Source organism: Solea senegalensis, linkage group LG11, assembly GCF_019176455.1.
Source record: "Solea senegalensis isolate Sse05_10M linkage group LG11, IFAPA_SoseM_1, whole genome shotgun sequence".
NCBI lineage: Eukaryota > Metazoa > Chordata > Actinopteri > Pleuronectiformes > Soleidae > Solea > Solea senegalensis.
Genome location: NC_058031.1, coordinates 25495089 through 25639267, shown reverse-complemented (window position 1 = coordinate 25639267; position 144179 = coordinate 25495089). Strand labels below are relative to the sequence as shown.

General features: G+C 42.0%; 7 protein-coding genes across 13 annotated transcripts in view; 4 read left to right on the top strand and 3 right to left on the bottom strand.

Moving 5' to 3' along the window:
- dpm1 (dolichyl-phosphate mannosyltransferase subunit 1, catalytic) overlaps positions 1-5071 on the top strand; it is a 5244-nt gene extending 173 nt beyond the window's left edge. The window contains exons 2-9 of the mRNA XM_044038461.1: positions 597-696; positions 1128-1161; positions 1241-1317; positions 2456-2481; positions 2601-2696; positions 2838-2906; positions 3029-3143; positions 4070-5071. Coding sequence (XP_043894396.1) covers positions 597-696; positions 1128-1161; positions 1241-1317; positions 2456-2481; positions 2601-2696; positions 2838-2906; positions 3029-3143; positions 4070-4174 — 622 coding nt within the window. The 3' untranslated portion in view covers positions 4175-5071. The remainder of the gene's footprint in view (positions 1-596; positions 697-1127; positions 1162-1240; positions 1318-2455; positions 2482-2600; positions 2697-2837; positions 2907-3028; positions 3144-4069) is intronic.
- A 1507-nt stretch (positions 5072-6578) lies between these two features.
- Positions 6579-20145, top strand: adnpb (activity-dependent neuroprotector homeobox b). Its single transcript, XM_044038395.1, has 4 exons — positions 6579-7049; positions 12480-12596; positions 14327-14419; positions 15515-20145. Exons 2-4 carry the CDS (start codon positions 12489-12491, stop codon positions 18521-18523), a joined length of 3210 nt encoding a protein of 1069 aa, XP_043894330.1. The 5' UTR covers positions 6579-7049; positions 12480-12488; the 3' UTR covers positions 18524-20145.
- Positions 20146-24650: 4505 nt separating this feature from the next.
- On the top strand, positions 24651-26096 carry LOC122776889 (homeodomain-interacting protein kinase 3-like). Its single transcript, XM_044037657.1, has one exon. The coding sequence runs from the start codon at positions 24651-24653 to the stop codon at positions 26094-26096; it is 1446 nt and encodes a 481-aa protein (XP_043893592.1).
- A 24472-nt stretch (positions 26097-50568) lies between these two features.
- Positions 50569-54453, bottom strand: LOC122777299 (adenosine receptor A1-like). The gene is made up of 3 exons (XM_044038451.1): positions 54116-54453; positions 52200-52693; positions 50569-50970 (listed from the first exon to the last, which is right to left on the bottom strand). The coding sequence occupies exons 1-3, from the start codon at positions 54451-54453 to the stop codon at positions 50768-50770; spliced, it is 1035 nt and encodes a 344-aa protein (XP_043894386.1). The 3' UTR covers positions 50569-50767.
- Positions 54454-65129: 10676 nt separating this feature from the next.
- Positions 65130-68693, bottom strand: LOC122777304 (transcription factor PU.1). Its single transcript, XM_044038460.1, has 6 exons — positions 68642-68693; positions 68390-68423; positions 66492-66699; positions 66289-66404; positions 65762-65918; positions 65130-65684 (listed from the first exon to the last, which is right to left on the bottom strand). Exons 2-6 carry the CDS (start codon positions 68390-68392, stop codon positions 65374-65376), a joined length of 795 nt encoding a protein of 264 aa, XP_043894395.1. The 5' UTR covers positions 68393-68423; positions 68642-68693; the 3' UTR covers positions 65130-65373.
- Positions 68694-79019: 10326 nt separating this feature from the next.
- Positions 79020-96166, top strand: ube2t (ubiquitin-conjugating enzyme E2T (putative)). 5 transcript variants are annotated; one of them, XM_044038467.1, is made up of 7 exons: positions 79020-79100; positions 79871-79980; positions 80294-80363; positions 80979-81084; positions 81189-81287; positions 82455-82538; positions 83415-84219. In XM_044038467.1, the coding sequence occupies exons 2-7, from the start codon at positions 79872-79874 to the stop codon at positions 83529-83531; spliced, it is 585 nt and encodes a 194-aa protein (XP_043894402.1). In that variant the 5' UTR covers positions 79020-79100; position 79871; the 3' UTR covers positions 83532-84219. The 5 variants fall into 5 exon arrangements, with proteins under 5 accessions (XP_043894402.1, XP_043894403.1, XP_043894406.1 ...); XM_044038468.1 differs by having other exon boundaries at positions 79852-79980; XM_044038471.1 differs by lacking the exons at positions 82455-82538; positions 83415-84219 and adding an exon at positions 95772-96166.
- Positions 84295-142064, bottom strand: LOC122777274 (leucine-rich repeat-containing G-protein coupled receptor 6). 3 transcript variants are annotated; one of them, XM_044038396.1, is made up of 18 exons: positions 141716-142064; positions 117396-117467; positions 104234-104305; positions 101997-102068; positions 97500-97715; positions 97261-97332; positions 94939-95007; positions 94443-94514; positions 93531-93602; positions 93257-93325; positions 92267-92338; positions 91947-92012; positions 91583-91654; positions 90489-90560; positions 90093-90218; positions 88433-88587; positions 87010-87090; positions 84295-86905 (listed from the first exon to the last, which is right to left on the bottom strand). In XM_044038396.1, the coding sequence occupies exons 1-18, from the start codon at positions 141943-141945 to the stop codon at positions 85671-85673; spliced, it is 2895 nt and encodes a 964-aa protein (XP_043894331.1). In that variant the 5' UTR covers positions 141946-142064; the 3' UTR covers positions 84295-85670. The 3 variants fall into 3 exon arrangements, with proteins under 3 accessions (XP_043894331.1, XP_043894333.1, XP_043894334.1); XM_044038398.1 differs by lacking the exon at positions 141716-142064 and adding an exon at positions 133804-133859; XM_044038399.1 differs by lacking the exon at positions 141716-142064 and adding an exon at positions 121201-121224.
- Positions 142065-144179: the final 2115 nt, after the last annotated feature.

The window sequence follows — 144179 nt, the reverse complement described above, 5'->3', positions numbered from 1 at the left end:
GTGAGTCAACGGCTGCTCGCTAATGCTGCCTGCTATCGGCTAATGCTAATGTTAGCCGCTGCTGCTACTTAAGCTGGGGTTAGTGGTGAGCTGTCACTTACGTCCTGTGTCCTTTCCTAACCACTTGTCTTTCAACTCCATGGACAAAAAACGCCACGAGTATAAGTAAATATGTAGAGGAGAATTCTGAAAACATTAGTGATATTAATTGTTCCCTAGTTTCCTAATCTGTCGGGGTTATAGAAGAATGTCTCACATTGTTTATTATCTGCTAACAGTTTCCTCACGCCCTCAAAACTTAAAGTCACACCACGGCCAAGCGGTAAGAGTCTGAGGATGATAATACAATGATGATATACACCCAATTTAAAGCTATACATAATTAAATGTTGATTACAAAATAGCAGACTTCCCTTTGGCTTTAGGTCATGGGTCCTATGTTTGTGTGCCAAATGTCATGTGTGTAGGTGAAGCCAGCTCAGGGGCTTTTTGATTTGAGGGACTGTGGAGCCATGTTGCCATGCACAATTGTGTTTATTTTTCAATTTTGGGTTCTTATTTAAATCTAACCTGAAGTTTTGTGTGTGTGTTTACAGTGGACATAACTATGAGATTATTGTCATTGATGATGGAAGCCCAGACGGCACACTGGAGGTGGCAGAGCAGCTGCAGAAAATATATGGAGAGGACAGAATAGTGAGTGAATCATGTCCTTCTGTAAAAACATGCATGTCACAAACCCGTCATTATAAATTAAAGATCCAGTGTGTAACGTTGACAGATGGGTTAACGACCCTGAAAATGTGGGTTAGTCTCCAACATTTAGCAAAGAAAATGTCTGAATGCTCAAGGGTGCGTTTGGGGTGAGAAACTCCAAGAGGAAAATAACTTTGTTTATTTGTGATGCAGCTCGTGAAATGAAATGCAGAAGAACCGTTGTCATTTAGAAATGAGATCACGTTGAATCAAGATCGTGAATTTCATTTATCATGCAGCTCAATTTTACTGTGCTTGTGCTCTTATACAAACATACAGGTGGCCTAAATGTGACACACTGGAGCTTTAAGTCTCAGCTGGTGTGTGGGATTTTTTATGAAAACTCTGTTTTGTCTGTTCTGTGTTTTCAGCTTCTACGACCTAGAGCGAAAAAGTTAGGCCTAGGTAAGTCAGTGTGAAACTCTGTTTCAAAAACTGTGTTTTTTGTATCAATGACTGATGAAATCCTGTCTCCTTTTCCAAGGCACCGCCTACATCCACGGCATGAAGCATGCGAGTGGGAACTTCGTTATCATAATGGATGCAGATCTCTCCCATCATGTGAGTGGAACAGTGTGTGTACACAGCAGGTTCAGAGTTCGCTCTCGGTGTGTATGCGTTTGTTTGCATTCGCCTGGTAAAACCTCCCGAAACTACCGCTTGTTTCCATTAAAGTGATAGTTCAGAGATCTTTGAGTCAGCATAGAATGAGCATCCTTCTACACCAAAGTCCATAATGAAAATCATAGTTTTTACATCACAGCACTCAGGAGTTGTTGATCCATTGCTGTCAGTTCACATATGTTGTTTTGTTACATTTGGTGTTTGAAATCCCGTTATTTGGATAAACCTGAGTGACACAAACTGACCAAACGAGGCAACAGTGGACCAGCAGCTTTGATGTCATTGTAAGTCACTTTGGATAAAAGCATCTGCTAAATGACATGTAATGTAATGTCATGTCAATGCAGTTGTTTTTTTCTATGGACTTTGGTGTGGGAGAAAAAACTTCTGTTTTTAGTCACAAAAAAACAGTTTTTATATAAATGAAGCAACAAAGTGATATCGATTTTTATTATCAGACCCTGTTGGGTTCTCGAAGGAGGGGGTGCACACACTGGAGTCAGGATGCTAAAAACAGCTCCTCTGTTCATCAGGAAGAGTTGATAGCTGAGTCACAACTTCATCTCAGAAGTTGCTTGTAGGGCTGCATCGATTAGTTGTTTGGTCCATTAAATGTCAGAAAATGTTGATCTGTGTTTTCCAAACCTCGAAATGAAGGAAGTTCTCAAATGTCTTGTTTTGTCCACAAAGAAACCAGAACATTTTCACATTTAAGAAGCTGAAAAATCAGAAAACCTGTATTGTTGCACTTGACAAAACCATGAATTCTCGTGTGGATCAAGCTGATCATTTTATTTTAAACGCCTAACAGATGACTTAAGTATTCAGGCTGAAACAATTATTACTCGTATAATCCATTATTAATTGATTACTAAATAAATCGTCAACTATTTTGATCATCGATTAATCGGTTTGAATCTTTTTTCATGATTAAAACAAGATTTCTGATTGTTTCAGCTTCTTAAATGTGAATATTTGCTGGTTTCTTTGCTCCATAAAACAAAGAAATCATTAAAAACGGAGGTTTGTGGACCTGATACATTTGATTTTAATTGTTCTTTGTTTGTTTTTACAGCCCAAATTTATCACAGAATTTATTGAGTAAGTGTTTCTTAATATAACATTTTCTATCTCTTGATTTTGCACTGCAATTCTCCTTATTCAGACAATATCTTTTAATGACAGATGGAAGTAAAACTGTTTGTTTGTTTGTTTGCCAGAAAGCAGAAGGAGGGTAACTATGACCTGGTGTCTGGGACTCGTTACCGAGGCAACGGAGGAGTGTATGGATGGGATTTGCGCCGAAAACTCATCAGGTAAAAACAAAGAAACACGCACAACATTACACACAACATACACCTTTAAATGTTCTATTTCTGTGTGGCTAAAAATGAATAAAACCAGATGTGGAGTTTAGAAAAATGTCTCTTCCCTCTGTCTCCATGTCTCGCTCGCAGTCGCGGAGCCAACTATTTGACTCAGGTGTTGCTGAGACCTGGTGCTTCAGATCTCACAGGCAGCTTCAGGTAAAAGTGGAGCAAGAGCCGCTGTGAAATGATGTCACCGGTGAGTCATACGCGTGTGTGTGGAGAGAATAATATCACTCTCACCGCTGCTGCTGCTGCTGTTTTGTATTCATTCACGTTAGACTGTACAAGAAGAAGGTGCTGGAGAACCTGGTGGAGCGATGCGTGTCCAAAGGCTACGTCTTTCAGATGGAGATGATCGTGCGAGCCAGGCAGCTCAACTACACGGTCGGAGAAGTGAGGACCCCAAAATTCATTCATTAATCATTAATATTTTCCCTGATGTTATGTAGGGTTTTGATGTCAGTTTGATGTTAGGGCGGAAAGATTTACTTGATTCATTGATTATTAATCGATTAATGAGTTTATTATCAACTATGTTGAGTGTTTTTTTTAAAAGAATTACAAACAAATCAGATTTTCAGCTTCTAAAATAAAAATACAACAAAGAAGTCATTGAAACTGAATCATTTGTGGACAAAACAAGACTTGACATTTAAGATCATCATTTCCAGATTAGGGAAACACTGATCAACATTTTCAAACTTTCCTAGCGATAACTCGGTTAATGGTGCAAATAATGCGACAAATTCACTGATTTGAAAATAATCTAACTGCAACTAACGATGATTTTCATAATCAAATAAGCTGTCGATTCATTTGTAATTGTTTGGTCCATAAAATGTCAGAAAATCTTGATCAGACCTGGAAACCTGGAAAGGACGATGTCCTCAAATGTCTTGTTTTGTCCAAAAATGATCCAGTTATAAATGACGTCTTTGTTATATGGAGCAAAGAAACCATGAAATATTCACATTTAAAAAGATACAAAAATCAAATCACTCAAATCGATGAATGGAGAAATTACATTTAACTACATTTAATTGTCCCTGCAAAAATAAACAATGACATTAAATGAATGGAAAAAGAATCTGTACCAACAAAGAAACACAGCCAAACACTCACTGACTGTCACTGAAAACTGAGTCTTATTCAAGAGAAATCTTGCGTGCGTGCGTGCGTTTCACGCGGCAACACAAACTTCACATTCTCCGTGCCTCGGTCTGTACTCCGAACCATCCTTTTAACCTCCATAATTGGAGCAGCATTATCGGCTGTTAGATGTGAACTGAGAATTCTCTTCTCCTTCGTCTCCCTCTCAGGTGCCCATTTCGTTTGTGGATCGAGTTTATGGAGAGTCCAAACTGGGAGGGAACGAGATCTTGTCGTTTGTGAAAGGACTGATCACACTCTTTGCCACGACATGATCAGTGATGCAATCGATCTTCCCTCTTAACCTCAAACTCACTCTTCTCACTGGTGCTGTACGTGTGCTGTACAGCAGTCATATTGTAACGACAGGGGAAAAAGCTTGACTGACGGCGCTTTTCCACGACCCAGTTTCAGCACGGCTCGCCGCGGTTATTTTTGCTTTTCCATCAGTGACAGAACCTGAAACCTGGTGCTTTTGAAAAGACTTACAAATCCTGAAAAATCTGCGTCTAAAATCTCCATATTTAACAGAGGAGGCTGACGTATTGAGCCAAATCACAACCCGTTCACTGACTGAGTCTGATTCTGTGACCAATCCTGTCGTCGCGCAACAGGATGTGGCGCGTGTACGTCTCATTACCACAACTTCTAGACCGCGTGTGAGACCTAGAAAATTTAAAAAACTATGGATGTGGCGATCGGTCCAGGGTGTGACCCCCGCGCGACCCTCGTGTGGTGGATAAAGCAGTAGAAGACGGAATGAATCGTCCAATCACAGATGACTTTCACCAGCTTCTCAGTACCGTAAACGGTTGAATAACTGCCAGATATCTTGGAAATTCTACAGCCATAAAATCAAAAATGAATCCAGGCTAATTATCATGAGAGGACCATAATTATTATTAATTATTAACAAAGAAAACAAAGTGATGGCAGTTCAACGCAGCCAAGCTCTGATGACTCCGCCCACTTTGAGGAGGCGCTATATTAATGGAAAAACCATACCGAGTCGAGCCGTGCTGGAACTGGGCTAGTGGAAAAAGCGCCAATAGAACACGATGACAAATGACATAAGATAAAGGAATGTATATCATGTTTGACATTTCCCATCATCATGAATCATGTGAAGGGTTTTACAGTTTGTATGCAATTAAAAAAAGTCTTTTTTGTTATGTTGTCTCCGCGTCAGTCTTCTGTCTCCGACCGCGCTCTCGTCCAAACCGAAAGTCGACGCCATCACAGAAAATGTAAACGTGGCGAGAGCTCGTCAGCCGAGACGGGATGTGACGATCGGGACAATCACGATCGTAATGTCTGTAATGTCATGATCGTTATGCATGTATAAAATATTTAGTTTACACTTCTTGAGTGAGAAGCTCTTAAATTTCTCATAGTTCTCACCACAACTTGTAATAGACCTTAACCCTTTTTATAAATAAACACATTAAAAGTTCAGAACGGGAGCAACATTTATACATTATTCCACAGAAAATACTGGAGAGACAGACCATTAGTGCTGTTTTTGACTGGTTAATACACCAGTGATGCTATTTATTTATTTATTTTGTGTTAAATTGGCTAAATGCACAGTATGTGCCATAAAAATTGGCAATTATCTATCATAGAGAAACCCCATATATCAGTCGACCTCTGATTTTTATGATACGCACTTGTTCTCATACACAAATATCCTAATGGATAAATGAAGTTATTTGAATTTAATTATATTGAATGGATTATATCATTTATAAATCCATCTTTAACTCCACAGCGTAAACTGTTCATTCCACACTTTTCTTATGAGGACATTGAACGTATCACACTGTACAAAATACTTTGTTACTGTACTTATGTACAAAATGTATGTATCTGTACTTTACTTTGTTATTTCTATCAACTTTTCCTCTAACTGTCTTTGTTACTCGGTACTACCCAATAAAATCAGAAGAGTTGCTATTATGGTCTGTATTTACATAGAGCTGGTCTAGTCTTATTGAGCTGCTTCACATACATGGTGGTTAAGTGTCTTTACTCAAGGACACATATAGATGAGGAGCAGAGCCAGGAATTGAACCCCCAACCTTCCAGTTAAAAGCCAACTCTCCCCACCACTGAGCTTATGTCATATACATTTAAGACGTTTGAAATAATATTATAGAAAAAAGTTAATTCAAGTCATTTCCTGGTGAGATACTTTCACTGTTCTCCTGTCCTCAGTCAGTGCAGGAAAGTAGTTCCGGGCATTAACACAGCGTGTGCGACAGCGCCACCTACCGTTGAGACCCCTCCTGAATTGAGTGCTGAGGCTTGTGTTCATCCGACCCTCTGCACTGCAGGGAGGGAGGAGGCCGCCAGATGTAGCCAAACTACGCATGCGCAGCAATGCCCCCCCTCACTCCAGAAGGAAGGACGCCCGCTGGCGGCGAGACCCGGCAATTACTACACCGGCTTGTTTACACCCCCAACCCCCAAACACACAGCCTCAGGCTCGAACACAGAAATCCCGCAGCCTTTTTTAATTCATTCAGTCATTGACTTAATTGGTTTAATTGGTTCCACAAACCAATCAAGAGCCGTAAGTGACGAGGCAGGCTCGCGAGGACGGACTCTCTTGACAATGAGATTATTTATGCTAATGAGGCGACGTCACTTCCGCCCCTTTTATTTGCGCCATTTTGGAGAAGGCAGTTTCTGGGGCTGGATGTGTATTGTCTGTCAGAGAGGCTGCCAGGCACTCACACACACATTTACACACGCACACACACTTACGGCGTTTTATTTAAAAAGAGCGGCTTCGCCGGACGTCGCTGCCCACACACACACACACACACACAGCAGGACATGTGTCCGCCCTCAGACCTCCACGGTATGGAGGCGGTGAGTGTGTGATGAGGAGGCTCCGTGGGTTCCTGTGTCCGTTTTGCCGACCACGGGGAAGAGGAGGATACGAGCCGCTGTCGGCACGGGGACAGTCGTGTTTCTGAGGAGTGAGGCGACCACGGTGGCTCGTGTCTCTCCACATTTATCCACCTGGACGGACAAACACCTCTGGAAAAACAGTTGACAGTGAGTGAGTGTCCACTCGTGTCGTGTCCGTCATCCTGACGTGACACATTCCACTCGGGCGGGAGCAAGTGGACGTGAAAGCAGGTAAAGTTATCTCGAGGCACGAATATGACCCGTTCTAACATCACATCCCTTTAAACAGAGTTAGCTGATGCTACACACACACACACACACACACACATACACACAGACAGAGAGGGCTAACACTCGGGTTTGTCATAAACTGAAGTTTAACGACTTGTAACGTGGGTTATTTCACGACAGCACCTGTTTAAAGACAGTAAATAACACACGCGAATGTTCTCCGTGGTGAATGTAGGCAAACTAGTGTTTGTTTGTTTTTAGTTCCCTTTGTTTTTTTCCAATAGTCAGTGTTGTTGTTGCTAGTTTAGCATGCTAACTCAGAGCGCCCGCTCATTCAGTCTTTTGTCACGCTGCTAACGCCATCGATCCGCGATCACATGTCGATCAGATCGATTGACAGTCACGTCACCCTCGTCACTGACCCCACGGATGAATATTTTGTTCCCACGGAACCAGAGTGAAGATGAGGATGAAGAAGAGGAGGGCACAGGGGCACTTAAGCTGACATATGACATGTGATTCCTACAAACATAATCTTAATTAATCCGGACTTTAGTAAACATAAACCATTCAGGTGTGAATGTGATCGGGATTATAATTGTAGAGGAGTAAGTGTCCGGTGATTAAAAACACACACGATATAGTCTGTCCATATCTGTCAGTAAGAAATTGCAGATGAATCTAAACCTAAAATTAAATGATGTTCTTCAATGTCTTATTTGGTCCACAATTTACTAGCTTTACTGATTTCCTCAGAAAAACATACTCTAAAACCTATGGTTCTCAAACTGTGGTGCATGTACCACCAGTGGTACGTAAGCTTCCTGTGGTGGTACTTGGATGAAAATCAGAAATACAAAGTTCTACTGTATATACCAGGTAATAAAATAATAATACTAATTTGGGACACCTTACATCTTGCTCCGTCTTAATCTAATTTCTGAGCCTAGTACAAATCGCAAAGTTTTAGTTTGTAAGACTGAAACTAATAATTATTTTCATAATTGATTAGTTTACCTGTTGATCGGTTCCCAAACCTTGAAATGATGATGTCACAAATGACTCAGTTTTGATGATGATTTCTTTGTTTTTGGAGCAAAGACACCAAATATTATCCACATTTAATAAGAAGCTTAATCAATGAATCCACGATCAGAATCGATGACGATTAATAACTGATTAGTTGTTTCGGCCCGAGTAGTTTGATCCTAGAATGAAGGTTCTTTTGTTTTGTTTTTTATTCCTTCACTTTCTGACAATATGGTGGCCCTAGTATGCTTTACACAACATAAAGATCCACCATGGAAGAATTAGTGACACCTAATGGTGAGACTGCAGATTGCCTCAGTGAACTACGGTGACCTACACATTCCATAAAAGCATGTAAACACACTTCCACAACAAGTGTTTATTTGTTGTTTTTGTTGAGTTGAGTTTAGTTTTTGGTTATATTGCATTTATTTTGCTTGCATGCATTAGCTGTGCTTTGTGACCCCAAAGCAGAGAGACATTCACACCATATTCTTGAGGGTGTATTTTTCATAAATCATGTCATTATGGCGTTTTTTGTGTGTTTTCTTGTATCGTGCAGCACACACACACACACACACACACACACACACACACAGAGCTTGTCCACCTGTATTGCTGAGGACTGTACACAGTTGAGTAACTCAGGTGTTAACTAGTTTCAAACTTTTCTGGTGTTTTTGTGAACATGGGTGTTAGGACATGTCTCTCTCTCTCACACACACACACACACACAGAAAGAAGGTGTACATGTGTGTGTGTGAGCGTCGGTCATGGGTCTGGACACAGGTCTGTGTGTCCCAGTGGAGCAGGAACCAGTGAGTGGCTGAAGGTTTGTGGGCCTACCTCGTTGTTTCAGTTTCACACCACATGTAGAAAGAAGGAAACATGTTTTTTTGTGCCAGCAGCTCTCAGCAGAGCAGAGCTGAGTCTCCTATCGCCTTTCCTCCCTCTCCTCTTCCTTCTCTCCCTCCCTTCCCTCCTGCTCAGCCTCTCCTTGGCTTTTTTTCTCCCCTTCTCTCCCTTTCTTGCTCCCACACCCCTCCCCTGCATGCACATCCACTGCCCCCTCTTTCTCTCACCCTCTTCCATTTGCTCCCTCCCCTCTCGGCTTCTTCCCCTCCTTGCCTCACCCTTCCCTCCCTCCCTAGCCTCCCTCCCTCCCTCCCTCCCCTCTTCTGAGCCTGTCTGCCGACCTCCGTGCCTCCCAACACCCCCTCCACTTCCGTCTCTCTCTATCTCTCTCATCTCCCCCTCACACTCCTACCCTCACTTGTCACTCACTCACTCACTCACTCACTCACTCACTCACCCTCCCCTCCCACCCCCTTCTCTTCCTCCCAGCTCTCTCACCCCCTCAACCTCATCCTCACTCACACTTCCCCTCCCCCTTCCCTCATCTTTCTCACTCCCTCCTGTCCCTCCCCTTCCTCTCTCCCTGTCTCCCTCCCTCTCTCACTGCCTCTGTCCCTCCCTCACTCCCTCACTCCCCTCTCCTCCCCTCCCCCTCCCCCTCCACTGCAGACATATTGTCGAGGCTGCTGCTGACTCAATAGGAGGCGCCATTCTGTGATGGCATCGAAAAGGGGGCAGGCAGTGCATGCAGGGAGGCTTATATAATGGAGCTGCTCTCTAGCGCCACCCACCAGTAATGGGAGGAAGCAGAGCAGAGAGAGGAAGTGGGCAGAGGTGCGTGTGTGTCTCTTTCACTCACTCTGGTCTTTTTTTCCATATATATTTCTGATTTGAAGACAAACAAGAGGATCCACTTCTTTGGTTCCCGTCACCTGGCCAACAGTTGCTACACACACATACACGGGGGCAGGGGAGATGGCTCCCTCTCTGTTTAGTGCCTTCTAGAAGCTGAGGTGTTCACAGGAATTGTTCTGGGACAGGGTTGTTTGTAGTAATTGACCTGCCTTTATGTCCTCATGCATCATTGACCTTTGACCCCATGTACCGGCGCTCTGATTGACCAGCCTCGCTTTGGATTGAATCAAATTGTCTTCATTTCTTCAGGCTCAAAGGTGACGCCTCTCGTATCAAAGCAACGTTATTTGCTAAAACCCGCAGTGAGGACTCAATAAGCTGCTGAGCTGTGGTGTGTTATTGTGACGATGCGGTTCCCTGGTTTTCTAAAATGTGGTGGTGGTATGAGACACTGCTGTCACTGTAATCCTGGCTGCCCAACAGGTACACACGTGTAAACAGCCACTTAACAAAACGCTCACCCAATGAAATCTATGCTATGATAGCTTAAGAGAATGTTAGCCAGGCGTTGTTTTCGTTCCCCACGCCTTTGACTTCAGTGTTTGATATTCTTCGTTTGGATTTGTATACATGACCCAAACTTGCTGACTAAAGCAGCAGCCGACCAGTAGCTTCTGTGTCTCCACAAGCAGAGAAATGCTGATTTTCTCAATGAGCTTTGGTGAGTGTTTTGACCGACTTGTTGAAATCACTGACTTATTTGGAAAGTTGTCTGTATTTTACTAGAAAGCTGCTGTGTACATATACACACACACAGTTTTTCACCTATTCACTCACACGTTCATCATACAATCATACACATGCTGTCAACATTGGAACAACTCTGGATTAGGTGTCTTGCCCAACAATCGGAATATAGCGGTGTTTGCGTGACACAGCATATCATTAATACTCAGTTTCAAGTTTTCAAGTATTGTGATGATAATGTATTGCGACTTAAATATCCTGCTGGTATTGTGTCATTTTTTGAATTGTTGTCACTGTTGCATTTTAAGGTGGACACAGCTGTCGCCATCTTTGTGTACAGTTGCCATGGATACGGGTGTCTGCTCTTCAGCAGCAGTGCAGACTCCAGTAAATCCAGTTATCATCAACCAAACTCTGGCGTGTTCCTGCTAACTTGGCTACACTGCAGCAGCTTCAGCGCGCGTGTGTGTGTGTGTGTGTGTGTGTGTGTCTGTTCACTGCAGCACACAGCAGTGACTCATTCACCACCTGGATTCATTCATTCACTCACTCATTCACTCAAATACTTGTCAGTGTCTAGTGTTTGGTTGGAGAGGAGATGAAACATGACCAGATAACGATAATTGAGTTTTGCTGAGTGAACATCTCATTTGTGCGCTGACATTAATCGTGAAACACATTCAACACTAAAGAAAGTTCATGTTACATTCACAGCATTAATCAATATTCACAGGCCTAATCTGTTTTTGCTCATTTTTCTACTGTTTACATCACAATTATCACAACAAAATGAAGGCTGAGCTGCTACAAACTATTGTGCCGAACATTTCGGCACCTAATGAGTGTTTATTATTATCGCCATCATCGCCGTAACGGCTCCTGGCATGAATTAGTGTGAGGAGCCTGTTGTTTTGCTTCAGATTATTATTTTATCTGTGGTTTGTGGTTATTTTTGAGGGCGTTAACGTGCATAAAAACTCTAGAAACCTGGAACGGAGGTCAGGTCTGGTGTGAATGTGCGAATGTTTCACAAGGGCTGTATGTCACCCCCTCAGGTGAAAGCACAGGCAAAGTATAGACTCTTTTTTTGTGTGCGTGTTAAGACTGGGAAGCCTTTATATTTTATATTTGTACAAGTCAACAGTTTAGTTGTACTCTGGTCATTTCCTTCTCTGAGGACAGGGCTGTGCAACAGTCCCACACTTCACCCCTCCCTGCAGTTTCTAATGTTATTGTGTGTGTGTGTGTGTATATAGCCTGTATTGTATTGCTAAATTAACACTTTGGTTTTGCACTATTTACAGTTTTTGTGAGCTGCTTTAACAAGTGAATTTCCCCCTGCTGTGAGGTCAATACAGTTTGATCTAATCTAATCTAAACGGCAATGCAAACACAAGCAAATCCAACCAGAAACCTTTATTTTCATTAGGGAAAAAAGCCCATTTAAAATGATTACTGTGTGATATTTGTGCAGATCTTTGAGAAACAGTTTGTTCTCTTCAGTCTGTAGAATAAGATGTGTATAGATCAAGAATCATTCATCTAAAATTATATTTTGACAAACGTTTTGGCTTTAAAAAATATTGCAGAAGCTGATTTTGATTAAATGTGGTTATGTAAAGTTATAATCATAAACGTTGTAATGGTGTAACGGTTTCTTTTTGAAATGAACAATGCGATACCAATAAAAAATGTATTTGAACTTTTGAATCAATTAAGATTCTTTGAGGATCAGGATTTTTACGCAAATTGATGTATTTATTTGTTTTTTACACCTCTACATCACTTCTGCCACCCGGGCTTTTGTTGCTCTGCATCCTTCGTCGTCGTCGTCTCTGTGATTTGGCTTGATGACTGTTCATCACACACACACACACCTGTCCACAGTCCGCTGCTACACCTGTTGCTCACATGCATGTCCACTGCTGTGTCTCTGGTCTCCAGGTGGACAGCATGTTCCAGCTCCCTGTCAATAACCTGGGCAGTCTGCGGAAAGCGAGGAAAAATGTCAAGAGGGTTCTGGGAGACATTGGCCTGGAGTTCTGCAGAGATCACCTAGAGGTGAGCTCTGCACCCGCACAGTCCACATCATGTCAATATCCTCATCTCGAGGAGCAGAATAACACTTTCAAAGGGGTTCAGAAATGATTATGGGTGTGTCAGGAGTCTTCCTTTGAAAACATTGTGCTTTTAATGACCCTGTTAATTAAATAATTGATATTATTTTCTAATATTTTTTATTAAAATTCAGAAAGTATTCAGTTTAGAGATTGTACATGGTGTCCTCTCTCAGTTGGATCATTTTCTATGAAAGCTTTATGCATTAATATAAAAAAATATGGATAGAATACCACAGCATTATTGCAGACTGAGACGTATATATGTATGTGTGTGTATATGTATATGTATGTGTATGTATATATCTATATCTATATATCTCTCTCTCTCTCTCTCTCTATATATAGATAGATAGATAGATAGATAGATAGATAGATAGATAGATAGATAGATAGATAGATATAGATAGATACATATATATGGCTGTTCAAAACCGTTTCTCTGCGTCCTTCAGCAAGAGTCTGGCTTTTAATTATATTTCTTTATGATACTGTTTAGTATTTTATTTATACGTGTTTTCTCTGTTCTTTTCTCATCTTATCTTCCTTTAATTCTCCAAGTATTTTAATCACTCTAGGTACTTTAATATATTTGCTCTAATTTCAATACCGTCCCTTTTTATTAAGAATATGTTATTGTTTTTATTTTTATTTAAATGTGTTACTTTCATCCAACTGTCTCCTGACAGTTTTATCTCTTTAATTGTCTTTTTGATGGCAATTTCTTAATTTCATTGAATAAAGCAATGTATACATGTAGGAAGAGTGCTGCTTTAATAAAGTCTGATTGATTGTGTAAAAAATACTTCAGAAATTCAAGCAATATTTCCCTCTCGGCTACTTCTGTTTCTTCTAATTAACACCATATTTAACTCTTCTGCTCCACCGTAGAATGAGGTGTTTCTTTCTTTTTAATTTCCAATTCAATCAATTCAAACAACGTCTGGAGACAGTAATTGTCTTCAAAATCTTCAAAATTTCTGTATCTGTAAAACAAGAAAAGATATCGATATATAGATAATGATAAGATATAGATAATGATATCGGATAAATAAATAATGTAAAAGTCGGCGTGTGAATCGGATAGGTGTCGTGTTTGGCTCGCTGCATGAAAGGAGCATTAAGCAGTTGTATAGTAGCAGCGTCTGTCTTTTCTGCACAGCTATGAACTGGGTTATGATAGGAATCCATAAACTGTACTTAAAACACGTCCAGTATTGCGATCATCCTCATTGACATTGTTATACTGTAGATGCTCCACAGGCTAAAAAAAGCAGATGTCTGTAAGTCAGTATTTGTTCCTCTGGATTTGATAAAGACTGAATGAGGGTTTTAGACTAGATTATGTCACATTTGACCAATTTTAGTGAAATAACATGAGCATGTGAGAACCAAGAGCCCTCAATCTATGATGGTTCCCCTGCAGTAAGATTATTTAGGGACTGTATTTATTCTTCAGCCCAAACATAAGTGTGTTTTGTGTATATAATCTGCTTTTCTTGGACACACTGGACGATTCATAAGTCAGTGTTTCTGTTACCTCTGTTTTTACCCATATATAAACATCTGTCATCTTAAAATCACTTAAAAGCAAGAAAGGTCTGTAACTGTGTCTCATGCAGCTGTATAGATATGAATCTTTTGTATTTTGTTGTTGTTGTTGTTGTTGTTTAGGACTACAAAGACTTCACTCCTCCAGAGGTGTATATCAAGCACACGACCTGGGACGATGTGTGCATGTGGGAACCGTCGCATACCAAAGTCCAGGTGTGTGTTTCTCTCTAACACACACACACACACACACACACTTTGGTATTAACATCCATCCTGACCTCATGTGTTGAAGGTGACGTGTCGCCAGGACTCAGCGGGCGTCCTCTGACCCACTGCACCACACGGAAACCCAACGTTCCCACATACAATCTTTTGTCTTTTTTTGTTCTTTCATTTCAACAAATACACGAAACCCCCAAAATGACTCTAAGCTTTAGAGTACGTGTGCCAGGCCTGTATCTGCCGTTATAATCCCACCACAAATAGAAAAGACGTCGTGGAGCATGCGCGTAAAGGTTGAGCGGTGACAGACCTTTTGCAGATTCTCACTAAAACTGAAAACAGAAATACTGAAAATACGGAGTTAAGCCATTTAACAAAAGACGTAGCTCATTAAAGTGTATGATCTCTCAGGATTATTTATGACCATTTTGACCACTTTTCCAGCTTGAAACTGAAAGTTAACGGTTCGGTCTTGAACCCCCACCGCCGTCACCGTTACTGCACAAACGTCAGTTTTCTTAACTTTATGAACAATTTCAGTAACTGCTACATTATTAACAGTGCTGCTCGTGTTATGTTATTATATTAATGGCGTACAGCAGTCAGTCAGGAGAGTGCGATGAAATAAACGCTCTGCTCCGAGCGCTCCCGACTTTCCATTCTTTATTTAAAATGTAATAATGTTACAGTCACCGTTTGTCAAAGCAAACAGCTGAGTTTCTGATATTATTATTTGATGGAAACACAGATCCGTCACCTTGATTGGGTTTGAGTGTGGCTCTTTCTTTTTTTTTTTACATTATTACCCACGGATCAGAACACGGCGCCAACATTTAATCCCACATTCTGAATAAATCTGTAAAAATTTGAATTAAATTCCGAACAAAACGTGACAGCCCTAGTTGGCGCTGAGTGTTTCTGGTGTCAGTGCTTGTGATCTGATTTCCAGGACAGATGTTGATACCAGGTTTAAATGGGACCACAATCTGCTGTTAAAAAGTATTTGTGCAACTATGATTAAATGGCTTTAATTCTCTCAGACTGAGCTAAATCATTAATATCCTCCCCCCCTGTTTCTGTCTCCAGGATTACAGATCAAAGCCTTTCTGCTGCTCCGGCTGCCTCTTCTCATCCAAGTACTTCTCCGCATACAAGAGCCACTTCCGCAACGTCCACAGCGAGGACTTCGAGAACAAAATCCTGCTCAACTGCCCCTACTGCACTTACAATGGCAACAAAAAGACCCTGGAAACGCACATCAAACTCTTCCACATGCCCAACAACACGGTGCGGCACGGCCCCGGTGGGATGGCAGCAGGCGCTGGCGGTGTCATGGTGAAGGACGGGTTGTTGAAGAGGAGCGGGGACAGCGTGGAACAGGCTGTGTATTACTGCAAGAAGTGCACCTACAGGGACCCTTTGTACAATGTGGTGCGAAAGCACATCTACCGGGAACACTTCCAGCAAGTTGCCCAGCCCTATATTGTGAAACCGGGGGACAAGGCAAACGCACAAAATGGCGGCACAGAGAGTAATAACTCGAACAATGTGAACAGTAACCAGATCCACTGCAAGAAGTGTCTGTTTGTTCCGAGGACCTACGAGGCACTCGTTCAACACGTCATCGAGGACCACGAGCGGATCGGCTACCAGGTGACCGCTATGATCGGGCACACCAGTGTGATTGTCCCACGTCCCAAACCCATTCTCATGGTGCCCCCTAAAACTCTAGGAGACAGGACCATCATCGGGATGGGCCCTAAAGGTGCAGTCATGGCCACGACCAGGTCTCCCAGTTCACATCACCTGAGTCGGGTTGTTATGGCGTCAAAGACCGGCTTCAGTGCTCAGAGCCTTCTCGCTGGGTTGAAACACGAAGCGTTGGGATTAAAGGCAGGAAACACCCAGGCGTTCTCTGTCGGCGGCCAGCAGGTGAGGGTTAGTTTACCGGGGAACGCTCAGGTTTCTGTGCCCCAGCAGTCGCATGCAGCAAAGCAGCTTCTTTCAGGCAGCGGCCTGCGGAGTCCGCTCGTGTTGAGTGCCTCTTCCTCGCTCAAGTCCAACCCTCTGGGTTCACGCGTCCAGGCGGCAGCTACCACTGTAGCATCGCTCACGGCCAAAAAAGGCGGGTCCTCGGTCCTCGGCGCGTCTTACACGCAGAAGTGGAAAATCTGCACCATCTGCAACGAGCTTTTCCCCGAGAACGTGTACAGTTCTCATTTTGAGAAAGAGCACAAAGCGGAGAAGGTGCCCGCCGTCGCCAACTACATCATGAAGATCCACAACTTCACCAGCAAGTGTCTCTACTGCAACCGCTATCTCCCCAGCGACACACTCTTGAACCACATGTTGATCCACGGCCTGTCTTGCCCGCACTGCCGGGCGACCTTCAACGACGTCGAGAAGATGGTGGCACACATGCGGCTGTCGCATCCAGACGAGAGCGTAGGCCCGCGCACAGACTCTCCTCTAACCTTTGACCTCACATTGCAACAGGGTAATCCCAAGAACGTTCAGTTGATCGTCACTACCTACAACATGAAGGACGCGCCGCAGGAGTCGGTGGCGTTTCATGCTCAGAACAACAGCAGCGGCAGCTCTTTGTCATCAGCCTTGTCCGCCTCTCTATTATCAAGCAAGAGGCTAATGCCTCAGCACCCGCCCAAAGCACCTCCAGTGGCTGCTGACAATGTGCCAACAAAGAGTTCCCCACAGACATCGGTGCCCTACAAAAGGGATGTGGGCAAGACGCTTTGTCCTCTTTGCTTCTCCATCCTCAAGGGTCCAATCTCTGACTCGCTGGCCCACCACCTTAGAGAGAGGCACCAGGTGATTCAGACGGTCCATCCTGTAGAAAAGAAACTGACGTACAAGTGTATTCACTGCTTGGGGGTTTATACTAGCAACATGACTGCCTCCACCATCACTCTACACCTGGTGCACTGTCGAGGGGTGGGAAAAACGCAGAATGGTCAGGACAGCCGGGTAGCTCAGTCTGCCCGCGTCACCCAGGCCCAGAGCAGCGCCCTGAAACGGGCCGGCTTTAATAACTCAGACACGAGTGAACCAAAGCGAAGGAGGCCGGGGCCCCCCGGGGAGAGGGCCCACCCGCGGGACGTCAACGGATCATTTGTAGAAAATCCCGACGATCCCGTAGTTCTGGCTCTTGAACCCAAAGGACTTGAAAATGAGGCGTACGAGACCAGGAAGGCGTTCCTGACGCAATATTTCAACGAAGCGCCGTATCCCACGCAGCGGGAGGTGGAGAAGCTGGCAGCCAATCTGTGGCTGTGGAAGTCCGACATCTCCAGCCACTTTGTCAACACGAGGAGGAAATGCACGCAGGAGTGTGAAAGCCAGAACCCCAACGTGTTGCTCGGCTTCAGCATGCACGAGGTCCAGAAAGTGAGCCACGAGCTGGCGCTCGCTCCCCACGATGAGCCGGTGAGCGAGGGCAGATGCGGCAAGAGGCGGACGTCCAGGACGCGCATGGGCGTGTCGGAGCAGGCTCTGCAGAGACACCGGGAGTTTGTAGCTGCTAACGGTGGCGCGGCACCACCACCAGAGGAAGAGCCGACGGTGACTGTGGGAGGTTTTGCCCTTAAAACCAACAGTGCCAGCACAGACCAAGCCAAGACAATCAACCGCACCTCAGCACAGAAAATGCCTCTGGACCTCTCTGAGCCCATTGCTATTGACTCTGACAGTGATGAGGAAGAGGAGCGGAGAGACGACGAGGGACGAGAGGGAGAGGTACATCGCCATGGTAACGATCAGCTTGCTGGAGCTAAGGAGAAAGTGGAGCAGAGGATAGAGGCCAGGGTTATTTCAGATCTAGATGATATGTCAGACGACGACGAGGAGGACGACGACGATGATGATGAGGATGATGACGACGACGACGACGATGATGACGAGGAGGAGGAGGAGGAGTATGAAGGAGCACATGTAGAGAATGGCCTCAGGCCCTCAGAGGGCTCAGGAAGACCAGCTGCTAAAGGACGAGACACGCTGCCCATCATTATTCCCAAGTTTGTACCATCGTCTGCCAGAGGTGGGAGAGACGGGGCTCAGCTGGGGAAGCAGAAAGTCTGACTGCTCTCCCTTCAGACCTGGTTTTAACATCCGTCCTGAGTGATCCGGTCACATGTGGACGCTGCCAATCTGTCCACATTCCTGCATGAACGCAATCTGCCCTGAGGGTGGATTAGAGACCGCCTCCTCGACTGAAGACCGCAAACTTCTTTGTAGCCGCAGTATTAACACTGAGCGTCACATGATTGGATTTGCCAGTCATTAGTCGTCTTATTTCATGCTGCGGCAGCGCGATTAGGGCTTTAATTCACTCGGCTCCTCGTGACACACGAACATTACTAAAAAAAAAAACTAAAAAAACTTTTTTAATATAAACCGATGTCGGCTCAATTCAAACCATTGTCAAATGAGTTCAGAGTTTTGAGTTTAAGTGAATCCACGCAAGTTTTGCATGGTATCGGCTTTTTTAATCCACATGGATCCAGCGTTTTGTGTCATTTTTCTAATACGGGTCCCATTTAAATAAAGAGACCCTTGCGTTTTTTGTGTGTACAACCAATACACAACTTTTGGGAAAACGATTATGCTCTTACGCTTCACCCCACTAGAGATCATCTCCTCCTCTTGTGTTTGGAGTTTGTACACAACGAACGTGCAAGCTTTACGGTTTATGCTCCACGTCTTTGGTGTATATTGTTATGGCAGCGTTACAGCGCCACATAGAGGCCGGGCATTGAAACTACAGCATTTAAGGGAGGGTTCTTGTGTATGAAGACCTTCCTTGAAACAATGCAAAAGAGACGGCCTAAATCTCCTGTTTCTCCACAGGAAGGACACAAAGGCAACAGTAGCATCGCACTAGCAATGTCCCCGCCCCTGCGCCGCTGTATCACACAAACGCTCCCTCCCTCCGTCAGGTCTGATAGTTTTGCTCGACTGTCTTAAGTCTGTTTTAAAACAAGCAAAGTTGTTCAAATTGTGTCCGGTTCACAACGACCGAGCAACAACAGAAGCTTTAACAAAAGACCTCATGTAGTTCTCGTAAACAGACTCGTGTTTGAATGCAGGGCGGCGACGTGATGTGATCGCTCAGGAACGGATGTGATCGTCAGGTTTGATTCCCGCCAACAAATCTGCCTCGTCTAAGCTGAAGGACGCTGCTTTGTTACCCTGGCAACGGTGAGGAGAGAACTCTTATTGGAAAAGAAAAAAATACAAGCCATTCACTGACATTCAAAGGCTGGGCTCATCGTCGAGCAGCTGCGGCTGATGTAAAGAACAAAGTTTCTCCCCTGAGTCGGGAGCAAAGACGACAACAAGTTACACCAAACAAATAGAACTTTTCTTTTCTATGAACTTTATTACGAGGTTTGGAGACGGCGTCGACTCGAGCGTCGGCTTCAAACGACGAGCGGTCGCGAGGCCCCGACCTCAATAATCCACTGTTTTACGTATGTAGTTCTACCGAGAATAGGTTGTGTAAATTTTGTACAGTCTTTTAGACATGTTTGGACACACGTTGCCGTACATGTAACCATTGAATATTTGCTATTACCTGTGTGTAAGGTAGCCCTCATATGTTCTATATTGATATGCTTAATGATAGGTGTTGCATTTGGTGGCTGGTATTTTCATGTATGTTTTTTTTTTGTTTTTTTTTAATAAAAAAAACCCTCTCTTTTTTTTTTGCAAAATAATATATCTATATAAAATTGAAAAGCAGAAATGATTTGTTTGGTTGTTTTGGTTGTATTTTTTATATTTTTTAAATTGAATGCTCTGTGGAGAAGACGAGTGGCTCTGACAAAGCGCTTATAAAGGAGCATTTCATCACTTGACTGTACTGAACTTTTTTTTTTTTTTCCTATTTTGGCCGTTTTATCTTGTTCCCCTCGAGCGGACAACAAGCACCGTAAAAAAACGGCGTCCGGAAAAAGTGAAAAGCAAAATTTTGAGTTGTTTGTTAGTATGTGTTCTCTGAATTGTGTGTATTTTGTTTCTACGTTTAAATTTCTTTCACTTTACGCATTTATTATGAACAATAAAGTGCTGTAATTGTGCTTCTCACACAACCGAGGGTGACGTCTGACACTTGTTTTCCCTTTAAAATCCAACTTCTTTTAAGCGACTTTGCTACTTTTTAAGAAGCAATTAAAATATCGATTCAAAAATATTGTTTTTTATATTTTGAAAATACACTCATCCTCTGTGCTCCCTGTTTTTTTGTTTGTGGGCGGGCCTTAGGAAGCGGCCTGCTGATTGGCTGCTGAGTTTTGGCGTGACAGAGACACGGGCTTGGAGTCGCCGTCCATCTGGAACTCGGTCCCCGTCGACATCTGACAAAATAATTGTAAGTATCTGACGTTTACAGTCAAACGTTAGAGACCTAGAATTGTTCTGGCGGATGTTGACGGGGAAGACTTGGGGAACGAGTTCCACACTCCAATCCTGTGCCTACTTACGCCAATCAGCAGGCTTCCTAAGCCCCGCCCACAAACAAAAAACCATGGAGCAAAGGACAAGTGTATTTTCAAACAATGAAATCCAATTTTTTGTTTTAATGATTAAGTTGATACTTTATTTGCTTTGTGAAATGTGTTGTTTGAAAAATATTGACACAAAGCTAATTCCATAATTCCTGCGTGCAGGTCAAGCCCTCGCTGTCACTGATACTGCGGCTGCTAGCAGCAGCAACAGGTTTTAGCCCCTTTACAAAAGACTAATATCATAAAATCTACACCTGCTAAAGTCAACGATGTCTTAATATGTTGGACTCCTTTTGTTCCACAGAGAAAATCAGTGATTTTACATCACTGCTCACTGGAGCTCTTGCTGCACTGTTGCCTCTCAACATTAAGTTTATTTTGTCATTTTGTGACTGTGGTGTATGAAATGGTTTGTTAGGATTTGCCACAGAGACACAAACTAACCAAACAAAGCAGCAGTTGACCGGCAGTGACCGGCAGCGCCTGCATCGCCAGGATCTTTCGGAGTGGATCGCAAACTTCAGTTTTTACATTATACAGTATACAGCAACATAGAGTGACTTGACATGATAGGGGCCACACGGTTGGTGTAGTGGTTAGCACTTGTTGCCTTTGCACGAAGACCCGGGTTCGAGTCCCGGTTGGAACAAAGGCCTTTCTGTGTGGAGTCTCCATGTTTTCCCTGTGTGTGTGTGTGTGTGGGTTTTCTCCGGGTTCTCCGGCTTCCTCCCACAGTCCAAAAACATGCAAAACGGGGATGAGGTAAATTGGACACTCTCAATTGTCCATAGGTGAGAATGTGAGAGTGAATGGTTGTTTGTCTCTATATGTGGCCCTGTGATGGACTGTGTACCCCGCCTATCGCCCTATGTCAGCTGAGATTGGCGACCCTCATGTGGAGGATGAAGCGGTAGATGATGGATGGATGGATGAATGGTGTTCCCTTTTTTTACATCCCTTTTTTATCCCAACACCTTGATTGACTCGTCACATATGAAGCTGGAGACGAGTTAACGCGGGAGTTGTGTCTTCTGTGCGTGGACAAAAATAGTTCCAGGAGTATGCGACATTGCTTGGTAACCAAAAATAAGTTGGCCGCGCCAGTCGAGCCGTCTGTGTGAGACGAGAGTGGCATTAGGCGGCGGTGAATCTCTGGTGTCGCTGTGAGATAAAAACCCCATCAGAGGCAGCAATTGTGAAGATTCCTCTTTTATGAAAAGTGGCTTTAAATGAGAGCGTCGTCGCCCTTTTTCCCATGAAACGCAAAACACGATGGTGCTTTGTCGTAGAGCTCGCTGTGTTCCTTTGTGTTCAGGTCTTTAGACACCAAATGGCTCCTGTCTGCATGTTACCTGTGGTTAGATGAGGGAAAAGCCTTGGGTGGAAATAGAACACTACATTATTAACCCTTTGCTGAGGTGCGCTGTTAAATGGAAGCTCCCAGAGTAAAAGGGATCAATCATATCTGAGTCGCGCTCGTCTTCCAACCCCAGACAGAGTGAGGTCAAAGCCAACGTTAAGTAGTGTTTCATTAAGATCGCACTCTTTGCCGTCCGGTAATGAGGAATCTAAAATGGAGGGAAATTACCCCGGTGCAATAGAGAGACAGAGGGAGAGAGAGAGAGAGAGGGTAAGACTCTCTTTGGCTGGCGAGTCAGTGTTGCTATGCTGTTGTGAGCGAAGGAGAGGAGGGAGGAGAGGGAAGGAGTGGTGGGGGAGGCTGAAGGAGAGAGGGAGAGAGGCCTGGCAGACTGTGGGGGAGGCGAAGGCCTCATCTGCAGTGCTGTGTGCAGAAGGAGCGCCCAACTGCCTTTCAAAGGGGGGAGGAGAGAGGGAGGGAGACAAAACGGTAGGGGGGGAGTCAGGGAAGGGACAGGGAGGAGGAAGGGAAAGTCGAGGGGAGGGGAGAGGGTGAGAGAGAGATGAGGGAGAGGAGGGGAGGGGAGGGCTTGTGACAGCAGTGGTGGTGGTACAGAAGATGGCGCCCCCTGCAGCTGGAGGAGGGGAATGGTGAGGCCCCAGTGTGTGTGTGTGTGTGTGTGTGTGTTGTCAGACACAAAGAGACAAATCCACCTTTGTACTTTTACAGGCAGGAAACTCATTGGCTGAACTGGTCACAGGTCAGTTTGCCCTCACCTGACCTTCACCCCTGACCGCGGTGAGGTGAGGGGGGAAGAGGAGGGTGAGGCACACTACACTGAAGGGTGGGGGGGGGTGCTGTGAGGAAGGAAGAAAGAAAGAGAAGAAGGCACCACGTTGAGGGAGGAAAATAATGTTGTCTCTTGACAAGCGCCCCCTGTAGGAAACGTGCGTGGCTTTAAGGGTCATGGAGAACAGGCCGGGACAGTAACCGCGGCTCAGAGAGAGAGAAAGAAAGACGGGGGAGGGGGGGTAAAGACAGGCCTTGCAGACTGTGAGGGAGACAAGAGGCCTCTTCTGCAGTGTTGGCTGATGGGAGTGTAGGGGGGGCTGAGAGGGAGGGGGAGACAGAGACGGTTGCAGACTTATCTCATTACTAGCGCCTCCTGCAGTCAGAGTGGTTCACACACTCGCTGAAGGAAAAAAAAAAAAAAGATTCATGGAAACAATATGGTGAAGGCGAAGAGAAAAATGTGACCAGGAGAGAAGGTGAAGGGAGAGGAAAGTGTGGAAGTGGAGTCCTGAAAATCCACTGAGGGATTTTAAACTGGGTTCACTGTTGTTTTCTTCTCCAGTTGGACCTGGTTATTTTTGAATGAACTGAGACTGGGTGCAGCTGCCAGGCAGGAGGAGAAGAGGGAAAACCACAGAAAAGACACGTTGTGAGGGGGGACATGAGGACAGAAGAGGACAGATGATGCACTGTGGTGTTCCTTGAAGGGAGAAGCTGGGTTAGGGTTGGTCCCACTGTGGAGAGGGCAGCATTACACCACACAGTGTGCAGCCTGCTCGTGACTCATTAGTTCAAAACATCAAAGCATTGTTTTTAAATTCCTTTGAGGTATAATGTGATATCATAGATGTCTTATTAACTTAACTAAGAGAAGGAAATTATAATTGATGACAAACCGGCTTCTTTTTGGGTTCAAACACATTTGAAATGTAAAATAATTACAGCTTACAATGCAAATTCATTTTCTCTACATTTCTGATTTTCTGGGTTTTTCCAACATGTTTGAGTTAAAAGATCTCGCTTTATATTGAACTTTTATGTAACCAAAGTAAAGATATTCATTCATCCATGTCACTGTCTGTGAATCGCAAAACGCTTCCACCGGCTGAAAAACTTGGCAGGTGACTTACTGAAGGCACCAGTGTGTGCGGAACAGTGACAAACATCTCACTGAACTTGATGCTGAGTCACTTGTAACAGTTTCCTGCAGGCTCGGTGTAGTGCAGTTCGCGTTTGATGCGGGCTCTGCATTAGATTGCCAAAAACAAAAGCAGTGGTGACATCACCACTGTAAAAGATAAAAGCCTTCAAAGCATAGAATAAAACCCCATGAGGGAACAGCGTGACAGAACAGGAGTAGAAGAAGAGGACATGCTCTGAGGGGGGCAGCGTTGCACCCCATGAGGAGAAGAAGGAGAACGAGAGCCATCACAAGTTCAAAATGAGTGAAATTACAAATTTTACCGAGTGGCTGGAGGCCACTAAACCACTTTTACAATCATCTGGGTATGAAGTACAGAAGCTCCTGGGGTACAGCACTTACGGAATCATGTTACAGTGCATGAGATCAAACACCAAACATCTGGTGGCCTTGAAGGCCATACCAAAGTGTTTTGCCAACTTCGCTAAAAGAGAGGTGTACATACACAAACAACTCAGGGAACTTGTCCAAGAGGAGAACAACTTGATCAAAATTAAGAGGCGTTTTAAGCTTGATGGAAATATTTTTCTGGAATTTGAAAATCTGGATGTGGCTCTTGATGATTTAATCAAGAAATTCAACAGGCCACTGTCTCTGTCTGAGATTCAAGTGATCACACAACAGATGCTGGTGGCGCTGAACGCTCTCAAGCTCATAAGAATGGTCCACGCCGACATCAGGCTAGAAAACATCATGTTGAGTTTAGAGCCCTTTAAGGTGAAGCTCGTAGAATTTGGTCTGGCTCGGAATGTCTCCGAAATGAGTCGTGGCGATTCTTTGTATCGCCTCGAGTACAGAGCCCCTGAAATCCTGCTGGGCCTGCGTCTAAATGAGGCCGTGGACATGTGGGCGCTTGGCTGCCTGATGGCCCGAATGTACATTGAGGCCGACTTGTATTCAGGAGAATGTGAATTAGCGAAAATGGAAGATGTTGTGCTGTTGAATGGTCAACCCGATGATCGAATGTTGTTTTTTGGAATTCATACCAAGAGGTACTTTGCAGAATCGGGGACCGAACTGGAACTGAAAACAGACTGCGTCTGTTCGTTCCAGTCAGTTAACTGCTTTTCCTACGGGAGTCACCCACCATATCGTTACTCCTCGGCGAAACGGTTTATCAGTTTCAACGACATTGTGATGGCTCGCCCGGATGCAACTGGGCATGAGGACACAGAGGCCTTTGTTAGCCTCCTCAGAAATATGCTGCAAGTAGATCCAGGGAAAAGAATCACTCCAAACAAAGCTCTACGACATCCTTTTATAACGATGAAACATTTTCCTAGCGATTTCATTCCTCACAATTTAACTGTCGTTTCCACCAGTGAGAAACTACCGCCCACAGGTAGCTTAAATAACATGGTTGCTGAGTCATCACCTGAATCTGCTGGCCGTAATTCTAGAGCAGCCAATAAAAGCTCGGACGACTCATTAGATGATGAGGATGATGAGTTTTCATCTCACTCAGATGGTCATGTCTCTGGAGCGTCTGCAAACAGCTGCGGCGACTCATCAGATGATGAAGAAACTGATTCTGAGATGTCTGGAGCAACCACGAAAAGTTTAGATGACTTGTCAGATGATGAAGATTCAAATGCTGAGATTTCTAGAGCATCCAGAAATAGCTCGGATGAACCATCAGATGATAAAGAAACTGATGAGACTTCACCTGCCTTTGCTAGCGATTATTCTTATATTAGTAACAAAATTAGCAATGAAGAAGTAACCAAGGTAAAGTCTTCAAAAAGGATTCGCAGATTCCTATCACAGCTGTTCAAGAAGTTCAAGAAGAGGTAGGTCCCCCATCACGGCCCTTCAAGCAAGTGCAAACTCTAATTGATGGGATGACTCATCAGATCATGAAGAACCACCACCCACAGATATCTCGGGTGATGACTGCTGTTGTGATGTTTCTGGAGCACCTCAGTGTACCTGACTTTGCTAGTCGCGGTTCTAGAGAACTCAATAAAAGCTTGAACGACTCATTAGATGATGAGGGAACTGATGCTGAGTTTTCATTTCAATTGGATCAGATGATGAAGAAACTGATTCCAAGATTTCTGGAGCATCCAGAAATAGCTCGGATGACCCATCAGATGATAAAGAAACTGATAAGACTTCACCTGCCTTTGCTCGTGGTATTCTTATATTAGTAACAACATTTGCAATGATTCCTGTCACAGCTGTTCAAGAGGATTTGAAAGGTTCCCATCATGGCTCTTCAAGAAAGGTGCAACCTCGAATTAAAGGGATGACTCATCAGATCACGAAGAACCATCACCCACGGTTGACTTAAGTAATGACTGCTGTTGGGACATTTCTGGAGCACTTCAGCATACCTGACTCTGCAAGTCGTGTTTCTGGAGCATCCACCAACATCTTGGATGAATCTTCAGATTCACCTGCTTTTTAGTTATGGTTCTTAAATTGGGACCAAAATCAGCAATGATGAAGTAAACGCAGCATAATCACAGCTGTTGAAGAAATTCAAAGCATTTGACAGGTTTTCATCGTAGTTGTTCAAGAAAAATGCACCCTTTAATTGATGTGATGACTCATCAGATGATGATGAACCACCATCCACAGTTATTTGAGGTGATGACTGCTGTTGAGATGTTCCTGGATCACCTCAGCATACCTGACTCTGCTAGTCACAATGAGCATTGTGGGTGTTCCTTGGTTGGTTCCTTGGATCTCATCAGATCATTTGCTTCCACCAAATAGAAACCGCCACCCATAGTTGGCTTCGGTGATGACTCTGATGCTGCGACTTCACCTGCCTTTTGTCATGTTTCTGGATCATCCACTTGGATGACTCATCAAATGATGAAGAGACTGATGCTTGGACATAATCTGTGTGCTAGTCAAGTTTCTGGAGCATCAAAGAGAAGACTGAGAATCCAGGAAGAAGTGATGCACCATTACAGATGGCGACACTAAACCACCAATATCTTGGACTCTTTAGATGATGAAGAATTCTTTAAAAATGTGAGTGAAAATTAAAATGTGCGTTGACAGTATATTTTTGTTGCGTGTATTATTACTGCGTATATATACACAATCTGGAAGCTTCAAAGATATAATAACACACATGTAAACAACAGATTCCCTTTGTAGTTTTGTGGTAGGCTAATTATAGGGGGTCCAGGGGACAGGGCGTTGTTGTCATGGATACTGTTGGTCTTTTGAGAGGGATTCCACTTCACCAGGACGTTGTTTACTGGACGCTCGGTTATGACTTGCGACGCACCCATCAATTTACCAACCTTGGATGTCTCCCACTGAAGGGACACTAAAACTGACTCAAGGTTATGCAAGATGTTATTATCAGCACTTTCATACCCACTTGTTACCTTTGCTTTTAAGCTGGCCACACTTACCGTGCACTCACAACTACACAATGCTTTTACGTTTGACGGAGGGCGGGTCTGATTTCTGCCATGTCCTGCATTGTCAGGTGCTCTTTGTCTGACATGAAGCATCAGCAACGGGGAGAACAACCGTGTGTGAGAGCTCTGTTTGAGCTAAACCGATGAATGTGATTTGAGTGGGTAGTGCCTGTATTTGTATATTTGCATAACACGTTTTGATTTGCTGCCACTTGGAAAGTTTGGAAGCGATGCAAAGCAATGGACCCACATTACAGTTAGCTCCATGCTTGGAGCTGCTTCAGTCAAAGTGAACGGGAAGTGTTAAAGCCCCTAAGTGACCGACTGAAGACACAGTCACCGCTCCCTTTCGTCAAGGTGTCAGGGAACTACAACAGTCTTTATTTACCACAAGGAATGTCATTCTTCTTTGTTTGTGTAGTAAACGTCTGCTTCAGCAGAGTGGTGCAACATGGTTGCCTTTGTAAAGCAAGACCTTCGCTGAAATTACATACAAGGGGTGGGTCAAAAATATTGATTAGTGATATATATGATACGATAATTGATACGCCGGGGCAAATAGTGATATTTATGTCTCCTCACCAGCGGCATGCCTAAATGAACGAGGGAAACTTGGGTGAAAGTTACCTGGCGGAAGAATAGAGAGTTTACAGCGGGATAATCCCGTCCACGTTTAATACATAGACTTTATGCACTTTGTTCTTTATGCTGTGAATAACAATAGAAATCCTGCACTTTTAACTTTTCACACTAACGTTTTGTCTGAAAAGAGACAGATATTGTGATGTGTCGTTAAATGATTGTCTTGCAGTGTATTTATACTCACAGAATCGTTATATATCTCAATATTATTGGTATGATGGACCATGTATCACATATCATATCGTGAGGTAGACTGTGATTACTGTGAATACTTTTTTATTTAAAGCAATTATACGTTATAGCAAAGCAATTGTGCTATTTATTTATTTACTTGTTTTTGACTGACTGGCAAAGAGCAAATTTTTGTAGTATAAAAATCAGTTGAATAAATAAACTCCCTTTAAATGGAAATAAATCCAGTGGATTGATTCTCAGGAACATTCATTTTAATGGTTCTAATGAATTAGAGCTTTTCTTTTTACATTTTAGAAGGACATAGAGTAGTAATAACTTTGCTGTCAAAACACATTGTAGTCTATGTTCGTGCATGCTCAGGGCAGGAGGCCTGCGGCAGCAGTCCTACATGTCTTTAACCAGAAGATGTCGCCATACAATAGGAAAAAACGGTGCAGTCATTGTAGTGTGTTTCTCCTGAGTATGTTCTCAGATATCAGTCACACGTTAATGAAAGGAAAATATACTACATCAGGATATTTTTGGCGATGGTGGGTGAGGGAGATTTGTTATTTACCGTTTCATCCGTCCATCATCTTGTCATCTTTGTTATGTTTCAGAAACATTCTGAACAAACACATATCTATATATATGCTATAAGTTGAAGAGCTGTTACCCATCGGTTAACTTTGGGTTCCCCAGGACCCTTATTCCTTGGGGCCCACAAATTCCTTTAAAACGCACCTGTCCCGATGTTGAGGTCACAGCCTTTTCTGACAGGACTGGAAGTTGTATATGAAAAAAAATACATTTTGAAATGGTAGGAGGAGGTGGGAGAGGAAGAAGCTGCGTCTTTTATTTTGAAGTCTGGTGTCGCCCCACCGCACACACACACACACACACGGGGGTAGAGTGGTTGTCACAGTTTAACCGGAGACTGTTACTGATCGGTCGGATCTGTCGTCGGTCACAATGAGAGCAGAGAAGTTTACAGGCTGAGCTCAAGCCGCTGTCACAGTGTTTTGGGGGGCGGAGAAGAAGAAGAAGTCATCGCGGGACAGGAGGAAATAAGTGGACTTTACACTCTCGGTGTTTGGATACTCAGCGGCAGTGAGCGCTCCGGCGGCGGCAGTGAGTGCTCCGGCGGCAGAGCTTCGTCGGCGGTCCCGCTGTTAGCGAACCATGAACCAGCGAGTGCCGAGCAACCGTTCACTGAGTGCCGTGGAGGTGAAGAGCAAGGTGCATATGTACATATATATATATATATATATATCTATATAATATTATATAAATACTAATTTTTGTCACTTTATATTATCTTTTCTCCCCGCTGTGGCTGTTAACTGTTTTGTTTTTTAAGCTAAATTAGCCTGCTAAGTAGCCTGATAGCAAATTACCGAGATACACTAACACAGGTGTTTGTTTCGCTGCTAGCTCACTGCTAACTTGGCACATTACGTGATTATTCTGCGTTTGGCGTTGACGCGATCATAGTTTTAGTTAAGTTTGATAGTTATTTAGTTGGTGAAAGTTTGAAGGTGGAGGTTATTGTCGGTTGACGTAAGTGTAACCTTTCTTCTGCCCCCCCCTTTTTTCTCTTTTACCAAATAATGCAATACAGTCCAATTGAATTGTGAGTCACAATATTATCGCAAATAATTATTATCTGTTCTATAGTTGTAGTTTTTATGTGGCAGAAATTAATTGAGTGTAGTACCTATATTTATGTAGATAAACGTTAATAAAAAAACAAGATCTCAACAAAAATATTCTGTTAAGATCCTCTCTGTTGTATTTAGTAGTTTTTATGTGGCAGAAATTAAGTTAAAGTTAATTGTGAGTCAAAAATAACTCCATGTTTCCTCACAGTAGAACTGGAAGCCATGGTGATGTCATCTAAAGTGATAATGTGATCAGAAAGTTTTTCTCTGAGGTGTTTAGAGCCGAGTATAATGACCTCAGTTTTAAAAGTTTAAAAGTAGAAAATTACACGTCATCCCGGACTTAATGTCTCTGAGACATTCCATGAGTTGAAAAACCTAATTTATTTCATCCGTTCTCATTGATAAATATAACTGTGTGTCATTTGCATAACAATGAAAGTGTAGGTAAAAAGTATAGGCCCAAGCACTGAGCCTTGTGGAACTTCAACAGCAGAGGGCAGCACCTGTGATACCAAGAGTCTGCTCCAATCTCTGCAGTAGAATATTATGATCAATGGTGTCAAATGCAGCACTAAGATCTAACAGGACAAGTAAAGAGACTAGACCGTTATCTGAGTTACTAACTTTAACTAGTGCTGTTTCTGTGCTATGGTTTAATCTAAAACTTGACTGAAAATCTTCAAACAGGCCATTAATGTGCAAATATTCATATCATTGATTAGCAACTGCCTTTTCTAAGATTTTAGAAACAAAGGGAAGATTAGATATAGGTCGGTAATTAGCTAAAATATCTGGGTCAAGGGTCGCTTTTTTGAGAAGGGGTTTAATAACTGCTATTTTAAACGTTTGGGACACATATCCAGTTAATAAGGATAGATTGGTTTGAGTTAATATAGAGTTGTTAATTAAAGGAAACACATCTTTAAACAGTTTAGACAGGTTGATGGTTTGAATGATGAAACTAATGATGTTAACTCAGGGAGATCTATAGAGGAGAAACTGTCTAACTGTGCACCTGTTGCTTTTAAAGCTCTTGTGCTAAACGATGAGTCAGTATCACTATGAGGGAGGAGATGATCAATGTTTTTCTCTAATGGATGTTACTTTATTCACAGAAAAGTTCATAAAGTGGTCACTGCTCAGTGTTAAAGGAATAAATGATTCAATGGAGCTGTGGCTCTGTGTCAGCCTGGCTACAGTGTAACCTGTGATTATTCTTATTTTCTTCAATTAAAGAACAATAATAATAATTTATTCAATTCCATTTGTTGGTTTGTCTTTGCAAATTTATTATGCATTGCATGGAGGTAAAAGCCATGTTGGGTCTTGATTTTGGACTAGAGTGACCTTTTTTACCCATTTTGTTTCACATCGCATTTGACTTTGGAAAACAACCTCAAAGCACACCACCAAACCAAATGTAACAAACCTGAACCCTGAGTGTATTTGGATTTATTTCATATTTATTTCATATTATAACACCAGTCAACACCAGTCAACTCCAGTCAACACCGGTCAACACCAGTCAACACCAGTCAACTCCAGTCAACGTCAGTCAAGTCAACAGTCAACAAGTCAACAGTCAACAGTCAACACCAGTCACACCAGTCAGCAGTCACACTCAACAGTCAAAGTCAACACCAGTCAACACAGTCAAACCAGTCAACAGTCAACAGTCAACACAGTCAACACCAGTCAACAACTAGTCAACTCCAGTCAACAGTCAACACTCAAACAGGTCAAAGTCAACCAGTCAAACAACACTCCAGTCACACTCAACAGTCAACTCCAGTCAACTCCAGTCAACAAGTCAACAGTCACTAGTCAACTCAGTCAACTCCAGTCAACAAGTCAACCAGTCAGCACAGTCAGTCATAGTCAGTCAACACCAGTCAACACTAGTCAACTCCAGTCAACACCAGTCAACACTAGTCAACTCAGTCAACTCAACAGTCAAGTCAACACCAGTCACACAGTCAGCACCAGTCAGTCAACACCAGTCAGTCAAGGTCAACTCCAGTCTCCAGTCAACTCCTGTCAACTCCTGTCAGCGTCAACACTCCTCCAGTCAACACTAGTCAACTCCAGTCAACACTAGTCAACTCAAACACCAGTCAAGTCAAGTCAGTCAACTCCAGTCAACAGTCAACACAGTCTCCAGTCAACACCTCCAGTCAACTCCAGTCAAGTCAAAGTCAACTCCAGTCAACTCCAGTCAACACCCAGTCAGTCAACTCCAGTCAACACCAGTCAGTCAACACCAGTCAACACCAGTCAACAGTCAACACTAGTCAACACCAGTCAACACCAGTTAATTCTAGTCAACACCAGTCAACACCAGTCACCTGCCTGAAATCTGGACTCTTGCACTGCCCAGACATCAAAACCATGATGGGTTTTGATTATGGAGTAAATCTGTGTTTAAACTGTGTTTCTACAACAACACATTTTGACATTGAAAAGCACACTGTAAAAATGTTACATAACCAAACGACACAGTCACCTGACCCAAACCTGAGCCATTTTACTTAAGATCTCAGCCATTTTGTAGAGCTCCCCCTCTGGCATTTAAGAGAAGTTTTTGTGGAAGTTGGTCAACCTTTTTTGTACAACAGAAAAAATGAAAAACAATCTCACAGCCACAGTCACCGACCTGAAACCTTGGCAGTTTTCATTTGATTTATTTTAATAACACCACAGTTAGAAACCCAAGACTGTTTTTAAAGAATGTGTCCATTGCACACATGGACTCATTTTTTTGCCACATTGTTTCCTTTGGTTCCCACACACTGACAAAGATTTATTCAATTCCGTTTGTTGGTTTGTTCACATTTTGTTCCACATGGATTAGGAAATGTTTGGAGAAAACCGTCATGGCAAATGTAACTAAATGAAACACCTGAGTCAACAACCTGAACCCTGAGTCTGGTTACATTTCAGGCATTTTGTTTTCTTTGGTTACAAAATACTGACATGTGTTTTTTTTCCTCATCACAGTAATATTCAGTGGAGCTCCACTTCAGGTTTTATTTGATACTAATGTCAAACAAAATGTTTAATTAAATATTAGTTTAAATGTCATACGATAAAAATCAAAGTGTTAAAGTTTGATTGTACACTTACATTTAAGTGTTAAGTGCATTTGGTGTTTGTTTCTGTTTGGTTGTGCAGAGTTTCTGTTCTACTCACGCCAGCAAACCGAATCCAGTCCAGTCCCTCCATGAAATCCAGTCCAGTTTTGCAGCAGGTTTGCATTGTTGCTGCAAACAGAGAATGAGACATAGACACGAGACTGTGATCGTCTCATTAAAGAGAAGAGATGAGAAGAGAGGAAGACTGGTGTCAGTGGAGAAACAAGGTAACGTCAAACTTACATCTCCTCTCCACTGTGACTGATTTTGTTTAACCATAACTTTATTTAAAACATTCCACAAACATTGACAAAGAAACAACATCACTTTCAAAAAGAGGAAAAAATTAACTAAATAAAGAACTTCATATAAAATAATAATTATTATAATAAAATAAACACTTAAACACATCGGTTAATATTAGACATTAACCCTAACCCTGTAAAAGGTGTAAAATACATCTTAAGAAATACTTAAAAGAAATAAAAAGGAAGCCATAGCATTTAAATTATGTTATTTGTCTTTTATCTAACAAAGTACAGCAGGTTGTATATATGTATGTGTATATATATATATATATATATATATACATACATACATATATACACATTATATACGATTCGATTTGATTACGATTCAGAGGTCAACAATTCGATTCTAAACCGATTATCGATGCATCTCGATGCAACAATTTACATTTGTACAGTTCCATGCGTGATTTAAAAAAGATATGTAAATACTTTGCTTCTCAGAGTTTGCTAATCACTTCTTACTCTTCTTACAATCATTAAAGACAATCAACAGATGAATTACCTTCTCTAAAAATTTATTAGAGAAAAAGCTTTCTATGCAACTTGCATTTCAACACAATATGAAAAATAAATTCTTTATTCTTTCTTTTCTGTGTCATTAAGAAAAGGTTGCTCTTAGTAAATTATAAGAATAAGACTTCAAACACAAAATCCTCCTGTTATTGGTAGTAAGCAGCAAAAACAAATACTCTATGCTACACATAAAAGTACAAAAAAGTATGGCTTGGAATTCAGCTCTCATACAAAAACACTGTGCAATATGAGGTAGAAATTAAGTAAACAAAAATATCACAATAGTGCTATAATCATGGCAGTGTACTATGGCAGTGCAACATAGTAAACAGTAAAGGTGCTTAATTTCCAGTTTATAAGTGGTGGATACTCATGGAATATGCAAGTTCTTGTGTAAGAACAGGAGCTGGTCAACATGCTCTAGTGTGAGTGTACTCCGTTGGGCAGGCACAATATCCCCTGCAGTAGAGAATACTTTTTCTGCAGAGACACTGGTGGCCGGAATACAGAAGTATCGCTTGCCCAACTTGGAAAGCAGGGGAACCATCACCTCATTCTTTCTCCTTCACTATGTATGCGCCATCTCCCGAAAGCCCTCGTTCTCTACGACAGAGTCCTTTGTAATACATTTTGCAATGGATTTAGTAATCCGTTTGGCCACTGCCTGCTCCTCTGGCTGCCATCAGGAACGTGTCGCTTTTCTTCCAACTCTGAGTGATATCGAGCGATGTGGTTTCGCATATTGGTTGTATATTTCCGAAGTATTTAATTTGACTTCTACACACACTTGTCCATCTTCCCACCGACCTCATAGAACCCCAAATGCTGCCATACGACAGTTTTTAAAGCAGACGGTGCAGGTAGTATAGGTTTGTTGCTTGCTGCTATTTTGTCGAGGTGAAGAAACATGTTCAAGCTGGTTGGAATGAGTGGAGAAAAGTGTCAGGGGTAATGTGGGATAAAAGAGTATCAGCCAGAATGAAAGGAAAGATATACAAGACAGTGGTGAGACCAGCGATGCTGTTTGGTCTAGAGACGGTGGCACTGAGGAAAAGACAGGAAGCAGAGCTGGAGGTAGCAGAGATGAAGATGTTGAGGTTCTCTTTGGGAGTGACGAAGATGGATAGGATCAGGAATGAGTCAATCAGAGGAACAGCACATGTTAGATGTTTTGGAGATAAGGTCAGAGAGGCCAGAATGAGATGGTTTGGTCATGTACAGAGGAGGGATAGTGAGTATATTGGTAGAAGGATGCTGGGGTTGGAACTGCCAGGCAGGAGGTCTAGAGGAAGACCAAAGAGAAGGTCTATGGATGTAGTGGAGGAGGACATGAAGTTAGTTGGTGTGAGAGAGGGGGATACAGAGAACAGGGTGAGATGGAGGAGGTTGATTCACTGTGGCGACCCCTGAAGGGAGCAGCCCAAAGGAAAAGAAGAGATATATATGTATGTATGTATATATATATATGTATATATGGATAATGATGCACTTTGGAGCTCAGCTGTAATAACCACATGCATGTGTTAAAGGACATGCGAGTTCAGAAATAAAGTGATCATTAATCTGCACTGGATTATTGTGTCACCATGTTCACAATCATATTTATGTGTCATGTGTTCATCAGAGTGGTGATTTAAGGTTTCATTTACATTTGCTGATCTCAGTCTGAATATTTATAAAGTTCACAGCTGTTACAAACTCTCAGCCTTTATACAGTAAAAATATACAAACCATCAGGTTCATTTCTTCTGAAAAAGTTATTGACCACTAGGTGGCAGTGTTTACCTATTGATGGTGATGGTGCTGTATGGTTCTGTCAGAGCAAACGTTAACTTTTTCTTTAATTCTTTAAATTGTTTTGGTTGTTTTTGTTTCAGATTGACGAGGACACAAGGACACGTCCTCTGACTGTGAAACTTTCATCAACACCTGCTAAAACCAGATCGATCTGAAACCAGGTTTACTGATGTGTTCAGTTGTATTAAATTTGTGGGGACTCTGTCACACTTGGTCAGTCTTATTCAGCGTTATTGAATATTATTCATTATAACCATAGAGCCATTTTATGCCGATGTTAAGGCATTAATGTGTTTAAATGTAAAAGTATGCAGGCTTGTTAGTTTTCTGTCTACTCTCCTCCAGTATAACCTGTCCATCATTACAAACACAGGGTTTGACTTCCAGGAGGTTTGGTGCTATTCTCTCAACTTTCCTTAGATCTTGTGTTGTGCTGTAAAGTTACTATGGATATTGTAGTGGAGCACTTAAGTATAACAATATTTTGTGGAAAAAAAGCCCTCAAAATTTTGCCCAACATAAAAATGGAGCAAAATATGTCTGTGGTCCTCTGACATTTCATTTAATCAGCTTGAACACTTGTCATTACATCAGTTTGAGCCACTTGTCATGAGTAGTTTTTGCTTAGTTGTCGGTCATTTTTAAATATTTCTGCCATAGACCTCAGGTGGTCAGTATTTGAGCTGAGGTTTATAGCTAATTGTTTTTTTAATATATTTCAAACCAGCTGCCCCACTTATGTACTTTATAATGTATATACAGTATCTCACCAAAATGGTTTAAAGTGGAGATTGTCACTTTCAGATGGACATGTCTTTGATCAGAAAGTGATGGTGTCTTCTTCAAATTGAACATTTCAAAATAAAAGGGTATGAAAATCCAAAAAGAACATGTGCTTAATCGTTTTGGTAACCCTTTATTTTAAGGGTCACTTAATTTATTCAAACATCTTTGATTACATGAAGCTAATAGTCGATTAGTAGAACATCAAAAAGATGCCATTCAAACCCTTAGCTTTTTCTTGTGTAATGCTTTTTAACCTTGTTACTAAAATATTTCTCTCCATACCTTTGTTTTGCAACAGGTTATACTCGGCAACAGGCCTTCAAAGTGGCTTCCTCAGAAGACCTCATCCCAGGTGCCGATCTACATAGATAACGATCCATCTGAAGGCAGTACTGCACAGGTGTAACAATCCAAGATGTATACAGGAATTTGAAGTGTATTGTGTATATACAGTGCAGTAGCCTGTGTAGAAGCAGTGATAGAATCAGTACATGCCCCAGTGTGAACTGGGTGTGAGCTAAAGCACACCCACTTATCAGATTCCACTGTCACAAGTGTGACTTTGTCTTCAGGACAGAAGCACCAGAAAAACAAAAATCAAAACATTTACATTATATTTTAATGTTATTATGACATTAGATTTGATATTCACTGGTTCCAGCAGTGTGACAAATAGAAAATAGATATGATGATAGAATAAGTAGTTGTTTGATTAATCGATTACTAAATTAATTAATTACTGTTTTAATAATTGTTTGGATTTTTTTAAAGGTGTCTTTGCTCCATGTGTCAAAGAACTCAGTAAAACTTAATAATGTTTGTTGACAAAACAAGGCGTTTGAGAACGTCATCATGTGGTAAAGGTTTGGTAAACACCGATCGACTTTCTCTTATATGTTCTATACATTTTAAGGACTAAACAAGTACTTGAAAATAATCCATTAGTTGCAGCCCTAAGATTAAGTAATAAAGATGAGACAAAAATAGTGACATAGACATATAGATACAAAATAGGAATAAAATAAGCAATTCAATATTCAGTAAGAGGAATATGAAAATACATGGAATAGAAATTGAATTGGACAAATATAAGACACTTGCATAATAAACAAGAATTAACACAATGATAAATGATCATGTGGACAGAAAAAGACATTTGAGAAACATTGTCATTTCCACAATTGGGAATTTAGTGATCGACATTTTCTGGCCCAAACGACTAAACGACTAATCGATCATGAAAACAAGGATTAATTACAGCCCGATAGATGCTGACTGGCAACGACACACGTGTGTTTTACAGTGAGTGTGTGTGTGTGTGTGTACACTGATAAATAAAACACACACACACTCTCACTGACTTTAACTCTGTGTGGAAGGAAAAACACAGTAGCTGCTCTGCACGTACAGTTCATTTCCCTCTACAACTGTACACAGCACTTCTCTCTCTCTCCCCCTCTCTCTCTCTCTCTCTCTCTCTCTCCCTCTCATGTTAGGTGGAGAGTTGGCCGTCTGCCAGAGGAGGCCGGTCTTTGCCGTGCAGCTGAAACTTTTACAAGCCGAGCAGGAAGAGAACGCACAGGGAAGCCATCAAAAAATGGAGGGGAAAAAAAGAAGAAGAAAAAGTGAGACACACATATCAGCTCTCTCTCTCTCTCTCTCTCTCTCTCTCTCTCTCTCTCTGTCTTGCTCTCTGTGAGCGTCTGCCTGTCTCTGCTGCTGTTCTTACTTCTTGTCAAAGCCATACTGTATTTGCCTGCCTTTGTTGGCAGGGGGTAAGTGTAAGGCGGGAGGAGGGAGGGAGGGAGGAGGGGGAGGAGGACTTTGGGTTCAGAGAGTTCAGTTGAGGAGAGAAATAAATTCATAAACAACAAAGGAGACGTGACGTCAGGTCGGAGGGGTTGTCCGACCTGCTGGCTGAATGTGAGCCTCCATGGAAGAACCGGATTGTTTGCACCACATGTGTGTGTGTGTGTGTGTGTGTGTGTGTGTGTGCGTGTGTGTAGTACGACTGTGTGTGTGTGTTCATTGTCCCATCTCGGGGAAAAGGCTCATGTGGAGTTAAAGTAAAGAAGCTGGAGCTATTGTGGTCTGTTTTGTCTCCACGGTGAGTGTTTGAGAGCAGGGAGCAACCCTCCCAGTGTGTGTGTGTGTGTGTGTGTGTGTGTGTGTGTGTGTCAGGTAGTGCAGCAGCTGCAGGACAGAATTAACTGCTTCACTCGCCAAAAAGGACCAAAAAAAAACCAGCCGTTTGTTTGAAAGTTATCGGTAAAAAAGGAAAAGAAAAAGACTCCAATGACACTCCGACGGTTTTAAAATTGACGTCAGCTCAGATTTGTGGGCTCCAATTGGCCGGGACAAACGCTCAGACGCCGCTGATTGGTCCACGCGTGGGTAGGCTGCGGAGGCGACGTCGTCGGCCATTTGTAAACAGATGGATTTATGTTTTCTTTCTTCTTCATCTTCTTTTTCCTGGCGATTGAGGTCGTGTGCAGGCGACGGGTGCTCGGGGTCAGCGGCGCGGAGTGTCTCGCTTGTGTGAGAAATGAAAGCTGGGAAAGATGCCAAGAAAGGGACGTACATAAAAAATATACTCCCTCCTCTTCTTCCTTTTCTTCATCTCCATTCATTGATTCCTTTAGATGACCCCTCCCACTGACGAGGGCCGGTATTTTTGTTCCCCGACGGATGGAGAAGGACAAGGACGGGAAAAGACAAAGTAAGTTGTGGACCAGTGTTCAACAGTTTGGTTTGTGGGAACATGGCGGACGAGTGTGTGGCTGCAGGACAGTGTTTTTGTTTTTCGCTGTCACTGCTCATGACTTCTCTTTTTCCCTCTGTCTTTCTTAACTCTGTCTCTCTGACTCCTCCTCTTTCTGTCTCTGCCCTCCCTTCCTCTTTCTCTCGCCCCCCCCTCCTCCCTCTCTCTCCTTCCCTCTTGGCAGTGGTGCCAAAGTGGGCAGGCGGACCGAGGCAAACACGGCACAGGGCAGAGCAGAGGGCGCTACACAGGCTGGCGAACTGTGTGTGTGTGTGTGTGTGTGTGTGTGTGCGCGCACGTGTGTGTGTGTGTGTGTGCGTTTGGACCTGACTGCTTTGATCATATACGCAACTCTGCGTGTGTGTGTTTGACACTGTGGTGTTTTCAGTGTGTGTGTGAGCAGACGTCCCTCTGTCACCCTGTGTACGGACAGACGCCAGTAGGAGGGGATTGTGGGAAAGGGGTGTAGCTCTGTGAGGGTGTGCTGCGCTCCTCTCTTTTTCCCTCTTCCCGCCATCGCGGCCCTCTTCTCCTCCGGTCGTCCTGCCCGGCCCGCCGCTCTCACGCTCAGGCTCCAGGTATTTTTCTGTTTTTATTTACATATACATACATATATACATATATATATGTATGTATATACACTTTCCTCTCATCTTTCCTCACTCGTCCTCTAATCTTCACTCCTCTTCGTCCCCCTTTCCCTCCTTCAAACGTGTCTTATCGTCGTCAGATGCCACGCCGCAGTCCGCTCGCCGCCATTTTGACTCGATGGCCGTAGCGAGAGAAACTTTTCTCGAGCCCAGAGAGACTCCTCGACTCCTTGCTGACCATCATCTTCCTCCCTCCCTCCCTCCCTCCCTCCCTCCGTCCGTCCGTCTCTCTGTGTCCTCCCCTGACCTCTGCTCTCCTTCCTCTCCAGCAGCAGGGTCTGACAGGGCAGTAAGCGCTGCGTCTGTCGGTGGCGTCCTGCGCCCAAACAGGTGTCTGTGGGCCTTACTTTTCTGACCTGAGAGTGAGTGAATGAATGAGTGAGTGTTGGCTTCAGGTGAGTGTGAGCTCAGCTGCTGCTGAAATGCTGCACCCACTCAGGATGTGTGTCTTTTCAGCCCGTGGTGGTTCCGTCGGGTGAATTTACTCTCCGAGGTTTTAGACGCCGTTTACCGCCGCCATCACGACTCCATCATGTAGATACACAGTCGTTCTCAGGTTGGTGTGTGTGCGCCTGTATGTGTGATTTCAAGGTGTGACAGTTTGTCCCGACTCTGCGTCACATACGGGCCGCTGTTATGTGTATGACACCCAACACTTGAAGCGGGCTTGAAACCGATCCAGCATCAGGAAAGAAAAGAGCAGAAAATGCAGCTTCAATGTTGTTTTATATTGATGATTTTAATCCAGCTTTGACAAAACAAAGGAAATGTGTACTTTTTTAATGTCGCGCTGAGGAGAATGACGAAATATGAAATATCACTGGAAGCGGTCATTTGTGCCAATTTAAATCGTATTTGTTGTGTGTGCCGCGAGGATTGGAGCTGTAGCCAGAGCTGTGTGTCGATCTGAACAGAGGTCGATGGTAAGATGGCGTCCTCGTGCCACGTGTTTAAAGAAATAGACCCTTTACCCCGTCACAATGTGTGGGCAAACGACAGTCACTTCATCTGTGTCAGCCTCCCCTCACTGTGTGCTGCGGCGTGAAGTGACAACTATGTATTCATAAAAAAATAAAACAGAAAAAAGCCTTTTCAACACATCAACACGTGAAGAGAGGAAAGTGTTGAGAAAGAAAAGAAGACGCTGCAGAGAAACAGAGAAAACAAGAGTTTCCTTAGTTAAAGAGGCAGACAGACAGACAGAGAGACAGACAGAGAGAGAGAGAGAGAAGCAGAAGTGGAAGAGTGCTGTGTCCCCGCCCCCTCTCTTATCCTCAGATGAACTTATCATGTTGCCTCATAATGTTTCTGAGTTGTTTTTTTTTCCCCTCCTAGAGTCACTCGGGCTCACTTCCTGTATTCAGCCTCCACGGAGCTGATTGGCTGATGTCTTTGCTTGACCGGCCACAGTTTGCAGCGCGGCAACAGGAAGTTTCTCTCCTCTCGCGCAGGAAGCTGCAGCTGTTTTAGGCCCCGACACTCACCACTGTGCGCTCTCGCACGCATACACTCTTCTCCTTTGTGTGTGTGTGTGTATGTGTGTGTGTTTGTGTGTGTGTACAGTGTGTGCGTGTGTGGCATCAGTGAAGGCTATAACATGTGGGCGTGTTGTGACACGCCAGGCCTGGCATCTGAGCTATCAGAAAACATTTGAAACCATGGTAACGACACGTCACATCAGCACTTTAGTGGCAGTAGGAGTATCAGGAGTTTTTAACCTCGACTTAACATTTCATATCTAATCTATACATATGTTTTATGTGATTAACAGTGAAAACACGGCTGCCGACTGTTGACTTAGACGTATTAAACAAATGTCTGAGCTATTATAAGGAGATTAACTCTTGACTCTGTCAGTGACTTCAAATGTGTTATTTTGTGAATTCGGGGTTTGATGCAAACTTCCCACACGAGGCAGCAGCAGAGCGGGAGCTCCTGTTTTCCTCAGAGCTAAAATCACACATTTTCCCTACGGACTTTGGTGCAGTGAAGGAATAAGTGGTTTATAAAGTGACACTTCTGGTTGTAAGTGTCTGTCTGACAGTGAGATAAAGCAGCAAACTTATCCATATTGATTTTATTAGGTCATTCTTTTGTTCTGTCCACACAATTAATACATTTTGATAATCATTTTCGGTGCATTTTGAGGTTTCAAGTATTTTTCAGCCTCTTAATTGACAATATGATGTGATGTATGTGCTCCTCTATGACAAGAAACCAGTTCTTTTGGATGCGTGTACTGAACAACTAATATGTCTGGATTAAACTAAGCCTTTAAGTTTGAATCTAATCGTGATGACTTCACTTTGCTGCGCTCCTACGCTCTTCTACGCTCGTCTCAGTGGTCGAAAGCCATTGTTAGACACCGTGACCGTCGACACAATGGCTCCCTTATGCTCCTGCCTTATCTGGGTCATACTATGGTTTCATCAGACATGTTGCCTGGCGTGTTTATCTTACCTCTCATGCTGAGTCTAACACCACAGTGTGTGTGTTTGTGTATGTGTGTGTGTTTGTGTATGTGTGTGTGTTTGTGTATGTGTGTGTGTGTGAAGCAAACGACAGGACGAGCGTTCCTTTAATTACCATTTCATAAACGAGGATGAGTGGCTGAGCCTCTTTCATGTTGTGCTGTGAGCACATGCATATGGTAGCGGCGTATCGGTGAACATGTGAGCGTGACGTTCTGCATCTGCTTATAATGAGGATGTACAGAAACATCAGAGCGGGCGCGGGAGCAAAGGAAGCGCAGCGATCCTGTCCTCTGGTGCTTTAACGTCAGAATCAGGCGTTCTAAAACAAGCTTTTAGAACAATAATAATAATAATAATAAGAGTAATGATGTTTCTCGTGTATTTGCCACATGCCTGGACACAGTTTGTCTCTGGGGACATGAGTTTGACAAGACATCCGCTTGTATTTTTTTTAAACTGTGGGAATTCTTCATCCTGCCGTTTATTGTGTGGCATACTTCCTCTGCCAACTCCAGCTCCCCCTCCTTTTCACCCAGCGTCACCACCTCCTTCCTCCCTCATTGAAATTCTGCCTGGCACACAGACTCTGCCCATTCTTGGCACAAAGCTCAGAGTGTGAGGCGCACACACACACACACACACAAGAACCTGTACCAGTCGTGTGTGCCAAGCATTCATCCTGTCGTGGACCGAGCGACCGGGCAATCCGATAGGTATTTCCCCCCCGCCTCTGTTTCTCCTGCGAAAATCTGCTCCAGTTCGGAGGAGTTTCATTGGCATCCGCGTGAGTGTGTGTGTGTGTGTGTGTGTGTTTGTGTGTTTGGGGATTTGCTAATTAATTTGCGTGTTTATGTCGTTTGCGTCGCATGAGGAGTAAATCCAATGAATCCCACACTGAGCCACAGAGGAGGAGGTGAAGCTGAGGCCGATTGTTGTGACAGTGTTAAGCAAAAAAAATGTTTCTGCATTTATTTGTTTATTTTCTAAGGCCGATATCCATATTACACTGACAAGAGTTTGGTGTATTTTCCATTTAAAGGAGATTTAACTCCACAAATCTAGCAAGATTTACTTTAAAAAAAACACTGTCGTATTTCACTTTTTCACCAAAAGGCCGCGGCCATTTTTCCCGATGAGAGTGGAGAATGGTCCAGCTCTGATGTTTGGGCGTTTGCCAGTAGAATTTGGCTTCATAAAATGAATGTTTGGTTGGAGAGAAAAGGCGACAGAACTCAGAACTCCTGCTCCTTTTCGATCACTCTGTGATGTTTGAATGTGCTAAAATACTAAAAATAGTTCTTTTTTTGTACTATAGCTGCTAGCTGCTACCATAGCTGTTACAGTTAGCCAGTTAGCTACTAATAGCCAGACGCCATTAAGTGCCAAATACTGATGCCACAATGTCTGGCTAGCAGCTAACAGCCTTTTCTCCTTCCATTCGTTTCCAGCAGGCTGTACACTAGCAGCTAATAGTATCTGGCTATTGTAGCTTTTAATGTCGAATATTGGTAGTGTGTGGCTACAGTAGTTGCTAATGTCAAAATGCTAGTAGATTCTGGCAAGAAAACCGCTAATGTCAAATGTTGGTAATGTGTGGCTACAGTACTTGCTAATGTCAAAATGCTAGTAGCGTCTGGCTACAGTAGCTGCTAATGTCAAAATGCTAGTAGCGTCTGGCTACAGTAGCTGCTAATGTCAAAATGCTAGTAGTGTCTAGCTACAGTAACTCAAGTTCAAGATTAAATGTGTTTTTTCATGACCTTGGATTTTGAATTCCTTGGTTCAGATTGACTTCACTGACACTTACAAGTGGCTAAAATCCGATGTTTTTCTTCCTGTTTATGCTGAGTGCGATCTTGCCTGGTTCTAGGGTGAGGGTGAGGTACTGCATATTCTGCACACTACTGAAGGATTATCTTATCTTAAAAATGGTCAATGGGGAAGTAAACGTTTCGAGAAGCTTTTAAAACAGTGTGTAGATTCACTCATTTTATTATTATTATTATTATTATTATTATTGTTATTATTATCATCCCTGCCCTCTATATATCATACAAATCCATTTCATTGTCCTTTCAGGAGGAAAACATTGGCGTTCAAAGATGAAATTCCTATTTCTCTTTTTGTAAAAATCCCTAAACTGTCACCCAGAGACGGACCAACAAAGCAGGAAATTGTCTCCAGAAATACATATCCTGGTTGGTGACAGCAGTGCAGCCTTATCAGAGGGCGAGAGAGGACAAGGTCCATGTGTGGGAAAAAAAAAAGAGGGATTCTGTGAATTTACTGCCATTCAGGCGTAACACTGTCGACACAGACAGTGTGATGATATCCACACAAAAGAGAAGTTTCTCGTCTTGTCTTTTTTTATACGAGCCTCTCAGCTGCCTCGCGGCTTCAGGGCGAGCTGTTGACAGAGAACATGAGTTGCCCCGGCGGAGCCATTTATGTGCCACAGACAAAAAGTCCACGATCACAGGCGACAGTAGAGCTCACATGACGCGCAGCGTCTGGTTTCAATGTTTCCACAACAGACGGGGGAGTCGTGTACTGTGGAGAAACAAGAGAGGATGTTCCTGCAATTAACCCACACATAATTTAAAGCCATAGTATGTAACTCTTAATAGACCCTTATGGACACTGTAAAACCTTGATTTTCAACTACGATAAAAAAGGCGTTGTTTCTTGAAAAAAAATAAATTGCCCCAAAATAAAAATCATTTTGGTTTTGCATGAGGGAAAAAAAATGATTTAATTATAAAGAAAAAGATTTAACTTTAATGATAAGGTACACATTTATAAAGTCAAATTATCACAAGTAAAGAAATTTAAACTGTTGCTTGTAGCCAAGCAAAATTTGCTTTCCCCTTTTCTTTCTTTAATAAAGAAAACTGAAATCAGTTTGAGAATATTGGTCTAATCTTTTGCAGTGTAGCTCTTTTGTTGACCCTTGATGACACAAAATGTCATCAATTACATTCATCAATCACTGATGGAATATTTTCTGGTTTATTTTCTTCATTTAACAAATAAATCATTTAAAAAACAAAACAACACCATTAATGTCATAGTTTGAAGGTTTAGGAAACACAGTGAGACATTTTACAGACCACACAACTAACTGAATAACTGGGACAATGTTTGTTTTTCAGGACTGATATCAGTACAGATGCATTCTAGTTAATGAGGGCGATGACATTTTGGCCTTTTTTTTATAACTGATATTTTGTAACCGATATGATTTACCTTTATAAAAAAAAGTCAAATAAATGAGCTCTCTGAGGTCATAGTAATAAATAATAAAATAATTTATATATTAAACAAATACAGCAGTTTCAGTAACAATATATCACTATATATAATATCAGTAATTGCTAAAATAAAAATGATATCGATTATCAGCAATATGCTTAATAATAATGTTACATGGCAACAGAGACAGAAAATAACATCAAGTTACAGACTGCAGCTTTATTGTCTAAATATATCTCTGTGTATGTCGTGGAACCTTCATTCATGTGCCCTCCTCGTCCTCCTCCTCGTCCTCTTCCTCGTCCTCCTCGTCCTCCTCCTGCAGCTCAGTGTAACACATCATTATTACTCCACACACAGCACCAGTCAGCGGGCGTCTCTTGGCGGCTCATAGATCTGTCGCTGGCCTGGTGGCAGAGCGGTGGCAGGGTGCCAACAGACCCCCCCACCTACCCCCGCCTCCTTCTGTCTGTCTGCCTGTCTGCCCTGCTGGAGTCAGACTAGCGTGGTCTGCTGCATGCTAACTACGGGCCGGTCTGGAGGGTCGTTGTTGTTGTTGTTGTCTATGCTAATTTATGCAAACAGCGTTACCTCTTGGCTCTGTCTCTTGTCCGTGTGAGGCCCAGGTCTGGCATTTAGTCTGGCGCTGGTTAACCCCTCGGTCACTGCCATAGACCGTCTAAAACCCGCTCACTCTCCTCTGCACCAAAGTCCAGAGAGAAAATCAGTGATTTTAGCTCACAGGGACAGGAGCCACTGGTCCTCTGCTGCCCCCTGTGGTCAGTTTGTGCCACTGAGGTGACTCTGAACAAATCATTTCAAACTCAGAATATTACAAAACAGGACATTTGAACGTAGTGATGGAGGCAGCAGTGGATCAACAACTGTGTGCTGTGAAGCTAAAATCACTGTTGACTTTGGTGTGGGAAAGTGAGTGGTTTACAATCTAATAAAAACGACCATATATTGTATTAAGAATATGTTCACGTCTTTAAACTGCTCACTCTCCCACACCTAAGTGATTTTAGGGTTAGGGCAGTCACCCCTGACCTGAGAAAAGTCCCCAAAAACAGCATGAATACATGAATTAGATGAATAGTTTTGTGAAATCTCCCCTTAAATGTTATGTTTCACCTCCTACAGGAAACAGAAGTGAGTGAGAGTGTGGTCTCCTGGTTGCAGTATTCTCTTTGTCAGTCATCATAAGTGATGTATGTGATGACATGAGATTCAGCTTTATTGTCATTACTCAAATACAAATATCTGCTTGCATCTCACCACAAGTGCAACAAGCAGAAAGTGCAAGAATATAGTATATGTACCTATGTATGTATATATATATATATATATATATATATATATATATATATATGTCTATATATATACACATATATGTATATATATACACTATAAATATATTCTACAGATTGTTATATACAGATAAGGTGCATTTATAGACATATGGATAAATGCTAATATACAGATGTATTGATTTAGACTATTTCACTCATTCATAAAGGAAACTGCTCCACCTGCATACACATACATTAAGTGTTTTCCTCATCTTACCTTAGTATTATTATTATTCTTATTACCTTATTGACTCAGTGTTTCGTTGATAGTGAAAGTGTTTAGTTTCATCGACGAGCAACAAAAACCACAACATTCACAATTAAGACGCTAAAATCACTTCTATATACAGTTAATTATTAGAGATGAGCCGATAAGATAGTTGCTGTCAGTCTGATACTCTGGGTTCAGCAACAGCATTTTAGCTGAATCATGTTTTGGGCTGTTCTTTATGGGAGAAGGCTCGTTGTGACACAGCTGGAGAATTCAGCACAAATGTGAAAAAGTGGTATCGTGTCATCCACGTTCATTGCAAACTCTTTTGATTATTGATTCATTTAAGTGTTTATTTGTTTGTGGTGGTAGTTGCGTGCTTAACCCTTAATTATCCCATCTTTTTTAAACCCTCTGATTTAGATTTTATGGCTGTGGAATTATCAGACAATGTTCAGTGTGTCATCTGTCAGTTATTCAAGCGTTTAAGAATAACTGACGTCACAAACCACTTCTTCTACCACTACCATGTCCTCCACATGAGGGCCACAGGGGGGCGCTGTGCCGATCTCAGCTGACACAGGGTGAAAGGTGGTTCGGTTGATTTTTGCTGCATCTTCGCCTGCCAACATGGCGGTTGATATGTCATGTGATGTCCAGAGCCGTGTAGATCACTTGCAGAGGTTTGATATTTTACAAAAAGCTTCTACTGTACTTCTACTGAGTTTAAAGTGTTAGTATCTGACCGGTCTATACTCTCAGTGGCCTCCTGGTCATTTGAGCTGGAAATGTTATACAATTATACAATAAGTCAGAAATCTGTCAAGGATATTGTGGGAGGAGTTACAAAATAAACCGTTTTTCAAATTCAATACCAATTAAAAAAAATTAATTGAGTACTTTTGCTCAGGTGTGTTTACATATACGTATAAATATATATATGTATATATATATATGATAGTTTCACTAGATTGCCTATAGGTTGTGCTGAAGAAAAAATGATATAAGACACTGTAAATTACATATTCTTATATTTATGTACGTTTTAACACAGTAATGGGCAAAAAGCAGCCTAAGTGCTTTGTGTTCTATGGTTTAAAGTATAAATACACACAAATACAGATAAACGAATACTTCCCACTCATCTGACTCTCATACTCGCTTCTGTTTCCTCTTCATGAACAAACAACATCGAAAGTTCTTCTTTTAACTCGACCTAAAATGGCCGAAAGTACAAGACGCCATTTTGTGTTCATTTGTGTGTGTGTGTGTGTGTGTGTGTGTGTGTGTGTGTGTGTGTGTGCAGCAGCAGCCTACACAAGGATAGCCCGCTGGAATGAGCTCAGTGTTTTTGGCAAAAAACGGAAACGAATTCCTGGCAGCGAGTGGATCGCTGCTTCTTTTCTCTCTGTCTCTGTGTGTTTCCATCACACGCCAGCGATGGAGTTGTTTGTCGGCCCTTTTCACCGACGTCTGCTTACCGTTAAATTGTTGTTTTCTTCTTCTACGTCCTCCTTCGATTCATCAACAGCAATGATGACGATGTGCACAAGTGATACACGTTTCTCAAATCTTGGCAGATGTTTTTTGGGGCCGTAAAATGGTGTTTTTAGAGTGTAGTTAGAAATGCGTCAGAAAAACACACTTTTTTTTGTCATATTTTGTTCAATTTTTTCCAACGGAATGAATGAAAATAACAGTCTTTCTCCTTTTCTGTGTGCCGTTGCAGCTGCGAGGATTCTCTGCTGCTGCTGCTGCTGCTGCTGCTGCTGCTGAAGACGGTCTAGTCTGCTGTCCTTGGGGCTGAGGTAGTAGATTGAATAGTTGTGGGGTTGCGTGACCTCTTTTTGAGATAACTATACAATCTACTGTCTTTCCCAAGGAGACAGCTGAGTCAGCCGCCCGCCGCCACGTCACCTCCGGACGTCGTCCAATCACAACGAGTGTTGTTGTTTAGTCTTTGAGTTGCTGATCCGGGCTCTTTCAGGGTGAGGTAGTAGGTTGTATAGTTTGGTGGGTGGGATTTAAACCCTGCTCAGGTGATAACTATACAGTCTATTGCCTTCCCCGAGGAGTTCACTGACCGCTCGTCAACATTCACACACGGGTCACGTTTCTACTCGTCAATATAATCGAGAAGGTTTGTGTTGCACACGCAACTAATGACTCTTTTCTCCGTTAATCCAGTGTTTGTTTTTGGTTATATAAAAATCATTATTTTAATTTGGTTGATGCAGCTCGATACATGTTATTAAAGATGAGGAGCTTGTTAGTGTACAGCGCCCTCTAGTGGAGACGTAGGAGAGCGTTTGTTTGACTAAAATAAAGTTTTGTAGAACAGCGATGAGCATACATAATGTTTTTTTTTATAGCTTAGACACATGGTTCTCAAACTGTTGTACACATACCACCAGTGGCACACAAGCTCCCTCTGGTGGTACTTCATAAATACTCTTTCTACTGTATAAATAAATAAAAGAACACGTTTTAGTTACCTTATCTCTCGCTCCATGTTTATTTACGCCACTGTATTTTCACATTTTACTGAGCGAGATCCATATTTTCAAACGTTTGTGAAACACTGGTTTAGACTGAGTGTAAATAAAAATGTAGTTAAAGTTGATAAATGTACTTTTACACACTGGGCAAAAGTACATTCAAAATATATTTCAAAATAAAATAACTAATAAATGTTTCAATATAACAGCCACACCATTTTTCACAATAAAATACTAAGCAAAGCAAAGAGTGAGAATGAATTTAAGGTGTGTGTGTGTGTGTGTGTGTGTATGTGTGTGTGTGTGTGTTTGTGTGTGTAAACAAACGACAACAAAAGTTCAAATCATAGATACAAAAGTCAAAATGACATTAAAAATGAAGAGTTGAAATCATGACAGATGAAACTGTGAGATAACAGTGTCTCATCATTTTTATTATTTCATTCTTAATCTCACAGTTTACCTTCTGTCTACTGTTTTCAAGTTTTCATCACACAATCTTACTTTATATCTCACAATAATGACTTTTAGTCTGAAAATAAGACTGTGACTTTTGCTTTGATCATTTACCTCATGATCTCATATTGTTGACGTTCTAATCTCACAATAATGATGACTTTATATTAAGTTTTTTTTATCTCACTAATGACTCTGTTGTCTCATGTTTTCATGTTTTTTTTTCCCCCTCAAAAGTATTTTAATTTTCTTTTTTACACCGTCTCATAATGATGTCTTTTAAGGTCATAATTGTACTTTTCCCTCATAATTATGACGATGTATTTTCTGATTGTCTGTTTTCTGGTAGTAAGTTGAGTTACACCACCAGTATTTGACGTTTCCTCCCAGTGTCTCCCACCATGTCCTCAGTCCTCAGTTGTCCCTCCTGCCTCCCTCTGATCGCCTTGGCTGCTCCTCATTGACCTTTGACCTTCCATGTCTCCATGGCGACAGTTTATCCTGAGCAGAAAGCGCCTCCATATGTGAGCATAGGCCTGCTGGATCTTGGGGATGCGGTAGGCGTAGATGACGGGGTTGATGGCGGAGTTGGCGTGAGACAGAAGTATTCCTGGAGGACAGATGATCATGTTTGATAATGTTTGATCATGTTTGATCATGTCGATCATACTTAGTGTTGTTATAAACATTTACTAACTGTTCATGTGTTAATTAACCGTTTATTCATGTTATTTAGGTCAATGCAAGGCTCTTTAAAAACTACTGTTAATATCAGTGATAAAAGTTCATTTTGACTTAATTTAAGTGTTAAGTTACTCTTTAGTTCACATTTATTAAAGTTTTTTGTGTATTGAGAACTTAAAATGATTGAGTATAAAGCCTAACCCTAACCTGAGTAGAGCCGAGTAACAGCACTAAATAATAATCACTATTTACAATAAGTAAGCATTTATTAAGCATTATCAACTTTATTAAGGCTCCTTGTGAAGCTTATTGTAAATAAAGTTGTATTATTAATTAAGTTGAAAACATGTTTCCCTGTGACACTTAGTTTACAGTGTAACAGCACTAAATAATCATTAATTAAGTATTTATTAACCATTATTACCTTTATTAATGTTCCTTGTGAGCCTTATTGTAAAGTGTAAAACATGCATACCTTAACTATGACTTCATAACTGTATGGGAGTATAGAATAAGTATAAAATCACTATAATTACACATTTATGAACTATTATTAGCCTTTATAAATGTTAAGAGCACTAATAAACATAGTATTATACAAATTCAATGTGCTTATGTATTTGTGAAGTTAACAAATGTTAAATGCTTAATAATAGTTAAGTTATGCATCGTCACCACTGCCATAAATGCTTAAAATGCTTCATTGAATAACATTATTAAAAGTTTAGTTAAAACATAAACGAACTGTTGAACTGAATGAAATTTTTGACTATTGTTATTTAAAAAGAAATGAATTGTAACTTTATAATATACAGTTTTGTCTCTTTTCCTCATGATTTTGACATTTAGTTTAATAGTTCAAACTATCATCATCTCATCTCATAAATGCTATTATGATTTTAATTATTCTTGACTTTCTACTTCATAGTTATGACTTTTTTTTGCCCAAACTTTGACTTTTTCCTCACAATCTCTTTTGACTTTTTAGTATTTATTTATTTTTTTAATTCTAATGTTAAACGATCAATTTCCTATCATAATTACGACATTTTTATTTCATACGTTCACATTTTCAGTTATTAAACGCTTATTACAACATTAACTAACTGCCTTGTTGTGAAGTGATCAGGCTCAAGGGAATGTGGCGCCACCTGCCTGTGTAGAGCAGTCCCTGCGTGACGGCCTGAGGCCCGTGGACCAGCAGCACACAGTTCATCAGATGCAGAGGAATCCAGCAGCCGGCAAACAGAACCAGAACCAGTGCCAGGGAGCAGGCCAGCCTCCGCTCTCTCAGCAGGGAGGCGTGGACGTGGTGCGGAGAGCTTTCCTTCAGACGAGCCTGCAGGCTCCAGAAGATCCTCACGTAGAGCAGCATCATGACCAGCAGGGGCGCCATCACGCAGCCCAGGAAGTTAAAGTAGACCATGAAGGGGAGGGAGATGACGGAGAGGAAAGTGCAGGGTGGAGGAGATGTGATGATAGAGGAGGAGGAGGAGTTTGAAGCAGGAGCAAGTGGTAAAGAAGATGAAGAAGAGGAGGAGGGGCAGTTTCTCCACCCGAGCAAGGGAGTGAAGCCCAGGAGACAAGACAGAAGCCAACACACAGAGACAACCAAACATGTGCGTCTCTGTGTGGCCAGACTTTTATACCTGAACAGAAGACAAAGACAAAAAAGACACATGATGGAATAGATGAGAGAGGATTTATGCCAGTCAAAGAGGGAACAAGTCACCTTCATCATAAAAACAGGACGGATAAAAGACTTCAGCTGAAGATAAAAGTCTTTAGAGGATGATATAAAAGTCTTTAGGTAAAGATAAAAGTCTTTATCTGAAGATATAAAAGTCTTTAGCTGAAGATAAAAGTCTTTAGCTGAAGATAAAAGTATTTATGAAGATAAAAGTCTTTAGAGGAAGATATAAAAGTCTTTAGAGGTAGATAAAGGTCTTTATCTGAAGATAAAAGTCTTCATCTGAAGATAAAAGTCTTTATGAAGATAAAAGTCTTTAGAGGATGATATAAAAGTCTTTAGAGGTAGATAAAAGTCTTTAGAGGTAGATAAAAGTCTTTATGAAGATAAAAGTCTTTAGAGGATGATATAAAAGTCTTTAGCTAAAGATAAAAGTCTTTATCTGAAGATATAAAGTCTTTAGCTGAAGATAAAAGTCTTTAGCTGAAGATATTAAAGTCTTTATCTGAAGATATAAAAGTCTTTAGCTGAAGATAAAAGTCTTTATCTGAAGATAAAAGTCTTTATCTGAAGATAAAAGTCTTTAGCTGAAGATAAAAGTCTTTAGCTGAAGATAAAAAAGTATTTCGAGGTAGATAAAAGTCTTTATCTGAAGATATAAAAGTCTTTATCTGAATATATAAAAGTATTTATCTGAAGATATAAAAGTATTTCGAGGTAGATAAAAGTCTTTATCTGAAGATATAAAAGTCTTTATCTGAAGATATAAAAGTCTTTATCTGAATATATAAAAGTATTTATCTGAATATATAAAAGTATTTATCTGAATATATAAAAGTCTTCATCTGAATATATAAAAGTATTTATCTGAATATATAAAAGTATTTATCTGAATATATAAAAGTCTTTATCTGAATATATAAAAGTATTTATCTGAATATATAAAAGTATTTATCTGAAGATATAAAAGTCTTTATCTGAATATATAAAAGTATTTATCTGAATATATAAAAGTATTTATCTGAATATATAAAAGTCTTTAGAGGTAGATAAAAGTCTTCATCTGAAGATATAAAAGTCTTTATCTGAAGATATAAAAGTCTTTATCTGAAGATAAAAGTCTTTATCTGAAGATAAAAGTCTTCATCTGAAGATATAAAAGTCTTCATCTGAAGATATAAAAGTCTTTATCTGAAGATAAAAGTCTTTATCTGAAGATATAAAAGTCTTCATCTGAAGATATAAAAGTCTTCATCTGAAGATATAAAAGTCTTTATCTGAAGATAAAAGTCTTTATCTGAAGATAAAAGTCTTCATCTGAAGATATTAAAATCTTTATCTGAAGATAAAAGTCTTTATCTGAAGTTGGATGAGTTCAAACCTGAGCGGCATGTGTAAGCGCAGGTATCTGTCCACAGCGATCGCCAACAACGACAGCACAGAAGCCTGAGTCAGCACCAACACAACGCAGCTGAGCAGCAGGCAGAGGTCAGGGGTCAACCTCGCCCAACCGTCCAACACCACGGCCAGGGGCACGGCGGCCACGCCGACCAGGAAATCAGCCACCGCCAGGGAAACGAGAAAGCAAAAGGTGGGCTCCCGCAGGGAGTCGCGGACGCCGACGCACACGGCGAACACCACCAACAGGTTTCCAAGGCAACAGGCTACAACGATGACAGCCTCGAGCAGCGTGTACACCACCCAGCTCCACTCGGCCATCACCGTGGAGATGCTGTGATGTTTCCTTGAGACAGATTCCAGCACAGAGTGGAATAAAACATGATCCTGTGTTTTATGTTCAGGCTGTTTCTGCTTCCAATGAGCAGCGAAAACAGAGGAGCAGATGGTTTTATATCAAACATCATGTACTTGTGTGTGTGTGTGTGTGTGTGTGTGTGTGTGTGCAGGCGTGTAAATCCATGGAGACAACATCTGGGTTTCATCACAGTGAAAAACCCATTTTTCTCACCAATAAATAGGAACAGAATAGAACAGAGCTTCAGCCTGAGATGCAACATCAGTGTTGGAAATTTTTAACAGATTAAGACATAATGTTTTTTTAAAACCAGCTAAGTTTGACTTGTTTATTTCTATAATTCTTACGTGCTTTGTGAGACATCCTTTTTCCTGTGTTTGCTGGGTGCTTTGTGGCTCCGCCCATTCTGCTTGTTCCAGAGGTGATTCCAATTCAGCAATCAAGCTGTGGACATAAAAAGCTGTGATGGGCCTCTCTACAGAACCATGCTCACAGCCTGTGAGCTAGTAAGCAGCTCAGCTCTGTGTTCTCTCTGTGTTCTCTCTGTGTTCTCTCTGTGTTCTCTCTGTGTTTTCTCTGTGTTTTCTCTGTGTTCTCTCTGTGTTCTCTCTGTGTTCTCGAGCTAAGTTTAGATGATGCTAATACGTTGTAAATAAACTTTTTATACGCGGTTGGTTCCAGTTGTCTCTGCCTTTCTTCTTTTAAAATATGCCGAGGTTTTGTTTTACATTGTTACTCCCCTCATCCCCTGGACTCTATAAGAGATACTGATACTTTACTGTGTGCACTGTAGACTCTCTCTGATAATGTAGACATCATGTGTCAGGTTGTGTTAGCGTGTGTTACTGTAGGCTCATCATCATCACTGTAGACTCATCTTCACTGTAGGCTAATCATCACTGTAGACTCATCATCACTGTAGACTAATCATCACTGTAGACTAATCATCACTGTAGACCATCTCTGGTACTGTAGACTAATCATCACTGTAGACTAATCATCACTGTAGACTAATCATCATAGACCATCTCTGGTACTGTAGACTAATCATCACTGTAGACTCTCTCTGGTACTGTAGCCTAATCATCACTGTAGACTCTCTCTGGTAATGTAGACTAAACATCACTGTAGACTCTCTCTGGTACTGCAGCCTAATCATCACTGTAGACTCTCTCTGGTACTGTAGCCTAATCATCACTGTAGACTCTCTCTGGTACTGTAGACTAATCATCACTGTAGACTCTCTCTGGTACTGTAGACTAATCATCATTGTAAACTCTCTCTGGTGATGTAGACTAATCATCACTGTAGACTCTCTCTGGTACTGTAGACTAATCATCATTGTAAACTCTCTCTGGTAATGTAGACTAATCATCACTGTAGACTCTCTCTGGTACTGTAGACTAATCATCACTGTATACACTCTCTGGTAATGTAGACTAATCATCACTGTAGACTCTCTCTGGTACTGTAGACTAATCATCACTGTAAACTCTCTCTGGTAATGTAGACTAATCATCACTGTAGACTCTCTCTGGTAATGTAGACTAATCATCACTGTAGACTCTCTCTGGTACTGTAGACTAATCATCACTGTAAACTCTCTCTGGTAATGTAGACTAATCATCACTGTAGACTCTCTCTGGTAATGTAGACTAATCATCACTGTAGACTCTCTCTGGTACTGTAGACTAATCATCACTGTAAACTCTCTCTGGTAATGTGACTAATCATCACTGTAGACTCTCTCTGGTACTGTAGACTAATCATCATTGTAAACTCTCTCTGGTAATGTAGACTAATCATCACTGTAGACTCTCTCTGGTACTGTAGACTAATCATCATTGTAAACTCTCTGGTAATGTAGACTAATCATCACTGTAGACTCTCTCTGGTAATGTAGACTAATCATCATTGTAAACTCTCTCTGGTAATGTAGACTAATCATCACTGTAGACTCTCTCTGGTACTATAGACTAATCATCACTGTATACACTCTCTGGTAATGTAGACTAATCATCACTGTAGACACTCTCTGGTACTGTAGACTAATCATCACTGTAGACTCTCTCTGGTACTGTAGACTAATCATCATTGTAAACTCTCTCTGGTACTGTAGACTAATCATCACTGTAGACTCTCTCTGGTAATGTAGACTAATCATCAATGTAGACTAATCATCACTGTAGACTCTCTCTGGTACTGTAGACTAATCATCATTGTAAACTCTCTCTGGTAATGTAGACTAATCATCACTGTAGACTCTCTCTGGTAATGTAGACTAATCATCACTGTATACTCTCTCTGGTACTGTAGACTAATCATCACTGTATACTCTCTCTGGTAATGTAGACTAATCATCACTGTAGACTCTCTCTGGTACTGTAGCCTAATCATCACTGTAGACTCTCTCTGGTACTGTAGACTAATCATCATTGTAAACTCTCTCTGGTACTGTAGACTAATCATCACTGTAGACTCTCTCTGGTACTGTAGACTGTGTCAGGTTGTGAAATGTTCCTGTCATAGATCACATCATGAAGAAGATTATAGCTGATGTGTATATTTCTGATGCAGCTGGACACACTTTAACTTGACTGTAGTTTAGAAATGACTTTTTGAATCTCACTGCAGACGAAATCTTAATGTTTGACAGCATTTCAGTGACTGCGTTTGTATTTACATGTCGAAATATAGTCATGAAACAGTGTTGAGCAAAATGCTTAAATGTAAAATAGAGTCAACAAAGTGAGTCAGTTTGAACATGGACACTTCAATTGGACTTCATATTTATAGGTCCATAAGTAAACCAGTTTGATCCATATTCTCATCTTCAGTTTGTGTGTTGTCAGGTTACAGCTGAATAAATATCAAATCAAATGTAACATATGGTACGACTGCAGCATGCAGTGTGTTAAATGATGAATGGGTGGATTACGCTGTATGTAAAAACACCAAATGTAATAGTGTTCATTTATTGACTCGTCTCTTCACTCCTGTTTTTGAAGATAAATGTCATGGTCATTGGCATGTGTTAATATTTCGGCTAAACTGGATTAAAATGGAGGCTGTGCTCTTTGTTTAATACTTAATGTTATAATGTTATAATGTTTAATTATATATAATTAAAGTTAATTGACATGATGCAGAGAAGGAAGGTGGACATACTGTGTGTCCAGGAGACCAGGTGGAAAGGTAGCAAGGCGAGAAGCTTAGGTGCAGGTTTTAAGTTGTACTACTATGGTATTGATAGGAAGAATCAGAATCAGAATCAGAATATTTTATTGTCATTGCACATGTACAACGAAATTATAGCAGCAACCGAGTGTCAAAGTACGTAAAAAAGTACAGGTAATAAAAACAAGGAACAATGTTTAGTGCAAAAGGAGATAAAATAGATAAATAGATAGTATGTACAGTGTTTGTTACAGTATATGCACATTGTCCTTGGGTGGTTGTGAGCTTTTCCCACTCACTGGGGTTCGGGAAGGACGAGGAGGCGGCGTTGAGGGAGCAAATATACCGGTTTATTGTAACTGAAAATAATCAACCAAACAAAACATAAGAAGTCAGCTGTGGCTGGTGTGTCAGCGCTCTCCTGCGCTGCGCTGTTCTGACTCTCTGTGTCTCTGTGTGTCTCTGTGTCTCTCTGTGTCTCCGTGTCTCTCCGTCTCTCTCTCTCTCCCTGTGTGTCCGTGTGAGGACCCAGCCTACTGCAAGAGACCAGAACCAGGTTACAAACATGCTTATATAGCTGACTAATTACCTGATTCTGTCCAGCTGTCTGATCACCGGCTGAGCCACTCCTTCCTTTCCTCCAGCAGCCGTCGCTCTAACCAAGCCCCACTGCCACATACCCCCACCGCCCGACGTAGGCCGGGACCCCGCCGGCCGCTAGCCCACTCCCCCCCCCCTCCGCAGAGCGGGAGAGAAAGTCGGCCACGGCCATGCGGTTCCCCGGCCTATGGATCACCTTGAACCGGAAAGGCTGTAAAGCCAGATACCAGCGAGTGATCCGCGCGTTGGCATCTTTCATGCGGTGGAGCCATTGGAGCGGGGCATGGTCCGACCAGAGGGTGAATGGGCGCCCCAGGAGATAGTAGCGGAGGGCACCGACCGCCCACCGTATGGCGAGGCACTCTTTCTCCACCGTACTGTAGCTCACCTCCCGCTGAGCTAGCTTCCGGCTAATGTACAGTACGGGGCGGTCGACGCCCTCCACCTCCTGGGACAAAACGGCCCCCAGCCCGCTGTTCGAGGCGTCGGTCTGCAGGATGAAAGGGAGAGAAAAGTTAGGTGTGTATAAAAGTGGCTCCCCACAGAGGGCTTGCTTAACCCTCTCAAACGCCAGCTGACACGGCTCCGTCCACTGGACCGGATCTGAGGCACCTTTTCGGGTCAGGTCGGTTAGGGGGCTGGTCAGCTCCGAGAAGGCCGGGATGAACCTCCTATAGTAACCGGCCAGCCCCAGAAACCTCCTAACCTCTTTTTTGGTCTTGGGTCTTGGGCAGGTTGCCACCGCTGCGGTCTTTTGTATCTGTGGCCGCACCTGCCCTCCCCCCAAGTGGTACCCCAAATACCGTACCTCCCTCCGTCCAACTGCACACTTCCCTGGATTGGCCGTGAGCCCCGCCCTCCTCAGGGACTCCAGCACTGCTCCCACCTGCTGCATATGCTGCTCCCAGGTCTCACTATGAATGATGACATCATCCAAGTAGGCCGCAGCATATGCAGAGTGAGGCCGCAGCACCCGGTCCATGAGGCGCTGGAACGTGGCTGGGGCCCCGAACAACCCAAATGGAAGCGTTACAAATTGGTACAAACCATACGGAGTGGAGAAGGCCGTTTTTCCCCTGGACTCTAGCGACAAGGGAATCTGCCAGTAGCCCTTGGTCAAATCCAGTGTCGTAAAAAAGCGAGCCGTGCCCAGCCGATCCAGGAGTTCGTCGACCCGGGGCATTGGATAGGCATTGAATTTGGACACCTCGTTGACTCTACGGTAGTCCACACAGAACCGTATTGACCCATCAGACTTGCGAACAAGAACAATGGGGCAACACCAGTCACTGTTGGACTCTTCTATTACTCCCATCTCTAACATAGCCTGAAGTTCTGCCTGAACAGTTTTCCTCTTATGTTCCGGCAGGCGATAGGGTCGTGAACGCACTGTCACACCCGGGGAAGTTTCTATGTGGTGGTGTATGAGGTTTGTGCGTCCCGGCAGGGGAGAGAACACGTCGGCAAACTGCCGCTGCAACGAGGCCACGTCTGCTCTCTGGCCCGGCGAGAGATGATCGTCAACGGGGACCGGCGCCGACCTGTTTAATTTATTCACCTCCGGTCCCAGCTCATCTCTCTCAATCACCGTGGTGGCCAGAGAAACAGACGCCACCTCCCTCCAGGCTTTGAGGAGGTTAAGGTGGTAAATCTGTGTTGCTCCACCCCTGTCAGAACGCACAACCTCATAGTCAACATCCCCCACTCGTCGTGTGACCACAAAGGGCCCTTGCCACTTGGCGAGTAATTTGGAGCTAGACGATGGCAGCAATAGAAGCACTTTATCTCCCGGTGAAAACTGTCTAAGTTTAGCCCCTCTGTTGTACAGCCGCTGTTGACGTTCCTGGGCCTGGAGCAAATTCTGCCGTGATAACTGACCCAGTGAATGGAGTTTTGCTCGCAGGTCCAGTACGTGCTGTACCTCATTTTTACTGGTGCTTGGACCCGCCTCCCAGTTTTCCTTAACCAGGTCCAAGACACCCCGAGGTTTCCTGCCGAACAGGAGTTCAAAGGGCGAAAAACCCGTGGAGGCCTGGGGCACCTCCCGCACTGCAAACAACAGAGGGTCCAACCATTTATCCCAATTACGACTATCCTCGTGTACGAACTTACGAATCATGTTCTTTAGCGTTTTGTTAAACCGCTCCACCAGGCCATCAGTCTGGGGATGGTACACACTAGTCCGGATTGAGCGGACGCCCAGTAATTCGTATAGCTCGCGTAGTGTACGTGACATAAACGATGTGCCCTGGTCAGTCAGGATCTCTTTCGGGATCCCAACTCGGGAGATGACCTGAAACAGTGCCTGTGCAACACTCTTCGCCGAGATGTTGCGCAAGGGTACTGCCTCGGGATATCGTGTTGCATAGTCCACTAGAACTAACACAAAGCGATATCCCCGTGCGCTCCGGTCTAATGGCCCGATGAGGTCCATGGCAAGCCTATCAAAAGGGACCTCCATTAATGGTAATGGGCGCAAGGGCGCTTTTGGGGTGGCCGGAGGGTTGACTAATTGACATTCGCGGCAGGATGCACACCACCGACTTACATCCGCCCGAATGCCCGGCCAGTAAAATCGGGCCATGATCCGGTTCAGTGTCTTATCATATCCGAGGTGACCCGCCATGGGGTTGTGGTGAGCCGCCTGGAAAATCGTTTCTCGGCGGCTTTTTGGGACTAACAACTGGGAGAGCTCTTCCCCTGTTCGAGCGTCACGACTCACTCTGTATAAACGGTCTTTAACGACAACAAAGTAGGGGTGAGAGAGTGCTGTGTTAGGGTGAACCGGACAACCATCAATTTCCATCACTTGGTCAAAGGCGTGGCGGAGGGTCTCATCCCGAGACTGTGCTAGGGGAAAATCTTCCATGGGCGCCATCTGTGCCCCCCCCCAGCAGCGTCGGGATGCGGCACCTCCGCCTCACCACTAAGGACAGCACATAACTCACATTTCCCTGACTTACGTGACCGCACCCTCATGGTTTCCCCTGCTAAGCTCGTAAACCCCGGCCAGTTTGTTCCCAAAATTAGAGGGTGCGTGAGGCGAGTACTAACTCCAGCCTTTACTCTATGTTTTTTCCCTTTAAAACAAATTTCCAGGGCCACCACCGGATAATCGTGAATATCCCCATGCACACACCTCACCCTCACCCACGATGCCTCTAACAATGCCCCCGGTCGAACCAAGCGCTGATGGATCATGGTCTGTTCACAACCAGAATCCAGCAGAGCTTGATGTGTACCCCCTTGTATACATACCGGTATACGGTACGTCCCTTCCGAACCGGGGGAGGGGGCCGGCGGCCCGGCAACCCGAACCACTTGCCCCACTTCCATGAGCGGGCACTCCGCTCTGATGTGGCCGGGCTGCCCACACCGCCAGCACACCTGCCCTGGCGTCTGAGGAGCCCCCCGGGGTGCCAGGTGATCAGACACGTAGGCTGGGCCCTGAGGGAAAGACGGCAGAGGCTGTGTGTGTGTGTGTGTGTGTGTTAGAAGCAGCAGGCTAAAGAACAGCTTTTTCCACCAGGCTGTCAGGACTCAACTCCCCTCCTGCTCTACCATCACTCCCACCTCTACTCATCCTCCCCTCTGCCCCTGCCACAGACCAGGACCGTACTCCCCCTCCTCCTCCTCCACCAACACCATTCTCTGAACTCAGGAACTGCACATTCCACTTCCCCCTGCTTATTTGCACTAAACTGCACTAACTCATTAATATAAGTCTAGTTGATTGTTTATTTATGTTTATTTAACTGCCTGTTTTGCACCGTGGGTCTGAGAGGACTGCAATTTCATCTGTGCTGTATGTCGTGCATATGGTACATTTGACAAATAAAACTGACTTGACTTGACTTGAAGGTGTGATGTTAAATGTTATTAGTGGCTATGCTCCACAGGTGGGATGTGAATTAGAGGAGAAGGAACCATTCTGGAGTGAGTTAGATGAAGAATATCCCCAGAGGTGAGTGAGTGGTAATTGGTGCAGACTTCAATGGACATGTTGGGAGACAGGTAGGAGAGTACTCGGTGTGTCGTCTGGAAGGAAAGTAGATAAGGAGACCTGGTGGTGGAATGGGGAAGTGCAGGAGTATATAAAGAGAAAGAGGTTAGTAAAGAAAAAGTGGGACACTGAGGAGACTGAAGAGAGCAGACACGAGTACGGGAGATGCAGCACAAGGTGATGGTAGAGGTGGCAAAGGCCAAACAAAGGGTGTATGATGACTTGTATGCTAGGTTGGAAAGTAAGGAGGGAGAGAATGATTTATACAGGTTGGCAAAACAGAGAGATGGGAAAGACGTCTAGCAGGTTCGAGTGATTAAGGATAGAGAGGGACATGTGCAAAGGTTAGAAGAGGTGACTACTGTGAACCATGAAGTAGCAGAGATTAGGATTAAGATGAAGTGGGGGGGGGCATTGAAGAGGATGAAGAATGGAAAGGAAGTTGGTCCCGATGATATACCTGTGGAGGTATAGAAGTGTCTAGGAGAGGAGGCAGTAGAGTTTCTGGTTAGACTATTCAACAGGATCTTAGAGAGTGAGGGGATGCCTGAGGAATGGAGAAGAAGTGTGATGGTGCCCATTTCTAAGAATAAGGGAGATGTTCAGAATTGCAGTAACTATAGAGGAATAAAGTTGATGAGCCATACAATGAAGTTATAGGAAAGAGTAGTGGAAACTCGACAGAGAGCAGAAGTCAGCATTTGTGAGCAACAGTATGGTTTCATGCCTAGAAAGAGTACTACAGATGTAGTATTTGCTTTAAGAATGCTGGTAGACAAATACAGAGAAGGTCAGAGAGAGCTGCATTGTGCCTTTGTAGATCTGGACAAAGAGAGAGGAACTATGGTACTGTATGAGGAAGTCTGGAGTGGCAGAGAAGTATGTTAGACTGGTGCAGGACATGTATGACAACTGCGAGACAGCAGTGACAGAGAAGTTCAAGGTGGAGGTGGGACTACATCAGGGTTCGGCTCTGAGTCCCTTCTTGTTTGCGGTGGTGATGGACAGACTGACAGATGAGGTTAGACAGGAATCTCCATGGACTATGATGTTTGCAGATGACATTGTGATATGTGGTGAGAGCAGAGACCAGGTGGAGGAAAAGCTCCAGAGGTGGAGATATGCTCTAGAAAGTAGAGGAATGAAGGTTAGTCGCAGCAAGACAGAATATATGTGTGTGAATGAGAGGAACCCAAGTGGAACCATGAGGCTACAGGGAGTGGAGATAAAGAAGGTGGTCAACAGTCCAGAGCAGTGGAGATTGTGGAAAAGAGGTGAAGAAATATGTTCAAGCTGGTTGGAATGGGTGGAGAAAAGTGTCAGGGGTAATGTGTGATAAAAGAGTATCAGCCAGAATGAAAGGAAAGATATACAAGACAGTGGTGAGACCAGTGATGCTGTTTGGTCTAGAGACGGTGGCACTGAGGAAAAGACAGGAAGAAGAGCTGGAGGTAGCAGAGATGAAGATGTTGAGGTTCTCTTTGGGAGTGACGAAGATGGATAGGATCAGGAATGAGTCAATCAGAGGAACAGCACATGTTAGATGTTTTGGAGATAAGGTCAGAGAGGCCAGAATGAGATGGTTTGGTCATGTACAGAGGAGGGATAGTGAGTATATTGGTAGAAGGATGCTGGGGTTGGAACTGCCAGGCAGGAGGTCTAGAGGAAGACCAAAGAGAAGGTTTATGGATGTAGTGAAAGAGGACATGAAGTTAGTTGGTGTGAGAGAGGGGGATACAGAGAACAGGGTGAGATGGAGGAGGTTGATTCACTGTGGTGACCCCTGAAGGGAGCAGCCCAAAGGAAAAGAAGTTTACACATGTAAAACCTGATAATTTGACTATGAAAATTAAATAATTTACGTAGAAAATTGTGCGCGTGTGTATGTATGTGTGTGTGTGAAGGATCTTTTCAGATGTTACTGATTAACAGGTCTTTGTTAAGCTCCGTTTTTTCACCGCATACTTACTTTGCATACAGATTTGGCCTGTGTGTGTGTGTGTGTGTGTGTGTGTGTGTGTGTGTGTGTGTGTGTGTTTACTCGGCTTTTATAATCCACACAGGAAGTCTTTGTCCATGTGAGCAATATGACTGACAGATAAATTAATAAAAACCCACATATGATGACATTTAAAATAACTTCTCATTCATTTTATCTTAAATCATAAAAATACAAAATCATGAACATGAAACATGAAACATTTTTTTAAAATTGTATTTTATTCACCTTCTACTTAGTAGATATGATGCAACAACCTTTTAGATTTACATACATTTACATCAGTATGTCAGTTCTCATACTCCAATATGGCTCTGTGTGTATTTATACACAGCTCTGACTCACAGATTTATACTCAAATACACAGTATTCATTTGTTAGACTTTGGATCAGCAGACAGGAAATTAAAGGGGTTCTTCTTTTTCAGCATCTTACAAACAGCTGACTGCACCTGAGCACCCCCAAGTTGACATTTTAAGTAGATGTCTGACACTTTGTCCTGCGAATGACAGATTTTCATAAATTAAAAGAAATAAAAGAAATAAAAGAAATGAAGTTTGCGACGTCTCACTCTCCCACACCAAACCTCATATAGAGTATCAGTGATTTTAGCTGGTGGGGACACAGGAGCGGTCACTTTGTGTCACTGAGGTCAATCTGAACATAAATAAGACATTTGAACTTAGTGACGGAGGCAGCAGTGGATCAACAACTCTGTGTGTGTGATCTCTGTGGATAAAGATCATAAGTGTAAGATATTACAGACACAAGCTGTAAAAATGATTATTTTTAGTTTGTGGACAAAACAAAACATTTGAAAACGTCATTATTTCTAGATTTGGGAAACACTAGTTGACATTTTTTGGACCAAACAAGTGCTCGATGAATGGAGAAAATAATCCAAAAATAAGCGTTACTTGCAGTACTACTGTCAAGTATGTGCAGGATTTTTTTGCACGTAGACGAACCTGAAAATATGCAAGACTGAACGGAAGTTTAACCTGAGTTCAAACATTGTGTTTTTGACCCTTGAGAATGAGGAATATTCCGTACAACCACGCTTCAAAAATCCTGAACTACCCCTTTAAAGGCGTGTCCACTTCTCTACACTCTGTTGGAATTGTCTCCTTGCAGGCCTCGCAACGTCTTCTCATCAAACTGGTACGTCAGCTTCCTCTTCACCTTCTGAATCTCACCGGTGCGGGAGTAGTTCCTGAGCGCCCGCGCCATCTTCTGGTAGGTCATGGTCTTGCGGTTGCCCTTGCGACGCCCCCACAGCTGCGCCAGGCGCTCCTTGTTCTGCGAGGAGAACTGGAAGGTGCCGGAGGAGGACTGGACCCACCAGATGCAGCTCCGCATGGACGGCGTCTGCAGCATTTCAAACAGGAACTGGAACAAGCGCTCCTTCCTCTTTCCTGTTGGTGAATATAAGGGTGTAAAATACACACTGATGCATTAAGGAGGGTTGTGTGACGTGTGTCTGTGTTTTTACCTGATAACGGAGACAGAATCAGACTGTCTCCGTCCTTCCGTCCTCCACTCTCAGACGACGGAGACGCAGAATCCTGATATTCCTGATACTGGGAGCAACTGGACTGAGAGTCCGAGTCGATGTACGCAGTCGTTTCATAGGAAAATGCAACATGGTCCTGAAGAAAACATGTTTCAAAGGGATGTTTTCAGTTAGATGAAGGAGTCCGACATAGCGTGTTACATACAGGTGTAAAAAGCAGACTTAAGCCTTTAAAAAAATCTTTAATGTTAAGAACACGCCTTTATCTCACTGTTTGACAAGCAGTGGATCAACAACTCCTGTGTTAAAATCACTGATGGACTTTGGTGTGGGAGAGTGAGCAAATCTTTCACCACCTTAAATCTACAACATTTTAGGTATAAAATGTCTTATTTTGTCACTTCAGTCTTTGAAATCCTTTGTTCAGATTGACCTCAGTGACACAAAGTGACCACACGAGGCAGTAGTTCACGAGTGGCTCCTGTGTTTTTTTTTTTCAAACTTACCCACTGGTTGTCATGGCAACTGGGACAGGCTATGGGCGGAGCTTGCTCTTCATATTCCTTGTGTGTAGGGTGAGATCCAAAGTGCCACTCATAACCATGACCTGACCAGCTGTTCTCTGTGGAGGACGACATTGTCAGATCATCATCATCATCATCATCATCATCATCATCGCCAGTGTCGTCATCATCGTCCTCACGCTCACCTATAATCCTGCCGCCCGCTGGGTGGAACAGTGTGTGCGCGTGTTGACCCACGGCGCCCTGGGGTGCGTGCGCCAGTGCGACCTCCAGCGAGTGCTCCTGCAGGTACTCCTCGATGACCTCCAGGTCAACCTCCGGGCAGCTAGAGGGAGCCACTGAGCTCCAGGACCCTCGACCTCCACCCAGCCTGCTCTCAGTCATATAGGACATCTGACAGAGAGACAGTCAGTGTGTTTACATTCATGTAAAAAGACATACGTTGTTTTTCTTAATGTCATGTAAACATGTTAGTCCGACTAAAAACGGAATAGTGTTAGTCGGACTAACATACCTGGATAACTGTGACTCATAGTCCCATAACTCCTGCAAGTATATGCTTAGTCAGACTGGAGTCAGACTTGGTGTTCTGCACATGCACTAAATTGTCCTCCCCGGTCTTTGACCCGGAAGTAGAAGGAGTAGACCGGCGTCCTGCTCCATTTTTAATTTGTATCTCAATTAACATGAACAGCAGATACCAAACATCTCACTGCCCACTGTCTTTATCTGTGATCTACCGTGACATAAAAAAAATAAGACAATTATTCTTAAATTAGATTCAAATTTTCTTGTTTTAAAGAAAAATACTCGGCTAAATTTAGCTTTTGCTGGAATGTTTGGAATGTTGCCACTTTCAGGCTTTGATGTTAAAATAAGGAAAAACTAGACAAAGTTAAACAAAATTGCTTCACACAAGTTAAGAATGAATACCGTAGAATTTAAAAAAATTCTTGGTAAAAATCTATCTTTACAATGTAAATAGTGTAAAACAGACACCGCGCTCTATTTGTTTTCCATGTAACACAATTTTGTATTATGAAATTTGACCTGACCTTTGCTGTATGTTGTGTTTGTGTGTTGTAAATACGTCTGACCACACTTTTTAAATTTGACTGACAAATTTATGTAAATTTTCTCTTCACTCATTCAGGTCACAGTGTTTCATATGGTTTTTATAAATAACATGTTTACCCTTGAACCACACACACACACACACACACACACAGAAGTGACTGACATTGTAACCTATATTATTGTTTACACACTGAATTATATATATATATAGAATATATATGTATATATATATAAGTATTTGATGTTTTCAACCCTAAATATTGTGACACAGTAAATATTTCCTGTTTTTTATATCTTATAGGCGCCAATAAAATAAAATCACAAATACAATATATATTGTAAATAATAGGTATTGGAACTGAACGACACTGGAAAAAGAAAATGATTGGAATTACCTTTCTCGTTAATATTACACATTAACTTTGGTCCATTTTAGTTTGAGTTAATTTTCCAAATTGTAGATTTTATGGCATTTTAGATTTTTCTGTGTGACCTTATTTCTATTTTTAAAGAACATATGACGACTTTCAGTATTTTTATTTATTTTCTGTCACTGTGTTTTTTTTTTGTTTGTTTGTACAAATCAATATTTTATTAATCTTTTTAAACTGCTTTAATGGGTTACTTTTTGTGATGTAGCATTTCCTTTGAGATTAAATCTGTTTTATTGAACTTTCCATTTAAGCCACACCAAAATAAACACTTAAAGTAGTTAACGGTTGGATAAATCTAAAATATTTATTTTATCTGTCTCACAAATAAATGTGTGTCGTTTAAAACTCTTTTTTTTTGCATTTTTAACAAATCCTGACAACAATCAGTATTTTTAACACAAGACATATCTGTATAAATCTGTAGTTAGTTAGTCTTTTTTATAACCTTATTTAACTATTTCCACATTATTTTTGAAGCATTTTTGATGTGCGCTTAGCTCTGGCTCCTGGATTAATATAAATATTAATATAATTATTGATTTTTTACAGTAAAAAATGCATCTAACACTCACCATCTCTCCTTGTGTCAGTCGGGTGAAAGACAAACTGTGGAGACAACAAACAAACACAGATTAAACTTTAAACAATGTGAAGAGGGAAGTGAAAGAAACTCACACACACACACACGCACACACAGTCACATGACAGCAGCACACGCACACACACACACTCACAGCCTGTATATATATATATATATATATATATATATATATATATATATATATATATATATGTATGTACAGTGTAATGTGTATAAATCAGACCTGTGTTCTGCTGCAGTGAAGCAGTTATTTTTTTCCTCAGAGTGAAGATATGAGAGAGTGAACGCTCACCTGTGTGATACTTCACCTCACCTTTAAAGCCTCTGCACACTGAGGCCACACCCACATTTCACCAAAGAGTCTTAGCACAGTGGGAGTGGTTTATTTAAAGCAAAAGAAAAAAAGAAAAACATGGCATATTATGGCCATTGTCGCTAAATATAAGAAGAAATTCTGTTATTTTAAAAACAGAAAACTGTGGGTAATAAATAAAATAGGTGACATTCAATTGAATTGAATGAGTTTCTTATTTTATATGAGGATTTACAGAACAAAAATAAAATAAGTTTATATCTACAGATACAACCACACTTTTCATCACTTTCTAAACCGCTCACTCTCCCACACCAAAGTCCAAAGAGAAACTCAGTGATTTTAACATCACACACACACACTGCTGCCTCCATCACTACGTTCAAAAGTCTTATTTTGTCACTTCAGTGTTTGAAATCCAACCTTCAGATTGACCTCAGTGACACAAAGTGACCACACGAGGCAGCAGAGGACCAGCAGCTAAAATCACTGATTTTCTCTCTGCACTTTGGTGTGGGAGAGTGAGTGCTTTACAAACGGGTTTCCTGTTGGAAAAGTAAAATAAACATATTTTTAAGACATCATAGACCTGAACCCAAAACAACCACACTTATAAATGTTTAATAAATGCATACATTACGTTTATTAATGCAATGTAAGGGGTTAAATTAAAATTATTATTCATAAACTCCCCAAACTGGTTAGTGTCGTAACATCATTCCATGTCCTATTGTATTTCCTTTACGCTTTGATCGTTATGTGACTTTCCACAAAAGTGTTTTAGAACATTAAAATAAGAAAAATCACATCACCAGTAGCTACTTCTTCCCCTTTAAGAAGTTCCAGCGCACAATGAACACAATCGTAAAGGTCAGTAAGTGAATTTAAAAAGAATATAATATAGTTTGTGGGAAAGCGTTGCATCAAAGGTTGAATCAGATGTTTGTTCCAGCGGGGATTCCAGGCTGGAGGTGGAGGGTGTGTCGCCCATGGATTTCCCCCAAACCGTTCTTCATCTGAGACACACACACGCACACGCACGACACACACACGCACACACACACACACAGAGCTACTGTTAATGCAGCAAGCTGCTGTGTAAACACAGGATCCAAAGTTCATCTATAATCACCCAAACTGAGTTAAAGCTGGGGTAGGCAACACCTGTTTTGTCTTTAGTGATCAATAATATTTACTTTTATCATCATGTAACCTTGGAACCATTTTCATCAAAAACAATAAGTCTCAATAAGACAAACCAACAAATAAGAAAAAAGAAAAAAAAGAATGAAAAGCGGAAATGAAAGTGGAAACACTACTTTTTTTGTCTTGTATAATTTGAAATGAGAACTTGTTAAACTGGTTAAACTTGTTAAAATTCCAATCAAATGAGTTTTGACAGCGATATGAAAACTTTTTTTTTTTTGAAGAATGGAAGAAAAAAAACGTAAAACAGAAAAAGCAAAATGAAAATCTATGGGATGGCAAAAAGAGACATTTAACATACTACAAAATAAAACAGGAAACAAGAAAAACACTAAACCAGATTCCCCAAAGTTTAAGAACAACTAAACACTTGGGAAGAGGAACCATGTGTTTGTTACCATAGATTCACACAGATAATCTGCTCATGGTGGAGCAGAAAATAAGAATTCATTCATAAAACATCTTCGATTTCAAAATGATATTAAGTGTCACAGATAAAGTAGTCGTTATGTTAGGCTCACATTCATGTCACCATAGTTCTAGTATCTTTTAAAAAGTACTGGGCTACTTCTGTCTCAGATCACTTAAATTGACATGATGATGAAACTTAATTACCAAATGATCAATTATTAATGCTAATATGAGATAAATAACTTACCCCAGCTTTCAAACCCATAACTACAGGTGTCATGTTTCCATCAGTGGACGTTTGTGTGACGACCACGACACGTAGGTCAGGAAAATCTCACTCTTTAACTCTTCAGTCTTTCACTAAGAACTGGAAACTATGTGATCATTGCAGAGGATATTTATTATTATATACTGTATATATACTGTGTAATACTGTGTAATACTGTGTAATACCAGGTAATACTAGGTAATACTGTGTAATACTGTGTAATACTGTGTAATACTGTGTAATACCAGGTAATACTAGGTAATACTGTGTAATACTGTGTAATACTGTGTAATACTAGGTAGTACTGTGTATGCACCAGGTAATACTAGGTAATACTAGTATAATACCAGGTAATACTAGGTAATACTGCGTAATACCAGGTAATACTAGGTAATACTGCGTCATACCAGGTAATACTAGGTAATACTGCGTCATACCAGGTAGTACCAGGTAATATTAAGTAATACTGCGTAATACCAGGTAATACTAAGTAATACTGTGTAATACCAGGTAACACTAGGTAATACTGCGTAATACCAGGTAATACTAGGTAATACTGCGTAATACCAGGTAATACTAAGTAATACTGTGTAATACCAGGTAATACTAGGTATATGTGTAATACTAGGTAATACTGTGTAATACCAGGTAATACTAGGTAATACTGCGGAATACCAGGTAATACTAGGTAATACTCGTCATACCAGGTAGTACCAGGTAATATAAGTATCACTAAGTACCAGGTAATACTAAGTAATACTGTGTAATACCAGGTAACACTAGGTAATATAGCTAAATACCAGGTAATACTAGGTAATACTGCGTAATACCAGGTAATACTAAGTAATACTGTGTAATACCAGGTAATACCAGGTAATACTAGGTAATACTGTGTAATACTGTGTAATACTAGGTAATACTGTGTAATACCAGGTAATACTAGGTAATACTGCGGAATACCAGGTAATACTAGGTAATACTGCGTCATACCTGGTAGTACCAGGTAATATTAAGTAAAACTGCGTAATACCAGGTAATACTAGGTAATACTCTGTAATACTGTGTAATACCAGGTAATACTAGGTAATACTGCGTAATACCAGGTAATACTAGGTAATACTCTGTAATACTGTGTAATACCAGGTAATACTAGGTAATACTGCGTAATACCAGGTAATACTACATAATACCAGGTAATACTAGGTCACATACCAAGGGTGGGGTAGCTCAGTGGTTAAGACCGGTACCCTGCGTGCAAAAGACATCACGGTCGCACGGTTGCAACTCCACCCCTGGCAGGTTGTACTAACACAGGATTATTACCTGTGTTAGAAGGGTCAAAATGCATTGAAGGAAATGTTATCAGAGTTTTTCCTCTTCATGTGTGACGAAACGTCGCAGAGCAAGTCCAAATTTCACTAATGTGAATATAAAACTATGAATATTATGCCTGATAATCTGAGTTGAAATAAATCCAGAGGCTGCGTCTGATGATATGAAATGTACATAAAGGAGAGGCAGCAGATATTTACAACCTCTGCAATAAAAGACACCATTTGCAGCTTTGGCCTTTACTAACTTCACCAAGTGTCATGATTTAAAGCAGCAATTCCTCCTGGTGAAATATGACGACAGGCCTTTTCTCTGTAAACACACAGAAAATAGTGCTCTAAATCCTGGTCCTGGTTTAGAAGTTTCCCTGATCCAACACACGTGATTCAATAAACACTGCAGAAGTCTGATAACCACACGTTTATGGAAATCATGTGGGATGAATATATAGTTTTATTTATTATCACACACTACCATCTTTGTGGCTTCATGTGCACATGTAAATAATGACCGTATTCATCATTCATATGTCTCTGATTCAGTATATGAAGCTTCAATGAACAATAACTATAAACTAAGAAATAGAAATTATAGCACAAAAAAGAAGACAAACTGAATAACAGATCAGAAATATCACAGTTTTTTGTTATATATATAACAGCTAATCAAAGTTCTAATGCATGTGTGTGTGCGTGTGTGCGTGCTCGTGTGCATGTGTGTGTCAATTGATAAAAACAGCAGCAGCTGAATCAATAATGACAGTGATTTTCTATGTGTGAGGTGAACTGTGTCAGACATTACAGTGTCTCACACACACACACACACATGCACACACACACACACACACACACACACACACAGATGTAAACGTTCATACAGTATGTGTCTTTATGAAAGATTACCAGTGTTTTGTTTCTGTTGCTTCAGTGACCAGAGATGTCCCAAATTAATGTGACTAAACCTCACTCATTCATTCATTCATTCATTCATTTATTCATTCACTCATGCTTGACAGTTTATGCGACTTTGGTTCTTTTACAACCAGTCTGACCAGGTGTATGACATGTTTCCCTGAAGCTTCAGGTGAGTTTCCCGTACATGATGTCACATGATTCACCCTCTATCCAACTGTGTGTGTGTGTGTACATATACACATATATACATATATATGTGTATATGTACACATATACTGTATATATGTATAAATAAATATATATATATATATATATATGTATATATATACAGTATACAGTGGGGGAAATAAGTATTTGATCTCTGACTGTTTTTGTAAGTTCACCCACTGACAAACAAATGAATGGTCTATACCAGGGGTGTCAAACATACGGCCCGGGGGCCAGAACCGGCCCGCCAGAGGGTCAAATCCGGCCCACAGGATGAATTTGTTAAAATTTCACACTAATCTAAACGTAATGTCAAATGCTCCAGATACCTGTGACTAAATGTTTGTGCCTTTATAGATCCAGTGTGCTGTGTAAATAGTAAGTTTAGGCATGATATTGTTGAAATTGCACTTATATTTCTCAAGAAATTTCATGTTTTGTAAAACTATCCTTCATTAAATGTAAAACAATAGAGAAAAAACAAAGGAGTTCTTGTTGTTCATAGGTTATTATTCTATTATTTTACTATTTTTACTGGTCCGGCCCCCTTGAGATCAAATTACCTACCATTAAAAGACTGTTAATTTGTTTGTTGGTGGGCAAACAAACAAATAATTATTTCCTCCACTGTACATATATGTATATATATATATATATATATATATATACATATATATATATACAGTATATATATGCACACAGTATTTATATATTAAGAAATACAAGGTATCCACAAACTTTTATTTAAAAAGTGTTGTAGCAGAACTTGACTTGCTTGCAGTATGAGCAACAGAGGCTTGTTAGATTTTAGAATTTTGACCTGACGTGGATTCGAACACACAACCTTCTAATGTGAGTCAGACGCTCTACCGTTGCTCCACATACAGGCCGACAGCCGTGTGCTGCGTGAATGGGGTGAAGTCTGCCATCTCAGATTGCCTTGTTTTCAAAGAAAGCTGAATAAATAAATAAAGTTGTTTCCTGTGTGCAGCTTTACATCCCCATTATCTCCTACAGCTGGATGTAAAGATGGACATTAATTATACAGAAGTGCCTGCCCTCGTGTAATACTAATAATAAAGGAGCAGTGACAGAATTTATGAGTTGTCAAAACACAAAGATGTTGTTCATTTAAAAAGACTCGACAAACGTGTTCGGAAAAACCCTGAATGTTGAATGAAACAGGTGACAGTTAGAATTCCTATAACTCAGCCTGCACCTGGCGCACACACACACACACACACACACACACATATGATAAGGTGATAAGGCCTGAGAAACACTGAGTCCAGAGGAGCAGCAGGTGAAACCTGATGTCCTGTGATGCCTGGTGTGTCGCCCTCGCCTGTGAACTGTCAACGCTCCCTGTTTCAGAACAATGAGTCTACAATATCTTAAGAATATGTTTTTACGTCTTTATCTCAGTGTTAGACAAAACCCGCTCACTCTCCCACACCAAAGTCCAGAGAGAAAACCAGTGATTTTAACATCACACACACAGGAGTTGTTGATCCACTGCTGCCTCCATCACTAAGTTCAAATGTCTTACTTTGTCACTTCAGTGTTTGAAATCCAACCTTCAGATTGACCTCAGTGACACAAAGTGACCACACGAGGCAGCAGAGGACCAGCAGCTCCTGTGTCCCCTCCAGCTAAAATCACTGATTTTCTCTATGGACTTTGGTGCAGGAGAGTGAGTGCTTTACAAAGTAATAAAATCTATGTCAGTTTAAGTCTACGATATCTGCAGAACATGCTCACGTCTGTCCAACAGTGAGATAAAGACATGAACGTGTTCTGAAGATATCATAGACTTTCACTGATATCGATTTTGTAATTCACTCACTCTCCCACACCAAAGTCCTTAGAGAGTCCATGGACTTTGGTGCAGGAGAGTGACTTATAGACTTAGCTTGTGTGTGTGTGTGTGTGTGTGTGTGTGTGCCGTGCCTGAACGGCTCATGACGCTAACGGTCACACGGCGGCAGGTGAGTGAAGAACTGGCTCGTAACACACATAAAAAAAAAACTGCTGACCATTAGTGTGTGAAGTGTGTTTAACAACAAGGTCATCAGCTAATAATGAGTGTGTGTGTGTGTGTGTGTGTGTGTGTGTGTCCAGGTGTGGTGGGTTTACAGTTATGGCCAAACCTCTTCAGATTAGTGAACGTACGCAAATCAACGGTGCACATGCAGGTTACAGGGAATTTCCCCAGTGTGTGTGTGTGTGTGTGTGTGTGTTCTTGTATTTGTTACCTCTTTATGACATTTTCTGTCATAAACACTGACCTTGTCAGGACCAGTCGTCCTCATGGAGACCCAAACCTGGTCCCAATGAGGCAGAACCTCACTTCTTAAGGAACTGGTTAAAGTTTAAAGACTCATATTTGAATTGTGGTTAAGGTTAGTCATTGACTGGTTATGGTTAAGGTTAGCGTTCGAAGCAGAGTCCTGAGGAGAATAGCTGCACAAACCTATGTGTGTGTGTGTGTGAAATGATAAACGACAAATACCCCTGAACAACAACAACATGCACTTTATTTATATAATTATATTTGAATTATTGAACTTCACTGCGGCCGACATGTTTCACACACACACACACACACACACACACACACAGGTAAATGTAAACACTCACATTATACATATGTCTTTCCATTCACGTGTGCCGTGAATGGAAACAAGTAAACACAGTAACTGTTAAAGAACGTACAGTACTTGCTGTGGGATGATTTGAATCAATTTATCAGGAGCGTTTCATCTTCGCACCTGTGGGGCTGGGTGGTGGCGACGGCGGCGGTGGTGAGTCGGGGCGTACATGTAGAGGCGGTTGGACACGCCATGGTGCTGGAGCTTTACGTGTTTGTGTAGTCAGAGACACGAGCAGGTATGCAAAACCTGAGGTCGACCTCAAACACCTCGCTGTCTCACACACACACACACACACACACACACACACAGGCCTCTGTTTTCACTGTCTCTGATCTCTGAAAAAAAACAATGAATACAAAGCACATTTTATTATTATGTCTTTGTTTCCAGAATGTGTCACAACAGTCCCTTTAAAGCACAACGATGCAGAACCTGTACCCTAATTTAACAGCTTGAGAGTCCTCGTGTTGTGGGGAGATTAAGGGCCTGTCTCCACTACCCCCTACTGTCTATTAGTGGAAAATCAGCCTTGCAAGATCAGGGGGCCCCGACCTGGAGTCCTCAGAATCAGGAGCAAACTGCTGTCGGAGGAAGTGAGCAAGAGAAGAGAGAAACAACCAAATGGTGAGAATTCAGGTCGTTTTCACAGCTAATAGTCAGCCAGACTTGGTACGATCCAAGTTTCACTCTTTCACACTTCAGTGAAAACCTTTAATAACGTGTTCCCTTCCTCGCCTGAGGTGGCGCTGCATCAATAATTAGTGAAGGTGAACATACCACACATAAACATTTTACAACAGTGGTGTCGGGAAAATCTCTGGTCTGGTATGAGCTGATATGATATAGCCAGTATCATAAGTATCATCAATGCTATCATTGGTATCAATATGGATCCAAATCCACCCGATTCCTCTGTTCAACACATTTGCTTTGCTAAATGTTGGAGATGAACGCATGTTTTCAGCTTTGACGTCGCGCTCATCACTCTTCAGTGACAACACTCTCTGACCAATCAGCTGAACCTCGTCAGAGCAGGAAGTAAAACAAACAGCAGGTACCAGGTTCTATCACTGATGGAGGAGTCGAGCCGAGTGCTGGAGCTGTATAATGGAAAAGCAACGACCCTCGACTTGACTGCAGAAGATGAGAAATATTCAGTCCTCCAAGCATCAGCCATTTAAATGACATTTAAAGTTTGGCTGAAATGTGCGTGAGATGTGTCTCAGGAGCAGGAGAGTCACATGTCTGCTGCTCGACGATCAAATCCATACATCAGTCATATGGGAATGCTGCAGATAAGGACCGGGATTGGGAACTGGTGGGACTCTGCATTCCCACGGAAGACTGTTTGTTTCATCCAGTGCACGATCCTGCAATCTATGATGTCTTTAAACACTCATAAACCACGCAGACATGCAGAGAAACACACAAGCCTTATCAGAGAATCACACATAAACCCGGAGCGTGACGACTGCGACTCTTCATATATCATCTGTTTTCACAGAGAGATCAACTCTGAGCTCGGAGGAGAAGATCGTAAAAATCATGAGTTGTTATCACATCTTGTTTCAATAAATGACCTGAGAAGCTATTTTCAGATCAGACACACCCACACACACACACACACACACACACGTCTGAATAAGGTTATAGTCCTAGTTCCTCAGAAATGAGGTTCTGGCCTCATTAGGACCAGGTTTTGGTCTCCGCGAGGACGACTGGGCCTGACAAGGTCAGTGTTTATTCCCTAAAGAGGTAACAAATACAAGAACACTGGACAAACTCCTCAGGAACCACATGAGAACATGGTCCTGCTGAAGGTCCACACCTCCACAGCTGCTGCTCACATGAAGGGAGAGGACAACACAAAGTCTTTTCTCTCAAACGCCCACATCTGAACTCTGAAACAGACTCACACATCACATCTGCTTGTTTATGTCTCTGTCAGACACGTCTCAGTCTTCTGAGGACAAAATCCACAGCTGGACAGGTCACATGTCCTACACTTGGTCCACAGACAGTCATGGTTTCACGCTGACATTCGTGTTGAGTGTCACATTAACGTAAAGTCAAAAACTGCTGTACTTTTTACTAAATAAATTCAAAAGAAACAATGAAATGCAACAAGGAAATAAACAAATCAACAAATAAAATGAATAAAAGACAAGATTCAAGTACAGAGAGAAGGCGGGGCCTATGTACAGGTGTAACATTATACACACAATAAATAGCTGTTATGGTAAGAGAGATAAACTAGAGAAAAATATGTAAACTATGTATGAAAGAAAAATAGAAGGAAACAAAAGTACTAATTGAATTTTATCTTATCTTATCTTATCTTATCTTATCTTATCTTATCTTATCTTGTCTTATCTTGTCTGTGTCGTGTTTCACAAAAAGTGTGAGGCAAAGAAAGATTGTGTAGAAAATATTATTTTTAGTTGAAGTGTGCAAACATGTCACAAATCATGGGTTTTAATTTTGAAAACCTTAAAAAAGATCATGTCATTCTGACTAAATCCTTCATTAACATGATGATAAAGTGCATGGTCAGTTGTTCTGCTGTGGAGCAGAAGTGACGCAGTCTTCACTGGAAAGAGGAACTTTTCGTCAGTGCAGAGCGGTCAGTGTCGCCATAGTAACGATGGTGTCCAGCGGAAGACACAGCCACCAAAAAAACCCACATCATCACAGTGATTCTTTTGCGATATTATGTTTCCTTTTGGAATCTTTCTCCTTCCCTTTGTGTTCACTGTGTTTCCAGATTAAAGGGTTTGTTTTTTCAGGGTTTGTTTTTTTCAGAGTTTGGTTTTTTCAGGGTTTTGTAATCAATCAATTTATAATTTAAATACATTATTTATTCATTCATTCATTAATTCATTTATTCCTGGATTCCTTTGTTCATGTATTAATTAATTATTTTGTTTATTTCTGTATTTATTTTTGTATTATTTATTCATCCATTCATTCATTCATGAATTTATACTGTATGTATTCCTCTATTCATTCATTTATTATTTTATTTATTATAATGTCTTTTGTGGTCCAAAAACAAATCAATATTAGACAAAATAATTTTTAATTAAATAAGAAATAATAAAAAGACGAACTGTCCAGGGTGTAGCCCGCCTATCCCCCTATGTCAGCAACCGTGATAATGGACGGATAAAAAAAAGAAGCAGGTGTACCTAATAAAGTGGCAGGTGTGCGTGTTCATCAAAAACACCTGTGAACAAAACAGCAAGAAATGGTTTACATAGTTTGAACGAGAGGGGGCGACAATGCGCCCTCTTTGAAACCGGAACCGGAAAAAGCCGACGAGGAAGAAAGAAAGCAGAAAGAGGGAATTCAAACACCGTCTGAAAACAATTTTAAACGTAAGTAAACACCACTCAAAGTGAACTATACGTGATTTTTATCAAAATGTTTAACGTATGACGACGTGTTTCCGTAGCGACGTGTAGTCATCGCTGTAGTTCGTTAGTTAGCAGTTAGGCTGCTAAACGGGAAGCTAGTCAGTGATTTAGCAGCCGACACAAGTGTACGTAAACACGAATATTCAGTGTTAATGTGTAGTGTAGACGTAGTTTTAGTCATTTACACCTTTCCCACCGAATCCCATAGAGAAAATCAGCAATTTAAGGTCCAAGCCTCGTGTGGTCATTTGTGTCACTGAGGTCATTCTGAACGTTGGGTTTCAAACACTGAAGTGACAAAATAAGACATTTGAACTTAGTGATGGAGGCAGCAGTGGATGTTAAAATCACAAACTTCAGTTTGCAGTCAGCTCTAACCCTTCACAAATATTGATTACAATGTCATAATAACCTGGGGAAATATACACTTTTTGAATACTTCAATGCCACTTTGACAAAAGCAACAGCACATATGGGAAGTAGAGCTGCTGCATTTGTAATATTTCATCTTAGTTTTTATTTCATGCAAAACATTTTGGTGTTTACTTTCTTTGGTTAACAATAATAAATGCTCATAGGCTTTTTGTCAGTGTTTTCTCGCTGTTCACAGGTGTTTTTGATGAACACACACACAAGGAACCCTTGTGCTGTCCCGTCATCCTTCTCGTGTTGGTCCAGAATGTTCTCCGTCATCTTCTGCTCTCTTCGACAGTTGTCGTTTGTTCTCACAGAATGCAGAGGACGTCCCGCTTGAAGCGTGAACTTCAGATGCTGAGCACCGAACCTCCTCCTGGAGTAACATGCTGGCAGACCAAGGAACGCATCGACGAGCTCCGAGCACGTATGTGTATGCGTCCTCTCTTTTTTTTCACCATCTCTCTCTCTCTCTCTCTCTCATCTCGAGTGATGTCACTTATCACTCGTCATCCTTGAGTATGTGAGTTGATTGTATGGAGCTCTAAGCCTTTTTTGAGCAAAAAAAACAATAACGTATTATTATTTTAATAATCATAATAATAATAATAATACATTTTTACTCAAGGTTGCCGCACAGAAATTATAACAAAAACATAAAATCAACAAAAAAATATCAAACACATCAAAAAATGAAAGAGAATAGATTGTACATTTCCATTGTCCCTTCTCGTTTGCAGAGATCATCGGTGGATCAGGAACTCCATATGAAGGTGGACTCTTCTCTCTGGAGATCAACGTCCCAGAGAGGTACGTGTTCTCTGAAGTTAACCGAGAATAAAGAGAGGTTTTTACATCCACCAGCCACTGAGAAGGTTCTGTTTTCATCAGGAGGTTCCGTTTTCATCAGAAGGTTCTGTTTTCATCAGAAGTAGAGCTGAAACGATTAATCGATGAATTGATTACTAAATTAATTGGCAACTGTTTTGATAAAAGTATAATCGTTTGATGCTTTTTTCATGATTAAAACAAGATTTTCTTAAATGTGAATATTTTCTTAATTTCTTTTCTCTGAATAACAAATAAATCATTAAAAGTCAATCATTTTGGTTTGTGGACAAAACAAGACATTTGAGAACATCATTTCAGGTTTGACAAACACTGTTCAACATTTTTCAAGGTTTTCTGACATTCTGAACACCAAGCGTTTAATCGAGAAAATAATCGTCAGATTAATCGAATATGAAAATAATCATTAGTTGCAGCTCTAATCAGAAGGTTCTGTTATCATCAGTGTGGGTTTATCTGCTGCTTCTGTTTGTAATTAAAGGAAAAGTCCCTCAAAAATGTTTCTTCTCTCAACAGATCAGGATGAATTTTTGCATTTTTTCTGTATCAGTTACAAACTCTCTCTTTCTCTCGTAGGTACCCTTTTGAGCCCCCAAAAATACGCTTTCTGACCCCCATCTATCATCCAAATATTGACAGCTCAGGTCGTATCTGCCACGACGCTCTCAAACTCCCGCCAAAGGTTGGTAAAGACATCGACATCCATGATCTGGTTTTTCTCTGTAATCTCTTACATAAACAAGGATATGCTGTATATACTGCATGTGTCGTTTTATTTTAATCCAGGGTGCCTGGAAACCATCTCTGAACATCTCTACAGTTCTCTCCTCCATTCAGGTGCTCATGGCTGAGCCTAATCCAGATGATCCACTCATGGCTGATATCGTGAGTAATCTCGTATCTTCACAGATTACACAATTATTACATTCATATCAAAAATTAGGAGCATTTTTTGGGTTAGGGTTTTGGCCCATAAAATGTCAGAAACAAACTTTCATTGGTGTTGATGTTTTCAAATGTTTTGTTTTTGCCGCAAATCGAAATTAACCACTTTTAACGATTTAGCAAAAACACACAAGATTATTACGTTTAAGAAAGTGATAAACATGAGAAAACTTCTGTTCTTATTACTGTTGTGTAGACCGTTTGTGACATTTTAGAAAATTCAAAATCTACCAGAAAGCAGAGAGATAGAGCTTTGCACTTGTCATTACGGACGTAGAACAAAAATACGTGGAAACTTCAAGGTTTTAGGTTCTTGTCGTATTAAAAACATCATATTTAAAAAAACAAAAACAAAAAACATTTTGTGTGTAATTTCGTTGTACCTACGTGTGTAATCTTTGTAAGCACGCGTGTAACCTCTTTGTACGTACACGTGTGTAAAGATCCTCTTACATTTTGTGAATGCAGTCGTCGGAGTTCAAATACATCATATTATACCGTCATAGATGGTATAAAAAATGTATACATTTTGTGTCTAATTTTGTTGTACGTACGTGTGTAACCTCTTTGTACGCACGTGTGTAATCTCTTTGTACGTACGCGTGTAATCTCTTTGTATGCAGGCATGTAATCTCTTTGTACGTACATGTGTAAAGATCCTCTTACATTTTGTGAATGCAGTCGTCGGAGTTCAAATACAACATCATATTATACCGTCATAGACGGTATAAAAAATTAATACATTTTGTGTCTAATTTCGTTGTACGTACGTGTGTGACCTCTTTGAATGCACGTGTGTAATCTCTTTGTATACACGCGTGTAATCTCTTTGTACGCACGCGTGTAACCTCTTTGCATGTACGTGTGTAATGATCCTCTTACATTTTGTGTGTAATTTCGTTGTACGTACTTGTGTAATCTCTTTGTACGCACACGTGTAATCTCTTTTGTACGCACACGTGTAATCTCTTTGTACGCACACGTGTAACCTCTTTGTACGCACACGTGTAACCTCTTTGTACGCACACGTGTAACCTCTTTGTATGCACGCGTGTAATCTCTTTTTACGTACATGTGTAAAGATCCTCTTACATTTTGTGAATGCAGTCGTCGGAGTTCAAATACAACAAAGTGCTGTTTGTGGACAAAGCCAGGAAGTGGACGCAGGAACACGCTGTTCAGAAAAACACGGTAAGCCAGTTTTACTTTGTTTTTGTATGTTTGAATGAATGAATGAATGAATGAATGAATGAATGAATGAATGGTCTTTCAGGTAGATTCATGCTCGACTTTCAGGGATGTGCTGTGCTTGTAGACTTTACATGTAGTGGCATGTTTTAACCAGCAAGTGGTGCTGTGTGTCTACAAGTTTTATATTCCTCACTTGTAATAAAGATCATAAAACCACCTTCATATTAAATATTTCTTGGGCTGCAACAATTTCTTTCTTACTAAATGAATCACTAATTATTTTGATAATTGCTTAGTTGAATTGAGTGTTTTCTGTTTATTTTTTAAGTTGATAAAAAGTTTTCACTTTTAAATGTGAATATTATCTGGTTTCTTTGTTTCATTTAAAGAAATCATTAAAACTAAATTTGGTTTGGTTTGACATTTCAGAACCTCACCATTTTGAGTTTTAGTAAACATTTTTCAACATTCATCGCCAAAATGATTGACACAAATGCATTATGAAAGTAAATGTTAGTTGCAGCTCAAAATATTTCTTTCATTTATATTAATATTTTGTTCCTCCTGCTGCTCTTTAACAAGTTAAGAAACTAATTTACACTCAACTCTGATCCTCATCATGAACACGTTGTAACTTGGAATGACTACATTTCCACATTTGGGAAACACTGATTAACATTTGGTGACATTTTATGGAGCAAACCATTTGAATGATGAAAATAATTGACATGTTAATCACTGATGAAGATGATCATTGCTTTCAGCCCTAACTGTCAGCCTGTTTTAAATCCTAATTTGTGTTTGTAATGCATTAAGACATTTAAACGAAATCTGGTCTGACTGTATTAAACCTGATTGTGATCTGTCTCTGATCAGGACGTCGTGGAGGGCAACAAAGAAAACACCCCGGATCAGAGGAGTTCGTCACGCAAGAGAGAATCAGTGGGTTCACAGGAGGAGGGAGAGGAGTCGGCGAAGAAAACCTGTGTGTAGTTTTCTCCTGAATACCCCGTCAATGTCAAGTATTCCCCTGAAATTGATGGTTCAGGTTTTTGAAGTGTGGTTGTATGAGACTCGCATATTTAAGTCCTTGATGTCGTAAGAGTGTGTTTGTCTTGTTGCTCCAACATCGATTTCCAGACTGCATACTCTCCCACGCCAGAGTCCATAGAGAAAATCTTCATTTTTACACCACAGCACACGAGATGTTGATCCACTTCTGTCTCCATATTATTATATAATATATAATATTTTGTAAATTTGGTGTTTGAAATCAATGTTCAGATTTAACTCAATCACACAAAGTGACCACACGAGGCAGCGGAGGACCAGCAGGCCCTGTGTTCCCATGAGCTATAACCTCTGATTTTCTCTATGGACTTTGTTGTGGGGACAGTGATTGATTAGTAAACTTTAGTCTTCAGTCAAAATAAGATGGGATAAAGTGGTGAAAGTGTTTTATGGTTATTATAATTATTACTTTGGCTTTTTTTTCCCAGTTTTAAAACAAAATCAACCACAAGGGTGTGCTCACAGCACAGTTGTTGCTGACCTTACCAGTATGTGACACAACCACACTTCAGAATAAACAAAATACCAACATTTAATATTTTCTTAATTCAGAGATACATATGCTTATTTATATTTGTGTTGTGATATTAAAGTTTCTTTCATAACTCAATCATTTGTTTATGTATATTTTACACACGTGTTTTCTCAGGTCTTGGTGTCTCACATAAGACGCATATCATGTATATACAGTATGAAGGTAATAATTTTATTCAAACATATGCTTACCAGTTGTATACAAAGTATGTACATCCTAAATAGCAACACAAATTGTTTTTTTTTACAAACTAAGGATTTATTTCTTAACATGAAATTATATTTTTGCTTTTATTATATAAAAAAGACAAAACACCAATAAGGATGTAGGGAGTCAATACCATGCTAGTTCAGAGGTAGTTACATTGTATGTACACATTGCTAGCCTACTAGCACTAATGTCTGTAGAAAGGTAGCTACATCCCATTACAGTCTGTACGACCGCTCGCCTCCTGTTGGCAGAGTTGCATAATGTGAGATAAACGGTGCCTTTAAATGGGATCGAGAACCCGTGTTTACGACATGGGTAGAGACGTTATGAACTGCAGTGAAAAACCAAAGCCTGTGGTACACTTCCGCATGCATGCTGCATTGCTTCTGTTGATGAAATGTTTTTATGGCCGGTGAGGCTGTCCGCGCGCACCCAACACGCTTGTTGCACGCGGTTCTAAAATCCGAGCTGCACGTGCTGTGCGTTGATGATGCAGTTTGCGTCATGCACACAGAAGTATAACACGGCCTTTAGTTAAGAGAACACCATCGTGTAAGCAAAAGACAACTCTAGCTAGCATGTGGCCAACGTTGGTGTAGTTCCATTATAATCTCTCTATCACTGAAATCGATATATTAATTTATTGCGCAATGGAAAATGAACGCCAAAACTCACAATGTCGCAAATACTAATTTGAAGGTACCGTAAATCATGTAAACATCGTAAAAAACATATTTCCTGTTGCGTTTTTTTATTACAGTGTCTGAGAAGTATGTCGTCTCTGTGAGCAAAACGACAAATCTTAGCTTACTCCGGTAGAATTTCCTGATGTGTCTGGTGATTAATCCCTTTTATTTGAAACGGACCGTAGCAAGAGCATAGAACTTTTATCCGCAACAAAACAAAAATAAGATAAGAACGCCATTTAAAATATCTGTAACCTCATTATCACATTTTAGTATGAACATTTACACGTAAAACTCTACTGAATCTACCCGAAACTCCCGCCAGACTAAAACATCGACTTGTCTGATTGTTAGATTAAGCTCTTTTTTTAAAAGTTTTTTCCTTGTGTCCATGACTGACGCAGTCCACTGAGAAATGTCCAAAACTGTCCTTTAATTTAACAGTCACGCTGGATTGAGGTGTTTCCTTTGATAGTCTTTAATAGTGAAGGGATCTTTTGACTCTACAGTTTCTGTGTGGACTCAGTCTGAGATGTTTGAGGATCAAAAAACCCAAAGCTGCTGCTGTTCGATGATGGTCCTTGAATGTCTAAAGTGTCCCAGTGATTCAAACAGCCAGAGCTTGGAGGATCACGCATGAGACGTGAGAGCCGGGGGGATGGCGGAGTGATACAGCGAGTACCGGTTACGAGTCACATCTTGATCCAAACTCCATAAAACTTCGTCCTGGTCCAGGCTTGGCCGCTCTCTATCTCTGCTAGCAGGAGTGGGTATCTGACAAGGGATGAGAGGAACCGTGGAAGATGATGAACAGTGGGAAAATCGGACTGGGTCCAGTTGAGGTCGGAAAGAGGACCCACTGCCGTCCACATCGGCAAGTGATGTCTGCATTGACGAATCGGAGCAGGAACTTTTCTCCGTCTCCACAGAAACCAGTGAATCCAGAGTGGGGTCCCGGCGTAGCTGTGGATGAGCTTTGGGGCGAGACCAGAAGAAGATCTGGGTGTGGTCTCGTGTAAAGAGGAGGAACAGGAGCGGGTTGAGGCAGGCGGGCAGAGGCTGGAGAAGCAGAAGGGTTGATTTCAGCACCTCCTCTCCCAGAGAGAGGAGACCCAGAAGGGAGCAGAGGGAGAGGAACGCTACCGGGACATAGAGGAGGCCATTGGTGAATATGAGCCAGGCGACGTGTTTGATCATGGCGCAGTCCCACAGGCCCTCACACTCCCCCCGCAGTAACTCCCAGTAAAGGCGAATGTATGAACCTGTGACTATAAGCAAGCACAGCGTGTTCATCATGATGAGGGCTAAGGGGAAGCCAAGCGAGGACGGCAGCCGGGAGGAAGGTGGTGGAAGGGGTGAGGGAAGGCAAAAAGGTGATGACCCATACTCCCCAACTCCCACTAGTGGGAGGGAGGCGAGGGTGAGGGAGAGCGTGAGGCAGAAAAGCGCACATGTGCGTACACTTCCGAGGGACGGGGATTTCCCGTAAGCTCGAGCACAAGTCACGCTCACGCCACACTGCACAGCTGCGAGTGTCAGCAGCAATACACTCGCCTCGGATGCAAACACCCACACCCATCCTGTTGCCTGGCAACCAGGACCCCCCTCCCAGCGGGCGCCATGGTGGTTGAACTCCCCCAGAGTTAGAGTGTCCACAAGGGTCAGGGTGCACGTGCACACACCTGTCAGAAGGTTGGACCCGCCCATGCAGGCGACAGTGAAGCGGAGCGGTGACAGGTAGCCCGGTGAACTGAAGAGGGACAGGAGCAGCACGGCGTTCCCCAGCAGAGACACCAGGGAAATGGACCATAAGCCCACACGGACCAGCCAGCTGCCCAGCAGGGAGTCACACGGACGGAAAGGACCTGCAGACAAGTAAACAAACAAGCAATGAATAACTTTCTATTCTGACAAAACAACCTCCTGTAAACCAGTGTGATCCAATCAGTGAAGGTATCGTCCGAGTTACCTGGTGTAGGTGTGCACTGGACACTGGTTTGAATTTTTGACTCTTCTATCTCCAGTTGGAACTCCTCCAGGTCAGGGTCATCTGGAACAGTGGAACAGAGTATTTTATCAACTGATGGCTCATTTCTGTCTAGCTGCTTTCTGACATGCACTGAACTCTGAAAGTATGTGTTTGGGACTGTTAGAAGTCAGAAGTCCTGAATATTCCTCTGCCAGTTCCCTTGTACATGACCAGGGTTTTTCAAGCCTGGTCCTCCGGGACTGAGATGTTTCCCTGCTCCAACACACCTGATCTCAAATGGTCAGCTTGTCATCAAACGCTGCAATGCCTGACCAATTCAGGTGAGTCGGAGCAGGGAAACATCTAAAACATGACGGACAGAGGGTCCCCAGGACCAGGAAGCCTCAAGATTCTAAATGGGATCATTCATCCATTTTCTACTGCCTTTATCCTCCACTTTTGAGCAGTGGAGGGGGGGCTGGAACCAATCCCAGCTGACATAGGGTCAAAGGCGGGGTACACCCTGGACGGGTCCCCAGTCCATCGCAGGGTGAATATACAGAAAAGAGTGGAGAACAGGCTAATTCCACAGAGAAAGGCCCTTCTTCTCAAACCTGATGACTTTGTCCATTTTTATATACAGTCTATGTTGGGGGGAGGTGGGTGTGACACTGGATATGTGTGCAAGTACGTGACAAACTGCTTATTATTGCAAAGCATCAAAATCGTATATATCACCTTGCGCTTCATACATTTTATTAAGGCTACATTACTAAATTAATGTCTTTTAATATTTAAAACAAACTTTCAGGTTTTTCACTTTCTTCTTATTCCGAGTTATTTGCTCTGTACACTGAAGAAATCCTTAAACCTGATTACCTTTGGTGTGTGGAGAAATATGAGGGAGGTTTATTATAAATAATCATGAATAGCACATTATACTCATGTTTGTCTGTGTGTGTTCCAACATGTTCTTCTTAACGCAAGACCATAACTGGTGCTTGCATGAGATGTGATTATTGTGACTGTTTTTCTAACAATTTGAGGTGAATAAATTTTAATCAGTGACAGGTGTCTGTTTTAATCATCTTCTGATATTGTTACCTTTGGCTTCGCCCTGCAGCTGCTTATTTTTTGAGGTAATGGTGCAGCTTTAATGGCTTTAATTTCAACTTAATTTGAGTTTATTGGTGTTTATATTTCATGCCTGCCACAGGAATTTATGGAGGGGGTCAGTGGAGCGTGTCGACTGCCAGGTAGCTGTAGTTTCACTGACATGTTGCGAGTCAGCTTGTGTCAATAATTCGGCAGTAAACTCAGGCATATGGGGCTCAGATTTCCACCCCCCTTGTCACGGGTGGTTGCCATATGTGTTTTATTCTGTACATGTGTGTTCGCAGATATGGGGAGTGTGTGTTCTTACAGTGTGTGTCGGCATGGATAGGGTACATAGCCACAGTCCTTTTGTGCAGGTCCTCATCGATGTTGCTTTGCTCCGTGTCCCACTGACTAGCCGGTCTGTAGCTGTCGCACGAGCCGTAAACGCAGCACTGATAGGCGTAAGGCATCTCAATCACCCTGTAACCGAGAGACGCAAACAAAGTCAGCTTTATTGTCAATTCTTCACATGTACCAGACATACAAAGAATCGAGGGCGTTTCTCATTCGCCCGCGGTGAAAACAGTTAAACAGATGTGACATTTCCTAATACTAAATAACAAATAACAATACAAATAGTGCAAAAAAACAACAACTGTCAAAACTGACATTAGAGCATGTGGAACAACAGACTTCTTACAGAGTTCTAGTAGCTGTTGTGTCAATAATTCGGTATCCCGTAATGCAACACCTGGAACCGAAACCGTGCCATTTTGGCAGGAAGTGGTTGACTTCCTGCTAATGATGTTGAAGTGTGTGTCGCAGGTGTGAAAGCAAGTCGGACTAAAGCCGGGTTTCCACTGAGTGCAACGCTCCGGTTCAGTACAGTATGTATTTTTTGCGTTTCCGTAAGTATCAAAATAGCCCCAATTGTTTTTGGTACCATTCCCTTTAGGGTACAGGTAACCATGACAGTCAACTAGAGGGACAGAAAAACATAACTCCACTGCAATCAGTGTAAATAGCCAATGGAAGTTGAGGCAAACACCCACAGTCTATTCTCATATGAAGCTTGACGTTGTGTTGACACAAACAGCCCACATCCTTCCCTGCCAAGTAAAGATACTGTTCTCAGTTGAAACTAGAATGCTTTTATTGCGATGTGTAAGCGTTCTCTGGATTAGATGTGGTAATGCTTCTGCTGGAATAATGTTGGTTCCGGTTGTTCCCATACATGAAAAACACCAGGGGCCAGTATAAGGATCAGATGTTTTCAGTCTGTCAAGATTTGTGATATACTGAGTAATCTCACTGCATTTAAAGTGTGCAGAGGGTAGTTTCAAAAATGGAAACTGAGAAACTGAGTCATGTCTTACACGGATATAATATTGGAGTCAGGTGTGTTGCTTCTGTGGAGATGAAGAAGGGAGAACCAGATTGTGATGAGCTTTTTTAAAGTGACCTGTGACCACAGTGAATATTTGTTGTACACAGGGCTGGACAATGTTCCCGTTCAGACTTGGTATTAACAGCCGTCCTCAGTGAACATGGTCTGAATCCACTTAGTACAAGAAGTGCAGTGTTTTATTTAACGCCTCTTTGTCCAGAGTTTTGTTGTTTGGATGATGCTCATTTGTAAATTCACCGCACCTTTCCAGACCTTCAGGGAACCTGGTTACAAGAATTAACTTGTGTCCCCACACACATTCTGCCTCATTGTTCCAGTGCAGAAAAGGCTTTGAGCTAAATTCTTGGTTCATTGTCAACATTAGCAGAATTGTTGATATTCATAGAAAGGTGTGAACAGAGGTTGAATTGCAGAGAGGAGACAGGGACGTATTGTTTCTGACAGCCACAGGACTCACACCTGCATGGGTTGTCAAATTTAATAAGTGTCACATAAATGGTTCATAAAAGGTTCATGTTGGGGAGAAACACAGAGTATGGGATGAGTGATGGTGTGTGTGTGTGTTTGTTTGTGTTACCTCATGCGTGGGAAGTGATCGGGGCTGAAGGCCTCGTATAAATCTGTGTTGCCCTTCATCTTCAGATGTGTGAGGCCCCCCAAACCTGCGACGGGGACTGAGCTGAGTCGGTTCTCCGTCAGGTCCCTGAGAGGAATAGCAAAAACATGAGGAGGACAGGTAATCAGATTAGTTCAAACTGGGGTGTGAGTCAGATTATCATGCAATATGAGAGACGATACACCAGGGCAAGATATGGATATACTCTATATCACGATATAAATCAAATCAGTATTTCTGTAAGGTTGAGAGATACGGTTTATAAATACTATCTGGATATTTTTAAGTTAATGTAAGAATGAGGTTGAAGGAGCAGAAGAGAAAAAGAAGGAGATTTAGTGACTGTTGTTTACTCACAGTTTGACCAGAGAGTGAAGAGAGAAAAAGGCGTCGGGGTGAATCCACTCGATCATATTCCAGCTCAGATCCCTGACAATAGAAGACGTGAACTCAAATTAACTTCACTCATTAATTGATGGATTGGGATTGATCAATTATGCCAAAAATGTTATACCTAATCAAACTAGGTAACAGTAACTGGTTATACAAGTTCCACCACCTATTTAATACCTATAACCAGCAGTGGTAGTAGTACCACTAACTAGTACCACAGCTAGTGATGCCACCTCTGCCATTGCTCATGTTGTTGTAACAGTACCGCTGCTGCTAGCAGTAACATTACATTACATGTCATTTAGCAGACGCTTTTATCCAAAGCGACTTACAATTGAATTGATTACAATCAGCTAGGGGTGGAATCGAACTTGCGACCATTGCGATTAAGATGTCTTTCGCACACAGGGTACCGGTCTTAACCACTGCGCCACTCCACCCCCACAGTACCACTGGTGAAGCCACCTGCTGCTAGCAGGCTGTTAGTGCTGCCTGTCACTAGTGCTGTCACTAGTGACATGGCTAGTACCGCTGCCTCCTTTACTGCTACTAGTGTTGCGGTGACAGTACCACTAGCGCCGCCTTAGCATTAGCGGGCTGCTACTAGATATTATTACTGTTGCAGAGGTGGCAGCACTAGCCCAAGTACTAGCAGCAGCACTAGCGACAGGCAACACTACTAGCCTGCTAGTTTTAAGCCAGCGCCAGCACCACTAGGTGGCCCCACCTGCTGCTAGTTGGCCGCTAGTGCTGCAACCAGTACTGTTAACTCTGGTGATGACAAGGTGGTGCTAGTACCGTGAACAGCGGCAGAGACGGCAGCAGCAGGCAACATGACTAACTACCAATAATACTATTAGTAGTAGCAGTACTAGTACCACTAACACTGCCTCAACCCATAACCAGACAAACTATCAAATGTTTAATTTTTAAACAAAGCACATTTGTGGCCCTCTTGGTTTAGGCTTTGTTGCCTGTTTTGGGAACACTTGATTTCACCAAAACATTGAAATAAATAATATAAGACACGCTGAAGGAAATGAAACGAGTTGACTCACAGCACTCGCAGAGAGGTCAGCTGCTTGAACGTGCTCGACTCTATCCTCCTGATTTGGTTATGTTGAAGCCCTCTGTTAAAAGAAATGCATTTCAATACTGATGTGAATATGATCCACTTTATTTTTTCACCTGCACCAAACTCAAGCGAGAAAATGTGTGACTTTGGCCTTTAAAATCCTTGGTTCAGCTTTACCTCAGTGACACAAAGTGACCACACGAGGCAGCAGAGGAACAGAGTGCAAGTCATTTAAATCCTTTTAGGGACAAATATTTTTAGTTTTGTAATTCTAGTGAGTATAATACTAGTGACTTGGATGAAAGTTATGTGTGTGTGTGTGAGTGTGTTACGACAGGTGAACTCACATCTCCTGCAGAGCAGAGCAGTGGTAAAAGCTGGGCAGATCCTCGATCTGGTTGTGAGACAGCTCCCTACAACACACACAAACATGGTGACCAGCTGTGGGTTTATAGCGTGGGACAGGATTATTTGCAGAAACAGGACAATGCTTTTTGTCGGGGGGTCGGTGATCGGATTTCATCGCGAAGTGACTGTACCAGCGATGGCTCGGGGGCACAGCTCTGCACAGTTATGGTTTTGTGTGTCAGTTTTGCATCCTCACTCACTCACCCTCCCACCCCGTGTGTGTGTGTGTGTGTGTGTGTGTGTGTGTGCGTACACTCACAGCACTCTGAGGCGAGGCAGCTGCTCGCACAGATCCCGTGGCAGAGCGGAGAGACCAGCCCGGGTCAGCGTCCTGTAGATGAACACAGAATCCTCTGATCATTGTTGAAGTGCAAGCAAGCGAAAGACGCTTCGCTTTCATTCAGTGAGTCTCACTCACTCACTTTGACCAAACTTCGTCTCCCGCTGTTACCACCACAGCACGTTTCCCTCGTACTCTTTACACATCGTCTCATCTCTCTTCACTTATATTCTTTTTCATGGCAAAAGCCACAGTTTGTCACATGACACGTTAAAGTCTCGGAGAATATGTGTGGAAGAAATCATTCAATATCGATACAGTATATCAAGGTTTTTTTCTCTGGATTTTCTTTCCATGCTTTTCCTTAACTTCAGTGTTTTTTTCCCCTTAACATCCAAGGGTTTTTCCCTTAGTGCCCATGTTTTTCCTTAACATCCATCCCTAAACTTCCTTGTTTTCCCCTTAGCATCCATGTTTCTTAAAATATACTTTATTATTATTTTTCAAAGTTAAATGGAGGATATTTCATGTTAGAAACAATGAAACTAAATATAAATATGGTCAAATTCTACTATAACATAAACAATTAAAGAAGTGTTATGAAGTGACTTTTTTAAGTGAATTCTGTGTTTTTCTTCATTTGTTCATTAGAATACTGATATTTCTCCTGGTGTATCGTTGATTGTTCTGCACGAGTAAGGATGCTTTTCCCATTTTAACGTCATAATATACTCAAACAAAGAACAGGTGCAGGTCGTGTGTGTATGAACTTGTATTTATATCTCTGTGGGGACACTTTGTCTAGGCCTCAACTTTTAAGGACTTTTTGAAGATCTGTATTTTTGGGTCAGAATTGGGTTTAGATTAGATTAGTAAGGATTAGGGTATGCGTTATGTCTATTGTGTGTCCTCACTAAGATATAAAAACAAGTCTGTGTGTGTATGTATAGAGTTAAAGGGCATGCTCACAAAATTTCCAGACTGGTGGTTCCTTTCAGATCGGGAAACTCTTGAATCTGAGCTGCTCCATTAAGAGAACTGAGAGAGAGAAACATGGAGAGAGTCTTTATTACACACACACACACACACACACACACACAGATGACAGACTCTTCCTCCAACATCATCACTGGCTTGTTTTACCACCAGACATCGTCACTCACACCATTCAACATGTTCTTAAAAACACACACACATACACACATGACGAGCGAACACAGACGGACAGTGACCACAGACTCACAGTGTGTGCAGCTTCGGTAAGAACTGGAAGGCGGACTTTCCCACATACTGGATGGGGTTCTCATAGAAGTGACTGCAAAATAGAGAAAGTTCTATGTCACGAATAATCCTGACACAAAGTTATTTGCAATGTTACTGCGATAATTGTAAAATAAATGCAATAAAAACAGCTTTACACTAAAATCACTTAAATTTACAGGTGAAACGAAATATTAAAGATTACGATGACTTGGGGGTAGACCGATGAATGGACTTTTATTTTGTCATCAAAGCGTTTATTATTTTTAGTCGAGCTGTAAAAAATGAATCGCCAACTATTGAGATCAGTTCTTTTATTTTTTTTTAAAGATGAACATGGTTTGTGAAATCTTAAAAACTCACTCATTTAGTTTTTTCCTGACATTTTATGGACCAAACAAGTATTTGATTAATCGAGAAAATCTACAGATTAAATTATGAAGATCATCATTAGTCTAGTTTTTTTTGAAGACCTGTCTTCACATTTTCAATTCATTTTGAGATTTTTCAGTTTCACTTGGTTGTGAAAGAGATTTTCACAGAACTAAAGTTTTAAATTCGGCTCTTTTTGACCCGTAAGTTGTCATATGAATGCACTTTTTAAAAAAAAAAAAATTATGACCTCACATTAGAGTTGTGGTTGATAAGAAAACCCAATCAGTTTCAAAATATCCAGCCATGAAGCACAGCAGACTGTTTAAAGTAATCCCCAAGATGTCCAGCAGAGGGTGTAATGAGGACACACGCTCTGCGATAGTTTGTGGAGAGGATATGGCAAAGTTTACGTATTAGACGACTGCTAAGATTCAGGGTTAAAACTCAAACTGCTATTGTTTATGACGTAATTAGAGTGAAGTGGAAAGAATAATAGAAAAATGAAAGTTTTCACGCTCACATGGTTTGGAGCAGAGGGTTTCCCACGAAGGCTCGCTCAGGAATGGCTTTGATATTGTTGTTATGGAAACCGCTGCAAAAAAAAGAAAAGAAGAAGAAGAAATACTGTTATTCTTTATGATATTGTGTGTGTGTGTGTGTGTGTGTGTGTCACGTCTCATGTTGCACCTGCCGTTGCACAGCTGAAAAACATTTTTGGACACATGAGACGTAAAACGCACACACACACACACACACACACACACAACACTGTTACTGTGACACACATGCGCAACATCTGCTCAAGCCGAGGGGAAAACATGGTTTCTGTGGGTGTGTGTGTGTGTGTGTGTGTGCGCGCAGGCAGCGTGGGTGTGTATCCAGCACCTGCTCAGGGCGAGAGAGATCGTATCCGAGTGCCACATTAAAATCACTTAACGGGATTAACTCGGGATAACGCAACCATGATAGTCATGTCAGGCAGGTGTGTGTGTGTGTGTGTGTGTGTGTGTACTCACAGTTCCTGCAGCTTGCTCAGTGTCCTGATGGCCACAGGAAACTCCTGCAGATTGTTGTAGTTCAAATCCCTGAGAAACAGAGAAAACATGTACGATGAAATGTCGTAAATTCACACATATGTGTGACCTTCTGTGTGTGTGTGTGTGTGGAAAAAGTTTGGTCCGACAGCTGCAGAGTGTGAAGTCGGGGATGTGACCTCTGACCTCTGCCTCTCTGACCGGATTATTCAGGTCTGTCTTTGATTAGTGTCCCAGGAAACATTTTTGTCTCCAGTAATACGATATCTTGGCCAGGATTCTTGCGTCTTATGAGTCGTGATGTTGTTTATTTATTTATTACATCTTGCTTTGTAATGATTTATTGATTTAATTGAGTTTTTTCTTGCTCTGTTCTGATCAGACCACTGTGGCCCCGCCTCCCTAACCCACATTTATAAAGAGCTGCAACTAACACTTATTTTCATAGGTGATTCATATTTGGATTATATTCATGATTAATCGAGTACTTATTTAGTCAATAAAACGTTTCAAATAATGCAAATGATGATGTTCTCAAATGTCTTGTTTTTGTTTCAGTTTGAATGATTTCTTTGTTTTATGGAGCATGTGATCAAAAAAAGTCTTCATCTATAGAAAATGGAAGTCTTGTGAAATGTGTGTGTAGTAAATGATTTTATAACACTCCGCTCTTTGTGGTATTTGTCATGAGCGAGGCCGCTGTGAGAGATTAACCCCCGTCATACCAGCGCCAGCCACAGATCACTGACACCTGTCGCCGCTGACGACCCAAACACTTTAACACGCTCTATTCTGGTCTGTTTGTCTCTCTCCAGTTTCTTGTCTTCATCCCACCACAAACATGGCTGCTGTCCCTCAGCCCAGCAGGAATAATTCAAGTGTTAAAGGTACAGTGTGTTAATGAATGATTCACACCTCACTATTATTGGCACAAGAACCCTAAGAACATAAGAATATCGAGTGGGCTCTTCTATCCTAGCAAAAAGTACTATTATGTACTGTATGTACTTATGTATATGTACTCAAATGTCTTTTTAGTTGGCTTGGCTCGTTTTTATGAGCCAAAATGAAACAACACACATTATAGATGCATAGATAGAACCTGTCTGGGTAATTTGATCTAAATTGCCCACATTTTTAATGACATTGGGAAAGCTGAACAAATAATCCTTCGAGTGTGACACTCAGTAAATCCTCCACTTCTTTCTTATTTCATATTTTCATTCATGTGTCCGCACACATGCGCATAAAAAACAACACATTTTGTCCTTCAGCCGCTTGTTAAGTGACGTTTCACCACGAGTTGCTCATGTGTCCTGCCTCAGTTTCCCTGCGGTTTCCCACACCCGCCGCGTGGTTAGGAATCGCAGCAGTCGTGGCTACGGCACGTACGCTCAAACAAGTCTCCCGCGGCAGCAGAGCCGAGCCCACATTCTGACCTCAGCTCTGCCGCCGCCGCCGCCGCTGCTTAGCAATTACCAAACACACAGAGAAATCCATTCATGTTACATCAAGGTAACAAACGTTTTCATCTCCCACATTCCTGACGTTGATTTGCCGGGTTGTGGTTTTGAGACGCGTTCAAGCACCTGCTGAAATTACCCGCACATTAATCATTGTGACTTGAGCGAGTAGCTCCACACTTCATTATCCTGCCCCGACACTTGGTTCACACGCTTCATAAAGGCACATTAATTACAGGTGTTCCATCAACACACAAAGAATTGATGAGTGTAGCTGGTGGGGGTGGACGCATACTTCAGCTCTTACTGATCATTTCATAATCATCTTTCATCAGAGTTTAAATAAACACTAATACACGGTTCCTCCTTGTGATTATTCTGACGTGGATTGAGATTGGGGTTTGATTTGTGACATAATCCTTACATTTTTCAAGTCAAAACTTGATCTAGTGTGTCAATGATCGCACAAGGAAGGACGTGACAGTGACCATTCAAACAAACACAAACATATGCACGAGTTAACTATTTGTTCTTTTTTAAAATGGTTCAAATGTATTCAAATTGTCCAAATAAAAAAAAAAATGGTTTAGTGATTTAAGCCGATTGGATTGTTAAACATATTTCAGTTTAATATTTGTATTATTTCAGGGTTTAGTGTGACGGGTCATGAATGAACGATGAATGCATGTTTGTACAGCTGGTAAACACAGGAGCTGCTCATTCGGCCCGATGGAATGAAATAATGTCAACGTGCAGGTGTGTGTGTGTGTCTGTGTGCGTGTGTGTCTGTGTGTGCATGTGTCTGTGTGTGCATGTGCGTGTGCGTGTGCGTGATACTCACAGCGTCTCCAGACTTTGCAGACCCTCAAAACATCTCGCTCCCATGCTCTGGATCTGGTTGTTATGTAGATGACTGGAAAATTGTCACACATGTATTATATTTATTTATTTATTTAGATTGTGAAAAAAAAAGTTTTCCACACTGCAATCATCATCATCATCATCATCCTCGCCGCCATGCTCCAAACCATTTCTCTGTAAGTTGAGAAAGGCGCAGTCTTTTGTGTAAATGTCACTCACAGCACGACGAGGGCGGAGAGGTTGGTGAAGGCAGAGTCTGGGATGTGTGTGATCTGGTTGAGTGCCAGCGTCATGGCCTGCAGGGAGGGCAGAGAGTCCAGGGCCGTCACTGGGATTTCTGTGAGCGAGTTGTCGTCCAGCCACAGGTGTCGCAGGGATCGGACCCCTCGGAAGGTCCCAGCTGGAACCTCTGACAGCAGGTTAGCGTCCAGACGCCTGCGGGGAGAAGAGAGGCAGAGGAACTGAGCTTATGAGATAATCATCAAGCGATGTTTGCTCATGTGCACGTGCATCGGTGCCCGTGTGTTGTGCCACTGGAGCACTTTGGCTTACAGGAAGGTTATTATGAGAATTACACGGCCTTTTATTCTCCCTCTTTTCATCTCTTGAAGCATCTCATTATGATTTATTCCCATGCTAAATAAGCCTCGTCTCGCTCTGCGAGCACAGACTTGTGTGAAATGTAAGATGAGGAAAAACACAGACGCAGAAACATGCAGGAACAACCGTGGCGAGCCTGTTTGATTCCGCCTCGGTTTTATTTATCTCATGAAAAGTGTCTGGGGGAACAAAATAAGATCTTCTTCAGCTCTTCTTCTTCTCACATCAGTCACTCATGTTTCCACTGCTCCGCATCGGGACTGCAGTGCTGCTCGGGACACACTTTTCTGTCCAAAGCGCAAGACGTTATTGACCGAAGCAAACCGGACCTGGTGGGCGTCCCAAACCCGAAATGTTGTCTGTTTTTGTTGGAGCCACATTCAGCGTGAGCTAAAGCTACAGGTTTAGCCTTAATTCATGGTCGTGTGGTGTATCACTGTTTCACTGGGATTTCAGTGGAGATAGTAGAATAAATCACCTGTTGTAGTTTTCTATTCTGTTTCACTGAAATACAGTTGACGTTACGTTTATTATAACTTTACTGAAGAACATTAGTTTGCTGGTTTTCCACAAACGTCAGTCGTTTACTCCAGGCATCACCAGCGATCATCTGGGGGGTTGGGTTTTGGTTTGGATGGTTGAGCTCATTCGGGTTTGTACCAAATCTCAAAGTCTCTTTTACATGTTTTTCTCTTTTATCTCTTCAACCACCGACACCGATACATTTGTCCCCTCTCTAACGTGATGTCTTCACCCCGCAGGTGATGAGTGTCGACTGTGACACACACACACACACACACACACACAGAGTGATGAATGGTCCCCTCAGGGCTGAGCTGACAAGCTGAGACCACTTCCTCCTGCTATTCTTCTTCCTTTGGCCCTTCACACTCATTCATTAATCTCTGTTTCCTCCCTGCGGCCCCCTCCCGCTCACACACACATTTTCTCCCTGACATCTTCATTGATGCACTCCCTGCCGCTGTAAAGCAAACCACCACCACCACCACCACCCTTCTCCTCTCTGCGTCTCACTCCTTAACTCTTGCTCTTCTTTCAAACATCCTCCGTTATCAATCTTTCCGCCGAGGTGCTTTGATTCCGGCGCTCCTCCTCGGCCTCGTCAGTCCCTCGAAGGCTTCACCAAACAAACAGCATCATCAAAGTGAAATCTGAACTTGAACTCTGAACTCCGGGCTTCTCTCCCCGAGGGAGATTTTCCATCAGAGGAGGCAACTGTATACACTGGCAGATGCTCACATGCATACCGCCACATCCACGCGTGAACGTGCATTTCATCTTCTCCACTTCCTGAGCTCTTTTTCTTTTCTTTTCTTTTTTTCTAAACATCATCCTTGTGCATCCTGTGCACCCGCCTGCGACCGTGGACATTGTTTGTCCCTGACCCAGATCGAAGGATGAAAGCTGCGGAAGAACCTTCAGCTTTCTGGTTTCTGGTCTTCAGGGCAAAAATAATAATTGCTCCTTTGGGTGGACCTGTGCGTTCTCCAGAAGGTCCGGACACAACCAGGAATGTTCCAGAGGAGCCAATAAAGCAGCAACTATTTCCTGTCCCATCACATCAAAGTCCGAGGTACGATTACAGGAGAGAGAAACAGAGGCAGAAAGAGAAAGTTGTCCGAACGTTCCAGGATCCGCTGCTTTTATTCTCCAGATGGTCAAAAAGGTTTCACAGAACTTGGAGAAGCACGTACCGCGGCATTGATTTTAAGTTGAAGTGCGTGTTTACCTCCACTGATAAATGCACTTTCAGTCCATGACTGTAAAAGCGCCAGAGTATAACATTTAGATATAAAGATAATCAGAAAAATGAATAGATGATACCTATATTACACGCACTTGTTGAAATACAAAGACATTTAGTGTTCAAGAGGTCAAAACCATGGTTTATGAGGCCACAGTGACGTCATCAGGTCACAGTCCAAGTGAACGTTTGTGCCAGATTTGGAAGATGATAAAATTGTAATGCGGCGTTGACCTTTGGCTACAGAAGGAGAAACAGTTCATCAATGAGTAAAATGTAAAAGGATTCTCTCCCTGCATTCTTGAGATAAAGCAATGGCAGCAAATGTGACATCAACAGGACGTTGGCCTTTTAACCACCAAAATCCACTCACTTCTTCTTTGAGTCCAAATGAACTTTTGCTGCAAATTTGAAGAAACTCCTGCCAGGTGAAGCTGAGATGTTGCTTTTAGAAGATTATAATTTGTCGCATCAGTTAAAGTGTTAAAGTGTTCTTTAGATAACTCAATAGCAGAGAAGCTAAATGAGGTCAAAGTGACCATTGACTGTCTAATTACAATCAGATTTGAATCCAAGTGAATGTTGGAACATCCTATGTTTGATAATTTCCTAAAAAACAACGTGACCTCCATTTGACCTCCTTTTGACCTCCAACCACCAAAATCTACTCAGTTCTTCTTTGAGTCCAAGTGAACGTTTGTACCAAATTTGAACAAAACTTCCTCAGAATCTTCTGAAGATTCACATATTCACAAACACATATTTTCACTGGTCGCAGTGGCCTTGACCTTTGACCTTTGACCACCAAACTTCGTCAGTTGATCTGTGAGTCCCAGTCAACGTTTATACCTTTTTTCCAAGTGTTTTGTGTGTGTGTGTGTGTGTGTGTGTGTGTGTGTTATTAGCCAGGTAGAGACCTCAGTTCTCTCCTGACAAAAGGATTCCTGTCCAACATGAACTTGTGATTTACAAGAGATGAAAGGCTCCTTTATACATTTACCAATATCTCTCTGTCTCTCTCTCTCTGTCTCACTCTCTGTGTCTCTCTCTCTATGTGTCTCTCTCTCTCCACCTGGTGTGTTTTATGTCATTGAGCTGCCAACAAGCTTCACCTCCAAAGCCCTTCCAGTCTCTCTCTCTCTCTCTCTCTCTCTCTCTCTCCCACTAGACTTATCATTACTGTAATGACACGGTGCATCTCTGTGCACTGTGTGTGTGTGTGTGTCTTTATCTAAAGCAATTAAGACAAGACCACACACACACACACACACTCAGCTTCATGACAGAAAAATGAAGTGAGACACTCACATACAGTGAGTACAGTGTGTGTGTGTGTGTGTGTGTTCTTGTGTTTGTTACCTCATGCGGGGGCTTGAGGACTCTCGCGGGGCAGCGAGCGCAGTGCATGCTGGGAGTTGTTGTTCATCTACATGAGCCAAAATTAAATTTTTCTGCCTTTCTCAGCCAAGAAGGCACTGGCTTCAAATATTATTTCACATTTCTACTACATAGATTCACTTTCAGATAATACTTTGTTTACTTGTTTATTGTTCAATGAAGGAGATTTACGTGTGTTAGAAACAATGAAATTGACTATGAATATGGTTAAATGTGCTATTACACAAAAAATTTGATGTATCATGTGTTGTTAAGTGACTTTTAAAAAAATATAATTTTGTTGATTCCATGTATTTTTTAATCAATATTTATAATATTTGATCATATTTAATATAGTGTAATATAATAATGCTGAAAACAGAATGATTATCAGATACTTTATTTTCCAAAGTCGATATTTAGATATTATATTAATATATTATTATTATTATTATTATTATTGTTATTAATAAACTGCTTTATTCTACATATATTGAGACGTAGCAAAAGAGTGGTGACGTGGAGTTGGTGTGCGGTGCAGATCTGTGTGAGTTTGAGGAGTTACAGATGAGCTGGTCCACACTGACCCCACAGATGAGACAATTAGGCCACCAAATGCTCTCATTAGCCCCCGGGGGAGGCAGCGGCGGACGGCGGTGTGGGTGGCAGCAGAGGAACGGAGGAGGAAGAGAGTTGAGTGAGTAAGAGTTTGGAATTGAGAGAGAAAATGGGCTTGTTTCACAGCTCATTGGAGATGCTCTCCCCCGGCCTGTAGTTGTCTGCTGTTTCCCCCTCATGGCTTCCAGATGCTAACGCGAGCGCCGCGCTGACACGGTCGGGCCGCCCACGTTTCTTTGGACACGGTCTGTGAAATGTCAGTGGTACTCTATACCTGAGCTGTGGTCAGGAAGGAGATGGGTGGTCAGGAGATGTTTGGTGATTACTGTGTGTGTGTGTGTGTGTGTGAGACTCACAAGGACAGTAGGTTGGGCAGGTCCCACAGCACGTCATCAGGAAGCCTCTCCAGCTGGTTGTTCTGCAGCATCCTGTAAGACACACGTGAGCCGGTGAGCCGCAGGTGATACTGAAGAAGCGTGTGTGAAGGTGAGGTGGGAGCGAAACATGTGTGCAGGACGAATGATTCCACAGTGGGTGAGGGTGAGGGGTGAGGGGTGAGGGATGGGGGAGGAAGCCAGCACAGGATGGAAAAGCTTGAGGAGAAGCAGAGAATGAAGGGAAAGGAGGAAAAGAAGGAGAGAAGCTCCTTGGGTGGGCTGTTGATGTCATCCTGAAGCGGAAAGCAAAAGGAGGAAGTTAGGAGCAAACAATACCCCCACACTCTCTCCCCCCACCCCCTTTTTTTTTTTTCTGAAAACGTTTGTGTGACACTTTACAGTAAATGAACATAAGTTAACAGACGATGCATTAAGGTGGTCTTCAACATTCAGCCGCTCCACGTTAAAGTGAAAAGAACCCGACCTTTGTCGTGTTCCCCTGGCGTCTGTTTCTTCATACCATGGGAACTTGAACTGCCACTTCTTCTAAGCATGTAACGTATCAACAATACAAGTCCAATCCACTGAGAAGGCAACACATTATCTCCAATAACTGTCAGCTAACACTTTAAGATTAAGAATGGTCATGGTCACGTTGTCAGAAAACTGATATGGAAGCGCAGGATTTTCATACAAATAGTGGTTTCATGTTAGAATGTGGAAACCAAGAAAAGACAAAAATGTTCCCCGGTTTTTTTATAAATATATACTGTATATAAATAAAATTCATGTTACATATTACATTATATTCTGCTCTCAGGCATTGAGTCGGTCGCCAACAGTCACAGAAAAAAAACTAATACTTGTGACGTGTTTGGAGTCAGGAGGTGACACAGTTTTTATTTTGTGATTTGATACTCGACTGCGGCGTTAACAATCGGCAGCCGTGCACTGAGAGGTCATGAATTCACTTTTACAAATGAGGTGTGAAGAGAATCGCTCTTGAGAGTGGATTTTTTTCACTGTAATCTCAGTGGGTGGTGTGACTGGGAGGTCCCTGCGGTACACCTGTGTGTGTGTGTGTGTGTGTGTGTGCCACTGAACCACAGTCTGTTCAGGAGTGAAGGAGCGAGCAGAGCCTTTCCTTGTTTCTGTTCAACCCTCCTTGGTCCTTGAAAGTATTTGAACTTCTTGCAGTGAAGAAGGGAAGTTGATATTTAGGTAAATGTCTCTCTTGTTTGTTACGACGCCACCTACTGTTTGATGCCCTGTGTTGCATGATGTACGTAGACGAGGCCGACGCAGGACAAACGTGGAGACATCATGACTCACTGTCCACTGTCTCGCGCTCATTGACATGAGATTCCATTCAAGTTAAGAAAGAGAGAGAAAATGGTGTTCAATGACGCCGTTCGTTGTCGTCTCACTGGTAAGACGTCACAGCCCACACTTCCCCTTCAAAGTAAAGCTACTGTTCTGAGGTTGTAGAGACTAGAGCTGCAACTAATGATTATTTTCATAATCGATTAATCTGTTGATTATTTTCACTGTTGGTCGAGTAATTGTTTAGTTCATAAAATATCAGAAACTTTAAAAACTGTTGATCAGTTATTGTCAAACTTGGAAATAGTGATGTTCTCAAATGTCTTGTTTTTGTCCACAAACCGAAATGATTCACTTTTAATGATTTCTTTGTTTTATGGAGCACAGAAACCAGAAAATATTCACGTTTAAGAGCTGAAAAATCAGAAATCTTGTTTTAATGATGAAAAAGGCTTAAAACTGATTAATCAATGACCAAAATAGATGACGATTCATTTAGTAATCGATTAATAATCGATTAGTAATCGACCCAGGTCATGACTCCCAATAGTGCTGTCTCTAAATCCACCAGACTCCTCTGTTCAACACATTTGCTAAATGTTGGAGATGAACATGTTTTCAGTCTTTTTCACTTTGATCTACAGTTAGACATTGTTGCTTTGACGTCGTGCTCATGACTCCTCCTCCCGGCGACACTCTCTGACCAATCAGAGTCTGATGACGTCACGCGTTAGTATCGGCTGAACCTCGTCAAAGCAGGAACTATCAAAAGTAGTGGTCAGAAACCGAGCCGGACATTTCTGTCTATAAAGGTACTGTTCTGAGGGGAAACACAAGCCTGACCCAAGACTTGAACCATGGAAACACATCTTAACAGAGAGAGGTTTACTTACAGTACTTTGAGGTTGTAGAGACCCTGGAGAGTGTGACCCGAGATGTACCTCAGCTGATTCCCCGAGATACGCCTAGGAGAGATCAAAAAAACGAGAAGAGAGAAAAAAAAATATGAAAGTGAAGAGAAAAAGAGAGGGGAAAAAAGAATGAAATAAAAGCACATACACAAAATAAATTTACAAGTCACATGAGGGAAACTTTTTTTTACTTTTCCCCATTTTTGTTTTATTCAGTGTTTCTGGAACGGAGCTTGCAATATGACTTCATCCTCCCGGGTTTCTTGCCACGGGGTTAGCGATGGGGCAGTATGCAAATAACAATATTCTATTGCATTCAGTGTGGTCGCGATTGGCCCACAGCTCACTCCTGGAACATTAACCAATCCACGGAGCACTGATGACTGAGTAAAGACTGAATTGGATGGGACTGGGTCTGGGTCAACAAGTGCAGCGAGGAAAGTGTGTTTGCGTGTGCGTCCGTGAGTGTGTTTATGTGTGTGAGGACGGTAAGGTGTGCTCTCTGCGTGCGTGCGTGCGTGCGTGTGTTTCCACGTCCTTGAGGTAAATTGGGCTCGTTGTGAGGACAGCGAGGGAGGGGAAAAGAACCACACACGTTCACACAAGCAATCCAATCAGCTTGTTTATCAAACACGGCACCTAATGGTCATTTGTGAGTGTGTATGAGACGTCCAAATAAATAACACTCCCGTCCAAGCTGAGGAACACTCAAGGTCACGAGCTGGAAGCGCCGTTTAAACACAGATTTAGTCCTCACAGCTCGAGACCACCCACTTTTATTAAACACACACACACACACACACTGAACGCTGGCGTCCGCCGCCTCTGACTTCACGCCGTCTGTCGCAGGTGACATTTTGCTGACATTTCAGACGTCGGGAGTTTTTCCCATCATGAAATATTGATTGAGAGTGCCGTCGGCCTTTTTCCAAAACCCCCTCTATCAACCAGATGGTAACGGCTGATAGTGATACTCATGTCAACATGTCTCCTCCGTCTTCTTACTGTGCAGTGGCAGGCCACATAACCTCCACCTCCGCCTGCCAAATCTCACACTCAACCTCGTTTAGAGGAACGCTTAGAAAGACACAAAACACACACACACACACACATGCGGACTGATCGCCATCCAAGCTATTAGGGTGGCTTTCAGTCGTTCAGCTAAGACCACAGGCAACCGACTTTAACTGTGCCTCAAACAGGGTTGTTTCTGTTGCTTAATCACATATTTATATAATACAGGGGTTCCCATGGATCCTTGAATTCCTTGAAAGTTTGTGAATTTGACAAAAATTGTTGAAGGCTCTTGAAAGTATTTGAAAGTTACCCTAAACAGACATGGGTCATTGAAAGTGCTTGAATGTTGTGCAGTAGAGAAGTGAAGTTGATATTTAGGTAAATGTCTCCCTTGTTTGTGACGAGACATCATGACTCACTGTCCACTGTCTCTCTCTCCGCCGCTGACGTGAGATTCCGTGCAGAACAATGAGCGAGTAAAGTTAAGAAAGAGAGAGAAAATGACCACGTGATGTCTGGGAAATCTCTGTCTCACCAAAGACAAAAGACAAAGACGGACTTTGAGGACAATCACTTGTCCAGATGCAGAGCTACTGCACATCAATAAAAGAGGACGCCATCATGGACCGAGACGCTCTTACAAGTTGTCCTCCCGTCTTAAGCTGAGTCAGCACATTCTGTCCTTGAATTTGAGGGAATTGGTCCTGGAAAGTCCTATGAGAAGTCCTTGGATTTGGTGTCAACTCAGTTATGGGAACCCTGCTCATATGGCGAATGGTGATCCTTTAGTTTTTAAACATTTGTTATTATTGATCAATAATTTCATGATAATAAACTGATATGGGAGAGACGGCGCCTCCTATTAGTTTTTCTACTTCAACCATTCTTCAGAACGTCCTTGTGGTTGTGGTGGTGATTCCTACTGGTCAAAAAACCCATTTACAACTGGGTTTAACTGGTTTTTGACCGGTTTACCAGTAAAAACACACATTGCTGAGTACGAGATACTCATTTGATGAATTTCTTTTTCTTGCCAATCCTGCTTCCTGCATCTTTAAATCCCAAAAATAAATTCCCCTTAAATTCACTTTGAAAGAGAAGAACCAAAAGTGTCCATTTGCTGCCCCTCTGAGAGTAATCCGTCTGCTTCATCCATACCATTTCTCTTTCTGCTATTGCACAAACCGGTCACCGGGGAGCATTTCCAGAGGTAACAGTTTCAGTCGGGCCTCGCTGAGGTCCTGACACCAGTAAAATATATCTTGGCCTCTTTTATGAAAAAAAAAAGACCTAAAGTGCCTTCTGCTGCTGCCTGTTCAAACACTTTGATTGGTCGCAGACACGCTGGATGGAAAAAACACTGTAGGTAGCAGCAAATTAAAATAAATGTCCTTTCTGTGGAGGCACGACGAGCTCCAGTAATTTAGAGTTTTAGAAAACAAAGTTAAAGCACATGGTGCCAGCGCAGCCTTTCTCTATTAGCCGCTGTGTGGGAGCCAGGACAGCATCTGAGTGGAATCATGCTTCTTCTGCTGACTTTTCATTTGCAGAATTATTTAATTTTTTATTTAATTTTTTCTTTGCTCGTTGAATGAGAAGTTACAAAATGAAACATCACACCGTCAAAGAACCAAGGACATCATATCAAACCGGCCCCTTTCTTAAAACTAACACAACATAAATGTAAATGCCAGGAAATGAACGTGTCAATAATCAACACACGCGTCCCCTACTCTCACTACAGATCGACAATAGATTTAGTCAGTCTGCTGGTAGATTTATAGAAATAGCTCAGTATTTCAGTCTGTTGGTGGATATAAATAACAGTTGTAGCATTATTTTCGAGGCTGTACAGTATAGTTCATTATTTGGCAGTTATTCCGTTGCTGGATGTACAGAACTGTTCTCTATTAGGCAGTCAGTCAGTTTATTTATGAATGCTTTGAACAGCTCATTATTTGACAGGCAGTCTCTTGGTGGATGTCTACAATAGCTCATTATCTGGCAGTCTCTATTTGGCAATCTGTCTGTTTGGTTGTGTCTAGAACAACTCTTTTTTACAGGCAGTCTAATGGTGGATGTACAGAATAGCTCATTATTTGGCAGTCATTATGTTGCTGGATATAGATAACAGCTCATTATATTGCAAGCAGTCTCTTGGAAGATGTCTAAAATGGCTCGTTATTTGGCACTCAGTCTCCTGGTGGATATAGTCAAGAGCTCATTATTTTGCGGGCAGTCTCTTGGTGGATGTCTACAATAGCTCATTATCTGGCAGTCTCTATTTGCCAATCTGTCTGTTTGGTTGTGTCTAGAACAACTCTTTTTTGCAGGCAGTCCAATGGTGGATGTACAGAATTGCTCATTATTTGGCAGTCATTATGTTGCTGGATATAGATAACAGCTCATTATATTGCAAGCAGTCTCTTAGAAGATGTCTAAAATGGCTCATTATCTGGCACTCAATCTCTTGGTAGATATATAGAACAGCTCACTATTTTGCAGTCCATTTGTTTTGGTTATGTTAAGAGCAGCTTTTTTAATTTAATTTATTGGTGGATATGTAGAATAGCTCATTATTTGACAGTTATTTCTGTTGCTGGATTTTATAGAATAGCATTCAGTTTGGTTGTGAATGTTCATAACAGCTCATTATTTGGCAGTAAGCCTCTTGAGGGATATACAGTACGTAGATAACAGCTCATTATTTTGCACCCATCACCATTGAAAGCAAGATGGAAGAAAGAAAGAAAGAAAGAAAGAAGTAGGAATTTGACTCATACACTGACACGTTGTCTTCAAGGTGGTCGTGCGAATGGACTTCTGAAATTAAATTTCCTCATTTGACCTCAACATAAACATCATGTGCAAACTTTCAGGTAAACATTTATTTTGAGATTTGGACATCACGAATGTGGTGAAGTGAAGATGGATATTTTAAAAACATTGGACTCTGTTTCCGTGATATCAGTGTGTTTGTGTATGCAAATGATCGTATACGTATGAGTGAACCTTCCGCGCTTTGCCACATCAATCTCGCGCTGATGAAAGGCGGTCAAACCGCGGCTCTGCCTGCTTTTTTTCTTTCAAACTGATTTGAGGACAGTGAGGATTTTTCTTGGCCTCGTGGACGGCACAGATAGAAAATTCCACCTCAACATAATTCAGCTTTATTCAAGAGATAAAATAACACAAGTCAGTTGCAGTTCAAATATTTTCAGAGAGGAGCAGCGGTGGATCAGCGGTGGCACAGTGGAAGAAAGTTGAGACCACCACCGCTATCAGGGTTTCAGTGAAGCGCATCAGCCACTGATTATCCCGTGTATCGCCATGTCCTGTTGCCTCAAAATAATAAACACGAGGAGACGGATTAAAGAGCGAGACCATGAAGGCAGCATCATGTTTCAGGACCTTATCACAGGTCGTGATAGGACTTCACAGACGCTACCGCAGCAGCAGCGGTGCGATGGTTTGATAGACGTCAGTGATGAAGAAAAAGAATTTTATCAGACACAGAAGAGCAGTTCATGTGTGGGTGCATCTGCGAAACACAATAGTTCAAACTAAACCACTTTCTCAAATTATATTTTAGAATAGCTCATTATTTAGCCAGTCAGTCTAGTCAGTCTGTTCATGGATCTATAGAATTGCTCATTATTTGGCAGTCAGTCTTGGTGGATATTACATTACATGTCATTTAGCAGACACTTTTATCCAAAGCCACTTACAATAAGTGCATTTCAACATTTGGGTACAAACAAGAGCTAGAAGTGCCTCAAGTAAGCCAAACTATAAAGTGCTAGTCATAAGTGCGATGCACAAGTAATTGCTTTTTTTTGTCGTTGTCGTCTTAGTCGAGGTAGAGATGTGTTTTTAGTCTTGCTGTCCGGATGTCGATGGGGTGCCGTTCAACCATTTTTGGGGTGAAAGAAAGAGGATTGAATTTTAGTCTGATAGAAAGATTATTTGGCTGCAGAGATAGAGGCAGTGAAGGTGGAGAGAAGAGAATGATAGGAAAGCAGGTCGTCCTCCATTTTCTTTCTGCTGCCCGTATCGTGGCTCTCTCAGCTCGCAGTCAGACAACCACGAGGCTGGGGAGGACTTACAAACCCGCCGTGACATAAGAGGACAGAGAGTCAAGAGAGGAGGACAGAGTAGAGAGGAAGGTGTCTGTGGCAGAGATTTGGGTTTTTCTTGCCAAAGTCCTCGGTCACATGTCTCAACTAACCAATCAGTGGCTACAAAGATAATTGGCAAATAAAAATGATTAATAATTGAGCTTTTTATGCAGGTCTGTAGATTATTACTGTAAATCTGCTTCTTAAAATCAGAGGCTGACCCTTTATTGTGGCTGATTTTTGCCATATTTTATAATCAGTAAAAAGTTGGTCATACGTTGGTCATTAAAATAAAAAAATAAAAAAATGTTCATCAAAATTGTCAAGGTTTAAATTATTAAGTACTCTTTCCATGTTTAATATTTAATTTATTGATGATTTTTACTTAAAATAAGTCAAATGGGAAAGTCAGACCATAGGACCATGAAATTGAATCATTTAAAAAAAAAGAAAAAAAAATGTGTGTATAATTTAGTCTCGTAAAGTGATTGCATTTGATCAGATAGAGACAACAAGATTGGTTAAACATCTACAGGCAGAACTCATCAGTTCATCTCTACTTAAAATGAATATTTGAAGTTGTCTGAGAACATATTTCTTTTGGAGACTGTTGATCTGCAAGTACAAATGCCAGCGTGACCTTTTTCACCCCGGGTCCATCAATAGAAATGTCTTCCCTCCTCCTCCCGTGTAGAGGTCAGGCCTCCAGGTCGACCACTTAACCTGGTGTTAACCTCTGAAATGACTGCAGTAAAATACAGACCGGTGGAAAGGCTCTGTGTGTGTGCGGGTGCATGTTTGCAAGAGAGAGAGAGATACAAAGCAGAGGAAAAACCAATGTTGGCAACGCAAAAAGGGAAAGTTTTAATTGGGCTAGATGGTTCCAGATGTGTTGTGCACCTGGAGAACCAATACAGCCAATATCTTTAAGCTCTTAACCCTCACCGACGTCATCGCGCTGGACTATCAGCAGACAATCTTATCACCAGAGGGAAGACGAGCAGGGCAGCGCTGGCCTCCGCTCACCACTTCTCTCCTCTCACATTTGGATTTCATTTGTCTGATCGTTGGATCGTGTTTTTCTCGCGCAGCACTGGAAAGGCATCAGGCAGTGTCGATGTTCCAGAGCTGAAGACAGCGGCACGGATTTATCGCAACTTCACTCCTGAGCTGATAACAAGAGCTACAGGCATATTCTTAACCACGCAGTGTGAACACAATTAGAATAAACTAATAAATGGATTCATTTGATATCAAATTTAAGAACATATATTGAAAATCAAGCATAACTATTGTATTGAACCTTACGTTAAAGCAGGGGCCTCAAACTCAAATGACCTGGGGTCCACTACTGTGGTCTGGAGGTGGGGCTGGTCAAATAAAAAAAGTTTAACATCAGATTAAAATTATATATGTTTGTGTGTATGTATGTATATATATATATATATATATATATACAATATAAGTATATATATATATATATATATATATATATATATATATATATATATATATATATATATATATATATATATATATATATATATATATATATATACAATATAAGTATAAATATACATATCACACAATAAAAAGGAAGGAAACTTGGCTTGTAACCCGAAAGGTTGCCAGATCAAGTCAAGGGCTGGGGTACCCCGAGCAAGGCACCCACTCTCCATTGCTCATTGTTAATTAATTCGACACTCTAATTAATTTGGTTGTGTCAGGAAGATCTCGTTCAAATAAAATATGCAAATCATCCACAGTGGCACCCCCTAGAGAGGAAGAAGCCAAAATATCAAAAAAGAAAAATCCTTAAATATTAAAATCCGAAACATTTAAGGTGATATTAAGAAATAGATTGGGGTGGGACACAAGTTTGAGACCCCTATCAAGAAGAGTCTTGAAGGTGACCCAAGAAAAAATGGACCACATGTTGACGGATGACATTTGTTTGAATGTTAATCAGATTTCGTATCTCCTGTGAGGGAGTACGGAACATTCTGCACAATGAGCTTGGCTACATCTTTGGACCCCTGAAGCACACCAGGCCGGTCATGTCGAAGAAGAACATGGCACATTTTGAAGCTGATCCAGCCGTTTTTGAGCATTGGGTCCAACACTTCAAGCCACAGACAGAAGCTGTGTTCCCACCGTGAGTGGAACGGTTTCCATTAGAGAGAGTACCAAAATAACCTCCCCTTGGCTTGGGGTAGCAGAATACCATGCCGAACCGTACCATGATGGAAACGGCAAAAAAGTCAGTCCATGCAGTGGAAATATATGCTGATCAGGATCAGGATCAGGATGAGAGCTTCTAAACTGAGGGCTTCCAAGTGCTGCAACACCAATGGAAGAAGTATGTACACCTTATGTGGTCCAATTTGATGACTGCATCATGGTCAACGCTTTACCCCAATGATTCAGAATTCACTGCCATTAAAAGCATTTCATTTGGTACCGAACACTCATCTCTTCACGATTATCACGTCTCTACTGATGGCGATAATAAGAGACTCGCATTGAATGTGTGATGGCTGAGGTGAGACGTACAAACTCTGTGGACTTTGATACTGAAGAAAGGCGGAAACAGCTCCTGGAGGGACGGTTTTACTAGAACCAAGTCTAGGTATTAGTCCTTTGATATCAGAGCTGAACACTTTGGAGAGCCAGGATGTCTTTGATTTGTCAGGTCGATGAGTAACCAGAGTCAGAGCCTGTTTGTGAGCGCACACATGAGGCGTCGCTGCCCTCTCATTAATCTCCCGCCGCGCGGCGAGCGTCTCTGTCCTGTCGCCTCCCTCTTCACGCTCCGCCTGACTGACACTTGCAGGTTTGTGTGTGTGTGTGTGTGTGTGTGTGTGTGTTTAAGCTGAGATCAGACTGGTGGATCAAAGCTAAATGGAGGCGTAATAAGAGGGAGATGTGAGATCAGTGAAGGCAGATTTACTCTGGGCGGATGATTGCACTTAGTAATGCCTTTATCAATATGAATGTGGGGGGAGTTGAATAGCTTCATTTGAGGATCAGTGTGTATCAGACAACCTTTATTTATAGTCGGTAAAATCATTGTAGATGAGTTTTACATCTAAAATGTCCTAAACTAACCAAACATTTTGACTTAAAATTGTTGAAATTGTCTAAGAAATGTGGGAGATATGTTGGCAAAGGAAAAACCAAAGATAGTTTAGCTCAAAACATCGCATTTTCTTAATCTATTGCTTTAATTCTTACACTCATCTAAGCTTTTATCTATTTTTGTTCCTGTATTTTGTAATTAACTCCATTTATATGTGACCTGTTGAGCAGATTTGATTGCACTCTTGGCCCCATATAAACAAGTTTGATTTGATTATAGTTGGAATTAATTAAAACATTTTGGATCACAATAAGTTGGCAGATCTCTCAAATGCGTCATTGAAACCTGGAAAATGTAAAAGTTAAAAAGATTACAGTTATTATGAAGCACTTTCAAGTTGTTCCAGAAGTTGGAATGTTTAAGATCCTATTTCTAAAACGTTCAAAATGAGGAATTGCACTTCATTTAAGAGTGTGCAGGATTTCTTTTTCCTCCATGATTCAGCTTCTGCTGTAAAAACAGAACGCAGTTCATCCAAATTCAGAATTAAGTCATGGAACATGTAAAAAAAAACAAAGACATCTGACTAGTGAAGTAATATTGATATTCTGGTCGTTATCCAGATTAGGTTTTATATATTATTACATTCCGGCATAAATCACAGTTCTCTTGAAAATAACCAGGTCAGGACACGGGATTATCAATATGATATTTAAAAGTAAGTTTGTCCGGATGCCAAAGTATTTATGCTCTGAAACCTTCTCAATCCTAAAACTATTAAAAGCATTCATCATGTCTAAAGACTCTAGAGAAGAGCGTAAACTTTGTTCTGTCAGATTTTGAGATTTTAAGATCTGAGGCCTTTAAGTGCATTCTGCAGGATGCTAAAAGAACATTGTAAAAGTACCAGCTGCTCAGAATCAACACAATAAAAGATGCTGTCGTCTCCTTATACGTGCACATGACAGTTATCCAGGGATTAAATCATACTGTTCATATGAAAAGTGAGGAGGAATCATAGGTTATTTAGTAAAAATAACATTGAAGCCAAGGATGTAGTTGAATGGAAGTCTATGTGAAAATGAGCTTCTAGTTGTCACTTGATTAATAACATTAGTAAACATTTTCCTGATGAGTTGATTGTCTCCATCACAAGTCTCAGCTCTTCTTCACTAGAACATAATGTGAAGTTTGTAGATTATGGTCACAATTTTAGTATCGGCTCAGCTGAACCTCGTCAGAGCAGAAGCTAAAAAACCCCAGAAAGAACGAAGAAAGAACACTAAGTGCTAGAACTGTATAACGTAAAAGTGAAATAAATGTGGTTTTCAAGTGAATATTGTAAATGTTCAACTGCCAGATGCACAGAATCAGCGACACAGTATAAGCCGGTGTCGTCTGCATATGAAGGCATTTGAAAGTCAAACAGGAATTAGGTGATATTGTTGACATAAGTAGTGATTTCAGGCCTCAGAAACTCATTCAAAAGATTTTGTTTCCTCTTCTCCGCGTACTGTAAAACAAGTCTTGTTTTGGTTTGGTAAGAAAAACTACTATCAAAGGTTGTGTCTACAGGCTGCAGTAGCCTGAAGTAAAATAGAGATGGGGAAGAGAAATGAGTTTGAAAGGAGTGAGATACAGGGAGGGAGGGAGAGAAGGGGAGGGAGGTTCCAACATCAAACAATTTATCGCTCAACCAGTCACAACATGCCAAGCCTTTGCCTCTCCCTGCACTACCAACAAGTGCTGCTGACCCACATCAAACAATCTTCACGCAACCCGAGCATGTTTGAGTTCAGAGCCTCGGTTTGTTTTTCTAAGCATCAGAAGTTGTTGTAATTATAACGTGTTTACCATAATCTGCCCTGCCTCATGTTTCCAAATATCACATGTGGCCGTTCTCGGAACATCATCGCCACCTCAGCGAGTCGCCAGAAAAATGACAAATCAAAGTTTATTTCGCTTTTTAATCTCCATCCAACCAACAACTACCACTCCCACAATCACTGCTTTTGCCTGACGTCAGAAAATAATCGAATTATCATTTTGAATCCAAACAAATCCTGGCTTTTAAAACACAAAGGATCTGTAATAGCAGAAGCTGAGATTGAATTTATGCTGAGTCATCTTAAACAAGTCAACATTTTGAAGTTAAAGGAAAAATCCAGACTTACAGACGTTCAAGGTCTATTTTCAGACAATAAAGAGTTCATATTTTGAATTATTATAATTATATTTTGAAATGTCGTGTTTTGTGATTTGGACTGAAAGAGCTACAGAACATGTCGCTATTTTTACCCAAAGTTCGTAAAAGTTGAAACTCTCTCAGTGGACACCAGTGCAGGACAGTAGAGGACAAAGGTTTGAAGAAAGCTTTCTTGATGCTTTCTGCAATCGACTGTTACAGACTTTGAAGATGGCGTCACAGGAAGACAACTTTAGCTCTTTCAGTCGAAATAGCAAAACACGACATTTCCCAAAAATCATCCGAAAATATGAACTTGTTATTATCAGCAAATAGACCTAGAATGTCTTTAACCCTCTAATGAGCATCATGAGGATTTATTTAGATTTTATGCCTGTGGAAATGTTCAATAAGTGAGTTTTTTCTGCTCCTTTTTTGCAAAAAAAAAAAAATATATATTCAACCGTTTAAGAATTACAATACTGAGAAGCTGACGTCACAAACGTGTGATGGTGAATCTCGTCTGTGATTGGACACTAATGACAAGTATATGAGTGCATATATGGAGCTTATTGCTCTGCTTTGTCTCCATCCATCATAGACTCTGACACAGTCACTGGTCTGTGATCAGACTGTTCCCTGGTAGTTGTTGGAGATTAACCCACGTTTTTAGGGTTAAGTAGTTTTAACTGATCTACAGTTCGGCTTGATTTCTGTGTCGGGCGTCTCCTCCTGTCGTTGACCAATCAGTGGCCGGCAGTCTGACGACGTCACACATGGTTACCGACTGGTACAAGGTTCTATGCTAGTGGAGACACGACTATACTCGTGCCGTGGCGAGGTGAGGCGAGTAGAGCCAGTGGAAACACACCATCATTTACGTGCACAAAAACGTAGAGCTGTGTATCTGCGCTCAATTGCTCTTCCTTTACTAGTACCCGGATGTCTGTCACAGTAAATTGAATTTGAATTGTGAAACCGAATGTGAAAATATACAGAAATTTTCCAATGCAGTGATTCAAACGAAACAATACAAATTTAAATTTAGTTTTTTAATGCAATTATTCAAGTTTAGCAATTTAAATTCACATATAAATGATTCAAATTCAGTTTCTGGTGGCACATATTTCAGCCCATAGCGCTGAGTCAATCTCAGCTGACAGAGGGATAGAGATTTTCTCTGTTCCATATCTGAAAACTAACTGCGTCTCCATTTCTGCCCGTCCTAACTGAAGCGCAACCACGGAGTTTTCCAAATAAAATAGCGTTTTTGTAGCCTGATTCAAGCACACACTGGACCTCTAATGTCACAGAAGTCTCGGCTCCACTCGTCACATCCAGTTTTCTCTCTGTGATTCAGAGTCGACTTCTCCGGCTCACCTTTGACTTTCAGCATCAGCTCATGCATCACAGGCTGCAGCTGCGAGAATTAGCAAAGAAAACAGCCAACTATTCAAACACACACACACCGCAGGCGTCAGAATCAGGTGAAGGCTGACATACACACAAACTGTAATCCCCCTTCAACTACTACACACTTACACACATTCACACCCTCGGGGTAAATCTGTGGTCGGCCTTTGTCAAACTGAATTCTGCCGAGTGGTCGGATCAAATGTCGATGAGGTCGACTGAAAAACATGTTCAAAATCACTTTCTGCGATTCCTCTATGAGCCAGTTCTTAGTTCTGACCGAACCGGGTCCAAGTCGCGACTCGTGTTTGCTTTTGTTGCGATCAAATCACATTCATGTCAATTTTACGTATTATAGTCTGGCAACATATTTAAGTCACAGTTATACACACCAGCAAAAGCATAAAGGATCGCGTCTGTTTTATCAAAACATTTCAACTTCTATCCTTTTCATCACATCTTTACTTGAAGGGATAGTTTGGGGTTTTAAATGAATCTGTCTCACCCTCTGAGTTTATGTAACATTCCATTTCTCTCTTTCCAATATCACCTTGAATGAGTTTGACCACATATCTGTCACTTTTCTTATCCGAACAACGTCAAAGTGACCAGTCTGATGTCCTGCGTGAGTCCCCTGTCTCATCTGTAGCCCGTCAAACAAACTGTTGGACACGTCAAGAGAGACAAACATATTCCTTGCATTCATTGGTGTTCAAAGTCAGTGTCTGTCCAATATTTGCCAGTTTTCTGTGTGATTTTGTGACGGCAGGAGCTGTGGTCCTATATCTCTGAGTAAGGTTTGAAGCAGACAGACAGACAGACAGACAGACAGACATACAGACAGATGTTGCTGGATGTCTATCAGAACCTGGAGAGAATTTCAACAAATAAGTAAAACTGCCATAAACCGCGAGTCTTTGCTTATTTAGTTTCCCCCACAGTCGCGTCCTGACGTCCTCCTATAGCGGCTGTTTGTCTTGGCGTCGAGCGCCCGCGTCTACGTGTGTTCGGCTCCTGCTGAGCCGCGCAGCTGAAACAGTCAAGAACTCAGCGGCTCGGAGGCCGCACACAAATCCTGCTCTCCAAACACTTAAAGGAGCATATATATGTTTTCTCTCCGGGCGACTATCAGGTTCCCTTCGCCTCCCCTCTTGTTTGCAGACATCCCACGATATACTCTCGCGTCGCTGCAGGCGGCTTCTCGGTAGGAGAGATCAGAACCAGGCCAGAGTCATCAATTCCCATCACCGGGGCCTGTGAACGTCAGCGACTCGCGGGGATGATGGATCTTTATTATTCTTATCAAGTGGTCGTGTGATATTTTGTACTCACAGCTCTGAGAGCAGGTGCAGGCGGTGGAAGGCTCTGGACGGGATCTCGCTGATGTTGTTCATGCTCAGGTCCCTGTAGAGACAGAAAACGAGAGCTGCATCACTGCGAGAGTATCAATCAGCCAATGTAACGGATCCACTTTCCTGTGGTTGAAAATTGCAGATGTTTTAAATGTTTTTCACTTGGCGATCAATCACGCCGAGTGGGAGTAGGAACACGGACAGAGGTTAGAGGGTTAGGTAGAGAGGTTGTACGAGAAAGGGAGGAGAAGGAGATATAGAAGAGAATTTTCCCCAATGAATCATTGCTGGGCAGCTGTAATTTCCTCCTCAATCCCAGTCACTCTTTCTCTTTTCCAGATGTCTCACTCTACCTTCTCTTAGATCTGACCCCTCATATCTGTCTCTCTCTCTCTCTCTTTCTTTCTTTTCTTCCTGCAGCTTCCTCAGGAGACCTGCCTCCTTCCCCTCTTTTGTTCAGAGCTGTAACGCAGACACACTCCATTTCTCCCCTGTGTCTTTGACACACACACACACACACACACACACACTCCTGACCTGAGAGGGCGTGTTTTTGAGCGTGTGTTGATGCAGCTGCGTTGTGGTGTGAGGGTGAGGTGCAGGATGCTCAGAGACACACACACACACACACACACACACACATATCTAACCTTCAGCCTCAGTCATGTAAGGTCGTCCTCTTTGATAAACACAATGAAAGCGAGGAGGTGTTACGTCACCCCTTCTTTGCTTTCACAGCCCTTGGGGTCTCGTATGTATGAGTCTTCAAGTGTGTGTGTGTGTGTGTGTGTGCGTGTGTGAGACACTAACCATTGCTCATAAAGCCAGACCACCGGGCTCGCGAGTGTAAACTCTGCTCTCAGAAGCCCTTTGCAGTTGGGAGTTTTGACACACTGGCTGTTTGTTTGTCAAAGCAGCCGAGCTGACGGAGGCTGGATGGATCTGTGAGGAGCAGTGAATGATGTGTGCAGTCTGTCAGAACACCTCGTCAAGAAGATAAAGGCCAACGCTTGGCTCTGAGCTAAACATTATTTATTATCAGTGTAGGTTTAACAGATGGTCAGCTGGAGCCAAATGCTATGCTAACAGGTGTGTGTCTTTGCCATGTATGGTGTAGAAGCCTTTAACTCATGTCCTTCATTATGACAACAGGGTTCCCACGGTCCTTGAAATCGTTAGTTTGTAAATAACCCAAATCCCTTCAAGGTTTTTGAAAATGATCCCAAAATCACTGGATCCCACATACTGTATATCACATGCTTTACTCTTTTAGCTGAGTCATGTTTTGGCGGTTTATTTCATCTTTTTTGGAGAAGAATATTTGTGACAGTTGGAGAATTATGTCTTTGAAATGACTCTTCAGCTTCATAGTCTAAAATGACGGACTGATATCGGTAGATACTCAAGTTTGTGTTGCTTGATGTACATAGACGAGACGACGCAGGACAGACGTGGAGACATCATGACTCACTGTCCACTGTCTCTCTCTCCGCCGTTGACGTGAGATTCCGTGCAGAACAATGAGTAAAGTCAAGCAAGAGAGAGAAAATGACGACGATTTTGAGATGATTGAGATGATTATGAGATGATTGTGAGATGATTGAGATAATTGTGAGATGATTGTGAGATGATTTTGAGATGATTGTGAGATGATTGTGAGATGGACAGTGTGATGATTTTGAGATGGACAGTGAGATGATTGTGAGAAGGAGAGTGAGATGATTGTGAGATGGACAGTGAGATGGACAGTGCTGTGGTTCTGTATGGCTCGTCCCTGCTCTACATGTTATTTGTGATACAAATGAGATGGAACATGTCTCTTGTGGTTGTCCTCTTATCCAAAGAGACGCCGCCACAGTTTAGACTTTGTCTCCTTCTACTTTCTGGTGCAGTAATCAGACTATGAATGACATTGTCCAGGTATGATAGTCTGACTAAGACTAGCTCCATCATAGTCAGAATTACACATTTACGTGACATTAAGAAAACCAAACTATTGTCTTAGGACTTTGAACATGGATGTAAACACACTGACTGTAGAGGGTTCGGGTTAGTGTGATATTGGTATCATAAAAACCACTAAAAAAACATCCTTTTCTTCTTCCTGCTAAAGGAGACGTACGATGAGCTCGCACTCTTTACCACGTCAGATCATTTCTCAGCCTGACATGGAATATTTTCCTTATGAAAGCATAATAATGGCACGTTCAGTTTCCTTTCCTGTTACGATGCCCTTCACCCCTCACCCCCTCCTGGGAGGTCTGACTGCGGGGAAAGAGAGAGAGTGGGCGGGCGTTCAAGGTGTTACTCAAGGACACAATTCCACACATACAAGTGCACTTACTGGGCGGATGCTTTCAATGAGTGTTGATGGAAAATGGTTGCTCAGAACAAAGTAGGAGGCCTGTGTTTCTTTTGCCTCTATCGCTGCTGACCTCGATGTATCGTACGTTCTATTATCTGCTCTCCTGGGAGAACATGAGCACAGGTGCTGGGATTGTTCCATGAAACAGGAAACAATGGACGAATGAAAGAGGCGATGAAAGATCTGCTGTTAAAGCTCGGCTCAGGAAATGTCACTTTGGACGAGAATTCCACCACTTTCTCGTAGGCCCTATGGTTAAAGCTCCGCCCCCAAAAACTTGGGTTGAATTTGTGTTCTTTGCTAACAAAAGGTAGGAAAATAAGTGTGAATATTTTCATTAAAGCTGAATCATTTTGGTTTGTAGACATTTCAAAACAATGACTCAACGTATCAAGAAATAATCTTCTCAGTTATGAGCAACATTTGTAGATGCAGCCTTTGTGTGTTTTTAAATTTGTCACAATATCTTTATGCAAATGTTAGTCACGCGTTAGTCATCGAACACCTTGAGAAGCGAAGATTTTCACATAGATTTATAAATTGACACAAAAACCGTGGAGGTTTTATTTGTTGATGTGTGTGTGGAGACCCAACGCTGAGATACTGTCACGGGACCTTGAGTCAGATTCTCTGCAAACTCACTGCGGTGATGTCATGTAAATTCTACGCCTCGTGTCAGTCCCAGGTTTGGCTCCGCGTTCTCTGGCTCCTGGCGGTAATTTGGGAATAAATACAAGTGCAACGCACTACTGCTCTGATTAAAGTCAGAGGTAAATACAAAGTGATAACAAAGTTGCCATGGAGACGTGAAAAGCAAACAAATTGACATAATGAGGACTGGGTGACATACACACACATACAGCTTAAAGGGATAGTTCTGGATATTTAAGTGCAGCATTACATGATAGTCAGACGTTCAAACGTGCAATAGAAGCAAACATGCCACCACTAGAGGACATTCTATAAGGGTTAACGTCCCCTCAGTGTCCAATTACCATTCCAGTATGTTGAGTTATTAAAGGTGTGGCTGTGACTGTAGACCACAGGAAAAACAGAATCTCAGAGAATCCACTCCAGATAATCTTAAAAATGTCTTCACGCTTTTCTTATTTTGTATATTTGGCATTTCTAAATCTTCATTCAAATTGATCTCAGTGACACAAAGTGACCACACGAGGCAGCAGAGGACCAGCATCTCCTGTGTCCCCACCAGCTAAAAGCACTGATTTTCTCTATGGACTTTGGTGTGGGACAGTGAGTGGTTTAAAAATGAACCAAAACCCAAAAGTCAAAAACAAATCCTGTGTGTTAATACACTGTTAAGTAAAGTACTGATTGAAGTGTTCAAGTGGGAGCTTTAAAGCATAGCTACACACACACCCACCCACACACACACACACACACACACACACACACCAACCATCTTGGACCGGATGAGTCCTGGGATCACGAAGACATCGCTCCACTATCTGGTCCTGATTAAAGACGCCATAAACAAACGTTGTGTGAAGTCCATAACAGCGGCCGCACTCAGACAGAATAAACACACAGGGAGGGAGAAGATGTTTAAAAATAAAGACACACGGTCGGCGGTGAGTCATGGGGGAAACGGGAGAGAGAGAGTGAGAGTGAGAGAGAGGGAGAGAGTGAGAGAGAGAGGGAGAGGGAGAGTGGAGAGGGAGAGGGAGAGGGAGGGAGAGGGAGCTGTATCTGCTGTGCAGGCCAAGGCCTCCGCTGACAACTTGACGTATCGTTGGAAGGCGCCGCGCTATGGCTTGTTTTTAAAATCAAATAACAGCTGTGGCTTTTTTAAACCATGATAATTATGATTGATGACTACCACATGTGCATTGTGTCGGCCGGCGCTGCGACGTGCAGATATTCTCAACGCAAATAAACGCCACAAAAAAGAAATGAGAAGGAGAGCGTTTGGGATTTCTGCGTCTCTGTTTTATGGGCATCTGTGTGTGTGTGTGTGCGTGTGTGTGTGTGTGTGTGCGTGTGTGTGTGTGTGTGTGTGCGCGTGTGTGTGTGACCGTCGCTCATTTTCACACTCCTATTGTGTAGCTGCAGATGTGCTGCCACACACTCACCACATCATACGTGGAAGCTGTGTGTGTGTGTCTGACATAAATACTGACCTTGTCAGGACCAAGGAGACCAAAACCTGGTCTCCTTGGTCCTGAACTATTTAAGATGTTAGGGATAAGGCTTTATTTAGAACTTTCCTGTGTGGAGACGCAGGCGTTTTTAAATGTGAACCCAAATCGCGTTAGAAATGGAGCAAAGAGCAATTTTATTTTTCATGCAGTTACTCATTTGAAGTCATTTTGAGGTGTTTGGTACATGAATTAAAACTTAATGTGGCCCCAATATTATTATTAAATATTATTATATTCGGGATGTTTTCACTGTGCTGGTCCCTCTTCAAGCCCATGTCCACTTTGTACCCTTTCCAGGCTCTGTGGGTCCTAAGTGGACATGGACTTGACATGGGAAAATGGTGTTTGATGATCTTTTATCCACATTCTTATGTCTCATTGACACTGTGGTTGTTTTAAAGTGCAAAAATAACCCTTATAACCCCACATGGACATGCTGCCTGGGATACATGTGATTTAAAACATACACACACTTAAATTCTGACTTTAAGTTTGCGTAAAATTTGGCTAATTCTGTTTTGGGGAAACAAAAGCGCTCATGTGACCCATGTGGGGTTCAGTCTTTGGGAACCACTGGTTTCGTCGTTACATGTGAACAAGCCTGTTGATGGATTGACTGCATGTTTACAAGCGTGTTGCTTTGTGCTCTTCCTCTGCTGAGAGTATGTGTGCGAGTGTGGTTTTATCCACCACTAAAATCCACACCAGCTAAAGTCCACAGTGTTTGTGCACCACACTCTCTCCCCCCCCCACACACACACACACACACAGATGAATGTGTTTTCACCACGTTTCCTCTGGATCAGTGCGAGCCGTCACATTATAGCTGAAGGATATCACTGAGAATGGCTGTAATGCGGCTTATTTAAGAAACCTAAACAAGGCCGAGTCTTCAATCTGCGACTTCTGAACACGAGAAGCATCACGGTGACATACAGGAGCCCCGATGCCGCTTCCACAGAACAACATATCTGTCATCCGACACAGAGTCACAGAGGCCACATCCATCTCCTCCCCTCAGATCTGCATCTGCTGCTGAATGATGGACTAAAGACTCCCGAGCAGCTCTGGGAGCAGAGGACGCAGCGAGACACAGAGAGCCGCGTTCATCCCTCAGCAAACACACTCTCTTTTCATCCTCCTCTGCTCTCAGTGACTGACAAAGCCCGCGGTGATCCCCACGTCTCTCTCTCTCCCCCCGGAGGGGAATTTTAGGTTCTTCATGTGCTCGCATGTAATTCGTGCGTTTAATCACGGTAGCTTGTGTGAAATGAGGGCCAATATTTAAACAGTTGCAGAAGAAAGAGAGAAAGAAAGAAAGAAAACACTTAAATTGACTTCTTTTTTCTTTTTTTCTGTGACTTTTCTGTGAGAAACACAACATGCTGTGATAGTGTTTCTCGTCTTTGGCTCAGCATGAAGGTAAAGCCCTGGATATTTGACTGATTGATGCTGTGATTAATCGAGTAATCGTGGCTAACAGCAGGTCTTAAAGGGATCGTTTGGGGGGTTTTATAAGCGGGGCTGTGTGAGGCGCAGAAATACCCACTGTACATTTCTGGCTTTTTTTTTACAGAGACAAAAATGTACAATAATTGTCCAAACAATAATTATATTTTGACCATTTATTTGCACGAATAACAAGCTAATTCATGTGGTCAATTTAAAAAGGAATAATTATGTGGGAATGCCCTTCTGATTTGGGAACAGTTGAAGTGTTGTACCCCTGTTTTTGAGTGTGCAACAGTTTTCTGTAACGATACCAGTATCATTTAACAGGGTAAGATTAATATTTCTTCATTTTCTCTTAATTTAATCCAAAAGTTGAAGGTGAGAAAAGTCTTTGATTAGCAGCGAAAATATGGTCATCAGACAGTCAACAGATCAATGAAATGATCACTGTATCATGTCAGACAACTTTATAATTGTTTTAACCAAAACAGAAACAGGAAAAAAACATAATTTTAGCTACTTAACAAAAGACTCAGTTCATAAAACCTACGTCAGTTTAAGGCTCTGATTTCTACGTCACATGTTCACATGTTCAACTTAAAATGGCATCGATTATATGAGGTGAATCTTTTATTAAGTTATTAAGTGTATTAATCTGTTGTTGTTGTTGTTGTTGTTGTTGACGATACAAACCTCACACAATAACCACTTCAAAAACAAATGATCCCTTTAAGGCTGGTGGAACAGATGCATGACGAAGCAGAGGTTCACGTTCGTTCACTCTCACACTTTCCCTGCATCTGTGTTTCAGCTTTCAGCAGGTGCGTGTGTGTGTGTGTGTGTGTGTGTGCGTGTGTGTGTGTGTTACACAGTCCAGCAGTTACAATAATGCGATTCATCGCTGCGTTTCCTCCTCGCCGTCAACACGACTACTGAAGTATGTTATCAGGGCTGAGATCAAAGGAAATGTGTGTGTGTGTGTGTGTGTGTGTGTGTGGGTGTGAATGAGCCCGTAGCTCCATTGTAGCCAGTTTCAAACTGGAAGCCCGTCACACACACACACACACACACACACACACAGGCTGCAGGCCTCTGGCTGGGATCTGTGCGGTGCTGTACAGTATGATGATGATGATGATGATGATGATGATGATGGACCACCCTGGTGAGTGAATGTGCCCTGAGAGCAGCACAGATGTGATCAGCACTCAGGTGTCTGAGAGTCACGACTCGATGTTTCACTTCAGAGGAGGAAAATCTTTCAATCTCAAGTCAAAAAACAACAAGAAAAAAAGTGGTTTTGGAGAAAAGTTCCTGTTGTTGGAGCGAGAGCGTGGAAACAAACAGGATTACACTGTTTCTCATCATTATCTCTCTGACATGTACCACACACACAATCATTACGCCCCCAGGTCTTCCTTCCTTCCTTCCTTCCTTCCTCCTCTGCTCTCTCTCTCCTTCACTCAGGTGGAGACAAACATTTCAGTTTCCTCAGAACTCGAAAGTTGGGTTTAATCTGTGGATTCTTCTTTCAGCTTCTCTCTTTAGGGGTCGCCACCATCTGCCTCCATCTTGTCCTCTCACTTGTGTCCTCTTCTGTGACACTATCTGTCCATCTTGTCCTCTTCTGTGACACCATCTGCCTCCATCTTGTCCTCTTGTCCTTGTGTCCTCCTTCACAACATCCATGAACCTACTCTGTGGTCTTTCTCTGACCAAACCATCTCAACCTTGACTCTCTGACTTTAGAATGTTAAGAATAGAATAGCTCATTATTTGGCAATCAGTCTGTTGGTGGATATAATAGCTCATTATTTGGCAGTCAGTCTGTTGTTGGATATAAAGAATAGCTCATTATTTGGCAGTCAGTCTCTGTGTCCAGACTTGTACGGCCACCTGATGGTAAAGTGAGATACTACGAAATAGTTTTTTCTGCTTGGTGGGCGGGGCTTAATACTCCACCTACCGATGGGTTCCAAAGTCCAGGCTGCACACGCAGCCTGTGTGTTGATGAGTCCGGTGTTGATGAGTCCGGTGTTGATGAGTCCAGTGTTCAGTGTTGATGAGTCCAGTGTTGATGAGTCCAGTATTCAGTGTTGATGAGTCAGTGTTCAGTGTTGATGAGTCCAGTGTTCCAGTGTTGATGAGTCCAGTGTTGATGATGTCCAGTGTTGTGTTGATGAGTCCAGTGTTGTGTTGATGAGTCCAGTGTTGATGAGTCTGTGATGAGTCGTTGATGAGTCGAGTGTTGATGAGTCAGTTGATGAGTCCAGTGTTGATGGAGTCCCAGTGTTGATGAGTCCAGTTTGATGAGTCTGGTCTGTGTTGATGAGTCCAGTGTTCCCAGTGTTGATGAGTTGAGTGTTGATGGGTGAGTGTTGATGAGTCCAGTGTTCAGTGTTGATGAGTCCGGTGTTGATGAGTCAGTGTTGATGAGTTCATGTTGATGAGTCCAGTGTTCAGTGTTGATGAGTCCGATGTCGATGTTGATGAGTCCAGTGTTCGAGTGTTGATGAGTCCATGTTGTTCATGGAGTCCAGTGTTCAGTGTTGATGAGTCCAGTGTTGATGAGTCTGTGTTGATGAGTCCAGTGTTGATGAGTCCAGTGTTGATGAGTCGGTGTTGATGAGTCTGGTGTTGATGAGTCCAGTGTTGATGAGTCCAGTGTTCGGTGTTGATGAGTCCAGTGTTGATGAGTCCAGTGTTCGAGTGTTGATGAGTCCAGTGTTCAGTGTTGATGAGTCCGGTGTTGATTGTTGATGAGTTCGAGTGTTGATGAGTCCAGTGTTCGAGTGTGATGAGTCCGGTGTTGATGAGTCCAGTGTTCAGTGTTGATGAGTCGGTGTTGATGTCCAGTGTTCAGTGTTGATGAGTCTGTGTTGATGAGTCCAGTGTTCGAGTGTTGATGAGTCCTGTTGATGAGTCCAGTGTCCAGTGTTGATGAGTCCAGTGTTGATGAGTCCAGTGTTCAGTGTTGATGAGTCCGGTGTTGATGAGTCTGGTGATGAGTCCAGTGTTCGGTGTTGGTCCATGTTGTGTGTTGATGGAGTCCAGTGTTGATGAGTCAGTGTTGTGTTGATGAGTCCAGTGTTGATGAGTCCAGTGTTCCAGTGTTGATGAGTCCGGTGTTGATGAGTCCAGTGTTCGAGTGTTGATGAGTCCATGTTGATGAGTCCAGTGTTGATGAGTCCAGTGTTCAGTGTTGATGAGTCCAGTGTTGATGAGTTCAGTGTTGATGAGTCCAATGTTGATGAGTCCAGTGTTCAGTTGATGAGTCCAGTGTTGATGAGTTCAGTGTTGATGAGTCCAGTGTTCAGTGTTGATGAGTCCAGTGTTGATGAGTCCAGTGCTGATGAGTCCAGTGTTCAGTGTTGATGAGTCCAGTGTTAATGAGTCCGTTGTGCATCGATGAGTCCTGCGTCGAGGAGTCTGGAACATTAGAGTGATAGATCTTTAGACTCTGCACAGGTCTGGCCCGCGGGGCAGGAGCATGTGTGTGCGTTCAGCAGCGGTGTTGGAGCCACACCTGACAGTAATGTCTTCAGCTGGATTTAGACTGGATCTCTGCTGCTGAGCTCTTTCAAACAGTTAAGGCCTCGATGAAAGGAGATCTTTGATCCACACAATGTGAGCGGGAGTCAAAGCTTCGAGCCACTTAAAGGCGCCCTAAACGGCTGTGTGTGTGTGTGTGTGTGTGTGTGTGTGTGTGTGTGTGTGTGTGTGGGTGAGGTCTAATTGTCTTTGCTTTTTTTTCAATCTGAATAAAATGACTTGCTTTGGCTTTTAGTTTCCCCCCTCACAGTCTCTCACACACACACACACACACACACACAGGAGTTTACACACACACGCACACACACACACAAAGAGTCAGGAAGGAGGGTACAATGCTCCTCCTTCCTCTAAAGATTTCTCTCTCTCCTGCTCTCTCAGACTTCCTGGGAGGGGTACACCGCCTTTTGTGTCCGAAGCCACTCTCTCTCGCTTTATCTCTGCCTCTCTTATTCTCTCCCCCGTCTCATTCACCGTGGCACAAAGGGAGAGCGAGGGAGGCGTCTTTCACCTGGACGTGGAGGGTTTCGCCGCCACAAAAGGCCAGGGACAGAGAAAACAGAGGGAGGGAGGGAAGAGACGAGATAACAAGGCCAGAGGAAAGAAAAAAGGGTGATGTGTGTGTGTGACAGGCGGATGTCTGGGTGGAGAGAGCGGCTGTTTAGTCTGAGTCCATGTCATGGGAAACACATTCATGCCCCTGGGACTGATTCATACGCTGGTACATACACACGTGCATGAACACACTCTTCTGTCCATTCCTTGTCCTCCCACACACACACACACACTGTCATGCGATGGAGGAGGAGGGGTTGGGGTGAGTGGGGGTGAAAGGTCAAGCACTTAAGTAATGGAACAGGAAGCGTCGGAACAGTCGGCGCTTCACAACATACGACACTGACTCCAACATGTGGACGGACTGACAGGCAGCTGTTGTGGGTCGGACAAAAACCCTGGAAGCCAGCGAGGGAACTCGCAGTCCGTTAATCTGCAGTTTGGCCGTCATATATGTTTGTCACATGACATGTGCCAAACACGGAGAAAAAACAAGCAGGAAAAACGTTTCATTATCTTTTCTTTCTTACTCCCACTCGTCTTACTTTGGTGAAATCTGTTGTTTTTTTCCATCATGAAACCATAAAAATTATAATTCTATTAAAAAGCACTGCGATCAGTCCATTATCAAAATAGTAATAATTATATCAACATTGTCCAACATGTCCAAGTCCATGACCAAGTCCATGTCCCTGTCCAAGTCCATGTCCAAGTCCATGTCCAAGTCCATGTTCAAGTTCATGTTCATGTTCATGTCCATGTCCAAGTCCAAGTCCATGTCCATGTCCAAGTCCAAGTCCAAGTCCATGTCCAAGTCCAAGTCCATGTCCATGTCCATGTTCATGTTCATGTCCATGTCCATGTCCAAGTCCATGTCCATGTCCATGTTCATGTTCATGTCCAAGTCCATGTCCAAGTCCAAGTCCATGTCCATGTTACATATTACTAGTTATATAATGTAATATATGTACTAGTAATATCATATATTAACTAATATATTAATAGTACCAAAATAACTGGCCCAAACTATTCCCTGTTAGCATGCTTCCTTTGGGGTAACAGAGTTAATAGTATGGTATGGTCCAGGCGGAGCTAGACCAGCTAATACTGTTCTCAGTCGACACAAGCCTGAACCAGGACTTTACCAGTCCAAACCGAACCATACTGGGATGGAAACACGGCTCTAGCCGGTGCCTGGTTATGGGGTGTATGTGAGGTGCTGTGAAGCAACTTGTGTTTCTCGCAAGACCTTTGAAAGACTTTGCGATCCGGGTCAGCAGCCCTGATCAGTGGTGACAGCCCACAATAAGAATGCTTCATTTCCCCACTTTTCCACAGATCCTGAAAGGTGGATGTGTGTGTGTGTGTGTGTGTGTGTGTGTGTGTGTTGATTTAAAGGCAGATTCTCAGCAGCAGTCAATGAAACATGATGAGCGTTAGTGTCAGGCTCAGTTATGACTTCATTTGGTTGAATGGCAGAAACAGGAGGACACAGTGAGTGAGTCGCTGATCCACACTCGGCTCATCTGCTGCGTACATTCAACCGTATCCATGGATAACATCTAGAACTGATCCTAGATCAGCGCTCGCTGAAATGTTACCCCGTAGCAGTGAGGACATGTGGCTGCTGCTGCTGCTGCTGCTGCTGCTGCTGGTTTAAAGAGATTTAGTTTGGCTCTTTGCCACTCGAGTAAAAAGTCCAGATTTCCTCTTTTCACCGCTGCTTTTTAGACGTGTTATAGAGACCGGAGCATAATTCCCTTCAGCCTCCTTTAACAACAGATGGAAAATGCACGTGTGTTCTCTCTGCTCCTGTAGTAATAAGTAATCTGATTGCCTTATGCCAGCGCAGTGACCCTGACTGCTGTTTCTGCACTCAGGTCAGTTAAATTAAGACTCTCTTTATCATCAGTCTTTCCTTTTCCTTCCTCATTTGTCTCCTCACCTTCTGTTTTCTACATCGTCGTCCACCTTCTGGACATTCCTGTGAGGTTACACATGCATCAAGTGTGTGTGTGCACGTGTGTGCACGTGTGTCAGGGGGTAAGAAAATATCAAAACACTATGGATGATAATCCCACGTCTATTCATGGTATCTGAACATATTATAGTGATAAATTGTACCTTCTTTACGTATTGGAATCAATATTCTTATTTGTTCCCTTTAGCTCCCACGAGTTACAGAAGTTACACAGCGAGATCATACAGACCATTAACCATCAGTGTGTGTGTGTGTGTGTGTGTGTGCGTGTGTGTGTGTGTGTGTTTAGTCGGTTGGAAATGGCATTATCATTAGCTCTCACTAGTCATCACCTGCACTCTGCCAGCCGCAACAAAACTGCTGCTGCTGCTGCTGCTGTGCCACACACACACACACCATGACATAATGCATTCCCTAGCTTAACCTTAACTATCACAACTGAGCTTAGAGAGCTTAACTAACTTGAGCTTAACCTTAACTATCACAACTGAGAGCTTAACCAACTATCACAACTCAACCTTAACTATCACAACTGAGAACTGGGCTTAACCTTAACTATCACAACTAATTAATCACAACTGAGCTTAACCTTAACTATCACAACCTTAACTATCATAAACCCTTAACTATCACAACTAAGAGCTTAACCTAACCATCACAACTATTAACTAAACTAGATCACAACTGAGAGCTTAACCTTAACTATCACAACTAAGAGCTTAAAACTATAAACCTAAACTATCACAACTAAGAGCTTAACCTTAACCATCACAACTAAGAGCTTAACCTTAACTATCATAATTAAGAGCTTAACCTTAACTATCACAACTAAGAGCTTAACCTTAACCATCACAACTGAGAGCTTAACCTAAACTATCACAACTAAGACCTCACAACCTTAACCATCACAACTTAACTATCACAACTAAGAGCTTAACCCAACCATCACAACTGAGAGCTTAACCTTAACTAACACAACTAAGACCTTAACCTTAACCATCACAACTAAGAGCCTAACCTTAACCATCACAACTAAGATATTAACCTTAACCATTACAACTAAGAGCCTTACCTTAACCATCACAACTAAGAGCTTAACCTTAACTATCACAACTAAGACCTTAACCTTAACCATCACAACTAAGAGCTGAAACTTAACCATCACAAATAAGAGCCTAACCTTAACTATCACAACTAAGAGCTTAACCTTAACCATCACAACTAAGAGCCTAACCTTAACCATCACAACTAAGAGCCTAACCTTAACCATCATAACTAAGTATTAACCTTAACCATTACAACTAAGAGCCTAACCTTAACCATCACAACTAAGAGCCTAACCTTAACCATCACAACTAAGATATTAACCTTAACCATCACAACTAAGAGAGCCTTACCTTAACCATCACAACTAAGAGCCTAACCTTAACCATCACAACTAAGATATTAACCTTAACCATTACAACTAAGAGCCTTACCTTAACTATCACAACTAAGAGCTTAACCTTAACCATCACAACTAAGAGCCTAACCTTAACCATCACAACTAAGAGCCTAACCTTAACCATCACAACTAAGATATTAACCTTAACTATCACAACTAAGAGCTTAACCTTAACCATCACAACTGAGAGCTTAACCTTAACTATCACAACTGAGAGCTTAACCTAAACTATCACAACTAAGAGCTTAACCTTAACTATCACAACTAAGAGCTTAACCTTAACCATCACAACTGAGAGCTTAACCTTAACTATCATAATTAAGAGCTTAACCTTAACTATCACAACTAAGAGCTTAACCTTAACCATCACAACTGAGAGCTTAACCTAAACTATCACAACTAAGACCTTAACCTTAACCATCACAACTAAGAGCCTAACCTTAACCATCACAACTGAGAGCTTAACCTTAACTATCACAACTAAGAGCTTAACCAGAGCTTAACTAACACAACTAAGACCTTAACCATCACAACTAAGAGCCTAACCTTAACCATCAACTAAGATAACCTTAACCACAACTAAGCAACCATCACAACTAAGATAACCTTAACCATCACAACTAAGAGCTGAAACTTAACCATCACAATAAGAGCCTAACCTTAACTATCACAACTAAGAGCTTAACCTTAACCATCACAACTAAGAGCCTAACCTTAACCATCACAACTAAGAGCCTAACCTTAACCATCATAACTAAGATATTAACCTTAACCATTACAACTAAGAGCCTAACCTTAACCATCACAACTAAGAGCCTAACCCTCACAACTAAGATATTAACCTTAACCATTACAACTAAGAGCCTAACCATCACAACTAAGAGCTTAACCTTAACTATCACAACTAAGACCTTAACCTTAACCATCACAACTAAGAGCTGAAACTTAACCATCACAAATAAGAGCCTAACCTTAACTATCACAACTAAGAGCTTAACCTTAACCATCACAACTAAGAGCCTAACCTTAACCATCACAACTAAGAGCCTAACCTTAACCATCATAACTAAGATATTAACCTTAACCATTACAACTAAGAGCCTAACCTTAACCATCACAACTAAGAGCCTAACCTTAACCATCACAACTAAGATATTAACCTTAACCATTAACCTAACCTTAACCATCACAACTAAGATATTAACCTTAACCATTACAACTAAGAGCCTTACCTTAACCATCACAACTAAGAGCCTAACCTTAACCATCAACCATCACAACTAAGATATTAACCTTAACCATTACAACTAAGAGCCTTACCTTAACTATCACAACTAAGAGCTTAACCTTAACCATCACAACTAAGAGCCTAACCTTAACCATCACAACTAAGATATTAACCTTAACCATTACAACTAAGAGCCTAACCTTAACCATCACAACTAAGATATTAACCCATTAAGATATTAACCTTAACCATCACAACTAAGATATTAGCCTTACACTTAACCATCACAACTAAGAGCTCAACCTTAACCATCACAACTAAGAGCTTAACCTTAACTATCACAACTAAGAGCTTAACTCCCTGAAAGGTTTTGAGCACCAGATCAAATGTCCTCACTCCCTGTATAGGTTTTTGTGGTCCTCACAGAGATACTCAGACAGGAACACACACACACACACACGTAATTGTATTATTCGTTTCTTTTGCTCATAACAAATGTGACTTGTGACTCTTCAGCTCTTAAATGTTGGGCTGTTTAAATAGAGTTGACTTTGTAAAGCACTCACTCTCCCACACCAAAGTCCATAGAGATCCACTGCTGCCTCCATCACACGCTGAAATCACTGACTTTGGTGTGGGAGAGTGAGTGGTTTATAAACCGTGTTTGACAGTGTTTGTGGCTCATGTATGTGCACCAGCACAGTTGGGGACATTTGTCCAGAACAATGGCTGCTCTGTTGTGGAAAACACACACACACACACACACACACACACACACACACACACACACACACACACACACACACACACACACACACACATACATACACACACACACACATACACACACACATACACACACACACACATTCACATTCCCATAGACTTCCAAGGTTGGAAAGGGGGCTGACCAGGAATCTGGGCCATGCAGCCTTTCTGAATCCTCTCAGTCAGAAAACGACCTTTCACCCTTCAACCTCACGTCACCGGGAGCACATTCCTGCCCCGGTGTCGTCACACGGAACAAACACACGCTGCCACTTTATTAGGTACAAGCACAACGTGACTTACAGTGACTTGGGTTATAACGATTGGTCCAAAAAAGACAAACTCACTGGAAACTTACGTTAAGTTTGTGTTACTGTGTAAACCACACACACACAAACACACACTCACTCTCCCACACCAAAGTCCAGAGTGATTTGCAGGAGTTGTTGATCCACTGCTGCCTCCATCACTAAGTTCAAATGTCTTATTTTGTCACTTCAGTGACACAAAGTGACCACACGAGGCAGCAGAGGACCAGCAGCTAAAATCACTGATGTTCTCTGTGGATTTTGGTGTGGGAGAGTGAGTGCTTTTCAAACTTGGAACATTTTGTCGAACAATGAAGTAAAACCACAAGAAGATATTGTAGACTACTTTTATTTGCACTGTTCTTCTTGTGTTTACTGGTCCATTTATATGGTCTCTCTCGTGGTACAGACCACATGACCTGAGGCGGAATCACGTCGCAAATCAAATCACTATTCGCTCACATGTCAGAGATATATAATATAAATAGATATTGTCAGTTCGCTGGGTGAAAAATCTGCAGCAGAAAAGAACTCCTGTGTACCTAATAAAGTGGCTGTTGAGTGCAAACTCACCTATATTCAGTCAATAAACACCGTTTTTGTCCACTTAATCTCCACCTCCTCCACCCTAGTTCCCCTTCAGATCTGGTGTCGCGATTGCTTTCTCTGACTTTTCTAAAGAACAGGATGTGGAGCGGCCGCGGCTCAGCCTGCCGCTCCCGGGGGAGCCGTCATTGTCCTCTACCTGCCTACCTGCCGTCTGTCCCCGAGCGACGTTTAAAAGCCTCCCAGGTTGTTCCCCGGGAAACCACCAACCCTCCACGCTCCCTCTGGACAACGCGAGCCTGCCGTCCCCCTCACAACACCCTCCTGGCATAAATATCACTTTTGTTGCGGGAGGAAGTGGATTTTTATTTCTCTGCCGGTGTTCGCTGTCATGACGAGGCCTCGGGGGAACAAGAGGCGAGGGAAGGAAGGAAGGAAGGAAGGAAGGAAGGAAGGAAGGAAGGAAGGAAGGAACATGAGACGAGAAAATGACGAGAAATCACTTGTGTGTCTTTGTCCGACGATGATCTGATGATGTGTAACTTAGGGACTCTGATCACAGGTGACAGGAAGCGAGCCAAGACACACACACACACACACACACACACACACACCCCGAGCTACATCATCCTCTCATTTAGATTTTCTCAGATTCACATCAGTGAACACTTGCACCTCACTCACTCATTCACTTGCTCACTCACTCATTCACTCACTTAACTGATCTACAGTTGGACACTGTTGTCTTAGACTAATGCAACTCTTCATAATCACAGTCGTTAATAATTAAACTCACTAATGAACATTTGTTGCACAGAATATTTATTTAATACTCTGTAAAATCTCTCTGTCTGTCTGTCTCTGTCTGTCTCTCTCTGTCTCTGTCTGTCTCTCTGTCCCTCTCTCAGACATGTTGTTTACAGTCACTCGCCCATGATAGGAATCATTCCATGGACATAATAATGTTTAAATGACACGCACACAACTGCCACCACCAGACAGACAGTCAGACAGACAGGATGTGTGTGTGTGTGTGTCTCAAATTCACATTTTCCTGTCACAAAGTTTCTCCTCCTCATCACTTTTTTATCCTCTTTCTTCATCTTCCTCTGCTTCAATTGTTCATGCTTCACATCCATTGACTAAAAAAAACCTCTTTCAGCAGTCTGGGTGGTCTTCACACACACACACACACACACCACTCACACACACACACCACTCACACACACACACACACACACCGCTCACACACACTCCTCGGTTTCCCTTCTGTCTGGTAAAGCGTTAGCTGTGGTTTCTGGCCGAGGCCAAAACACTGTTAGAAGTTCACCACACTCACCTGCTGCACACACACACACACACACACACGCACACACACACGCACACACACACACACACACACACACACACACACACAGACTAAACAAAGCATTATCACTAACCTTAACCATAATCACAATTTAAATCTTAAGGCCTTTGCATACCGGATGCATTTTATTCATACAACTTGTTATTATGATTATTATTATTATTATTATTATTATTAATAATAATATTATTATTATTATCATCATTAATCACAATTAACAATTAATGGACTTTGATTTTTCTGATTTTCCCTGTGAGCCAATCAGAGCGAGCATTGTTGTCATCGGTCGACGGAGCAACAGATTGTTTGCTCGATGTTTGTGGGCAGTGGCCAGGATGACCCGGCCTGACAAATCAATCCATCTCGTTATGTAGTGACGCCGCTCGGCGACCTGTCGGCGTCACACAACAATCAATTAGCTCCGCTGTCTTCACTCGAGTAGTCGAGAGAAATGGAGGGACAGAAGAAAAGGTGGAGCAGAGAGAGAGAGAGAGAGAGGGACAGAAAACGGAATGTTGCAGAATAAGTGACATGTTCACCAGGAGGGAAGGTCAGTCAAAAACACTATAGCTTTCACCGCAGACTGTGTGTCTCACGGACACGGCAACAATAGTGAAGTCACATGCGCCGCCCCAGCCCCCTCCCCACACACACACACACACACACACACACACACACACACACACACAGGCACGGCCCGACAATCAATCCAGAATACCTAGAGATGAATGAAAAATATGATTTTGTTGACGATAGTTTATACTCTTAATCTATTAGGCTGCAGCTTTGTGGCAGTTTTCTTTATTGTAATTCTGCACCATAAACAATAGTTTGACTATCATTAGAATATATACAAGCTCTATATAGTATGACTATAAACTTTATAGGCTGTGTTCACAGACACCTGTCTTTCTGGTTTGTGTGTGCAATCATTAACAATATAAAATCAAACATTGAATATATATATATGTATACACAGAGAAGAGCTAGTATTTCTCTCTTTTTAAAAATATAGGCCCATTGTTTTGTGTGTCCTGCCTTGTACATTTGTGTATCCTATGGCTGCTGTCCTCATGAGTTTTTGAGGATTCACCCATTGTTATTACATTTGAAAACAGGGTTTTCAATGAAAATCATATATTCAAATAGATAACTTATCAGTCACTCCTGAATTTCTACTGTCAAATAGGCTTAGAATACACAACCATAGGTATGATGGTCTGCATGAGAAGGGTGGCCTGGAGTGGCAACAAATCCCGGCCTGAATTATTGTCCCATGTGTCGCAGTTCACATCTCAATTATCCGGACCGCCATACCATAATATTCACATCACATATCTGTCAAGCAGATTTATTCACAGAATATTTTTTTCATTTTTAATTCAATGGACAGAAGAAAGTTTTTGGAAGAATTCTGTCTGACTTTAAGAAATGAATCAATCAATGATTCCAAATGCAACAGTTTTTATATCATGTATTTAACTCTTAGAACACGACTATGTTTAAACGTATATATATATAACTATATATACTATATATATAAACTATATTTACACCTGAGCAAAAGGTTCTTGGAAATGGAATTTGAAAAATACATCACTGTTAAAATGTGTTTAAACTCGTGCCGTCAAACGATTCAAATATATAATTGCGATGATTAATGTCTTAGTTAACTCGCGATTAATCACAATTAATTGTACATTTTTATCTATTCTAAATGTCCCTCGATTTCTTTTTGTCCCATTATTGGTTCTCATTTTAATGCTCTTATCATCATAGAAAAGTGCATGCGCTTGCTTTATTGAGACAGTATCTCTGTCACCTGCATATTTGGACTCGTTCCTCTTATTGTGAGAGTTGCACACTAATAAGAGAGGCTGTGTATCATCTGCAGTGTGTGAATAAAGAGTCGTTCTTCAACGCAGACGCAGTCTGGTTTAATGTGTTGTTACTGTAACAAGCTAATCCGAGCTAAAGGAGCTAGCGGTCTTCGGTGGTCTCCTTACTACGGTCCGGGGGTCTGCCAGCTTGGTTGGTAACACTGCATACATCCTTAATGGATGTGGGGAGTGCGTCGAGAAATGATCCAGTCTCTGGCCGGCTCGCGTGTCTGTCGTCTGTGTCTGTCGTTCCGGTCTAGCTAGATCCAGTGTGGTGTTGTAGTTTCTCTAATGTCGGGTTCACATTAACAGCGTTAATAACGCGTTTAACTGACAGCACTAGTTTAAACGTTAAGATTTGAGCTTGTTTTTATTGAGGACACTGTATATAATTGTATAAATGTAGATTGGAGTCAGCTCACAATCCCTGGTTTATACAGTAGAACAGTATTTCTGATTTTCCTCAAAGAACCACTAGAGGGAGCTTGCGTCCCACTGGTGGTACACGAACCACACTTTGAGAATCATGGGTCTAGTTATATACTGTATTGTGTGACGTCAGCGACCGGAGCTGTGACCTTTAACTGAGCTAAAATGTCCTGACCTCCTGTGGTGTGTGAGTGTCACGGTCCCCACAAAGACCTGTGTACAAGAACACAACCCTGGCAACTCCTTGAACTTTATTTAATTTCTTATATTAATGTTAATGTTGTACATTTTTAGATACTTAGGACACTTTATAACGAGGCATTTTAAATGTGTAATTATTACTTTCTTTTCTTCATATTTCATTTTAAGCAGGAACAAGACATTTCACTGGACATTGTGTAGGATTGTGTGTGTGACAAATAAAACTATGTTATCGTAATCGTTTACCATTGATAACTTTTTGCTGTGACTGTGTTCGCTGGTTGCCTGTGGTGATGACTTGGTGATGGACAACCTAGTTATTATGTCTCTGTGAAGTCGAAGAAGAAGAAGATTCTTTTAAATGTACTGAGTGTTCCTGAACTCACACACACACACACACACACACACTCACACACCCGTGAGGCCTCGGGCCGTGTTTTTCCTCTCTAATCTGATATCAAAGAGAAGTGCTTTCAAAGCTGCGTTTCATATGACAGCTCATTTTATGCGTTGCCCACGGAGACGGTTATTGTCATAAATTTCTGCTCATGTTGCCTCGCAGCATCTTTGCCTCGCTAATAAATAAATTCCTTAACTTATGCGGGTCCAATTCTGAAAAATGATATAATAGCAAACCTCTGTGACCTCTGTGACCTCTGTGACCACTGGTCAGAACCGGACAGGCAGCAGAAGCACAGCAGGACGAGCGGACGCTGGGACAGATCCTGCTTTTATTACGTCAGGACTCATGAGTGCGTGTGGGTGGAGTCAGGGAGGGAGGGGATGTTGTTGTTTTGTTTGTGTTTGATTTGTATCAATCAAAGCAAACGACAAATCTGTGACTCTTGTGTACAGCATCTCAATTTGTTACGGCATGTGCAGACCCACATTCCCTCTATCTGTGTGTGTGTGTGTGTGTGTGTGTGTGTGTGTGTGAGTGTGTGTGTGTGTGCGTGTGTGAGTGTGCGGTTGGTCTTCCAGGTTTATTTATCTTATTCTAAATCAGCCCTCAAACTCACTAATTGGTCCAGTTCCACTGTTAACGACGGGAAATGAACAATTAGTCTTGTGTTTGTAGGGAAAGACTCTCTGTGTGTGTGTGTGTGTGTGTGTGTGTGTGTGAGAGTGATCATAGTGGATCAGTTAAAGTGGTAGTTCAGTTTTTTTTAATTCTTATTTTAGAAGTGTGGTTGTATGAGAAGCTGAAAAACACAAGGACAAATCTGATTTTGACCATTTAACAAAAGACTCGCCTCATAACGTGCTGAAGAACATGTTCACGTCTTTATCTCACCGTTAGACACACTTTTCTAACAGGAAACGGAAGTTTGTAAACCGCTCACTGTCCTACACCAAAGTCCACAGAGAAAACCAGTGATTTTAGCTGCACAGTGAGATAAAGTGACAAACGCGCTGACTGTGGATTTCATTTACGTCAGAAGTTGTGACGTCGCCTCTCGCTCTTTGCACCTAAACAACTTCTAAACAACTGAAGAGTCATTCTTCAGTTGGAAATCTGACCTGAGGGGGGCGCTCTTGTTCAAACCAGTGATGTGAAAATTCTGACAGATCTGACACTGAGCCGTAAAACCAGTAAATCCACTGGATCCAGAAGAACGTTATATAACAAACATGACAACATTGATCCTGATCTGTGATCACTGAGATAAACATCTCAACCATGGTAAAAGATCAATCTGTAATCTGGATGAGATTTAATCTGAACACGAGACAGAGAGATGAATCTGTACGGTTTTGAATTTCTGGAAAGTTTGATAATGTTTTGTGACGTCATCAGTGAGTGAATTCATCAGCGAGTGAATTCATCAGGGAGTTAATTTATATTTGGGTGGAAAAATCAGATTGATCTGCCAAAAAGTGACAGGCGACAGGAAGTTACAGATAAACCCAGAAAACTATCACAATAAGAGCGTGGTAGATCGAATGTAGATTTAAGAGAATAAAACTATCTCCTCTCCTCTCTCCTCCCCCTGGTGACTAACTGCTGTATCACACCCTGTTTCCTGGATTTGACTTCTATCACTTCACTATCAGTTATCACAGAGTGTCTCTGATCTGTCCTCGGACGATCGTCACGCAGTGGCGCAGGTTTTGGCTGAGCACCACGTCTCGGTGATGTAAGAGACTCCAGCACATCTGTCGCTGAGTGGAGAAGGTTCTGGAGTCTGGTGAAGGGATTCCTGTGAATATGTTCTATGTGGACAAAAGTATTTGGACACACGTGTTTGTCCCTGATCTCCAGTGTGGGACAATCTGAACTCTTTTTGGACAATGACTGTGTTTCAGTGCACAAAGCAAGGCCCAGTCGTGTATAAAGTACCTTGAAGTAATACTTCAAGGTACAAATATGTCACCACTTTTTGTAAAATGACTGAAGTAAAAGTCTTAAAATTTAGGACATTTATTTAAGTATCAAAAGTCATTTTGTGATATAAAATGTACTTAAGTTTAAGAAGTAAAAGTAAAAGTAAGAGGAACAAAAAGGGAAAGAGTTAGGATTGAGCCATAGTGGCTCAGTGGTAGAGTGAGGAAGGTTGTGGGTTCAATTCCTGGCTCTACTCGTCCATATGTGTCCTTGAGCAAAGACATTTGAGCCCATGTTGCAGCGTGTGAATGTGTGAATGTGTGAGAACGGTTGATTTGGTAGTAACAAGTAACAAATACAGTTAAAGGAAATGTAGTGGAGTAAAAGTACAAGATACTGGAAAAATAAATAAAGTACAGATACGTGAACTTTGAATTACTGACATTTCTGTTTTTACAACGTGATGCTATCGAGAAATTCAGGGTGGGAGGAGCCTCTGCAGGAGCTTGTGATGATTGGTCCCCACCTTTAAACCTCAAACACATTTAGACATCTGTGCTCAAACTGTTCATCCTCTTTCTCACACACACACACACACTAATGCTGGGTCTCCAGTTGGCGCTCAGAAACCTGACACTGAAAGAAGTAGTCAAGTCATTTTGCTATAGTGGTCAGAAAACACACACACACACACACAGGTTTGTTCAGCTATTCCTCTCAGGACTCTGCATTGACTTCCATTCATTTGAACAACCTAAACAAAAGCCTTAACTTAAACCAGTTATTGACTAACCCATGACCTTAACCAAAACCACAATTCAAGTGGTCAAGGAAGGAAGTAGTGAGGACACAGGGAGAGGCAGAGGAGGCCTGGACGTGGAGAAGTGTGGAAGAAACCAGCGAGAAGTTTAGAAGAAACCAGTGAGAGGTTTAGAAGAAACCAATGAGAAGTTCAGAAGAAACCAGCGAGAAGTTTAGAAGAAACCAATGAGAAGTTCAGAAGAAAGGAAAGGGGGAAAGGAAAGCATCTTTATTGTCATTACACAACAACTGGTATTGCACAACGAAATGTCGTGGTCGGATGGAGGGTTGATCAGAAGCGAGAAGTTTAGAAGAACCAGTGAGAAGTTTGGAAGAAACCAATGAGAAGTTTAGAAGAAACCGATGAGGTTTAGAAGAAACCAATGAGAGGTTTAGAAGAAACCGATGAGAGGTTTAGAAGAAACCATGAGAGGTTTAGAAGAAACCCAGAGAAGTTTAGGAAGAAGTTTAGAAGAAACAGCAGAGGTTTAGAAGAAACCAGTGAGGTTTAGAAGTTTAGAAGAAACCAGCCAGAAGTTTAGAAGAAACCAGCTAGAAGTTTAGAAGAAACCAGCAAGAGGTTAAGAAGAAACCAGGAAGAAACCACAGAAGTTTAGAAGAAACCAGTTTGAAGTTTAGAAGAAACCAGCAAGAGGTTTAGAAGAAACCAATGAGAAGTTCAGAAACCAATGAGAGGTTAGAAGAAACCCAGCGAGAAGTTTAGAAGAAACCGGGGAGAAGTTTAGAAGAAACCAGGGAGAAGTTTAGAAGAAACCAGCGAGAAGTTTAGAAGAAACCAGGGAGAAGTTTAGAAGAAACCAGCAAGAAGTTTAGAAGAAACCAGCAGCAGCAGCAGCAGCAGTAGCATAAGCAGAAGTAGTAGTAGTAGTAGGGGTAGTAGTGGGATCATTAGCAGGATGTTGAGGTACTCACAGATACGTGGTAAGTGGACTCAGGTTCAGCGGCACAGATGATAGTCCTAACTCAGAACAGTCCACCATGACGTATATCCCATCGTCTTCACACTGACATGGAGACGGACAGAGGGACGTCTCTGCTGCTGACCCCCGTCTGCTCTGACCCCAAACTGCTGCCATCATGCAGAGCAGCAGGAGCACAGGAGACATGTGTGACCGGCCACCTGTCTGCATGTCCACCAGCATGGTGTCTTCAGATCAATGATCAATGAGGAAGGTGTCCGTCAGCCTGTCTGTGTGTCTTATTGTCTCCTGTCTCGTCTACCTCTTCATCTCCTCTTCATTTACACTCTGTGTGTGTGTGTGTGTGTGTGTGTGTGTTCCTCTCTCTCTCTCTCTCTCTCTCTCTCTCTCTTTACCTATTGTAGAGGAGCTGCATGAGCTGTGAATGAGCTTCACTCATTGGTCCATAATTTAGGGATGGGCTGGAGCATCTCCGGAAAGTAGGAGGAGCCTGAGATCCTCAAACTCTTCCCTCTTCCCTCTCTCTCTGGGAAAATAGAGCAAGGGAGCGCTTAGTTTGAGGGAGGAAGAGAAGGAAGGAAGGAAGGAAGGATAGATATAAAGGAGGAGGAGGAAGCAGAGAAGTTCACACTGGTGTGAGGCAACATTTTTGAATGAAGCCGAGAGAAAGAGAGATAATGTTTACAACTGAGTGTGTGTGTGTGTGTGTGTGTGTGTGTGTGTGTGTGTGTGTGTGACACAGTGTGTTATTGGGAGCAACCGTTTTTGGAAATTGGAATTCTGACACCTCAGCTCCCTCGATCACCAGAAAGAGTCCCACCTTCTCAGGTTTCCACTGCTGGAATGTCACACACACACACACACACACACACACACACACACACACTTCAGGAGAAGAGGTTGGATTTTTGAAAAAGTGTCACCAGTCATGTGATGAAAGCTGATCTTTAATTCAGTCTAAATTCTGGGTTTATAGAGAAAATCCGTGATTTACAGGAGCTGCTGGTCCTCTGCTGCCTCGTGTGGTCACTCTGTGTCACTGAGGTCAATCTGAAGTTTGGATTTCAAACACTGAAGAGACAAAATATGACATTTGAAGTCAGTGATGGAGGCAGCAGTGGACGTTCTCTGTGATGTTCTCCGTGGACTTTGGTGTGGCAGAGTGAGTGAGTGAACTCTACTCTTTAGGCTTGAACACGGGTGAAGACACCAAATAAATCCTTGATTTTGATTTCAAGATCAACCACAATGTTTGGTATCATGACGACTTTGAAATTGAGTAAGTCAGTCATTTGTGTTGTTTAATGTTTTACTGGAGGGATTACATCGTGTGATAATAATCTGACAGCCACTTTGGCTCAGTCTTTTCAAATATGACTGCATTACGTGGGAGGAGCTTGTTTGCTGAGTTTGTGCGGACGATCGAGGAGACGACGCTTGCTTCACAGCAGCAGAAGTGACTGACATGCACGGACAAGAACAAAGACGCAACACGTGAAAAAAAAAGTGTGTTCTGCCTGCAGCCACTCTCTCTCTCTCTCTCTCTCTCTCTCTTTCTCTCTCTCTTTCTTTCTCTCTTTCTATGTCTGTTCTCCACAATCTTCTGTGGGCTGAATAGTTTCCTCATTAATTAATTAACATTCCGATGTCAGTGTGTTTTGTGAGGAGTCTTTGTTACGAGCCCACAAAAACTCTTTCAGGGCAATTCTTCACATACTGTAGTCTCTCTCTCTCTCTCTCTCTCTCTCTCTCTCTGAATCATTGTTTTATGTTACGTTGTATGAAATGAGTTTCTCAGTCTTGTAATGTAACAAAGTACAAATACGTTGTTACTCTATTTAAGTCCAAAGTTCACATATCTGTACTTTACTTTGTTATTTATATTTACATTTCGTGTAACTCTCTTTGTTCCTTGTTACTACCAAATCAAATCAGAAGCAGAGTTGGTATTATGGTCTGTATTTATATCGAGCTTTTCTAGTGTTGAGCCGCTTTACACTACACTTTTCACTCATTCACACATCTTTCATACACATTCACACATGGTCTTAAATGTCTTTGCTCAAGGACACATATGGACGAGCAGAGACAGGAATTTAACCCACAACCTTCCTACCTTTAATACTTTTACTTCTAAAACTGAAGTACATTTTGTATCAGAAAATGACTTTTGATACTTAAGTAAATATCATAAATCTTAAGACTTTTACTTAAGTAATATTTGAAAAAGTGACTTCAACTTCTACCAAAGTCATTTTCTGGTAACAGACTTGTACTTTTACTCAAGTATCACTTTAAGGTACTTTATACACAACTGCCATTAACTTCAGATGTGGGAACTATGGGAAATATTTACGTTCAGTCCAATCTATGTTACAGTTACTGCATCGTCTCGTGTCTCGGTCACAGTTCCCGACAAACGTATACAGAGAAATGATCTGTTGATAATGAGATTA

Bases quoted from the DNA above. Each gene is read 5' to 3' on its own strand.
- adnpb (XM_044038395.1), top strand. From the start codon at position 12,489: ATGTTCCAGCTCCCTGTCAATAACCTGGGCAGTCTGCGGAAAGCGAGG. The intron at 12,597-14,326 runs GTGAGCTCTGCA...GTTGTTGTTTAG, and splicing joins TCTGCAGAGATCACCTAGAG to GACTACAAAGACTTCACTCC. The intron at 14,420-15,514 runs GTGTGTGTTTCT...TTCTGTCTCCAG, and splicing joins CGTCGCATACCAAAGTCCAG to GATTACAGATCAAAGCCTTT.
- LOC122776889 (XM_044037657.1), top strand. From the start codon at position 24,651: ATGTTACAGTGCATGAGATCAAACACCAAACATCTGGTGGCCTTGAAG.
- LOC122777299 (XM_044038451.1), bottom strand. From the start codon at position 54,453: ATGGCCGAGTGGAGCTGGGTGGTGTACACGCTGCTCGAGGCTGTCATC. The intron at 52,694-54,115 runs GTTTGAACTCAT...TCTTCTGTTCAG, and splicing joins CGCTTACACATGCCGCTCAG to GTATAAAAGTCTGGCCACAC. The intron at 50,971-52,199 runs GCAGGTGGCGCC...TCTGTCCTCCAG, and splicing joins GCAGGGACTGCTCTACACAG to GAATACTTCTGTCTCACGCC.
- LOC122777304 (XM_044038460.1), bottom strand. The intron at 66,405-66,491 runs GTGAGCGTGAGG...CGTCCTCCACAG, and splicing joins AGCGGGCGGCAGGATTATAG to AGAACAGCTGGTCAGGTCAT. The intron at 65,685-65,761 runs GTAAAAACACAG...ATTCACCAACAG, and splicing joins GATTCTGTCTCCGTTATCAG to GAAAGAGGAAGGAGCGCTTG.
- ube2t (XM_044038467.1), top strand. From the start codon at position 79,872: ATGCAGAGGACGTCCCGCTTGAAGCGTGAACTTCAGATGCTGAGCACC. The intron at 81,085-81,188 runs GTTGGTAAAGAC...ATTTTAATCCAG, and splicing joins CTCTCAAACTCCCGCCAAAG to GGTGCCTGGAAACCATCTCT. The intron at 81,288-82,454 runs GTGAGTAATCTC...TTGTGAATGCAG, and splicing joins ATCCACTCATGGCTGATATC to TCGTCGGAGTTCAAATACAA.
- LOC122777274 (XM_044038396.1), bottom strand. From the start codon at position 141,945: ATGCTGGTGGACATGCAGACAGGTGGCCGGTCACACATGTCTCCTGTG. The intron at 117,468-141,715 runs GTGAGTACCTCA...CTGTCTCTACAG, and splicing joins AGTCCACTTACCACGTATCT to GGACCTGAGCATGAACAACA. The intron at 94,515-94,938 runs GTGAGTACACAC...TTTTTTTTGCAG, and splicing joins CTGAGCAAGCTGCAGGAACT to CGGTTTCCATAACAACAATA.